Source organism: Lepisma saccharinum, chromosome 18 (genome assembly GCF_977018435.1).
Source record: "Lepisma saccharinum chromosome 18, izLepSacc3.1, whole genome shotgun sequence".
NCBI classification, from domain to species: domain Eukaryota; kingdom Metazoa; phylum Arthropoda; class Insecta; order Zygentoma; family Lepismatidae; genus Lepisma; species Lepisma saccharinum.
Window position 1 is genome coordinate 23,597,625 of NC_139246.1, and position 107,396 is coordinate 23,705,020.

Sequence of the window (107,396 nt, forward strand, 5' to 3'; positions counted from 1 at the left end):
TCACGAATCAGACGACAAGAACTTTTCCACCGTACGAACGCGACCGACGAAGCCTCCTGCCTTGCTTGCTTACCCCCCTTTTGCGCCCCTCCTAACAGTGTTGCCACATGAAGGAAAATTTCCCTTTTGTATGGAAATTCGGACTCAATTTCTAGCCAAAAGGGAAAAAGGGAATTTCGATTAAAAATATCGCAATTTCAGGAAAATTTGAAGACATGTGACTCCACACTATTACAGTTCATGTTCAATTTCAATTTCATATCAACATTTTCATTTCTTTATATTTTTTCTGTTCCTTCTTATCTCTGCTTCTTTGAATATAAGTCTGTCTATATCTATTTATATTCTGTTACGTTTATTGTACTTTGCTTTTATACATCTTCGGATAATAGCAGTGATAAGGATTAACGATTAAATGGATTCCTGACCAGGATTTAAACTTGGTACATCTGGTCAGGAAGCGATGAAGGTCACATTTATGTGAAAAATGTATTTGTTTTTTTCATACTAACATGGACCAACGGAAATACTATTACTAGTACTACTACCACCACCACCACCAATTACAGCTACTTTTCCTGCTGCTAACTACTAATATTACTATTAATTATAATAATAATTATTATTATTGCATGATTTGTTTAGGTGAAGGGAAAAACTTGTCCAAAATTGGATATTTTGCCCCTTGGAAAGGGAAATTGTGCACTCATATTGTGGCAACACTGCTACAGTATCTCATGTCTTTCCAGACATGCATACAAGAGCGCTCTTCCACACATACAACGGGTTGGCAGGCCTGCACTCAGTCAAGAATAAATTTAAAAAAATGATTTTCAAATCAATACCTCTGGTGACGGAAGTGATAAATGAAGATTGTTTAGTTCTATATTACAGCTGTATTCGCTCTCCATCGAAGCAACCTCCCGTCTCTGCCTTAACACGTCCCAAAGTTTATTCCAGACAATTAGAAGAATTGCTGTAGTAACGAAGGAGAGAAATACAACCGCAGTAGCTACTAATTTATAGTTTGGTTTTTTAGTTCGAGCATCAAATGTATCTATTCTATCTGTGGTTAAACTTACGATAACTGATCCACAAGCAACGTATCCATAGGATAAAGTACTAGTTGACATATCAGCATACGTTTGAAGATATTGATACCCGTTTTGAGATAAGGGATTTCCCTGCCAACATATCCTTTCGAGTGATGGCAGTTTCTCTAAGGCTGACTTTGAAATATTCACAATATTACAATCTTGTAATCCCAACTCCACTAGGGACTTCGAAAGAAGAAAAATCCCTCCTGCCGTAGCACGCGAGAAATTGTTTCCCCTTAGGTACAGCCTCTTCAACGATGGTGAATTTTCGAACGCTCCCGGTAGGATGTAATTCATTTCACAGAACTCCAACCTAAGCTCTTCCAGAGACTTTGACATCACTGAGATGTTGGTAGCACTGAACTTGTTGTGACTCATGTCTAGCAACCTTAGGGAGAATAAACCTGAGAAGGAATTGTTGCTGATGTCGCTCAAATTACATCCTTTCAGATAAAGTTCTTCAAGATTTGTCGAAACCAGAAATAGATCGTCGAGATAAAGGAGTGGATTTCTGCTTAAATCGATAGAAACAAGTGGTGATATTTCAAAGAATCTTAAGTCTGGGATGTGAAGATAACAGTTTACGAGACTCAATGTTTCTAAAGTCTCAGGAAACGAAACTGTGGAACAACTGTCACGAAATTTGCAATACCATAGCCGATTATGGTCCAAGTGCAGGACTCTAAGAGCAGTCAGATTCTCAAAAGCATTTGATGCGATGTATTCCAAGCTACAGTTCTTCAAGGACAGGTATTCTATGGAGTCAGAAACGAGCAAAGTTTTGCTGTCAAGTTGGTGCAATGGATTTCCATTAAGGTTCAACCTGACAAGGTTCTGCAAGATAGAAAATGTACGAGAGTTCCATTCCTTCAGATGGTTCTTAATAAACACCAGGCTTTCAATTTGCTGTAACTCGTCGAACGAATCAGCTGTGAGCTCACTTATGTGGCAACCCACCACTGTAACATGTCTCACTTTGTCTGTTGGCATGATATAACTTGCACCTCGAGAGTTGAACTGCTCACATTCATCTTCTGTGATGATGCACTTCTCGCCGTAACTACACAAAAGGTCAGATGAACACTGTGCGTCATTTATCATATCACACTCACACTGAAGAAGGATGACAAGAAGAACAAATAGTCTCCACCCTAGGCCTATCATAGTTTCCATTTCTTCATTCATATGTGAAACAGGTCACAGAAGCCCTGCAAATGTGAAAAAAAAACTTGTGAAATAGACTACCTAGTTGTGTTAAAACTCTCAGGCAGGTTTTTTACGATCATGGTTCAGATTATTTCTCATTGTGGGATGACCCACTGTCTCCCTCAGTGACTGCAGTACGCAAGAGCATCGCGTTATATTGTAAATGCAATACTTAATTTGTTACTCTGAAATAAACTACTGTCAGATTAATATTATAGGTACTCGAGATCGGACTCCAAATAAATATTAACCAGCAGACCTACATGAAAACGAGTTACATCAAAATTTAGCTTAGAGGAGAAGGTGGTAATATGGGAGAGGGTAGTAATACGGGAATCGCTGTAACTACTGACATGCCAACGCCATCTACCCGCAGCTCCGCCACAATATATCTATCAACGCCCCCTAGTCTCCCGCCAAATCCTCAACTTACTGTGAGTTCCGTGGTCGACACAAGACAACAAGGTTTCTTTTCGCCCTTGTGAAAATTTTTGTAAGGTAAGATTTGATCTTCTTTTTCGTTTCCAAGGGGATGAAGTAGCATTATTCAATCGATGGTTTCAAATAATAGAAGCCTAGTTCTTTCGAATGAGCTGCTCACGTCCTCTAAAATCGCATTGGTACGTCTGTATATTGTAGTTAGAAATGGCGACAATGCTTTACCAGTTACTGAAACCTGTGCTAAAATGAAAGTGGCGCTAAATAACAAAAATAAAAATTCAAATCATATCATCGTTGCGATCCGGATGGATTTAGAAAATTTGAACCCCTTTAATATTCTTTGTTTTTGACCCTGCCGACATTGTTATTATTAATAATAATAATATTAGCAGTATTGTTATCACAGTATTTCACTTCCACTAATTGTTGTATTGGCTGGGTAGTCTGTGGAAGTGAGAACGCTGCAGTGGCGGCGATTTGGAGATCGTAGGGGGTAGTTGCCCCACACTGTTTGCCACTTTCCCCACCCCTCTATGCTAAACCTTATCTACTAAGGGAAAAGTAAATTGTCCTTCCCCTTCCCCCAAGTTTTGGAACCCAATCGCCACCACTGGCGGGATGAGACCAAATATTGGGTTCTGACAAGCCTAAAGATGAGTGCTTCTTGTGGTGCTCGAAATTGAATTTCCTGGAGAAGGCGATCACTTCTGATGTTCCCATTGGCTACTTTATGTAGCAAAGTATGGTGTGACAGTCTGTGGATATTTAACATCTTCAGAAGAATGGGCTTTTGCAAGTGTCTTTTGGATGGAATTCTGTGACGAACAATGGCCAGGAAGGAATTTAGGACGGAATTTAGGAATTTGAGGGACATGATATAGGCCAGATCGGAGAACAGTATTCAACTTTAGGTGAAGCGAAAGATTTGTGAAACTGCTGAGAGCTGACAGGTTGTGTATTTCAGTAAAACGACAGAGTAAATGGAACATACGCATAAAACCTTTAGTGAATGCGGAGATGTGCTCAGAAAAGAAGAGTTTCTCATCAAATATTACCTTCTCTGCGGCAACTCTTTGAACGCATTTATTGCCTGAGATATTTTGTGTTTCAGGTGCTCAAGCAAAATATAAATATGTACTAATCCTAGCTTACCCGTGCAGTACGATAAACTTACTCACTGCTTCTTTTTGAGTATATATGTATATTATTTATTAATTATAATACTCTATAAAATTACCATCATTAATAAAAATAATAACCAATTATTGCATGAGTGTCACACACTTATTTTAGCATTCGGTAAAACTCACAAAAATCATACTTTTTTAAATCTTTTTTTCCTGTTTGTGGAGGAGCAGTTGTTTACTAATTATTAGAGCCCGGAAGTTCAGGCATTTATTTTCGTTAAAATAGGCAGGCAAAAAGGCATTTATAATGTCGAAAATAGGGACTGTAAATAAAAAAAAGGCAAAATAAAGCGAAGAAAGGCACATTTGGAAGTCACTTACTTTTATCTATAATCTCTGGCAAAATGTTAAAATCTACATTGGGAAGAGCATTTCAATTTTCTCCGTCTTGATTACGCATAACTACAAGCTGTTTTTTTAAGTTCTCAACATTCATTGATAGTCGTCTGTCAGAGAGAATGTTTTTCATAATAGAAAATGATCTTTCTACTTCGACAGAAGTTATTGGAGCAAACACAAAACAAGCTAATGTAGCTGGACTCATTTTGGTAACAGCAGTTTCACCTTTTAGAATATCACAAATTGTTTTCAATTGTTTCAGGTCCTCATTTGCACTCACTACACGTTTGCACTTTTCCGCAACAGCTGACCCCTTTTCTCCTGGCACTTCCATCATCTGCTGCATAGATTCCTCGAAGATTTTCATGGATGCTATAAGTCTCTCACCTCTTTTTTCTAGCTTTGTAATTGTCTCTGGCAATGCACCATAATGTGCAAAAATAAACGACAGTTAATTCTTCAGTTCTGAATAGCACAGGAGTTTTTCACTTCACGAATTGAAGCTGCTTCATTTTCTGGAAGAGCATCGATCACCTCACTGATTTTTTCAAGGTTGTTAGCATAATATATAGCTGCTGATATCCAGGTTCCCCATCTTGTCAAGACTGGTTGCGGAGGTAAACTAAGCTCAGGCGCAACTTCCTGAAGTTTTCGGGTTCGAGAGGGAGATTTCAGAAATATCTTCTTTGTGTTCGAAATCAACTTCTCCACTTCAGCAGTCAATCATGCACAAGGAAATGTTAACCGAAAGGCAATATCCAAAATTAACAAGAAATACTTTTTTCTCACACTTTTCTCCTTCAGCAATGTTGCGTGAGTTCAATATTACTTAAATAAAGCGAAAATTATTCACATAATAAACTGAAGTAAAATAAATGCCAACATATTTTTTTAAGAAATGGTCAAATTTCATTGAAAAAGGCAAAAAAAGGCATTATAATTAAAAATAGGCAGTGGGGTCCAAAATAGGCAAAATAGGCAAAATGAAAAGGCTTCTAAAACATTCGAAACAACATAAAAAACGTATATCCGGAATTTTTTTATCGATATATGCAGTAGATAAAAAGAGGCAATTTGCCAAACTTCCGGGCTCTACTAATTATAAAAATTACAAAAAATACCAGCATTACGTACGAATTGTACAATATCACTGGCATGAGTGTCTCGAATAACACGCATTCAAAAATGACGCCCCATAGACCCACCAAGTGCATTTTGCATCCTATTTATATTACGTTTTTGTTTTTATGAACAAAAATATACATGAATATTGAGAACACCATGGGGAACAATGTAACACGTATTTTCAATGTTTTATAAAAAATTTCACAGTTGGAAAAATCGATAAAATAGAGGTGGTGGACCTGGCAATCTCCCCCCCCCCCCCCGTCGGGTAAACTAGGACTAACACTGTACCCATCACTTGCACGGGTATTTTTTCTTCAACTATCATTCTAATTATAGCTATATAAGTGGGTTTAAAAGTTCTCGTTAAGAAATATGTTCATTATAACTAGGGTAGGATTTTAAGGTGCAGAATCTTTCCGAAAATAAACCTGTGTTCATACCGATGGTTTGAGATATGCATTTTAGGACATGAAATCAAGTAAAATGAACACACTTTGTTGCACCTTTTTGCATCTTTCCGTGCGATTAGCACATTTATCCCCTTTTTACCACCTCTTTGATGCTTCAGCATCTTTTTCCTTCCTTTTCTTTCAGGTTTTTTTAAAAAGAATTGGACAGGAAAATACATGATTTTCACTCTTCTTTCTTGAGCAGCTACATAAAATCCTATAGTCTCATTTTGTAGAGCAGAACGAGAGCAATAAAATGGTATAATATAATCATTGCTGCCCCAATAGTTCCCAAGATAATGTAACAAAACCTGCGAGAGAAAGCACAAACTTCAACAAAATCTATTCGGCAGAACTACAGTTCTCTATGCGGTCCGCGCGCATTATATAGGTACAGAAGGCTCATTAAAAGAGAGCATTGAATAAAGACATTTTATCAGCACCTTTCTATGCACCATTTTGAAAACATTTTCAGAACTTACTTTCGCTTTCCCGACCATAATTTCTCACCTTAAAATCCTTTCCCTAATCATAACACAGCGCAATCCTTTATTAATAAATACTACTCCATCTGTTGGAAATAACATTAGATTTATGAATAATAAAAAAGTGTTTTCAATGGATCGCATTCTCCAAAGTAAAAAATGTAATCCACGAACTGAATAAAATACATTAAATATAATATTAACATGAACACTTACCGAAATCGTTATGCGGTTTACACATACTCAACGCACATCCAGAATGCATATATCTCATGTGTGGCTTTTTCGTTGTTCCTGTTCTGACTTGGTTTGCATGTCGGAATGTCTGCATATCACATTGGCTATCACTGTCCTTGATTCAGGTGCTCTCTATAATCTATTGTAGCGTGATGTAGTTGTTTCTACGCGATACTTTGTAGGTATCCCCTATTTCTATTGATTTAACCTCAGTTGTATCATATTATGACAATTTTTTTTGTGGATTTTATGACGTTCGACTACGTTCCAGTACAATTTTCACCGCAACTCGTTTTTCCCCATTTCATCCTTTGTAGGTATGCTACGATCTTACGTGAAATAACTTAACCTATTCACTTTTTTACAATATTTTACGGGGTAAGTTAACCTACAAGGGTTGTTTATTATTTTCTTTCTGGGGTTACATCCTTACTTTCTTACGAACTTCTGCGATCTTACGTGATATACCTATTATATACTTAACATTTCACGAGGATATATATATATATATATATATATATATATATATATATATATATATATACTGACCTATACGTATGCAGAGGAGGACTCAGAGGACACCGAGACGATGCTAACGCAGAAAACCTCATGTCTCTACGATCGTCCCTTCGAAAGTTACGAGCGATCGAAAATAAAAATTGGGCAATTGGCCCACCCCTTGACCTTAGGACCACCAAATTTTGTACGCGTACTCTATGTTGCCGAAATCAAGAGAGGGGTCTGCGTTGGGGGGGGGTTGATTTTCGAGTTATTTTCGCGATATCTCTTACTCTTTTCGAGATACGTCCACTCTCGGTCGCCATCTTATGATTTTGTAATTTTTTTCGGAAGGGTCACGGAATTTTGATAGGCGACGACAGAGCCATCTATGAGCAAAACGTTGGAACTTTCGGATGGTTGAATTTTTTGGCAATTTTCTTTTTCAGCACGTCAACATTTTTTTTCGGGTGTGTTGTCTCCATCAGAAAATCTCTTATAAATAACGTACCTGCAAATTTCACCTTCCTTGTAACCGTTGTGCAATAACTTGTTTTCAATGGTGTTTTATGGTGAATTAGTGTGTTGTCTCGACCTGATCGAATATAAGCTTCCTCTGTTGTTTTGTGGCGTCCCCAAGAAAATCTCTTATAAATAACATACCTGTAAATTCCACCGTCCTTGTAACCATAGTTCAATCCTAACATTAATAGCCATACTCATCCAATTATTTTATGGCAAAAATAAGAACCTAATCAAAATAGCATATTCTTAATGAATCTTGATTAATTAACATGGATGAATGGAATGTGTAATAACTAAAGTTGGATGTTTTTTTCCCTAGTGTGATAGGAGGGGAATAAAAAGTTGATTTTGGCACCTGAAAAAAGAAATAAAGGAAATTATATATATTCACAATCACTATTGGTGCGAATGACATTTTGTTTTGATGGTGCTAAAAAATAATGTGAATAATTGCTACTTGTTTCTTTTTTTAATTTTTGTCAATTTGTGTAAAACCTTGCGATTTTTCTAAGTGGTGCAATAAATTATGTGGAGAGAATTCACCTATTTGTTGTCACCAATTCCTTATGTTGATTCTTTTAGGTGTCATTTATCACTTACAGTTATGGCACTTATAAACCTACCTGACATTTCTTCCACTCCCCTTATACCTATTTTCTAACTCGTGATAATGAAGATTTTACATTTTGAGTTCCTTTTCGCGATTGAAACTAACCTCCCTTTGGAGGGGTTCGAAGACAAGGAGATAAACTGATTACCCATCTGCATTATCACCCCCCCCCCTTACAATCCTCGGTTGGAGTACAAATAATGTGGAGATCAAAAATTTTAGATATATGAGAAATGTTAATTTGCAGTTGTCGATCTAATAACATATTAATACGTAGAATACAATGGATTGCATGATCGCCGACGGATATACAAACGGTGCTCTTTTCTTCTTTGCTACTCAACGACATGAATGTACGTACATGATTCTAATGTATTCTTGTAATGTAGAACCTTCGATACCTGGTGAAGGTGCACGTCACTATAATTGGTAATTGGTAATTGATTTGGTGTTTTAAGCCCACTTTATGCTCAGTAAGGCTAATCGGGACTGGACCTACCTACAGTTTAAAGTGGGATCCGAACCACTTGTGCCTCCACCGGGTATCGAACCCGGGATCCCTTGATTACAAGGCGACGACGCTACCACTGCGCCATCGGGGAGGCCGCACGTCACTATAAAAGTTGTATGTCCAGAATAAGTGTATCAATTTATTAATTTCAAGGATGCAAATATTTGTGCAGGGATACTAGTTTTCACTCTCAGCCTCATGATTGTTACAACCCAACGCAATTTCCTGAAGCTATAACAATTTATTTCCGTGCCACATCACGCCAAGAGTATGATTCGATAACATACTTCTATACACTTTCGTCAATTGTCACACAGATACTAAAAAAAGTCACTGAGTGGACCATACAAGTACAGTTAAAATATAATTTTTGAATTGCATGAAAATGATTCCTGGTAATAATAGAGTTTAAATTTGGTCTTTGTTTTTTTATAATGTCCTCTCTTGTGTTATGTCTAACGATTGATTAAATCAAGTACCGAACATTATCGAAAGTCAATTCTCGAAACGTTAGACTGAAATGTTAATATTATCACAAAAAATTAATTTTTCGTTTGACATCTTTCTTCTGAAATGTCCTTGCATGGCCGTTCCAGTCTTCACGTTGTTTCCAACACGGTCAAAAGCCGCGTGATTTGCAGAGAATTAGATACATTGAGATGGAAAATATTGAATTAGTTTTGTTCAGGGATAGGGTGACAGATAGAAGGCTTCCATTACTAAACCTCCGAGTTTTTAAGAAAGCAAGAGAATTAATTGGTTAATATAGAAAGGAATGGTCAATTCATATATCAATTTACCGAGTTATTAGGATTTGGCATCCTCGAATCTTCATGCCGCAAGCCCCCCCCCCCCTCTACGAATTTGTTTCCGACACAGTTCCCACTCTCGTCATAGCTCATGCTTTTAACAGACAACATCAAAAGCCGTGACAAGCGATTTTTCTAGTTTTTGAACATGCTCCTTCCATTCACAACATGGAAACTCATCTTAGCATATCGTGAAAATTCTTCTCCTTTATATATCTCAACGATGAGGATGAATAATGATGGTCAGTACCATGTGGTTTGGCGAATCTCAAAGCTCCATAAAAATAAACCTCCGGAATGACACGCTAACACTGTAAATTGAACTACGTGTAATTTAGATTTTATTGAAAAGCAAACAGAAACCATGTTGCAAGCATTGTGAAAACTAGAGCGGCTATGCAAAAACATTTATTTTAATGTAAAATTTCAATCTAACGTTTTCGTGAATTGTATTTCGGTAATACTCGGTACTTTATTTAATCAATTGTTAAACAAAAAATCACAAAATTTAAACATATTATTACCAGAAATAATTTTATTCAATTTTAAAAAAAAGTTAGGAAGACTTGCACAATATATTTTAACTGTATTTTATATGGTGGAAATCGGAATTTATCTTAAGAAGGCCTGTTTATTGATGAAATATCAATGTGTATGTGCTTGCCTATCTGAAATAAAAATAATAAATACAAATATAATATGACTCTTGGCGAGCAAGATTTTTTTTTTATCTTTGCAATCTGATAATCCATATTATTAATATCCACAAACACGATATTTACTTTTTACAATCTTACTTGTCACGTGCCAGTTCCGACGACACAATGAAACATGCAAGGAAGAACTGTTTCCCGAGAGCGACGATATATGGCAGCATGCCATATAAAGAAGAGCAGAGTTCATTGTACAAACTAGGAGCGGAGAAGAGCGATTATATATATTATAGTAAATGCAAAATACATAAAGGAAGAGTATAAAAATTATAGAAGGAGTGAATGAAATGTTGTAAATAGCCAATTAAGATAAATAAGAATATGCTCGTATATGAAAAAATTATGAAAGTTAATAAGCGAGCAAATGAATTCAGAAATGTATCTCCTTTTTGATCCTAGTGATGAAAATTTGATTTAAAACCTCTGACGAGGAGAAAATCGTCAGCATTTGTATTTGTCCGTCCCTCGGTAGCGCTGCGTTCAATTAGACGCCCCGAAGCACTTACGGTTGGGCTCCTTATTAGACGCAGTGGACCATAGGCAGCGCTTGCTGTTAGCGATCCTGGGCTATTCCCCTTTTGGTCGTTACATAGGAGGTGGCGCTACTGTCAGTTTAGTCGCCCCTACTCTTTCTATAAGTATAGCTTGTGTCGTTTGTATAATGCCAAAGAAGTGGGGGAAACGAGCGCATACATGTAATAAATGAGATTACGCTTTAAAGGCAAGGACAATAAATTAGAAGAAAGAGAAGAAGAATAAGCCTTTTCCCTAATCAAAGATAGAAAAGAAGAAGAAGCCTTTTACCAAAATTCCAAGGAAGAAAAGAAGATGAAGCCTTTTCACTAATCAACGATAGAAAAGAAGAAGAAGCCTTTCCCCAAAATTGTGAGAAGAAAAGAAGAAGAAGATTTCCTTTCAATTATACATATATTTATAAGAATATAACCGAAATTTGGAATCAGCATATATATATATTTCAATGTATATACAAGCTTCGCTATATATTTTCTCTGTATTGTGTACAGTTTTCAGAATATAGATCCGCATTTAACTATATCCTCTTGGCTATAAAACGCTTTCTTATTTGGAATTCTCGAATAAAGAACCTATCGCCTGAGATTAAGATATTTCTATAGCCGTGGTAAATAACATTTAAGTACGTACCCACAGGGTCGTAGCATGCTTTACTTGTTCGATATCATTTTTACTTCCAGCACATGTCCCCTATTCCTTCCTTCCCGTTCTGGTTTCAATTAAGAAATATGCATATTTAATTTTAATAGTTCTATGTTGCGAATGAATTTCAATGTCTGTTTAAACAAGAATTCACAAACTGAAAATAATGTAATGAAATTTTAGAACATGGAAATGAAAAATTTAAATTATAATGGAAGATGAACGTTTGATAAATACCTGGTATTTCTTTTGAATAAAATCGGTCAATGAATTTCATATTGAAATCTTATAGCCTTACAAAATCTTTGGAAAAATATGGTTGGCGCTATTGAAAATGTATCTTTGAAATACTGAACGAGAAACTCTAAAGGAATTATAAACCTTATTTATACCTTTTTACCTTAATAGAAAACCAAATAACACAAGGCATATTAACTAAAATGGAAAAGGCAAGAAAAACAAAAACAATTTCACTTCTAAATTGAAGAAATGCTTTATTTTCAATTATTTAAAAATGAATAACATTAATTTCAATTTTCCAACACAAAAAGCACAATAAACAAAACGATTTTTTTTCTCTCCACATTTTCCAACTCACAATGGCAAGCGCCATAATACTACATAACATTACTTTCCTTTCACAATATTCGACACCCACAATATTTACTCTTTACAATCTTGCTTTACTCATTCGATATCATCTTTACTTCAAACACATGTCCCCTATTCCTTCTCATTCTAATTTCAATTAAAAATATGCATATATATAATTTTCATAATTCTATATTACTAATATTTTTAAATCTTTATTTAAACAAAGATTCACAAACTTAAATAAAATAATACAGCTATAATGAGAATTAAGCATTATACCTCATCTGATATAATTTTCTATAATTAATAAAAATCATCATTATTTTAACCAATCAAAAAAAAAACACCCGGAAACCTTGAACTATCATAATTGAAACAAACCGCAATCACGAATAAACGGAAAAACTTAACTAACGTATTTTTAAGATACAAACAACACAAATTGTTGAAAAAAACATTTTAAATCACAACCTTTTCGATATCCCCCGGCACTTATTGAAACTAAATGACAATACTGTATAATAAACAAAATCCCCTCCTGCTGAAAATCGCTTGGTGATTTTAATATCCAATCACCAAGCTTGTAATAACCATTCTAACATCTTAAAAAGTTCAATATTTCACTGGAAATAAAACTATCTCATTCACTCCTAAGGGGCGACCTAAAAAAAGGTGGAACAAACCTCCTTGAAGAATAAGAGAAACGTTTTCGGCCGTTTCTTGACACATTGATACCAAGTTTTGAACACACGTATGTACTACATGAAGAATGTGCATGCGTTGATTTATTCATTTTTCCTTCTCTCTCTGAAGGCCGGTGTTGCGTCTTATTCAAGAACCTTAGTATTTGTGCCTCTTTTTTAAACTTTAATCCAATTTAAAAAGGGGCGGAAAGAGGACCATGACAAATAGCTACTGAGGTGTCTTGTACTTGTGTTTTCTTGGATTCCAATGTGGACAGGTTTGAAACGAGCGTAGTAAATGAAATCGTGAAATGAGAATCCTTTGGGTTTAATCCTTAATATGTACATTGATAGACGCATTGTTGTTATTATGTTGATATTATCCTGTAGCAAATGATGGTATGGTAGCCAAGGTGTTCTCTGTCGCTATTACAGAGTGACACATGTTTAAGTCTATTAGTAACATTAATTGTTGAATTTTATTTTCAATGTTCAGTTAGGCTAGAGAGAGAACCGTCTCACATGTTCAACGAATTCAATTGATTACAATGCGACAATGTTTTAAAGTTATATCATACGTTTCAACTTTTTCGCAGCCATCTAAACGTTTAGAGGCTAAGGATGGAATCTGGTCAAGAGAACGGTCTAGCTCTTCGTGAAGACTAATTTGGGATTCGTTCATGCGAATTTAGGGAGGGGGAATTGTTATGCACTTATTCACAAGAAATGAAAGATAGCGAGCGAAAAAGAAAATTTACGAGTGGGGGTTTATAATATGAAATGTATTATCGAAAAAGAAGGATTTCTAGGGTTGCTGCTGTGTGCGGTGAGATTTAAATTATGGAGTTTTGAGTGGCGTAAAATATATACGTATATGCAAATCCAAGGAGTGGAGCCGGCTATCTCCACCATGTAGCGTGACGTCGGGTATGGCACTTGACAAAGTCACGCCGGGACGTAGCTCAGATAAATACGATAGGTCTTAAGTTTGATTTAGCTAACCACCTCTACCCTTAAAGAAGCTGGTGAAGGATCGTTGGGAGCCTGTGATGTTGAACGCTACTCACCCCTTGCTGTAGGTCTAACCCTCGGCTTCTGGCGTCGGCGACGGTTGTACAGTAGGGTGTATCGAAAAAAACTCTTTTTCGAAATGTTAAGGTGGCTATTGCGGAAAAGTGGCCATTTGTGACCAAAAACACGTCTGATTTTTTTTCAGATTTTTTGGAGGTCGTTTAGGTGGCGCGCATCGACCTTGAAGTTTTGATAGTGATTTGGTTATGCAACACGCACAACAATTTCACAAAAATGTCATTATTTGGCTACTTCGTGTGTTTTTTTCTGCATTATGGTAGTTAATTGTTTTGTTTATGGCAAATATGTTACATTCGTGCCTTAGGGGTGGTTTCCTATGCTGTTTACGTATGCATTTGATCAAAAATTGTCAATTTGAGGCTAAAAACTCCATATTTTTCTATTGATTGTTTCCAATTGGTTTCGACTGTGTTTTATTCGAAGGTTTTCCGATATAAAAGACTAAATAAATTATTTTCGCTTTCTAATTGCTAACAGTTCCTCAATTACTGTCCAGCGCTTCGCTTATTTTCATAGCTTATTATGCTTTGAAAATAACCCAGATCTCACCACGAGGAGGTGGCTGGACTGCGAGCTCCACCCACCCAAATGATGCTGGCAAACATAATTTTACTAAGGGGCAGGCCAAGATTTTCTTCTAGTTTTCTCCTTGAACTTTATAGTCACTTTTTGTTCGAAATGTCGGCATATGTTCTCTAGATTCCAATTTCGCTTTCATGTAACCATCACGTGCGCTGGCTCCGAAAACGGAAGAAGCAGCCTCTGTGATAATTTTCACAAGTCGCTCCACTCCTTGTGTGTGGCAGGGGAAGTCTTGAATTTCCGCTATATTTTTGTTTTTATTGTAATCATCTAGTCCTTCATTTGTAATATTATTGGCCAACGTAGGCTCGTGGAGGGAGCATGAAGCCCAATCAACCATGTCATAGTATTGGTCTGCATTAAAATTGATGGTTGGTAAAACAAAAGTGCGAATTCTTTTGCCTTTCTTTCAATCCTCTTGCTTTCTTAATTCTTTGCCAACCAAAACTTCTTATTTCTGGGATTCTGTCGATTATTAAAGCCAGTAGGAGATTTTCAGGATGGGCCAGGAATGCGTTTTGTTGAATGACCCTATTAATCAGATCTCTCAAGTGGTGTGGGAGAAATCGAGACAAGTAGATCAAATTCCACATACTGCATAATGAAGGTGTACGCACCGGTGTGGTTTGGGATCAAGAATTAACCATCGATAACTGACGGAGCCCGACACCTCTGGAATTTGATCCAGTTGTCCCGATGAAGAACTAGATGATTACAATAAAAACAAAAATATAGCGGAAATTCAAGACTTCCCCTGCCACACACAAGGAGTGGAGCGACTTGTGAAAATTATCACAGAGGCTGCTTCTTCCGTTTTCGGAGCCAGCGCACGTGATGGTTACATGAAAGCGAAATTGGAATCTAGAGAACATATGCCGACATTTCGAACAAAAAGTGACTATAAAGTTCAAGGAGAAAACTAGAAGAAAATCTTGGCCCGCCCCTTAGTAAAATTATGTTTGCCAGCATCATTTGGGTGGGTGGAGCTCGCAGTCCAGCCACCTCCTCGTGGTGAGCTCTGGGTTATTTTCAAAGCATAATAAGCTATGAAAATAAGCGAAGCGCTGGACAGTAATTGAGGAACTGTTAGCAATTAGAAAGCCAAAATATTTTATTTAGTCTTTTATATCGGAAAACCTTCGAATAAAACACAGTCGAAACCAATTGGAAACCATCAATAGAAAAATATGGAGTTTTTAGCCTCAAATTGACAATTTTTGACCAAATGCATACGTAAACAGCATAGGAAACCACCCCTAAGGCACGAATGTAACATACTTGCCATAAACAAAACAATTAACTACCATAATGCAGAAAAAAACACACGAAATAGCCAAATAATGACATTTTTGTGAAATTGTTGTGCGTGTTGCATAACCAAATCACTATCAAAACTTCAAGGTCGATGCGCGCCACCTAATCGACCTCCAAAAAATCTGAAAAAAATCACACGTGTTTTTGGTCACAAATGGCCACTTTTCCGCACTAGCCACCTTAACATTTCGAAAAAAAGTTTTTTTCGATACACCCTATTGTACAGTAACAGGTGCCCGCTTGATAGATCGAAGGTGGCGATAAGAGGCGGCAGGCAAATTCGGCGACTTGATTCTATGGAGTGCAGGTTCTTCGGCTGGCTTTGGCTAATATTCCTCCATAGTCCGGACTGCTTCTTTGGCTTCTCGCTTGTTGCCGTCTCGTAACGTCGCGATGTCTCAACTGGCAGTCGTCGTCGTCGTCGTCTCGCTGATCAATTTGCTGGTAATTGTGGAGCGAAGTGAGAGATCGATTTACCGTCTCCAGGGGATTTAAAATTTGGAATTGAGTCATGACTTGGTGGACTTTGCACCTCCAGCTGTACACCTGGGGTATCCCTGGATGCAGATGGAAATTTACAGTGGAGGTGCACTCACCGCTGGCGAGGGCCGTTGCCTTGCTGACTGTGCAGAGCCGAGTGGAAAATTCTTGTTGTTCGGCTCTGCATCCGGTGGAATATGGGGTGAATGAGCGTTCAACTTGCGAGCTTTAGAGCGATGTTTTAGGAAAATTGATGTTTCTCCCTTTATGCTCCCAATTCCTTCATCACTATATTAATAAATTGTCTGAATGTGATCTGTAAAGATGGCCTTTGAATGTTTCAGTAAAGAAAAATGCGATTTCGAAGCACACGCAAGATAGAAAGAATGTTTTTGTCTGATTGTTAATAAAAGTTATTCTAACGTGTGTGTTGGAACATATTACACAGTCATCAACATTATTGCAAGCTGATGCATCAAATAAGACTTATAATGATTTATTATTGATCTAAATATATTTAAGTTGCTTGTAATCCTTAAAATAGGGAATGTGGCTCCATAATAATATTATGATACAGAAAGCTCTAGTATAACTTGTAAGGGATCTTTCCACTGTTTAAGGAAAAATAACTATTATATTTTAAGTAATGATCATTCATTGTCACGTCACAGAGGGGCAAGATCTCCTCAACACCCCCCTATCTCAGCCCATTCCTATAAATCGGGCACCCATTAACATAATTATAATATATACAGATCTACCAAGGCAAGAACGACCACTGCAAACACGCAAACTAAAGAAGATAGTCATTTTTTTTCTCTTCTCGCTTCCCCTTCGCTCGTCCCTGTGTGCAGTGTTGCCAAATTCATTACACACGAGCGGGTCGACGAATGTAATATCGTCCCGTGTTTTGCATGCAAGTATTACGAACCTGTGCTTAATTTATTTATGTGTTTCTATTATACATATATTTACTCTGGATGAAGATGAAGACAAAAAGTTGTTGACAGCGCTGCACATTTTGGCAAGCAGTTAGATTTGAAATCTGGACGAAACAGCCACAGCATTTTTCGATTAGTGGAACAGCGGTACCGCCTCTTAACTACAGCGCCTTGAATAACGTAGTGTGGAAAACGACCCAAGAAACTGGTTCCCCCGACGGATGAGAAACATAGATGGCAGTGTGATCAATGTCGGTGCTAATTTTCTTATGAAAGTAATGCAGCTTTGTTAGTTTTTGGAATATATTATGTAGATTTGTTTGTCTTGAAAGGCGGTACGTGAATTGATGGAAACAGTTATATTTGTGGAGTGATTTGCAGTCACGAAATGACATTAATTTGGAAAGGAAAGTAAAATAAAATTAATAAATAAATAGCATGAGTAACACAAGAAGAAACATCGCAAAGTGATTCCGGACGTCAGGTGTTGGATTGTGTACTAGAGTTTTATTTTTCTATGTTATTAGAATATAAATAGTATCCTGAGAGATATCTCATACCGAGGCGACAAACTACAAGTGTCGCTTGGAAGCGAGCAGTCCGTAATCAATGCAGCCTTTCGAACCGTAGGGACACAAGCTCTGACTGCACCGTTTCCTCAAGAAGATTTTACACCAAAGCGACACGCGACAAACGATACGAGGATTTCACACCAAAGCCACACGGGTCCTTCGGTCCAAGGCAACTTTCACACCGAAGCGACACATGTTGCTTGGAAACGAGCCAATCAAGAGCAACATTTCACATCGTAGCGGCATGACGGGAAGCACAGGCCAGCGTTCGGTTGGTGAAATCCTCAAGCGACAAGTGTCGCGTGCCCCTTGTCGCTTTGGTGCGCAATCTCCCTAAAGCAAGACACTCATTGCATCGCGCATGCGCGAACAACAAACCACTGCAACATGATGCAAGCTATTGAGGAAATTGCCCAGTTTGAGCGACGCATAAGCGACAAAGCGACACGTGTGACTTATCGTGTCGCCTAGATCTGTTGTTGTAATGTGCGGTTTGTCGTGTCGCCTATCTGTTGTTCGAACAATTAGCAGCGAACGCTTGCCAATAGACTGAAGGCACCATGTCGCTTGTCACTTAGTTGGGAACTCCCCCTGTAGCTCGTCGCTTCGGTCTGAGCACCCTTCCTTTAAGGAGCTTTCCGACCGGAGTAACAAGTACCACGCGAATACGCCATATGAACGTGTCGTTTGCTGTTTGGGCCCTCATGTGCAATGATTGCTATTTTACAGTCTGGAAATGTGTGTCACTAGTGTGACAGTGTGAACATCCCGTGTCGCTTGTCCCATTGGTTTGAAAGTTTCCTTACACTCATGTCGATGGCACTAAGAAAGTTTTGTGGGGTTCCCCTTGTCGTTTCGTGGAATCATCATTATCATCATCGCCGCGATTAGTTTAAAGCGGAAGAAAGGAGACAGTAAATATCAAAAATACAAATGCTTCAGTGTGTATATCTTTAAAAGAAATGATGATGATGATAATAATAATGAACCTAATTCATACACAAAAATGTAGTTGCCAAGAACATTCCACGCGTATTTTTTCTCCCGTATTATTAACGAAATTATGACGATAACAGGACGTGGTCGACTGTCTAGAATGTTCGTTAATATCTTCGCGACCACTGTATCAAATATCATAGCAATTATCACATTCATAGAGATGCTTCATGTAAAAGAATCAGACGTTGCAGCGAAAACTCCATTTACTTCCATTATAAGCAGACGAATACCAAGCACCGGGTTCAACACCAGCGCCTCTAGCGGATCATTTTCGAGTGGAACCAGCCAGAGCGCGCAGAACTGTGCCGTTTTCCACACTACGTTATTCAAGGCGCTGTATCTTAACTAATAAATTAGTAAGAAGTTGTTTTTTTAATATTGTACACTATTTATTTTTTCTTGATAACATCGCTTACACGATACAAATATTTAGGTTATCTTCTTCAGATTGTTAGATAAGAGAAGGTGTAACATCTTCCTCTGGAACACTGTAAGGCTGAAAAGTAAACGAATAATAAAAAAATATTATATACTACACAATAAAGTAGCACAGAGAAAAATGAAGTTATTAAATTAATTCTGAATGCTGCTGAGAAAATATACTGTTTGCTACTGCCATCTAGCGTCAATTCGGTTAAAGTTATATTGTACTTGTCTTACTTCAACTATTTTAATTGACACAGTTGTACCTTTTAGTAATGTCCTGTTCTACAATAATCTGTGTTGCACGTGCCGAAAATATAAAATAGCCAGTCAAATATCCCAGACTTAATTTAGCGTTATCATCTCATCTAATATCAAAAAATTCTAAAGGTTAAAATATATAAAAAGATTGATTCTGCCTGCAGTATTATGCGATATGAATTATTTTAAATTCTTAGAATAATATTTGGGCCCAAAAGGAGGGATGAAGCAACTGTAGGAATCAATTAAACTTCTTAAAATAATTAAGAAATGAAACGAAAGAAAGGGGAGGGGTTATGCAACGCGCAAGGGAAAGAAAATAATAGTTTATAGGATCCTTATTGGGATATCCTTATGGGAAAGAAACCTGTAGAAAGACAAAAGTGAAGGTTGTAGGACAATCCTGAGATTCTTGTCTAATTCGAGACTTAGTAAATAGGAAATTCTACCTAAGTTAACAATCCTTACTGTTGGATCTGATTACGTGTTGCGAGCTCATGTGTATCGAGCGCACGGTATTTGCAGCGCACACAGAAGAGAAGCCGTTCATGGAGCGCACGTGAAGGTCACATAACTGAGTCACCCTAATATATCCAAGGTACAGGTGGTGCAGGCGAGGAGGAGATTGAAATTTTAAAGTGGGTTCATTCTTGCAAAGCATTTGTAGTGAGAAAGTCGTTGTTCAGAGCGCTTTGTTTTCGTGTAGTTTTTCAAATGGAAGTAATCACCACTTACGAGAGTAAACCTAATCTTCTGCTCGACGGATATCGATACCGTGCTGGCCGTCAAACTGAGAACCAAGTCAAGTGCAAGGGTTCAGTGAAAACGTCATCGAAGAACGATGTTTTGGAATTGACACCTCATCAATGTGTGCCAAACGTGGCTGAGTCGGAAGTAGAGAAAGCCAAGTATAAGTGCAGGAAAAGAGCCAGAGAGGACCTTTCGACACCAGTCAACGCCATCTACAAGCAAGAATTTGGTAAACTGTTCAACAGGGGATACGAATTGGTCACCGAAGTTCCTAGATACGAGAAGGTGAAAGGCAATCTGTGCCAAGAACGCAGAAGAGCTCTGGGGACTACGCAAAATCCAGCCGACAGTTCCGAAATTTCATTCAATGAGGAGATGCTGCGACTTTCCGACTGGACGAGCTTTTCTATATTCGACATATCTCTGGATAATGGAAATAAATGCATCATATTTTTAAGTGACACTGGCAGAGACTCTTTCTTCTTAGACGCCACATTCAAAACGTGTTCCAAACAGTTTCAACAGATTTATACAATCCATGCTGATTGTGGAAGTTCAAAAGAAGAAACAACATTTTTTCCGGCCGTGTACGTCTTACTGGAGGATAAAAAGAAATCGACATACGTGCAACTTTTTGAAGCGTTAAAACGTCGGGGTTGGTCTCCGAAAACCGTTAAACTGGACTTTGATGTAGCGGTGATACAGGCGATCAGAGATGTGTTCCCACAGACTTTCGTGTCTGGTTGTAATTATCATTTTAACCAGTGTCTGTGGAGGCAGATACAGCAACTAGGCTTAGCAAAGTAGCAGAGGAGATTAGGAAAACATGGAGGATGTGTGCTGTTTTGGCGTTGATACTGACAGAAAAAGTTCACGAAGCCTGGCTCGGGATTATGGAGAGCGCACCACAGGATCTAAAATAAACAAAATTCCTGGACTATTTTGTGGAGCCGTGGTTGCACAACGATAATATACTAATCATTGTATGGACTGTTTCCAGCCAAAGACACCGGAAAATAATCGGGTAGAAGGATGGAACAACAAGTTCAACAGGATCGTTGGAGCACCGAATCCGAACCTTTACCTACTTCTCCAGAAAATGAAAGAAGAAGCGGAAGAGATAAGCGGCAGGATAATGGCTCAGGACTTGTGAATCCAAAGCAGGAAGAAGAGACGCAATTAATTACATTGAAACGGACAGACGCATACAAGCCATTCTGCAGAGCATTCCCTGAGATTCGCTACGAGACTCGGTGGCAAGCCGCCAAGGCTTCAGCGATTGTCTTTCCCGGTGAACGGGGTCCGCGACAGTCGCACGCTACAGTCTGTTTTTTTTCGCTCTCCCTGCCTCGCTCTCTTTCCCTTTCTGTTGACGTTGCAGACTGACGTCAGTATAATCCTCCCTCGGAAGTTGTGTTGTGTTGTGTCCGTATGTTGAAGGTTGTGGCTTAATATGGCACCACAAAAGTTTGCATTACAACAAAGGATTTATCTTGTCGAGTGTTACTTCAGAAAGAGGAATTGTGGAGAAGTGCGACGACGTTTTGCAACGAAATTTTCTGGTGTTCCCGATCTACATAGGACCACTATATTAAACCTCGTAAAAAAGTTTAGAGTAACAAACCCTTAGCGGACATTAATTTATTCATAACGACGCTCGGTTAATTGTTATTCTGTCATTTTAATTATGATTAATGGGTTTTTATGTTAATTTATGAAGAGGAGAGTATACTGGCCCGCGTTGTTCCTAGTTCAGACAAATCCCTTACGCTTTAGGTCAAATAGCCTATAGGTACATTATGAAGGAGGACAAACCTCTAATTTACTTCCACAAAACAAAATTGGAACCTCAAAAATCAATACAAACGTGTTGAAATATTGGCGGCACACGACATCCATTACGAATTATTATCCTATCAGCTCCGGTAGGGGACCACTGGGAGAACCTAACAATGATCCCTTTCTTCCCTTCGGCCGGCAGTGATCCCTCGCCTGGCAGGGGTGGCGATAGGGAAAATATTCTTCCTTGCTGGTGCAAATTCGTATTCTCTGCCCTCGACACGTTTTTGCCTTTTTTAAGAGCAATTATTATTAATAACATGCATTCTGCCCGTATACTTCGTTTTCATATAGGCTACATCGTTCAATGTCTTCGCCTTTAAAGCACACATAGGCTAACGCCATATATTGTGTTATAATAGCCTCTACCCCAGGACCGTTCGAGTTCCTCAATGATACCAAATGTGAGTCACCAGCTAAGCAAAATGGCCGCTCGTGACGTTATCACCAACTGCAAAGCTCACATTAATAGCCAAAAAACGTGTCCCCGGACCTCGATAGTGAATAAAACGCATTAACTTCAAGTTCGAACGACTTCATGAATCAGCTGTGACTCATATCCGGGTGTAACACATATAATAAAAGCATAAATGGGGGATTCAAAAGGCCGAAAACGGACTCCATAATAGTATCTATTGTGCACTAATTGAAAACCATTAAGATCAAGCTAGCACGCCATCCTGAATCATCCATGACTCATATCCTGCTGTTACGCATATATAAAGTACAACAATAGAGTTGACGGGATACATAATAGTAACTATTGTGCACTAATGGAAAACCATTAATTCCAAGCTCACACGTGCGCATGAGTAATCCATGACTCATCTTCCTCCCCCTCCCCCTACACTCTGCTCTTCATTAATTTACATAAAAAAAACCATTAATCATAATTAAAATGACAGAATAACAATAGCCGAGCGTCGTTGTGAATAAATAAATGTCCGCTAAGGGTTATTGATTCTACTTAACAGGGTCAGTTCTGAATAAAAGTGGAAAGAAAAATGGGGAAATCTAAAAATAAAGTATACAAAGACAATCCGCACACCATCCGTGAGTTAAAAGAGAGTATTGTACGAGAAATCGGGAGAAATACAGTAGACGAACTTGCACGTGTAAATGCCAATTTCCTTGGGAGATGCCTGGAATGTGTTGCAGCAGAAGGACATCATTTTCAACACCTTCTGTAGTCAAGGTTAGTACACAATATGAAAACTGTAATTTTAATAGCCGACTCTAGCGACTGTCGCGGACCGGGTCGCTTGCAGCCGAGTGTCGTAGCGAATGTCAGGGAATGCTCTGTAGAAAAATATGCTGAAACTGAAAACTTGCTTCACTGCCTGAGAGCTCTATCGTATGTGTGCAAGTTTGGTTGAAGGCCATTAACTTTATGTGACGAGGCTATTGCCGATTGAAAACATTATTGTGAAAGGTTTTGACGAAGCTGAGTGCTGAATTAAAAAGTATTAATCCTAAAAGATCTGACGAAGGCGTTGCTAATAGACAACAACCTTTAAATCACCATTGTGTATTAGATTACACATTGTCCAGTCCCGAGTCTGGAAAAAAGTGTGAGGGAAGGTTGACATTTAATCATAAAGGTAGAAAAATATGTGTGCGCTCGTTGTACGGTCGTTTAAAGGTCATTCAGGAAGTGTGCGCTCGATGTACGAAATTTCCTTTTGCGCTCGATGTACACTTCGCAACTTCTTATTTGACCGCCCTGAAAAATTTCAAAGTCCGGAATTCGTAAATTTGGCAGCATAGCGCTTCAGAGCCAACTAAGAGTAGCCAACTTTGCAACATTTCTTCTTCCTGAATGAAAACGCTCGTGAATTTTTTTTTCATTCTTTCACATTCCATAAAGTAAAGATACCCTAAAGCACTAATAAAATACATGAGTAGACAAAAAAATGTTAAGTAGAAATACGAATGATGAAAATATTTCAAGATTCCTCGCTCTGAATTTGAAAAGAGGTAAATTTATGTGCATTTTGAAACACTGAACAAGTTCTCATCCACTTGGAAAGAATTGCCGTCACATTTGAATGCAAGGAGGCAAATTCATGATGATTTTATACGAAATTTTTATGAAAGATACCTTGCACAACACCAAACGATTCTGCAAAGTGTGTCTTTTCCTTGGTTATTGGCGAAAAATGGTTCGAAACTCCGGCACAAGGTTTCTTCAACTGAGATCAACGTGCTTTACTGAGGTTTTCGTTAGAAATCTCCTGGAGTAGTTGGTTAGATGACAACACTTTTCATTTTTTACTGTTTTCGTCAAGATCGAAACATCGTAGGTTCAAATCCCACCCCTTCCTGATTATGTTTTCTTTTTTATTTACCGAATACGAAGTGTTGTAATAACGTAATATAAGATTATATGATATTACTGTAAATATTTATGCGATGCATACTCAGTGGCGGCGATTGAGTTCCAAAACTGATGGGGCAAGGTGTCAAGACTGGGGGTTTCCCTTGGGAGATAAGGTTTAGCATAGTGGGAGGGCAACTGTTCCTCTACCCCCCCCCCCCCCCGTCTAATCGTTGCCACTGTGCATGCCTCAAGTAATATTTCTACTAATGTTCTTAAACTTTCAGTGATTGGCAGGATGTAGGAAAAACGTATCCTTTCATTCAGCTGTCATAAGTTATGTTAACACATACGCGTATTTAAGAACTTATATGTCATTAATATCTGTTCTTAAACAGGATGTTGTAATCAAGGGGTCCCGGGCTCAACACCCGGTGGAGGCACGTTGCTTCGGATTCTAGTTTAAAATATAGATCCAGTACCGAATAGTCTGTCTGTGCAGCAAGTAGACTTAAAACAACAATAGAGAAACATATACAAATCAGCGGCGTATACTCTGGGTCATCTAGGTAATAGCAGATGACCCGGCTGTATTTCCTTTTTTTTTAAAAAAAAATGTATATATATACACATTTCTTCCCAATTTTCTTCCAAACCAATTTCGATGCATACATTTCCTTGCTTCCAGCGCGCGAATACTTCCAATCGTTTGCCGCCGAATGTCCGGGAACCTTTCTCCAGCCGGTGGAATGTCTACAGGGAATCTCACCCTGACGTCATTCCTCCCGCTTCCCTTGCAACCCTTGGCGAGGAGGGAGGAGAAAGGAAAGAGGGGGAGGAAACATTGCTTTTCAGGCGCGGTGATTCCGTGCCCAGGGTAAGCTCCTTCTTGTGAGAGTCCACCGGTCGCACTCTCAACCAGGGAGTCGTAACGTACCCAATTTGCGTTACACGGTACGTTCCATTTTGTAGGAGGAAGAGTATGGTTCAGCTGCTGGTACCCATGTAACGTAACGAAATGCAATATCTTATAGAGTGACGTTACAAGGAACGTAACAAAATGTATTATGGTAGATATTAACGTTATAAAGGAACGGAACGAAATGAGCACATTGGAACATAACGTAATATGCAATATGGTATATACTACCGTTACAAGGACCGTAGTAACGAAATGCAATATGGTATATACTAGCGTTACAAGGACCGTAGTAACGAAATGCAACATGGTAGTAAATAACGGTACATAGGAACGTAATGAATGCAATCCTCCGTAACGGAATGAAGTGAAAGGCAATATGGTCAATTAACGTTACATAGGAATGTAGCAAAATGTAAACCACTGTAGCGGAACGGAACAAAATGCAGTTGGGTACATACCATCTGCATAAGGAACGTAAATAAATTCAGTATGGTAGATGTTAACGTTACAAGGAAAGAACAATTCACAAATGTTAGCTAGTAACGTTATAGGCGCGTGACGAATATAATCTATTTAACATCAAGGAAGAAAAAGGAATAGCCCAAGTCTCTTACCTTTCAGTATATCGTATGGGATTAATGTGTAATAGCCGTTAAAAATATGGTTGTTTGTAAAAAAATGAATTTCAACCAGGGTTGATAAAGGGTCAGGAATTTTAAATCAATTCAATTCCGGTTCAGCAGGGAATATTAGCAAGCATAAATGGATCTGGACCGTAAAGAGCCTTTTTATGTTTAAAGTATTTCAATTCGTTCCAGGAACCTTTTCTCCTGATCAATTGAAATACGGCACAGGGACCTTCTTTCCGGATCAATTTAAAGACTGTCTAAGTTCCATATTGAAATGAAAGAATACGCAACTTGGACCGAATTAAAACTGTTCGATAAAGAAGGTTCCGGTCTTGTTGCGGAACCCAATAGAACCCATTAGAATTTATGGGTTCGTGGACGTTTAACAATCCTGATTTGAAAATTACATTTTTGGCTCGAAATTGAATACAGCTTCCAACTAGTGTAGAAATGAGTAGTCATAGACGTGCGCACGGGTTGCAAAGGGGGGGGGGGCACATGCCCCACCCCCTAATCATTGACGTCTGCCGATATTTTCGACGCAGGGACAAGCAAGGTATTTTTCCATGGGGCATATTAACCAGATAATAGTGTTGCCCCCTCAAGAAACACCACTTGAATTCGAAATTATCGCATTCCTGCATTCCCATTATAATAATTAATGTACATTACTATGACTGGGATCAAATTATACGCGTGAAATATATACTTCTAGCTGACATTCGTTTTCTAAAGGGGAGATGTGGCCATCCTCGCCCCCTTTCAGATTTCCATGCTCCTATATTATTATACTTTAATCCAGAAATTTAGGGTTGAGGAATCTTATCACCGGTTATTAAACGATATTATGCTCTTGAAGAAAATTAAGTATTTTCAAGCAGATGAAAGTTCACAAAGCAACAACGGCGGAAGAAGGTGCAGTGGCGCAACCACAGGGTGCAGGGGAGATTAGCTCTCAAACTTGTACGGAAATCAATTCTAGGGGGTTAGGGGGCAAACATTGAACTATAGAAAGAAAGGTTGCAGAATCTAAGAGTAGCAAGACAAAAGGATACTGAATATGGATTTAGTTTTCACGTCTCGTTCACTATTTCTTCCAGACGGTCAAGAGCACCTGCAAGGAGGCACAGAGGAGCAATTGCCCCCTCTTGATTTCTATCTTTATACAAATATAAATAAAGTTATATAAACTTGGACAGTTGCTGCTGCTTACGGTGTACGTTTTGCCCGTGTAAGGTAATATATAGATGTATTATTAATTTTTGAAACCCCACCGTTCATTTATAAACACACTGTATATGAGTCATTGTGAATTCGAGTCAATTAAAACATTTTGCGTTGTTGGGAGATTATCTATTAGGATAAAATTTGGACATAATGAATCTAAGTAGAGAAAATGCAACTTGTATATCAAAATTGCCATGTCCAACTGATCTCCGAAAGTAGTGTTTAGCACGTCACATTTCAAGTATATTGTAATAATCTTCAATTAGGCCAAACGTTAACGAACAAAACAACATTTATTTAACTTATAACTTCATGTTATATAAACTACATGAAATACATTTAACAAAGACAAAAGACAAAATACAATCTCTCTCCAATTCGACTTGTTCACAGTATCTCTTCTAAAATTTTTATCTTTTTCTTAACTTCCATCATATATGATTGATTGATTTGAGTCCACTTTATGCACAGTTAGGCTAATCAGGACTGGACCTACAGTTTAAAGTGAAATCCCAATCACTTGTGCCTCCACCGGGTATCTAACCCGGGACCCCTTCATTACAAGGCGATGACGCTACCACTGCGCCATCGGGGAGGCCATTTCAAGTATAGTCCATGATTGTATCTAGTAGTATATGAACGAGATGTGTCCCTCCATTCAAACAATACGTGGCTTGTCCCTATAAGTGTGTCACTTATAAATTAAGTTTCCGAAAGCAGGTATTATGCATGAACAGAACAAAATATACTCGTGAGAAATTACAAAAATTATAAGTAAGTTCGTCGCGGGAGTTATTGACGGTTTTCCCCACAACCTAACCGCTTTAGGTTCCGGGTTCGAGTCCTGGTCTGTAAATATCTTTTTTAGGTGTCTCTTCATTAATTTAATCTAATTATCATCCATCTTCATAGTTTCGATTAATTATAAAAGTCACATAAAAGCGAAGCAAAATAAGAACAAATAAAAATAATTGCAAAATGATTACAATGTCAGAAGTACATTTGAAAAATAAAATGCGGACAGGAGATTCATTTTCAAACAGGTATTTGGGTAGAATTGTGTAGACAGACAGCATGCTCCCGAAAGTTGCCAATCCACGTGTAGCATGACCTTCGATACTGGGGTTGTGCTTTTTCAGGAAAGTTTGCTCGACGCTCTTCAAGCGTCTTATCAAGAATGCCTCGGTGTTTGCAGCATTACCAACTTATTTTCCGTCGGGAAAATCTTTTTTCTCCTATTTAATCTGCGGTTGACTCTACAATACAGCATATTAATCAAGATACAACTGAATTACGGCGAAGTAGGTTAGAAACCCTGCGTGCTCAAGAGCAGCTTCGATAAGGCACCTGAATTGTTTCGAGCTGAAGCAGGAAATGGGCGATGTTTATTCCCCAAGGCCATTCTGTAAAACTAATGCCACAAGAAGTTTTCTGTGTGGATTTGTGAGCATGAAATTGTAGGTTAATGATAGTACTACAAGACGTCAAGTGGATTTATTTTTCTGTTTCGTTATTTTATATAGCTTTCCTACCTATATAGTTTGAATAACTAATTAATCATTTCATAAGCAGACAAACACGAAGAAGCCGATCCCGTGGCAAATTGGTTAGCGTAATAAACTGCGAAGTCTAATGTCGGATTAGATTGATTGATTTAGTTTATTTTACTTCGCGTTTTGTGCCTCTAGGCTAATTTGCGAAGATGGGGATGAGTGATGAAATGATGAAATTGATGAATGGACATTCACAAACAACCAAGCCCAACCGGGATTCGAACCCGGGAGATGTCGGATTAGAGCCTGGACTAGAAAATATGGATGGGTTGGGTCATTGTCTTTATACCACTTCCATCACCTATCACATCCTTTATCATCGCGATTAACCGAAAGTGGTAGACGCGAAATAAAAATAGAACCTTTGCATGGAAGTCCGAAAGAGAGGCAAGGGGGGGGGTGCACGACCCACCTGGAAAATGAAAGTCAACCAAAAATTATATATATATCTCACACAATTCCATTTCAGCTGCAATAATATATGTTAATTATTGCATGAACATAACTAGCTAACTAACTAACTCTCTAGCCTTCTTAAACCCGAAGGTTCATGGCTGCAGAACACAGGCCTTCCATCTGTCCCTATCCTGAGCAAGATCTATATACTCTTTTCCATCCCTACCGATTTCCTTTAGGTCTATCTATCTCAACGTTGTCCCTCCATCTTCGTCTTAACCTTCCTAAAGGTCTCTTACCATCAGGTTTCCCAACAAGAATCCTTTAAACTCCTCTTTCCTCTCCCATCCGTGCCACATGGCCTGCCCACCTAAGTCTTCTTGATTTAATTATTCTAATTATCTCCTCATCCCTTTTAGGTCCAAATATTTTCCTAAGGATCTTATTTTCAAATAAGATGACTATGATAACTTCAAATTAAAGCAATGCTTTTTGAGGAGACAACACTGTTATGCACCTTGTTTGCCTCCCTCCCCCCGGAAAAACTACCTTGCTTGCCCCTCTTTGGAAAAAATCCTGCAGACGTCCATGAACCTTTAGTATCGACTTCGGAGTATAAAGCATTGATTCTTCAATGTATAGAGCGGCAATATACCGCGACAGCCTCTTACAGAGTATTTGCCAGGAAATATCAACACGAGAACAGGGATAGGAATTCCTCTTATTTTAGATTTTCTCAAACTAATTTCAAGTATCTGGTGAAAATTCTTTCTATTTAGTATGCAAATAAAGGTTTTAAATTTGAATGGGCGTATTAATTTTCTGGGTTTTTCCTAGAGACGATATGAAGCACTGCGGATACGAAGGGCGAACTCAACAAAGTGCATTGTGAGGGAAATGCGTTTCAAGTTATCAGGCACAATTCGAGCTCCACAAAAACTTGGTACTGTAGATCGGAATGTTTCATGCGTGATTTTCAAAGATTTTATGGAGTTTGCACTGTGCCTGGTAACTTGAAACGCATTTCCATCACAATGTACTTTGTTGAGTTCGCCCTTCGTATCCGCAATGCCTCATATTTTCAATTACTTTGAAGCATTTTGGACCATTTTTTATTTTTATAAGCAACTGCATTAATTGATAGAATGATCTTAAACATGAAACTAATTGTTTTTTCCAATGATTGACTGTTTTCTTTGCCTTTCATTACGCTAGGTCACTCAGCCGCTATCTTTGTTGTGAGCCTAGATTAAGTGTGATTGGAGCTTATCCTATATGCTTTCTTCATACAACATGGCTGTCGGCTACATGTTTGACATCTTAACACAACTTCTTTGAAACATCGCTCATGAAATGTATTTCACCTATCGTCCTACGGGAATCAGAGGAACGTAACTACAAAAATTCTGTTTTCAGTTTCGTTAAAAAAAAATCCTCTGAAGAGTATTTGGAGAAAATCGACATTTTCCACTTCTAATTCTTATCTGTAAGGCGGAGTCACGTTTAAGAGTCATATTCCTAAGAATACATTATTTCCTCTCCTATTAATTTGATAAATTAGAGTTAAGTCGCTCTGGTTCTCACACACGCTATCAGCCCCTATTTTCCAAAATTTGGCACGTTAGGTATTACGCCAGATGTGTCATTTGGGTATGATGCATTTTTGTTATATGCCTGTGGAGATTCGAACAGTGTTCTCGGCTTGCGAGCCAGGTTATATCGGCGTCAGCGTCCAACGTTTGGAGCGCATACATTGCTCTAAGCAGGATGCTCTCTACCTTATGATGGGACACTTTTTTACCCATGAAAGTTATTGTCCGTGGCCTGCAAGCAAAGTTCTTGCAACAAACTGCCTCGAGAGAATTATGCGTAGGCTATGTGTGACTTTTCTGTTTCTCAGACCACGTGTGACTACCTACAAATTATGTGAAACAATAACATAAACAACTTCCCATGTGAGTATGAGAAAACACTTGCATTCTAGCCGGGTTCGATTCCTGTGATTCGAATTCCACTTTAAACTGTAGGCCCACTCCCAATTAGCCTATCTGTGCATACAAGTGAACTTAAAACAAGACAAACTTTCATTCTAACCTCAGTCACTTATGGGAGCTGCTTAGAAGTAGTAGTGTTGACTGCCATGACTAAAATTTCTGGATCCAAGTTCACTTCCTCTCAACGATTTTATTTGTTGTTTTAAGTCCCCTTTATGCACAATAAGGCTAATCGGGACTGGACCTACAATTTAAAGTGGGATCCGAACCACTTGTGCCTCCACCGGGTATCGAACCCGGGACCCCTCTCTCGACGATTTGACTGAGTCTGCACTCCTGCGCTACACTCCGCTGTCTATGCAATGTAGTTTTAAAAGTTGTTAACTGAGGTATCCTAGTCACTAATTCCACCGCTGCCACCGGTTAGTCAAGGTATGACTCATCATCAGCCAGGCTCGGGCGAAATGCAACTCATTAAACCGTCGCGGACGAACTGTGGCATTTTTCTAGGAATTTCGCTTTCGGACCAAACGCTACTGAACGTACAGCAGTCCCAGTGCCTGCTCCAAGTTGCACAGCTGCTTTCGGAGCCCTTGGTTTGGGAAGGGGATGGGGGTGAGGAAAGGGTCTTTATTTTTCATACTGAAGCTCGTTCATTTCGTTCTCCTATTTCTCTTGGTTGAATTTTCTGAGATACGGAATCTACCTCATTTTCCTTTTCATTTTGTTTTATTGCGTCACCCACGGTACTCTTACATGTACTTAACATTTTCAATTTCCCTGTACCTGCACCCTTTGGTTAGGTAAAAATAAATAGCTGCAGTTCGTCAAATGTTGTATTTTTGTTTTTGTTACCCATTTTTCTCGTACTTCAGTCAGGGGCAATGGAGCTACTGGTAACAGACGTAGTTAGGAAATAGCATGAATTGTTTCTTCCCCGCACTGTAGTTGACCGATAAAAGAACTATGTAAAGTCTCGTTTCTATTACCACAAATTTTACCGCGCAACATGACACGCGGCATGCGACGCTGCATGTGCCAAGCATTTGTTGAAATGGAAACTGTCTGCAACATGCCGCGGCGCAAGTGCCGGGGACAAAATTGCCCCAAACGATTAAGACGCACAACATGCGCGGCGGACAATGGAAACAGCCTGCAGCAAGTTCCTGGGGCATACGAACTAGAGTAGAAACAGACGACGCGACTACAATCTGTGGTCCAACAAGATTTAATAACAATGCAAAATCACTTGCAGTCATTCTTACAAAGTTTTCGTATCCACTTTGAAGACGTAAGTCTCTCATCAACGAGTTAATTTTTTGCTAGAAAACTTCTAATCCACCATCTAGGTTGTTTTCGCCTCTTTTTTTAGAAATTCATGATACGCGCCTGCCATAACCAACAAATCCGCCATAGCTTTATTGTTCATCTTTACCCAAGTTAAATCACCACCAAATTATTACAATACAAGAGAAGGAACACTGACTACTCTAAAGCACTGCACAACGCTACACTGCGATCCTGCACTCCAGTGTTGTTGCGGACGTATTTTGAAGAAGTAGTTTTGAATTGGAAGCAGTACGAGTACACTAAATGACGCGCAACATGCGCCGGCACATGTTGCACGTCATGAGTCTGGAACTTGTCTGAATGGAAACGTAGCTTAACAGAAACAGAAGGCTTTCACGATTTGTCTGAATATTAAAGTGATCTCTTCTTTCACACCAAAACATAAATAACTATTCTCAGATTTGAAACCGTAACAGGGGTGTAAGGGGTGACCTTCCACGTAGTACACCCAATCGTCAACTTCATTCCACGTAGTACACCCTGGACTGCTCTTTGCAGACTAACGAGGCTCTGGCGACTGACCCTATGGCCAGTATAATTCTGTGTGTTCTGTTTTTTGTCATGTGTGCTGAGTGCCCCTTTAGAGCCTCAGCTTTTAACCTAAGTCAGAATATTTTAATATTTCAGTTATTCGATATTACAGTTACGTTATTTGTTATGGTAAGGGGCTGGACCCCGTATAACGTGGCGGTTGCAAAATAGCCTAAGTGCTGACGCACCCAAAATTAAAAAAGAAAAAAATGTAACAGGGAATATAGCTTTAATAAATGCCTATAAATATTTCACTATCGTTTATATTTATGTACATGTTGTTAATTTCGAAATATTGTGAAGAAATGCAGCAAAATGCTACATATTCGATTACTAATTTGAGCCACTATACATGTTATGTTTTTATTTCATGAACAATGCGACACCACAGGTCCCGAGTTCAGATCCCAGCCTGTGTATTGTTTTCATTATTTTCTTCGTGATGTCCTTTCATCAATTTTGTCATTGCATCACCCATCCTCGTCTTCGCGATTAGCCAAAAGTGGCAGAAAACCAAAGTTAAATATAACAAATCAAATCAAACATTACTTGCAAGACAAGAATGGATAGGTTATTTTGAAGCTTCTGTTATTAAAAGCAAATTGTGTGTAGCTTTCCTAGACAGAAGTTTCAAACACAGAAAGTGATTGATTGGATAAGGGCTGTGGATTCCTACTCGAGCAGAAAATATATATGTTTCAATTTATTACTTACAACAATAGCAAACTGATTTCCCGCTAAATCAAAGAAAACTTGCATTCACAGTTACAAATTGACGTGTTGAATGACCTTAACTACAGATTTCTCTCACTCCAATTCTGATTAATCGAACAGCACACCACAACGTGGGTCATTAAATATTTCCAACTTACTCTCGAGTTCCTCAACTAAAAATAAATTGACTGCGAGACAAAAACTCCTCTCCGATAACACATTATATGCAGAGTATACGTAAGTTGAAATTCCATCATAATAATTTGAATTCTTCAAGTAGTAGCTACAAATATAATTTTTCATGCATATTTTCTTAGCAGAATATGAAGTTTCTCACTTCAGAAGGATAACATATACACAGTATTTCACAAGCGTTTTTAGTTCGAGCTAGTCGTAGGCCTAATATGAATATAAACGTGACTTCATTACTTAGTTTAAAAAAGTGCCAGGCAATCAAAATTCGAGGGTATGCCTGAAATTATTTGTAGTATCTCATGTGTCAAGGGGGCTTTATAAGTAGTAGTAGTAGAAACGTAATTATACTGCATGTTGCAACTGAAACCGTAGCCTCGAAGACCGAAGTCGTTGAGTGGTCCACTCATACACTCGGTACCAAACATTCCAAGTTCGAGTAGACACCTGGGCATGGCTGTTTTTTTTTTTTTTTTGTAAGCATCCCTTCATAGATTTAATATGATCATCATTCATCTTCATCGTCGCGATTATCTACAAGTGGCAGAAGAGCGATATAAAACAAGAATAATACAAAAGTATAACAAACAAAAGAGGATAAAAGGATGAACTGAGTTAATGATAGGAAGTTTTATGAAATTACTGTTTCTTGAAGAATCCTGTCCTTTGTTACGATTGTATTTCGCAGTCACACGTTGCTCAATGTTCACGTCGACTGTCGTCCTTACGTACTTGAAAATTACTTTCATGTCTGCCTATGCTCTTCTTTCAAACGTGGTAGGTGGGCGCTCTGTCTGTTTCTACACCAAAAAGTTTAATGAACCTCCTGTCCAAGTAATTTTCAAAATTGTAAGCGGATGAGGGCCCTTGTAAATGATAAAATATACTGTCCTTTTATTCGCTTAGTTTTGAGAATCACTTCCCATACAATTCTTGCCTTCTTGAGAGTCCAATGGCCCTGTCTAGCCACAAACCAGTTGCACAAACGCGGTTTCGTTTGTTTCGTACAACAATTCCATCTAACGTTTCGTTTCTACGTAGTTTCTACTTGCTAAAAGTGCCTTTCATATCGCCCCAGGGCGTTGTCTACTCGGCTGCTTCGTGACCGAAGGTCACGTGTACAAAGTTTGAGGATTCACATTTTCCGATTTTGCGTGGTGCTGCTGCTGCTACGAGCGAACACAAGGGAAAAAACCTTGGACGAAAAGTCCCCGCACAGCTCTTCTACTCTTCAGCTCGGCCCATAAGGAAGAACGGTCAACTCTCCCCCTCCCCTCCACGTGGTAGTAGTACAGTGCACAGGAGTTGCGGGTCTGCACAGGTTTCTTTCCTTGTGGTTCAGTTCGCCTTATCAAGGTCGTGCAGCAAATAATTATTTTTCGTCTTCCGATAGGAAAAAGCTTGCCTCTCGCTTACGTGGATGAACGCGTAGCACAGATGATTCCTTGGTTGGTCCTTTATGTTTCGTCCTTCAGCAATTTAATCTAAGCATGAATCATTCTCATCGCCAAACATACTGTATTTTTTAATTGATGTAACACATGTAAACTGAAAGAGAGAGAGAGAGAGAGAGAGAGAGAGAGAGAGAGAGAGAGAGAGAGAGAGAGAGAGAGAGAGAGAGAGAGAGAGAAAGATATACATAAACGTTTTCTTACAACAAACGTTTGTTTTTTATCGTATAAAGTGAACGCACATGTTAAAATTCATCTTGCATACATAATCAAATTAGAACAAATCCACGTAAAGTGATTTAGTATGCAGAAAATAAATATATTTGTGATAAATACATAGTTAATCAGTAAATTCCAATAACCAGAACTTCTGTCACGCTGAATCTTGTATACGGATGTTTTCAAACGTTTTGTTTTACAATTTCATTTTTTCACTGACATCCAAAACGAAAATACGTATTATAATTTAATGACTTTCAAAATGTCAAAATGCTGTAATGTTAGTATGCTGCCGATCATAATTGTGAGGCTTCTTCGAAAACGCCTTCGATAACGGTATTTGCTATTCGTAACGGATATGTGTATCACTTTTTTGAAACAGACTTTTGTGAAGGGAAAGAACTGTAACGTTACAAAAGTAACGAGCACAATTATACGAGAGACCTATGTTATTCTCTCCGGAACACGGCATCGGACACGTTATTGCACATCGGAACGTCTGTATGATACCAGCTATAAATAACGTTGTTGCTTTGAAGCAAAGAGTGTAACGTTTTTACAGTCGTGACCTCAATTAAGTTACTGGTTAATTGTAACGTTACTATCACTTTCCACACACACTAAAGTTACTAGTCAATCGTGACGAACTTGTTTCTTACCCTGTAACGTTACTGGTTGCCGGCAATGTATGTAACGTTAAAGCGTCACCTAACGACCTACTGATTTACAGATCAGTTATGGTTCGGTACCGTTATGCACACCTGTAACGTAATGTTCATATACCTGAGGTAACGTTTCTGTTCACGAAAAAAGTTATTCTGTTTCTGGTTGTAACGTAACGGAAACCGTAATTGAAAATACCGTTCCATTTCGTTACGTTACGACTCCCTGCTCTCAACCTTCAGAGCCTCTCCATTCCCTCCGCTGAATAGGGAAAACATACCCGGTAGAGTGCGAAGAACAGGAAAACTGAATAACATGGGCAAACCAATTCTACGCTAATTTTCACTTTACATTTGCTTCTGTCTTGCTGATTTCTGTTACTTGAACATAAATTTATCAAAAGGGAAAAACTTAAATATTGAAGATGAAGCAAACTGAATTAAAATTCAAAGCTTAAGAAATTAAAGCACCTATTTGCTGACTCCCCCCAATCCTTGTATTTACAAAAATAGTGATTGTTTCTCCTCTCTAATCTTCAAAAGCAGCGAGAATACTTCTTTCACGGAACTGAATATTTTTTAAAGGGAAAGATATGAAAAATAAATTATATATATTAGTTAATTTAAGTTGCTATATTCCGCCTGTTTAGATTAATAGTGATGAAGATGAACGAATTAAACATAAACGAAAAAAACACATCAGGCACGTAACCAGGTGGAGGACTCGGGGGGGCTGAAACACCCCCTCCCCGAAATCCTACAAATATCTAATTTAAAAAGTGTATAGTGATAATTAATTTTACTTCATTAGCAGGATTAAACACTTTGCATAATACGTTGTAATAATCTGAGATTCATCTTCAGGACTTCTAACCCCACTGTTTCAACTTTATGTGGCGGCTGCTAATAAGGGATGATCCCCATCCCGAAATAAAATTCTGGCTCTGACCTGCAATGATTCGAACTTTTAAAAACCTGTCATTTCGAGCTCGGAAAGGGATTTTTTTTATCATTTATAGGGAATTTCTTTCTGAGCCAGGAAAACAACAACAGAAGTTTGGCGCGTGAAACTGAATGCGTGTAGTCGTTGGCTTCGTGTTTATTATTTATTAAGGTGTTAGTGTTTGTCGTGATAGTGCTGTGTTAAAGGGTAATGGATGTGATACAAGATTTGCTGGTGAAACCTTTTGGAACAAGATCTTTTCAGGAGAAGTTGCAAATTGTTAATACAGGTAGGCCAGTGTCATCGCTTGAACTTATTTCTACACACAAAGACAAAAATCGGGAATATGTGAGGCATATTCGCAAGCAAATTATGACAAAACACCATGGTTGACAGGAAGTATAAGTGTTAATAAGCTTTGCATTTTTGTTGGCCGTGCTTACTTTTCGGGGCTGAAAAGAATGTATGGACGCGTGGCTGATACTGTAATCTTTACAACACTTGTGCCAAACATGAAAAATCCAAAAGTCACATAACTTCCTTTGTTAAGCTGCAATCTTTCGCAAAGACACGTATTGACGTGAACTGGACAAACAGCGTGCTTTGGATGTGGTACGGCACAAGTGATCGGGTCCTGGAGTAAGTTGAATTTTGCACTTAAATTAATATTGCGGGTTTTTATTTCACTAGTGCACGTCTTTCATTTTATATTTCACAGGCTGTTTTTTATAGCTTTATAATACTGTCTTGTTTTATTATTTGAAATTCTACACGTATAGTAAACTGCAATAACGAGAATTAATTGATTGTGATCGTAGCAATAAGACAAATATTCCGACACAATATTCCTAAATCCAATATGGAGCTTGACATAAATTGCACGGAAACTTTTGGAGTTTGAGGATCAAAAGGTCGGAGATTACCCACTCGTTAGAACCAGCATACACCACTGATACAAATAGAATGTTCTTTGCTTGGAAGTTACGAGTGAGTAGCGTAACCCGGTCATAAAAATCTTCTATAACGGCTGAGGGCTCGACGTGCTGACCCCACGTCACCTCATACCAGTTGAAGAACTCACACCTCTAGGTAGAATTGTGGGAAGGAGACTGGCAGTCGGGAGATAGGCCAAGGCCCTATATGCTCGTCAATACTCGTCAGAAATTCAATCAAATTCATTCAGCTGTGCGTCATAAGTTGTGTTAACACACATTATGAGTCAATAATAATAAGTTAAGAAATTGACAAGACGTTTCTGTACTGAAGGTAACTAGAGGTTGTTTTCTTGTAACGTCGTTACTGTGTCCAGCTCGGCATTGTGATTAAAATTACTCTATCTGCATGTTCACTTTCCTCTTACATAAGTTTCCTTTCGCGAAAACATCGTTCCATAGTTTCCAGTTTCTCAATATATTTTTCTATGAAGTGTTGAATATAATTCTAGCCTGCTTTCCACAAGCTACACAACTTCTTCCTCTCTCTCTCTCTCTCTCTCTCTCTCACTCAGAGGTGCAATGTAACATAATTTAAGAAGGCCATTGTTGCACAAACGATAAACGAACATGTGTTAAATTCGGTAAGATCAGCAGGTAAGGGAAGCTCGATTTTAGCTGCAAATCAGTGCCTTCGTTACAGGAAAATCCCCAACAAAGCAAGGAAATAACTAATGAATGGTTATGCTTTACGATCTTTAGGGTTAAAAATAGGTGATCTAAATCTTTAAAAGAAAACCGTTTTCCAGATAGAATAGGTGTATGCATGAATAGAAAACAAAAGTTAAGATATTGTATTAGCTGTGGAGTTCATTCTGTTGTAGCTTTGTGGCACATCCGGTAAAGGCACCCATTTCCAGTTCCACTTGTGTCTTTGATTAGGGTTCGAGCCTCACTTCATCTGGATATTTTTATTTATATTGAGGCCTGTAAGACAATAATATATGAAAGGTTCCAAATTATTTCTTACACGAGTGTATTTTTTTTTTAATTTGTTAGTCCTGAAAAGGACTGTTTGGGAAAATTGAACATTTATTTAATATCTTGTCCAGTAGCCACCTGCATCTATGACATGTCTCAGGCGTCGAGGAACGGATTGCACAAGATGTCGAATATACCTGTGCGAAGTGCACACTTCATTCCAGGCATTGTTGACGTGGTCAAATAGTTCATCACTTCTGCGAGGTGGTGGATCGGGCCAGCTTTCTTTCAAACATCGAACGACCTCGGCCCACATATTTTCAATTGGGTTGATGTCGCATCCCATGGGTGGCCAGTCAATTAGATGTATGTCGTTTCGTTCAGAAAACCAACGCTGAACGATGGCTGAATCATGGATGGAGGAGTGGTCTTGCTGGAAGTCAATATTTCCCTCGGGATACAAAGCTCGCACGCCAGGAACCATAACATGCTCCAAAATGTGCACATACTGTATCCCGTTGAGACGTCCTTCTATGCGGTGTAGGTCACCTCCGCCACCGAGAGATATCCAACCCCAGACAGGCACGCTCACGCGTCCACGCCGACGTGAGTTAGCAAAAAAATGGGGATCAAATCGTTGTCCTTGACGCCGGTAGACCAGAACCGGACCATCATTTGCAGTAGAAAATACTTTCTCGTCTGAGAAGATTACTCTATCCCAAATCCTATCAATATTTTCTTCAGCAAATGCTAGCCTATCAGTTCTGTGTGCATCCGTCAAGACCTCCTTCTTTGCTGCCCTTCGTGCCCGTAAACCAGAAGCAGCCAGCCTCCGCCGAACTGTCTGTGGGCAACCAGGAAAATCGGCCCTTGCCTTGAGTTGAGTGGCTGACTGGAATGGATTGGCTTCACACTCCGCTATCAGCCGATCGTCTTGCACTGGTGTCGAAACACGGCCCCAGCTCTCGCGTCTTTTCCGTGATGCCTCACCAGTTTCTTCGTATCGAGCCCACCACCTCCTTGCTGTCCGTGCTGGAACGCCATACTGCTCGCCAGCTAAACCAGGTGACAATCCAGCTCCCTCGATCAAACCGATCACTCTTTCTCTTGTGGATTTGTTGTAGTGCTCCATTCTTCGCGAGGTTGAAGAAAGAAATGTTGCATGCCTCTGTTTAGAGCGTAGTTCAAAGGAAATAAGGTCTTCTATTGGTATAGTTAATCACGTGATGCTGCAGTTGGTTCAAAGACGACTTCCAATTACATTCAGCCATGAAAAGTTTCGTACGAATTCATACCAGAAAAGGATGTCAAGAATAATAAAATAAATTTAACCATTATTTACAATTACATTACTTTCATTTAACAAATAAATAAAGAATAATTATGACAAATGTGCTACAACGAGTGCTCTTTACATCCATGTGTAAAAGTATTTGGTATTACTAAACACGCACACACGTTCGGAACATCTGTAGCGTAGTTGTAACGTTTCAGACAAGCATACATCTTCTTACGTTCATCTTTTCTCTTTGAGGTATTGGTTCAAACCCGGCTCAGCTTTCACATTTTTTTTTTATGTAATACTTAGTAAAGTTTTTGTCACAATTTTTTCGTCCACAAAAAAAACAATAAAAACAATAATTAAACGATCTTCTCCCCAAAACAATAATTGCAACATCATATTTATTCACATAATAAATCTATTCCACTCATAAAATTGATTCCTTCGGGTCTTAATGCAACATCACCGAAACATTCAAGTTTCAATGTTCATGTTGGAAATTGAACAATGAACAGTTTTGGGGACACATTGCTTTATATAAAACCTCATGTTATTATAGAAATATACACAAGACGTCGAATGAAAGTATGCGTAAGGAATACTCTTGAAACTCTAGAGTTGTAATCATGCGATTTGTTTTTCATAGAGTAATCTGTTATATTCAAGGTTAATTATTTCAAATTTTTTGTATTCAGTAAATATCGTACTTCTGTGTTCACTTCAACAGAAAAGAAATTGAGCGGCTAGGATTTGAACCTGTGATCTTTCATCTTAGATAAAAAAAATACACGTCTTACCAACTGTTCTACAAGGAAATAGACAAAAAGTTTCCTAACATGGTTGCGGCAACAACCACCTGCCAGTGCTCCAAACATTTCTTTGCCACAGATTGTGGATAAGTTCCTCTCTACACAAATGCCCGGTATTTTGCAGTGTATTTTAGCTCAAATTTTGCCTAAACTCATGCGAACTTTGATGAAGAGGATTTACCGGGATATCAACGAGGTTATTTCTGGATAGGCTTCCGAGGTTTCGAGAGCTCTTTTATCTTCAGGGATTGAAGGGATGACGGATAACGTGCTTGTTACTGGCAAGCGTGGTCGTAACTGCGATTCCTCATGCTGCCGAATTTTATTTTCGGAAGGAGTATGGCATCGGACGTAATATATATATATACTGTTCTTGGATGATCTCTCTGTGTATATCAGGAGGTGGCAGTAATGATGAAGGGTTTAGAATTTTCGGAAACCATTTCAATTATATTACTGAATCACGTGCCACGTGGAATGGCAGAATCAAGTAACGTATAAGCAAGTCTGAGGGTGGCTGTTTTGAATATTGCGAATTTGGTGGAAAGTTCGTTAGATATACTTTCTGTTGAAATAACAGTATTATTTTGTTGAAATTAGACAAGTATTTTGGATATAAAGCAGTGCCGAATTAATGATAATTCTCAAGTTTTGCATTTATTAGATGTCACGTAATATATAAATAGTTATTAGTAGATTTTTATCGCATCGGCCTCGGTCGCAAAAGGTATTTACTTACGTTTATTGGGGATTTATTATTAGATTTAGATGTATTGGAAGATCGAAGTGAGGGGAACAAGAACAGTCATTACTAAATAAACGACATCACATAACCAATCTTAGCGAATTGAATACATTAAACTCTCCCGTTCGTTACAAAAATTCAATACATCAATGTAGTGGATTATTTCCTATTATAATTGTGTGTGTTTGTGTGTTAGTATTTTGAAATAATTAATATTTTAGTTGTGGAGTGAAGAGCGTACACAATACTTATCTTAAATTCCATTACTTGATTGATGATTTGGTTTAATTTACTTCGCCTTTGTGACGTTTTTGGTTCATCGCGAAGATGAGAATGGGTGATGGGATGATGAAATTGATGAAGGAACACTTACAAAGAACACCCATGCCTGACCAGGATTCGAACCCAGGATTAAATACCATTACCTACAGCGTCCTGAATGCATATATATTATATGTAAATTAGTCATAATGTGTGTTAACTCAGCTTATGACGAATAGCTAAAATACAAAAAGTTTTAACCTTAAATCCTGGCAAGCAACTGAATAAGCATTAACCTTCTTAGGGAGAAAATGTGCAGAAGAGACATCCCTTGAAGTGTGCATCGGATATTTTACAGTGTTGAAATATCAATTGTCTCTGTTTAGCACACACACAAAAAAAAAAAAATAATAAAAAAAAATAGAGGGTGGGATTTGAACCCGCGACCTTTCAAGTATGTTGAAAAATATGGATACCAGCGTCTAACCAAACTGCTCTACGTTAACTTAATGACAACATTCCCTTACAAACACGTAGATGTTTATGATAAAATCGATCTTCCTGTGTTCCAGCATGTTTTCTCCACAAGTCGTGAAATAAATGATTTCTTTTAGATCTGTTCGATATTGTGCAGGGCATTGTAAATAAAATGTCGCATAAACTCCTCAGAAATTTGCCTCTTTCTACTCAAACTTGATGGCGATTTACTCCAGGTGGAGAAAACCCCTGTTCAGTGTTTCAAACCTATGTGATATCAAGTCGAGTACGCAGAATTGTTACAATTTCGCACGATTCTCATTCTTATTCTTATTTCAATTTACTATTTCAGTTTCAGTGTGTATTATATTAGCGATTGATAGTTTATAAGTTCATGGAATGTGCGAAATTGGAATCCTTTCACCGCAGCGTTTTTCGTCTAGTTGAATGACGAACTCAAAGTTGGCTACTCTCAGCTGGCGCTGAAGCGCAATGTTGCTAAGTTTACGATTTTCGGACTTAGAATTCTTTCGGGGCGGTCAAATAAGAAGTTGAGAAGTGTACGTGCGCTAGTCGCAGGTCAGCGTTCGGCCTAATCCGTCATGCAAAAAGAGGACGCTCATAGATTATTTATAAAAATATGGTATTGTTTAATGTACAGAAACTTGTGTTTGTATCTATTTTAATAATTTTTGGGAGATTTTCATATCTGCAATTTTGCAGCCGTGAACACATAATCACGCAGTATCGTTGTTATAAATAGACGCAAATAATCGATATAAAGTAAGAAATATGTAAATACAAGGTTTCTGTTGTTTTCAAGACGTGGCGAGACCGAGAATTTCATACCTGTCAATTCTGTCAGTAAAATGAAACATGAAACTTTGCGCAGATGCACATCTGACAGTAAGCAACATAAAAAAGTTCTCTAAATTCCACTACAATTTCTAAAAATGGTGGCTGTATAGTTCAGGAAAAAATTAAAGAAAGTCGAACCTCATCTTCCTCACAATCCTAACGAGACGTGAAGAGATGTGTAGTCACCACATATCCACGTGGATGCCCTTGCAAGTATTGGCAACAGCCAGTGTTGCTATCCCGAGATTAGTATAAGTTTCGCGACAGTTTAGGTAGAGGCCATGTTTCCATGAATATTGGATTATGTTTTCATTAAGTATATGGCTGCAATCATTTAACTTCTAGAAAACATATAATTGATGGTAGAATGATCCTTACAGCTCGAATTTGTATGTAATTACATATTCTATTCATTTCGAGAAACATACCTTGAACACGAATATGTCAACGAATTATGTAACTGACATCATTTTGCATAAGTTTTATGTTACATATTTTTACATATTTGTCAGGATATTACATATTTGCTAATTTTCTTTACATAAAACAATATATTTGGGTATTTTTTTCCTATTTTGATCCTTTTTCCTATATTTTCAATGTCTAAAACATGAAGAAAATTTACAGACTGAAGACATAAAAGATACTGGAACTGTTATTTGTTGAAAGATGCAGGAGTTTCCCCCCCCCCTTTCTGATTACATATTTTCGTTTCGCTTTTAGGTTTAGGCAAAGCACGTAGAAACTTGACATCGGTGGACAAGAAAACTACTTTCCTGTACAGCCAGCTCAGAAAGAACTCCTGTAACTAATCTGATAATGCCGTGCTACGCAAAGCAGTCCTGGCTAGTAAGAAAACGTGTCCGAGGCCTCATTTCCATCCATACTGCCCACCTGCTTATGGCTTGAACACAATTCAAACAAGACCTTGAATGAACTCGATCCACACAACCCACAGGATGAAAAAGGGAGGGGGTGTTTAGATTTGCCGATATTCACTGAGAAGCGTGGATTTCCCTTCGACAGCCGAAGGCATTACGTAGTTGATTTTCGATCTTGCCACCGAAGTTCCCGGGTTCGATTCACGGCCTGCACATGGATGTTTTTTGTGAAGTTCCCTTCGTCAATTTCATTTAATTATTATCCATCCTGATCGTCGCGTTAGCCAGAAGTGGTAGAAAAGTGACTCTATATAACCAAAAACACAAATACTTTAGTGATGCGGTTGCAGATATATTCACACATATAAATATCAGTTTGCGTGTGCCCAACCGTAAATGTGTTCTAATTTTATTCATGTGTGCCGGCAACAATATATCAAGTAACACTATTTTTTTTTTACCTGAAAACAACTTCATTCGATCTACTAATTGCGACTTATCTACAGTTAATTACAGGATCATTTTACTGTAATGTCAGCATACTAGGAAAAGAAGTGCGACTTTACAAATGCAACACTGGAATGAATCTACGTGTATCTGTGGGAGTTAGGATTTATATATGATAGTGACAAATGTGTCTCTCTGGTGTTTTTGTGTGCGTGTGCGTTCGCTCACACACGTAATCTCTTAGATGAATTGTGTCTGTTCAAAAACAGCACTTGACATGTTGATCTTGTTACAAAAAAATATGTATATTACAACTTATTTAGGGGAATTAGAGCCAAATAAAGACATCTGAAAATAAATGGGCAACGTAATGCGTTGCGAAGCCAGAGGTCCCAGGTTCGAACCCTGGTCCGTCATGAATGTTTTTGTGCATCGTCATTCCATCAATTCATCCTTTTCATAGTAGAGATTAACATGAGATATAGAAAAGCGACGATAAAATAACAAAAACATTTGCTGCCTTAGTTGTCTCTTCACGATCTCGTCGTCGAAGGTTCCGGGTTCGAGTCTCAGCTTGGACATAGGCGTGTCCATTGGGAGTGTCCTTTCACAAATCTCACCCAACAATCGTTCATTTTTATTCTTGCGACTGGGCAAGAGTGGCAGAGAGAAGCGACGTTAAATAAGAAAAATGTCAGTTTCTGGAGAGATAGAAGGCATCTCAAAGCCTGGTCAAGGGTAAATAGTAGTAGTGTGTGTCATTGTAAATTTTAAATATACTTCTAGGTAACCAATCAAAACAAAATGTTGGAAATTTTAACACACTCCATGGCTCTACAGCCCTGGAAGGGCTTTGGTCTATCTTCTGACTGCCAGTCTCCTTCCCACAATCCTACCTAGAAGTGCGGAGATTTTCAACCGGTAATGGTGTGACGTGGAGTCGACACGTCGAACCCTCAGCCGTTAGAGGAGATTTTTATGTTACACTATTCACTCGTAGCTCCCCATTTCTTCACGATGGTGGGTTGCCACCGGTCCTATACACCGGCCGAGAACCCAGAGACTGAACCTAGGTGGACTCGAACCTATGCCGTCACGCAGCGCCTTAGATAGCACGGTCACGGAGGATTGTTGGAAATTTTAGGCTCTTTTTTTTTCAGAAATATAAGAAGGCATTGACTGGTTGATCTTGATTTAGTTTATTTTACGCTAAATAACGAAATCTAATCAAAATTAGTTTTTTTATGTCGAGTTGCATTATATTCCATTATTAGCGTTACTTCGTTTATAAGTTATGAAATTTTGAAATGTTCTTAATTGCAATCTTAACAACATATTAATTTTAATAATTACAGCATCTAAATTCGTTTGTTTGGATGTTGTTTAAGTCTACTTCTTATGCTGACAGACTAATCGGTGCTGCAACTACAGATTAAAGTGGGAACCGAATCACTATGTGCCTCCACATATCGAAACCGAACTCCTTGTTTACGAGGGACGATATTACAACTGCAACATCGGAGAGGCCAGCATGTTAGTTGCTTGATCAACTTTTTACGAATTTTTCATCATGAAACGAATGTAATTGGTATAAATCATTAGTGCTTTCTTTTTCTCTTTTTAAAAATATATTAACAGCCATTAGAAGACCTGAGTTATGTTTAAGAATTAGCGGGAGGGGTTCATGTCGACACTTTTTTGGTGCTACGTATGAAAAAGGGTCGGCGGGGATTAAGACTGATTGATTGATTGCCTTTCTTTGTTTTTGTCGCTTTTCTGCCACTATTGGCTAACCACGAAGATGAAGATGAGTGACGATATGGTGAAATTGATGAAGGGACACTCTTAAAGAGCACCCATTCCCAGGTGGTCGGGAATCGAACCCGTGTCCTTGGCGACGTAGTGAGCTCTGCTAACCACTCCTCCACGTATGTCAGCAGTCTGGGTTAAGAGTTTGACATGTGAGTCTGAAATTTCGATGAAGGCGTGCATGTCTCTCTGCTCCCCTACCTAACCGCCTCCCCTCGCGCGCACACAACACACCACGCTGACGTATTCACACACCTGATAATTTCATAACATAGCTATCACGGCGCGGGCATTGGTATCGCTCACGCTCTCAAGTAAAGCAAGCGTATTGCGTATTGATTGCAACTTATTACAGGACGTCATCCAATGCAAGGAAAAAGAGAAGAAAAGCTAATTTGCTCTCGATATCCAGGAGTCTTCGCCTCAAGGACTTGCACCTTACAGTAGTTCGATAAGAACCTGTGTCTGTTGCTCCAGTCAGTGTTGGCTGTCTTGAGACCTTAACCTTGGTTTTTCGTTTAGCCGAGACTCGGTTCGGGAGGGGGAGGGTAACGTATTACTTGATGAGGCGAGTGTACGTAGCGAGTTACACAAAATGTTAAATTTCACAAAATGTTCAAAAGTAGCTATGTATTTTCATTCCATTGTTCTTTCTGTAGATCCTTTTTTCTTTACAATTTGTTTCGAAAGTTACATATTTACATGTTCTACAATAATTTGCGATGTGAAAAGTAATTAATAGTTGGCAAAATTGATTTCCTAAATATGTGCACGTTGTTGTACTTTCTTGAGTTTATAAATTTGATACAAATTTTAATTTGAACAACTTATATCCTTAAATTATGTTGATAATGTTCAAAAACATATTTTGTACTTTTATATTACATAAAAATCCGGGGTTTTGGTGATGAGATACCCATACTCTGCATAAAAAAGGTTTAAAGAAGGTATTCTTAAGATAAAAAAAATTATAAAAGAAGTATTTTAAGTATATTCGTGATTGCATTTAAACATAAACGCTACAGTAATTGAAAAAATATGGTATACACTATTGAGTTAGGATAACCAGAGGGTATACCCGTATACACTTGACTACCGTGGCATCGTGTTGGTCACGCATCTCTTCACGGTGAGGAAGATGTCCGATTTCCTGTAACTTGGTCCTGATCAATATTCCTGTTTTTCTACATGTTTCGACACTTAATCTAGGAATAGCTTTAAGAATCATAGACTTTAGCCCAGTTGTAGATATTTCAGGTGTTTGACATCAGGAAGCGCAGTCTTTTGTCTCGTTACCATGCCTGAACGTTACTTCTTCTTCATTCCTTCTCTAAGCACTAAAAAAATATGGTACACAACAGGCTTGGGTAACTAATCTTTTTTGTAGAAGAACGCTCTCGTAAGCACGCGCGGACCTCAGAGGAAGCAATGTTATTCGCGATTAAAATTATGCCATCTGGTGGGATTTTCCGGAACTACTCTACATAGGATACTATGTTGTGTTGAAGTCGTTCAAAGAATGGGAAATGTTTGAAAGAGTAACATTTACTGTTCAGTTTTTTGCTCTAAATCGTTTTGTGGGTCAGTACAAGTTCAAAGTTTACATTTGTTTCCACCCCGTGGAACAGATGCAAGTCGATTAAGTGCGAAGATGAAAATAGTTTGAGAATTAATTAATGTCTGTAATCATAAATGTAACCATACAAGAAACTCGTTATGCTAATGTTGCTGTATCATTCAGTAAAGTAGTGGGGTTTGTGGTATTATAAACTCAAGAAAGGAAGAGCTCCCCTCAAGCAGATTTGCTTACACTTAAAACAAGCTCAACATGCCCATATGAGCATTTTGCTCAAGTGTAGAACCCTGCCTAATCCAAGATTTTTGTAAAAAAGCCCTCATGGATTCCATGAGAAAGGAAGAGCCCCCTCAGATTGATGTGCCTATACTTACAAAAGGCACTTCTGTGAGATTGTTGTCCATAAATTTGTCAAAAATATGCCCCTCTTGATATTTTTTTGGCCACACTTAAAACTAAGCCAAGATACACCCATATACACACCCACACCCACCCACACATATTTACTTCCGGTCTATTTCCGGTTATACAGTATAAATTAGAATAAACAAAATTCAACAAGACAGGACAAGAATAGACAAAATTTAACAATTCAGGACCAGCCTAAACAAAATTCAACAAGACAGGACAAGAATAAACAAAATTCAACACGACAGGACAAGAATAAACAAAATTCAACAAGACAGGACACAATATTACAGGTTAGGACCAGTCCAAACAAAATTCAACAAGATAGAACAAGAATAGACAAGATTCAACAAGACAGGACACAATATTACAGGTTAGGACCAGCCTAAACAAAATTCAACAAGACAGAACAAGAATAGACAAGATTCAACAAGACAGGACAAGAATAGACAAAATTCAACAAGACAGGACACAATATTACAGGTTAGGACCAGTCCAAACAAAATTCAACAAGATAGAACAAGAATAGACAAGATTCAACAAGACAGGACACAATATTACAGGTTAGGACCAGCCTAAACAAAATTCAACAAGACAGAACAAGAATAGACAAGATTCAACAAGACAGGACAAGAATAGACAAAATTCAACAAGACAGGACAAGAATAAACAAAATTCAACAAGACAGGACACAATATTACAGGTTAGGACCAGTCTAAACAAGATTCAACAAGACAGGACACAATATTACAGGTTAGGACCAGTCCAAACAAAATTCAACAAGACAGGACAAGAATAGACAAAATTCAACAAGACAGGACACAATATTACAGGTTAGAACCAGTCCAAACAAAATTCAACAAGACAGGACACAATATTACAGGTTAGAACCAGTCCAAACAAAATTCAACAAGACAGGACAAGAATAGACAAGATTCAACAAGACAGGACAAGAATAAACAAAATTCAACAAGACAGGACAAGAATAGACAAAATTTAACAATTCAGAACCAGTCCAAACAAAATTCAACAAGACAGGACAAGAATAAACAAGATTGGACAATTAATAAACAGAAATTTTGAAAGCAAGGTTTTGATTGGTCCGACAAAACTATATAAGCCAGGGCACAGTGCAGATTCTTCACCATTGCTGGATCGGCAGTGGAACCCACAAGTGGGGGGCAGAACCTGAACAGGCTCCACCAAAGTATAGGAGAATTGAAGCATATAATTTGGCGGAATAACCCAAGTAAGGTCATAGAGAAACTGATATTTTTTATTAAGCATAGAATTTTGATCATAGAAACAATATACACTGATGCAGTAAAAGCCAATTTTTGGCAGGGGGGTCAAAGTGGTTCCTAAATACAAAATTTCAAGAACTAATTGACATAGAGCTATGCAGTTTTTTTGTCTGCACTGAACCCAACTGATTAAGCATAGAGATTAGATTTAAAACCCAGGAAATTTTATATAAATACCAAAGCCAAAAATATTAACACACACACACATACATACATACATACATACACATACAAAGCACAGTGCTGAACCCAACTGATATTTTTTATTCAGTATAAAGTTTTGAATTGAAACCCAGGAAATTGTATATAATAAACAACAACAAAAATGCCGAATCAAAAATATTGCAATCAGTGCAATAAAAATATATTTAGCTCTAATTGGGCCAGACACCAAAAGATTTGTGACCCAGACAAATACAGAACTCCCACAAAAATTTGCCCCAAATGCCATAGAAAATATAACATGCAATACTTCACATATACACATAAAAATACTTGTTCTGCACAGTCATCAACATTGCCCCCACAACCATCCACATCTGGTCTGAAAAGGAAGCATGAAGCACCTGTTAATGCTGGACCTGCAAAGCAGCTATGCTATGCACCCATACATAGCAGTTTTAATAGCCAATTAAGAGATTATCGGTTTGTATCAGAGCCAAGATGTGGTATTCAGAATTTTTTGAACAATATAAATCCTGATCTGCATGCAATTCTTAATGCACAAAATGGCTCTTATAAGCTGTCCCTCAAATTGTTTACACAATATAAGAAACCAAACGGCACAAAATTTACACAGCCCCACAGAACAGAAACTGTACCTGTATATTCAAATACAAATTCAGACACAATAATAAGCAGGTTGATAGAACAATTAAACATTAAACACTCTGAATTTGCTGGAAAAGAGTCTGGATGGAGCCTATGCGGCTCTCCACACAGGTTATATGTTAATTTTTCTGAATTCAGCCCATTGCAAGGATCTACATATCTGCCATTACCTGATAATATTAAAAACAGAAGAGCCGTGGTTAATATAGAAAATACCGACCAGAAATGCTTTTTGTGGTGTATATTAGCTGCTTTGTTTCCAGTTTCAAGGAATCCTCAGAGAATAAATCATTACAAACAACATGAACATGATTTTGACGATGCAATGGAGGGTTTAGAATATCCAATGTCTGTACAGAATATTGATAAATTTGAAAAAAGGGCCAGGCATATCAATGGCAAACAATTATCTATTAATGTATTTATTTGCTCCACTGGCAATTGCCCGATAGAACCTCTCAGAATCAGTACAATTGATGATGAATCTGCTATTCCAATTGATTTGCTCTTAATTGAAGAGGATAGCACAAATCATTACACTCTGATACATAATCTTGAAGCTTTAGTGAGAACACAACTAGACAAATCCAATACAATATTCAAGTTGTGTAGAAGATGTTTAAGGGTAATTGATGGTAGAAAAATGGTAAATAGAGTTCCGGAAAAAAATGCAGAAATTGCAAAAAACAAGTTAATTGAGCATCTGAAATATTGTGGCAATCATAAACCTGTTCATATGGTGATGCCAATGCCAAGTGAGAATTGCAAATTCAAAAAGTTTGAAGCCTTGTTGGAACACCCAGCATATATTGTCTGTGATTTTGAATCAATCCTCAAATCTCTTGCATCCTGCAATCCAGATCCTGAAGAATCTTCAATTACACCATACCAGCTACATGAACCTTCCAGCTTTTGTTATGTGGTTGTACAGGATGGTGTTGTTAGTAAAGAATATTCATACATGGGGCCAGATGCCATCAAAATATTTGCACATAGAATAGAAAATGAGTGCCGTGACATAGCATCTAACATCTTATTAAAATCAAAACCCATGTTGCCTTTAACAGAGAAACAGATTGAAGATTTCAACAAAGCAGAAAAATGCCCGGTATGTGATTCTGAATTTTCAGATACAAATATCAAGGTGAAACACCATTCTCATACAGATGGTAAATTCAAAATGGCCCTGTGTAATAGCTGTAATATTAAGATCAAGAGACCAAAATTTGTCCCCATATTTTGCCATGGAGCATCCAATTATGATTTTCATCATTTGATCAGGTACGAGGGGTTTGAGAAGCAGAATTTAAATATTTTAGCTGAAAATGATGAAAAATATATATCTATTAGCAAAACAATTAAAGTTAATGGTGTTCCTATTCACATAAGATTTCTTGATTCTTACAGATTTTTATCTGCTAGCCTGGATACACTGGCCACTCAATTATCTGATGATCAATTCAAAATCACACGTGCATTGTTTCCAAATCAGGACCTGAAATTAATTAGGCGGAAGGGGGTATATCCATATGATTATGTCACAGATTTTTCTAAATTTGATGAATGTTCTTTGCCTCCACAACATGAGTTTTACAGCAAAATCAGAGGTTCTGGAATCACTGATGAGGATTATCACCATGCCCAATTGGTGTGGAACAATTTAAAATGCCAGACATTTGGTGAATATCACATGGCATATTTGAAACTTGATGTGACCATCTTAGCAGATATAATACAGACATTCAGAAAATCTTGCATGCAAAATTATGGACTGGACCCAGTGTATTTTTTCAGTGCCCCGGGCCTAGCATGGTCTGCAATGTTTTTAAACACCAAAAAGCAATTGGATCTGATCCAAGATCAAGACATGTATCTGTTTATGGAGGAAGGTATAAGAGGAGGTATGGTGCAATGTTCTCAGAGATATGCCAGAGCAAATAACAAATATATGCGTGATTATAATCCAGCACGGCCATCAAATTATATATTGTATGTGGATGCAAACAGCCTCTATGGTCACGCTATGATGCAAAAACTGCCATATGCAGGGCTTGAATGGGTTGAAGATTGCAATATTGAAGATCTTCAGGACTTTGATGATAGTGAATATGGCCTATTCTTAGAGGTTGATCTGACAATTCCTGATGATTTACACAACAAATTTTCTGATCTGACCCCAATTCCTGAGGTTCAGTGCTCACCTGGCTCTAAACAGAGGAAATTGATGATGACACTGGAGGCAAAACAGGGCTATGTTATATATTACAAGAACCTCCAGTTCCTGATGAAACATGGTGTCCAAGTGACCAAAATTGGAAAAGTTTTGAGGTTCAGGCACTCAAAATGGTTGAAATCATACATTGATACAAACACGGAGCTTCGAACATCTGCAAAGAGCCAATTTGATAAAGCCTTGTTTAAATTGATGGTTAATTCTGTGTATGGCAAAACAATTGAAAATGTCAGAAAACATACCGATGTTAAAATAATTACTGACCCCAGCCTGAGCAAAAAATTGGTTGCAAAGCCTAATTTCAATTACAGAAGAATTTATGATGAAAATATGGCACTTTTCAACATGAAAAAAACAAAAATTAAGTTTGATAAACCTATTTATGTAGGGGCTGCAATATTGGAATTGGCCAAATCACATATGTTAACATTGTATTATGATGTGTTGAAACCTTTTTATGGTGATAATATAAAATTGATGTACATGGACACGGATAGTTTTGTTCTTGATATTCAAACAGAAGATGTTTATCAAGATATTGCACAGCCTGAATTGATTAAATATTTTGATACCAGTGAACATACAAGGATTCAACCCCACAACAAAAAAGTGCCCGGCAAGTTAAAAGATGAGACACTTGGTGATGTTATTGTGGAATTTGCTGGGTTAAGTGCCAAGATGTACAGTTTTAAAACATGCAATGCTGTTGTCAAAAAAGCTAAGGGCATTGGCAAAGTGACTGTTGACAAAGAGCTCCAATCTGAAGATTATAAAAATTGCCTCAAATCATGTAGCATCACCAGAACATCAGAATCCAGAATCCAGAGTGTGGATCACTTATTGACTTCAAATGTTGTAAGAAAAGTGGCTCTGGACCCACATGATGATAAGAGATGCATTTTATCATGTGGCATACATACTTTACCATGGGGTCATTGTGATTTGAAAAATGGCAATCAATGCCCAATTACAGAGCATGATTTGAAATAAATAAACATGCCTATGAACTTATTTGGGTTCAAAAAACAGGCTATTATGGAGCTGCCAACACCACAACCCTCTTCTGATATGCAGTCTAAACTGAGTGGCTTGTTAATTATTCATCTGAATAGCATATTTACAGATGTTGATGATGAAACAGGCAAAATATTGTACATATTTAACAATAATTTAAATCATTACCAATTACCTGTAGGTGGGCAATTACAATTTATTACAACTCCTGAGGGTGATGTTAAAATTTCAGTAGGGAGAAATATTTACAGAATTAAGCACTCAAACATGGTTTCTGGCACTGTTTATACTGTTTCTGCTGGTGACTGCTTATATATTGAGGTCCCTGGATCCTATGATAAGCTTATACCCTTTTTTATAGAATTAAGAATCAGATACTCTATAATAAATAACTACTAAACAAAATGCCTAATGATATTTTTGGCCATACAAGACATGAAGATCACAGTGATGAGATTCTGATGCTTGATGTCAGAGTCAAGAAATTAAGAAGTGATTTACAAGCTTTACAAACTACACTCAATGCCAGTCTTCAATTAGAAATTACAAATTTGCAATCACAATGCATGGACCCTCTTCTTAAAATTGATTCTGAACTCAAATTGCTGCTTCAGAAATATACTGACCTGGCTACATTGGATAATTTTCAAAGTTTAGAAGAAGCTGTTGCAGCTCTTCAAGCCAAATTTAAGACCCAGGCTAACAACTCTGAGCAATTGAAACAGCAATTAGAAGAGCAAATAAATAATGTCCAGGCACAGCTCCAAACAATTGTCAAAAGCATAAAATCACAAGAAGATTTTGATCTAGTGATTTCCACTCTAAAAGAACAGATTCAGTCACTCCAAATACCTAATCTGGACCCTCTGAACAATGCCATAGCCGAGGTTAAAGAAAAAATTGAGACACTTGAAAATTTTATGAACAACTTGCCATCTTCTGATGCTTTGAATGCAATAACTCGGAGTGTTGCAAATATTAAGCTGCAACTTGAAACATATGAAGATTTTGGAAAAATTCAAAGTTCCATAACCCATCTTGAAGGTACAATAGCAGCAGTGCAAAGTGATTTGGCAAATGTACTAGAATCCAGATTGCCCGGTATTGTAGATACCCTTGTCAGTGTCCAGCAACAAATCACAAAGCTTGAAAACCTCAACACTGAATCTGAACTATCTCATTTTCATCACTTGATAGATGATATCCAAACAAAACTTGAAATTTTACAACAATCCACACCATCTCAGGCAGATATAGCCCTGCTCCAAGATGCTATGCAAAATGTGGCTCATGCTTCTGAATTAAATGATGTGAAATTGGCACTTGAATCTTTGCAAAATACAGTATCAAATCTGCCTACATCACAGGAACTTAAAAATATTAAGAGGGCAGTGAATCGCATATTGAAATCAGAAGATATCAAGAATATCCAAGCGGAGATCAAACATCTCACTCAGACAGTGGCCACTCTTCCAACCAATCAACATATTAATGAACTGCATGCCCTGTTTGAGGATATCAGAAGACAGGTCCATGATCTTACTGCTCAAAATTCAAAATTGGCAATTGTTGAAAATTTGCAACAAATTGTAGCTAATATCAAGCAGCAGCTAGGGACCATGGAATCCAATCAAGCAAATGCTCTGTCTGTTTTTGCCACCCAGCTACAAGAAATTGTGCAACAATACAAGAAACTTGTTGTGGACATAAAAATAAAGCCAGGCCATGATGATGTTGTTAGAACCATCAATGAGCATCTTGAATCTGTAACAAGCAGATTGCTTACAGCAGAAAAAGAAATAACAGGCATAATTGAAAATCCTAAACATACAGTAATTCTTGAATTGTACAGCATCCCCAACAAAGAATATGATTCTCCATTTACACCAGGTGGGAAAATATATATGCTGTCCCCTGCACAATTTTATTTTACCAGTTTTTTGTTGGGGGCACATTGAGGCCAATCAAGATCAAATATTGGCTTCAACCACAGGCACACCACTACCCCACCTTATCAATAACAAATGCTGATAACAAAGTGAAAATCACAAGTGTGGAATTGGAGGATTTTACAGATCCCAATACATTAGAAACAGCATATGTTGAAGATGATGGCTCTTTGGAATTTAAAATACAAATAGGGGACAAATTATATTTAGAAAATCCTGCAGTCTCAGCTGCTGAACACCCCATAGTTGCAATATTCTTGTTTACATATTATGTCTACAAAAATTATTGTTGATGAATTACACAGACAAGCCCGACATTATTTTAAGAGACTCCCAGTAGTCACAAAAAGCATAGATGATTTATGGCAAAGCGACTTGATTGAAATGTCAAGTGGACAGTTGAAAAACTTAGACAAAATCAACAAGGGCCACAAGTATCTACTCACTGTTATAGACACATTTTCAAAATTTGCCTGGGCTATGCCACTCAAATCCAAGACTGGGGCATGTGTTACAGAAGCCCTCAGGACAATCATCAATCAGAGTGGAAGATCCCCGCGCTATTTGCAAACAGATAATGGCAAAGAATTTTATAATTCAGTGTTTCAACAATTTATTAAAAGCCAGGCAATAAAACATTATTCGAGTTACAGTGACCTCAAGGCCTCAATTGTAGAGAGATTCAACAGAACCTTAAAAAATCTTATGTATAAACAATTTACACTGCAGGGTAATTATAAATGGATTAATATTCTTCCAGAACTTCTACATAAATATAACAACTCGGTCCATTCCACAATCAACATGAAACCCTCTGAAGTAACTTCATCTGATGAGCAAAAATTGATCAGCACTGTTTATTATCCTAGATACCAGCCAACAACAAGAAAGGCCAAATACAAGATTGGGGATCAAGTAAGAATCAGCAAATATAAGCACTTATTCAAGAGAGGCTTTACAAGAAACTGGAGCACTGAATTATTTACAGTGGTTCAAGTTAAACCCGGGACCCTTAACACATATATAATAAAGGATCACCGAGGAGAAATTCTCAAAGGCCGGTTCTATGAACAAGAGCTCAGCAAAACTAAACAGCCTGACACATATCTCATAGAAAAAATCATCCGCAGAAAAGGCAACAAGTTACTTGTCAAATGGCTAGGACTCCCAGAACACAGCTGGATCGATGCAAACAAAATAATAATATGAGCTCCTGGGATGTTATAAAGAGGCTGCCAGAACCTGAACAACAGAATAAGAGAAATGGCAAATTGCTACCTGATAATATTAGGTGTCTTATTGTTGGGCCCTCTGCTTGTGGTAAAACTACACTAATGGTTGATAATTTTTTATTGGCACCCAACTGGTTAGACTGGAAAAACAGGCACTTGTATATCTTCTCTAAGAGCTTGGAACAATTAAAATATCAGCAGCTGATGAAGCTATATAATGGATTGGATATTGCCACTTTTGAACCAGATGTTAAGCCACTTCATGAATGTCTCGATAATTCTGTTGTTGTGTTTGATGACATTATATTGGATAATCAAAACAAGGTTAGAAATTTCTTTACACAGGGCCGGCACAAAAACATAGATTGTTTCTACCTGGCACAGACTTTTTCAAAAATACCCAAGCAGCTGATCCGAGACAATAGCAATTTTATATGTGTATTTCATCAAGACCATACCAACCTCAAACACATACATGATGAATATGTAGGTGGGGACTTGAGCTACAATGATTTTTCCAAGATTTGCAGCAAGTGCTGGAACCAGGACAGTTATGGGTTTGTCACAATTGATATGACAAGAACACCCAAAAGTGGCAAATACAGCATTAAAATTAACAATTTTCTAGACATTGAAACATAAATAAATAAACATGAAAAGGCCAATTATTGATGATCTTAAGTTAAGAGATTATCTTGTAAAAAGATTTAAGGGATGGAAATCAGAGAACCGAGGAATTTATGAAAAACACAAACAAACAGAACAGCCTGTAATTGATGCTATTAATAATTTAGGTAAGAATATCAAAACTGTTACAGAGCAAAATCAAAATTTGCTCACAGAGCTTGTACCTGTAGCTGCAAGGAACATATTAGATTATCCATTCACCCCACTTTCCAGTATTCATACACCTAGTCCTATTGCTCCTAGAAGAATTGAAGCTAGTCAAGATCCTATTGAATTGGGTCTTCTTGCTCAAAAATATTTAACCACACCTAAAGACAATAAAGATGAGGTTTTTGGCTTATATGCTGACACAGAGCTTGATGGCAGCATCATACATAGAATTGACAATTTCAGAGTAACATTTATGGGAGATGATATAATTGTACATAGGTATATTCAGAATCTCGACTTGGAGAAAAAGGTGCTTTTGTTAAGTACTCCGGAACACCTGGATTGTGGGAACTCATGACTAGGAAAAGGCCTGGCAGCTATACAGATCAAGATTATGAGGATTACAAAGAAATATTAATAAAATCAGATGCTCTATACCAGAACAATGATCCCACACAAAAAAGAGTCAAGTCGAGCAGTGGGGCAAAATACAACAATTTAATCAAGCCCATATGGTCACAAATCAAGACTGGCAGTGGAATCAAACAATACAACACCCTGCCCAAAGAATTTGTGTGGGTTGATGATGTCAGGAAACTTGTAGATAGGCTATTGGTGATAGCTGGGGAGGAAAATGCTGGGAACCACAATTTTTACAATGAAAAGGTTGGAATTATGGACATGATAAGCACAAAATTGTCTAATTTTATAGTGAATGACACTAAAGGGATTTGATATCTCATAAAAATTATTAATACTCTACCCCCCAAATTTTGGAATATTTCTGAGGGTCGGGGCCTTGTTAATGACATTATAAACAAGCTGCCATTTGAACTGCACATTCCAGGCTATCAGTATTGTGGTCCAGGCACAAAACTAGATCATAGATTAAACAGAGGTGATCCTGGTGTTAATCCTTTAGATGCTGCTTGTAGAGACCATGATATTGCATACAACACACATTCTGATCTTGACAAGAGACATGTTGCAGACAAGAAATTAGAAGAGGCTGCATTTGGCAGATTTGTAAGCAAAGATGCATCTTTGAGTGAAAAAATTGCAGCATTGGGAACCACCATAGCTATGAGCACCAAACAAAAATTGGGGTGGGGGTTGTGAATATGTATATAATAAACCTACAATGAAGGCCAAGGGTGTTATGTATCAAATACCTTATGCAGGTCTCAAATCTCTTAAAACTATTGACAGTCTCTTAACCAAAAAGCAGCGCAAGAAAAAAAATTCTTGTATTGCCAAGGGTCATGGTATGAAATTGTTACTTAGTACCCCCCAATTAAAAAAATTACAGCAATCAAGAAAAAAATCACATGTGGGGGGATTTATATTTACCATCCCTGCCATCTTAGCTGCTCTCGGGGCTGTTGGGAGCTTGGCCGGGGGATCAGCCGCCATAGCAAAAACAGTAATAGATGCCAAGAAAAATAAGGCAGAATTAGATGAGCAGAGGCGCCATAACCTGGCCATTGAGAAACAAGGCAAAGGTGTTAAGAGAGCCATGAATAAGTTTAAAAAAAACAAGAGCCGCTTACAAACCAAGATATTGAAGCTTTAATCAAGCCACTGGGCATCAAAAATTTTAGAGGTGTGTACATGTCTGATTCTTTGCCAGAACAACCACTCAACAAAGAGTGTGGCATTGTTAATTTGGATAAGTACAAAAATCAGGGCACTCACTGGATCTGTTATCTTAAATATTTAAAAGATGAGGCATTTGTGTTTGATTCATTTGGAGGTGTTCCACCTGAAAATTTAATAAAATATCTAAATTCAGCTAATCTTTATTACATTAATGACCGTGTTCAAAACTTCAAAGATGTTAATTGCGGACATTTGTGTTTATCTGTTCTTAGATATATGTCTCAAATAAATAAACCATCAATTGAAGATTTTCAAAAAGCCTTGTGGTATCTGAAACATCATGGGGGTATTCCATCTCACCAGCCAAAATTCAATATTGAAACTCAAATTACATGATGATATTGTATATCCCAAAACAATAGCTCTCAGAGCATTTTATGGCATGTACCTGATCCCCAATATTACACACCACAACAATACAATTGCAGTTGGGGATGAAAAAATTGTCATCACTCCAGGGCAATATAATCTGTCCACTCTAAATGCTCAATTACCCAGAGGTATAGTGTTAAGTCAAAATTCTGTCACTCACAGAGTAGAAATTGTATCTGCCACAGAAACAGTGGATCTGGGTACTATAGGAGAGCTGTTAGGCTTTGAGAACAACACAAAACTTGAACCAGGCATCAAACACACTGCTATGAATATTCCTAAATTCTTGGCCATAGAGACTCTGAATATTCACTGTAATGTGGCTGAGGGTATGATCACCAAATCAAATGGCATAGGCACTCACAAACAAACAGGCATTATTGCAACATTCAAACCTAATTCTGAATTTATGGAGCCTATTATCTACAATCCATCCCCAACATTATATTTTCCTGTGTGCCACAACAGAATAGATTATATTGAATTGATGGTCACTAATGAAAAAGAAGAATTAGTTGATTTTGCTGGAGCCACAACAACTGCAATCATAGAGATTAACATTTAAATAAAAATACATACAAGAAGAAAATGGAAAATATTGAGAGTTATGAGCTACAATCATTCCCCCCAAACAGGAGGACATTTGCAAATTTAAATCAACCCAACACAGAAATTGAGGTTGATCTTGATGTAGGGGATGGATTTATACACCCTCACAGAGCAGATCTATACATCAAATTTGATGTTGTAAAGCTCGATGGTACCGATTATCCGGCAAATTCAAATATAAGATTGGTAGATAATTTTGTGCCACATCTATTCTCTGAAATTGAGATCAGAAAACATGGCGTTGTTATAAACAGAGTGGATTATCCCGGCATTACCTCCACAGCTTTGGCCACATTAAAATTATCCAAAACAGAGGCTTCATACTACAAAATCGGGGGATTTGAGGCTGGTGATAAGATATTATCTAAGAACCACACTGTGCTGTTCCCGATGCGCCTATTGCCAGGATTCTTCTCAGATTACAAAGAAATTATGTGGAAGGGTGGTTTAAGAATTACATTTAGAAGAGCTGCAAATGATAACAATGCTTTGATGAGGTACAGTGCAATAAATTCTACAGGGGAAGCTCTGCCTAATACCCTGCCAGATGCAGGCAAATGCATTATTCAGACTATGGAGTTAAGAATCCCTGTTGTTGAGTATGAGGCCAGCTATGCTCTTAAATACAAAGCTGATATAATAAAAAATCCACAAATTCCTCTGCAATTTTATACTTATCAATGCGTACAGAAGCCCGCATCTGGTACATATTATGAGTTTGATGCTACAAATTCATTCTCCAGCATACAATATGACATGCCTGATTTTGTAGTGGTACTGTTTCAGACTGGAAGACACAACAATCAGGAAAAAAATTCAAGTAAATTTGATAACTGCAACATCAAGAACATATATCTTAAAAATGGCAGAAATGAGGTATTTCCTAGAGAAAATTATAATTTAGACATGTCCAAGGATGATTTCCTCAAATTATGTGAGGCATTTACATCCTTTAAAAGGGTCACTACTGGCAATACTGAGATGTATTACACACCAGATGAATTCAAAGCACAGAGACCCATGTTTGTAATTAACACTTCAAAAAGGAAACAAGTTGTGGTGAATGACAGAACAAATATTAAAATTATCTGTGAATTCCATGAGGCATTACCTGATGACACTATATGTAGTGTTATTCTCATAGGGGAAAAATCATATGTTTATGATGTAAGAAATGAGAGAGTCACGGAGCAATTCTACAGGGTCTCTGCATATAATATTTTAATATTAGATAAGCAAGTTGAGGCTGGGGTCCAATTAAACTTAAACTGGAAGTAAATATGTGTGTGTGTGGGTGGGTGTGGGTGGCTCATATGAGTATTTTTGGCCTATTTTTATGTGTGGCCAAAAAAAATATCAAGAGGGGCATATTTTTGACAAATTTATGGACAACAATCTCACAGAAGTGCCTTTTGTAAGTATAGGCACATCAATCCGAGGGGGCTCTTCCTTTCTCATGGAATCCATGAGGGCTTTTTTACAAAAATCTTGGATTAGGCAGGGTTCCACACTTGAGCAAAAAGCTCATATGCTCATGTTGAGCTTGTTTTAAGTGTAAGCAAATCTGCTTGAGGGGGGCTCTTCCTTTCTTGAGTTTATAATATTGTATTTTATACTACTCAGTAAGCCCTTCTTTAGTGAAGATAGCCTCGAGGAAATTGTGAATTCTATTGCTATTATGTTATTATTAAACCAGCATGCCTCTTTGGGGGAATGAGTGCAACGGTATGTTTACATTTTTCTCCTGCCCAAGCTTTGCAAATACAGATGAATTGCTTTATTTTCAAATCATTTCCGAGAACCCCAGTTACAACATGCGGTGCAGATGAAACACCACTGCTTTGAAGAACCAATGCATATACATTAGTTTCGTCTGCGTTTTCCGTGTTATTATTGCCTATCATAATTAAATGCTTCGTTCTCAGCACAGCTTCACCTTCGTTATAGTTCCTGAGATTCACATCGCATTCGCAATATTTAAATATATCGCGTAATTTAAACGTTTCTTCCATACCAGCCATAACACGCTGCTATTACGTACTACTACTGAATGTACACAAAGATTTATCCTACATAGAGCGGCCATATTGGAAGCGACACTAGCGCTCAGGTGGTAATCGCGAATAGTAGCATTGTAAGAGAGTGAGGAAGATAGAACGCAGCTCTCAGTGCATCCAAATTGCCCATGACTGACATACGTAGGTCGTTCGGAAAGCAAAGAACGTTTGCGCATACAAACCGCGCAGCTGTTTTGTTGTAGCCCATCGCTGTGTTCAGTTGGTGCCGCCGACCTGTTCACGTGCCAAGCGTAACGAGCTGTTACAATGAAGGCGGCGATTGCAAATCCCGCTGACTGATAAGTGGTGGTGTGATTCATTAGACAAAGTGACATGCTTCCGAGAATTGGAATCTATGGGGAAGGGTGTTACGAATGCGGCAAGTATCCAGAAATGGTGCATACTGTTTAAGAATAGGCAAACAGATGTTTATGACGCGGAGGGATCAGTGCGATCCCCTGTCATCACAGATGTACTGAAACAAAAGGTGGGTGGTATCATTCAAGAGAATCGACGCAGCTTTGGACTTCTTACATTTCTTCCGAAGATTAAGGATTAAGGATTAAGGATTAAGGAGCTCCTTGATGATACACGCTTTGCAAGTGATGAGGACCTACAGGATGCTGTCATGGACAGGTTGGATCGCCAGGCGGAAACATGGTACGAGGAGGGGATAGTTAAATTGATATCTCAATGGTCAAGGCAATTATGTGGAGAAGTAGGCGAATGTATGTGGCAAAACATACATTTTCTGTTTCTGTAGTATTACCAATAAATACATTTGTATGGTGAAACGTTCCTTACTTTCCGAATGACCCTCGTACATGTTTATTCTTGTGTACTCACAGTGGTATTATCTTCTGTTTGATCTTCACCCCCGTTGTCATCCTTGTCCGTTTTATCACCAGCTTCATCTCCTGCAAAAAAGAAAAACATGTAGTTTAATGTAATTTGGTATTAAGTGTTACAACAACTAACTAAAGCAAACCAAGGATTCAAGCAGTGTCGCATAGAGGCCTGAATGCCAGAATTCTACACCTTGTACAGTGGGATGCATAAGTATTGCTAAGAAAATTGTCCATGACTAATTTCATTAATCTTTCCTCTTGCATTCCGACTATTTGTAAGGAATAGATTTTTACGTATACTGGTGTAGATGTTGTAAGCTGCTTGTTTGGCATTTTTTTTAATTCTTGAAACTCTAATTGGGTAAAGCAAAGAGAATAGGCTAAACATAGTGATGGACAATTTGCTTGATAATACAATGTGCAAAATCATTGAAGGCTGGTCCAAGGAGGATGATCTTAATTTACATGCAAAGACGCAAATAAATAAATTCACACAAATTATGTATATATATATATATATATATATATATATATATATAGCCTATATACTATATATAATGTTATTACATATGGAACTAAATTACTAAATTTTAAATATAGCTAAATATTAATTAATATATATAAATGATTTTTGTTTGGAAACCTGATGGTAAGAGACCAGTAGGAAGACTAAGACGAATATGGAGGGATAATGTTGAGATGGACCTAAAGGAAATTGGTAGGGATGGAAAAGAGTATATAGATCTTGCTCATTATAGGGACAGATGGAAGGCCTGTGTTGCTGCAGCCATGAACCTTTGGGTTTAAGAAGGCTAAAGAGTGAGTGAGTGTGTGTATATAAATGAATGGATTCATTTGTACTTTGGTTACATACAGTATATTACTAACTGTTAAAAATTCCAATAAATTGCAAAATGTGTAGTTGAAATGGTTTTATTATATATTAAGTTTATCTATTAACATGCTTACATTTGTCTTCCATTCTTGTTTTACTTTCAATATGCATATAATGTGATTGGTGTAGATCTGTTAATGGTCTTTTCAAAGAAAGACAGAGAGAAAGCATGCAAAAACACAGTCAGACAGACATTATCCTTCGTTATTTGTGTTTCATCCTTAGAACAGTATATTTGGAGTCAAAACCAAGTGCTTATCTTTGTTATTATGACAAAAATTTCCACCGAAAATCTTTGGTGGGGGGTTTAGGTGGGGAAATCACCCCTGTTCCCCCAGAATTTCGCAACCTGTGCTAATACTTATGCTTCCCACTCTACACTCCCCTCATATCATTTGACAGGCGCAAGATTCTGCCGTTCGAAGAATCTCGTTTCAAGTAGCTAAACACTACATTATTTTGTGTAAAATGTCTCCTGAAAACCTATTTTACAATGTAGTTACCTCAGTAATTTTATACTTTTCAAAACATGTTCATGTCCTTAACAACTGCATGTAATATTTTTTTTTTCTAAATTTATTTGTTCATGGATTTGTACCATCTGCACCTCACTTTGGTATGCCATCACTCACAAGATATTTGCAAGAATGGTGACATCTCGTATTTCTAATTCCTAGTACTAGGCAAGTGCTAAACTTGTCTGTAAGTTAATTTACTATTATACTAATCACAGACCAAACTGGCGCCTGGCCTACATAGCTCCATCTGTCCACCAATCGCGTGCCTCGATGAGGGTCAACACCCTCGGTTGCAAGGTAAAAGATGTAGGGGTATCATCGCTTTCCCGTTACAATGTTGCCAAGCGTTTTTGTCAGTTGTTTTTATTGGTTTGTTTGTATAGTGTCTTGGTCTTTTATGTACTAATTTTCCGTGCTTTGTGTACTATTGTACAACTTTTATCCAGTAACGACGCTGATCAATTCTCTCTCTTCCCGTTTTACAGTACGTTTGGCAACAACGCTCATTTGTTTCGTCCCGCCAGAAACTTACGGTGCCTTGTGACCCGAAAATGCCCGATGTCACTCGAAGATAGTTCAACTGATCGCTGATTCGTTGTTTCCCAGCCGTCAGATGGAAGTGCGAGCGCTTATAATCTACTACAAGCGCTATCCTGTCGATTAAAGTCCTCGGGTAGGAAGTGTTGCTTCAGCTTTGTAAATTATTTAATTATGTTATATTAATTCCCTACAGCTTACCTTTGGAGGACTCTTCGGATTCCTTGCTTTCATTGCTTTCTTCACTTTCTTTACTTTCTTTGCTTTCTTCACTTTCTTTGCTTTCTTCACTTTCTTTGCTTTCTTTGCTTTCTTTGCCCTCCTTGTTCATTTTCTGAAATAGACACACAAGCTTAATTTCGATACAAACAACACATTCATATATTCAGTAAAGCAACTTGCACTATATTTATTCTTAATGTACAGTCACCAACAATAAAAATGGGACACGTGAATCTTGAAATACTCACTTCCCTGCATTGCGTGTGTTGCCTAACTACGGCGATGAGCTGACTTCAATAGAAGCTTCTGCTCTCGCCAGAAAGATAGTCAACACACACAACACATTGCAAGGAAGTGAGTTTTTCAAGATCCATTTTTATTGGTGACTGTACATATATTGCCCACTTCCCGTCCTGAAAGACGCACTATTTCAATCTCTCCATGTTTAACTCCCCCGCCCCTATTTATATTTATCGTCCCTACCAAATGTTTACTTCCAAAACCAATTGTCCACAGTGCTTGTACAGTCAGGGACAGTTCGGGGTTGTAATGATACCATTAAAAGTAAGTGAGGGTGTTACAAGGCAGAAGTGTCCGTAACTGTACGAACAATCAATCCATCTACACCTTTGTCTGGACCTGTTATTGTGTTAGAGAATGAAACTTATCAGATCGGCTGCGCAGTACAAGGGGTTAGTTACCTTTACCGAAGAGACCCATATGTCAACCCTGGACATTTCGCATACTAACGAGGCTCTGGTGTCTGGACCCAGAGCCAGTATAAACCGTGTTGTGTTATCCCTATATGTTTGTGAATGTGTCTTCTTCATCCTCATCTTCGCGATTATCCTGAAGTGGCAGAAAAGCGGCGTAAAATAAGCTAAGTCTATCAATTAGATCGTCAGCATATAGGAAAATTTGTATTCTTGTGTCAGTGATCGTCCACGGCTTCCGAGTCCCTCTGAAAAATATCTTCCCTTAGAACAGGGTAAACAGCAACAGAGGGGGGACCCCCCCCACTCCTCCTTTTTCACTGCCAGTTTTGATCCCTGTTCCAGCATAGTACCAAAAAAGTTATTTTGCATTTAGCCATTTGCATTATTGCGGACACACCACCATCGTGGCGGAGTGGTTACACAGCGCGCTATGACGTCAGGGGTCATGGGTTCGAATCCTGGTCTTGGCATGGTTGTTCTTTGTGCGTATCCCTTCGATCATTTCAACGTATCATCCCTCATCCTCATCTTAGCAATTAGAAAAATGCGATGCGATGTAAAATGAGCCACATCAACAAATCCACTATCGTTGGCAACAACTGTTGGTGACTGTCAAAAGCTTTTTCGCAATCAACAAGACAGGAGTGTAATTTCCATAATTTCTATAGAGTTATTCTGCATCACTCTTTACAGCAAAAAATATTTTATCTATCGTCTATTTCTCTTAAATCCTGAAACATTATGATCTAAATGCGAATTCCAGATTTTTACTGGATTCAGTTGTTGCTTGAATTTTATCTATCTCAATATCGTAAAGATATCACGAATTAAGTAGAACTCATTACGTACCTTGCCGCTGGTCAAGCAAATCATAGACACTAACAGAAGCACTACAAATAACTTCATCTTGTAAGTCTGCAAGTCTTTCCTCTTCGACAATTCTGCTTCTCGGTATAGCAAACTTGAAGCGACCTGTTCACGGCGATGCACGGTTCTCAGTGATACAAATTACAACATTCTTAACAAGAAATGGGAGAGTGTTACATTAAGAGTACTTTGAATCAGTTGCCATCAATACACGTGCGCTTTTTGACTTTTTTTGTTCCCCATTATCCTGTTTGGAATAGTTGATGACAATAGACAGGAAATGGAGATGTTCCATTGTAGTGATATAACCATGCTTCCACGTCACACAAATAAGCCGTCGAATTTTTATACTTTTTCATAGAGAATACAGAATTGACGTTATCTTCCTTAAAAAACATTTTGGGCAATGACAAATTCGTCCTATTTTTTTATGAATAACTATCTGATTACCCGGAGTTGCCCGGGTATTTATTTATCACAATCTTATATTAGTCAGGAAAATAATGAATTTATTAATTTAGCTCAAAACTTGATTATAAACATCATTTTTAGTTTCACTTCCAGGAGCAAGAATAAATAAATTGAACGGCATTGGGAGTGTCACTATTCATCTTAGCGATCCCGAAAGCTATGGATTCCACACTAATATCGGTCGTTTTACATGTCACCCGCTTCCCACCCCCACCCCTAGGTGTGCCAGGGGTGTCTTGCCCCCACAGTATTACTTTCCAGATTGTAAGTCATCCGTGTACCAAGTTTGGTTGAAATTGCTCCAGGCGTTCGAGAGTTTTTCCGGAACAAACATACATACATATATACACACATACATCTATGTTTATATGTATTAGATACTGCTGGTAGTTCAACGGCATAGGAGGAGCTACCGCGTGCGCTTGATGTGCCCAGGAACACTCTAATGGCCCAATATGTTTGCTTAGGTTTTCCTCTTTAAAGTCAGTTTCTGTAGAAATTAAAAATTACATGAACACTAGTCACGAGATTGTCAATACAATAAGATTGATTGATGATTTCATTTATTTTACTTCGCTTTCTGCCACTTTAGAATAATCGCGAAGATGAGAATGGGTGATGGAACGCCCATGCCTACGCCGGAATTCGAACCCGGGAGTCAAGGATGTGGTAGCCTATGTAATTTTCTCTGTAACCAAATGATATTCGTCGAAAAATAATTCACTTGGAGTCGGAGAGCAATGGAGGCGTTTTTTAATGTTTTCCGACAGAGCAGTTTTAGTAAGGGTAGGTAATAAACACTGGCGTATTCTGCATGTTACCTCGTTTACCGCCTGTAGACCATTTTTTAAAATTCCGGGTTCGATCCCCGACGGGGGAAACCCGGAATGTATTCCACCTGTTCAAGCGGCTCCGGTGTCCACCCAGCGTCGTATTAAGTGGCTACCTGGAGGAAACTCTAGGGGGTAAAGGCTTGCCAGGGGCGTGGTGCTGATCACATCATCCCCACCTTCGGCCTTGATCAAGGAAGTGTGGGGCCCTAACTCCACACCCCTATACGCTTTCATGGCGTTGTGCACAGCACAGGGGAGCAGTTTACTTATTTTTACATTTATCTTTAATATCTGGAAATCTGTCATTATACAGGGTGTCCATATACGAACTCCGGGGTTTTAAACAATGATAGCGCGCAAACGGTATTAAGTAACTCAGGTTAGTTAATTACTTTGAAATCAGTAGCTCGTCAAGTTTTATTCACGCCGTTTGGAGTTTATTCTAACAAAGGATGGTAACGCTGCGCAGCGTTGACCTTGAAGTGGCCGAGCCGAGCCGAACACAGTCAGTGCAGTTCAGTGCAACGGCGACGCCACAACAGAAGGCGCAGTGTGTGATATGGCTTGTAGAAACTGGATCTGTTATTACTGTACAGCGGAAGTTTCGACGAGATTATGGAGGTGTTTAGCCTTCGGACAAGACCATTCGTCCATGGCTTAACGCGTTTAAAGAAAGCGAAAGTGTGGATTGGAAGGAAAGGGCCTATTCTATGGCCTCCAAGACGTCCGGACCTTACTCCCTTAGACTTTTTCCTATGGGGACATGTGAAGAACATGGTTTATGCGGAGAGAATTCAAGATGGCAATCATCTAAGGCAAAGAATTATCGCATCTGTGGCAACCATCACCCCAGACATGTTTGCCAGGACGTGGCAAGAAGTTGATTATCGTTTGGATGTGTGCCGTGCTACAAACGGGGCACGCATTGGAATTTACTAAATTGTAAACAAAACTTGATAACATTACCTTCAAAAATATGTATTTACTTTTTCCTGAGTTTCAGTTTTTAATAAAATATTTAGCTTCGAAACCAAGGAGTTCTTTTATCGATACCCTGTATATTATGCACACGATTAAAACAACCTTTTAAACCCGAAATAAGTAAATTATAAATAATTTAAAGACTGGCTTATGTACCCACACTGATATCTCACCCTTCTGACGATCGTTTCCTCTCCGATTGCACAAGTAGTAGGCCGAGGGAGCCGAAGCGAGTGGCTATTTACGGACACGCAGCCTGCGACCTCAGTTCCACCGCTGAGAACAGCGTTGGCGGGAGAAAACTGCTTGTTCCTGCCTGTTTCTGTGCCGCACTTGGCAGAGGCGGTGTTGTTACATGAAGAGAAATTTCCCTTAGTGAACGGAACGGAAATTCAGATCCAATTTTCGATTAAAAGGGACATTTTAATAAAAATATCAATTTTGTCGGAAAATGTGAAGCCGTCGCTCTCCTGTTTCTGTTGTACTTTCGCCTGCAATGGTGTTTTATTTCTATTAGAGGAAATGGTCTAAATATGGGCTCCCCTTTTTATGTTGTCATTTTCGGAAGAAAATAATTAATATATCAAGCACCTGCCTTTAAAATGCATATCTATGAAATATATACTTAAATGTAATAGCATGCTAAAGTATAGAAGGTCTCCATTGTTTTTTTTAAAAAAAAGAGCAATTTCCAAAAAATGATAAAATAATTTATTTCAAAACTGTGCTCTAAATATGGGCTACTAGTGGCAATATCACAAAAAGCAATTAAAATTTTAAAAAACAGTAATTTATGGCTAAATCATTATAAAATTCATATTTATGAATAATCTGTTGTTTTGAAAATCACGCGGAATGGGAAAAATCGAAATTAAGAAAAACATCCAAATATTTGGTGAAAATGTGATCTCAACATTAGATCTCATATCATAGCCCATATTTAGACCATCACGCTATTTTTCTTCATCAATTTATTTTCGCTCTCTGTGGTACATATTTCACAAAAAATCATGGCATTATAAAAGCCCACATTTGTTTTATGTACCGCTAATATCATAACCTATAGAAAGCAGATGAGAATACCTGCAAAAAGTTTTCGGAGGTCGAAATTCTATAACAGTGTCCAAGGCCGAAACTAACCACCACTTTCTCTTGCGAATTGGCGCCGCAACCTTTGTCCTTGACAGATAACCAGTTCCAATAGCCTCTGCCAGGCTGCAGCACCCGGGAGAGCTGATAACTCCAAAACCCATATTTAAACCTTCGCCCATATTTAGACCTTCTCCTCTATATTTAATAAATCTAGGTAAGGAGTGTATAATAAATATTTACAAGGATTGATGCTGTAATAATTCAGGTCAAATTTTCAGGATACGACACTCACACTCTTGGTTAATCTTGTTTTTGAATCTCTTCGTTGTATTTTCTTTATTACATTCCTTCATTTGGTTTCCCCCTTATAATTTTTTTCTGCATTGCACAGTGATGCCAAAAAAAAGTAGGCAAAATTGAAATTTTCACTTTTCGGAAAGAATAAAACATGAACACTTCTCTAAACAACTACATGGGCCACGAAAATGTCAGAGAAATTTATATCTAAATCGATTATTTGTTCTTGTTTCCGGGCCTCAAAGTAGCGGTTCGTGAAAGTGGATTTTTCGAACTATATTTTGTACTTATCTTTAAGACTTGATGTAGCAATATTTTTCTCGCTGGACAATAACATTGTGCTAGGTAGACTCACAGCTTCTCAGTAATTATATGCATCAATTTGCCAAGAAATTGCTTCAGAGTATTCAAGAATTACATCAGAATATTAAAATAGATATTATGTAATCACAAAATATACGAGGGAGAGTCCGAAAATAAGTCCCCCCTGGCGACTGTGGACAGAGATGGGAAGGAAAAGCAAGAAAACGTAAATGAGAAAAGGAATAGCATACTTACTTTATTTTTCCACATAGGAACCCCGGACATTGATACATTTGTCATACCGCTTGATAAGCTTAAAAAAACTCTCTTGGAAAAAATGAGTGTCCTGTATACGGAAGAAGTGTCACGAAATGTGTCACCTCAGCATTGCTTCCAAAGCGCCTTCCTCCGAGAGCCTTCTTCAAAGCCGGAAACAGATGGAAGTCACACGGCGCGAGATCGGGACTGTACGGCGGATGGGTAAGGCCCCAACCAGGGGTGGCAAGATGGTGTTGCGTAGCCCTCGCCGAGTGCGGTTTCGCATTGTCATCCAACAACAGCACGCCAGATGTGAGAAGGCCAGGCCGCCTACGCCGAATAGCCTGCTTCAATTTGGACAGGATGTGACAGTAACGTGCAGCGTTGATGGTTCCTTGTTCCAAAAGGTCCAGCAACAAAACACCATGGGCGTCCCAAAAAACTGTGAGAAGCACCTTACCTGCCGAGGGAGTTGTCTTGAACTTCTTCCGGACAGGAGATGACGGATGTTTCCACTCCATTGATGTGGCCTTCATTTGTTTCGACATCACTTCCACTAGGCAGTTATAAATTTCTGCTCCCGATACTCCATGTGCCCATTCATACCGGACAACCGCTCTCATTTCTTCCTTTAACCACAAATTCAACACGCACCTTCTCTCCATATCTGCCGGGCCACGACTGAGAGGCACCTCCCCTCGTTTGCACGCACTACGCTCACGCCATCTGTTGGATTGCGGTCGTGCTTCACCCACTTGTGTATGGGTGCCTGTTGTGTTCCAACACGGCCTGCTTTCCACCATTGCTGTACGATTTCCCTGGCAAAACTGAGGGGAAACTTATTTTCGGACTTTCCTCGTAGTTTTTCGTGCAAAGTTGGTGCAAAATAAAAAAGAATGTTTGAATTTTGCATAATTTCCAGGATAATAAGACTCCGCCAAAAGTGTCACACAGGATTTTTGCGGACCTCGTGATAGACCAATGTGCCGGAAAAGTATCGGCTGGTATCGATCGGCAGATGAATTCAAACCGATATGTTCCGATACCGATACCCCTGCTATCGGCCAATTCCGATACATCGGCATCGGTATCTGCTCAGCCCTACAAATTTTAATTATTGCAATTTTCAAGTATCGGTATCGGTGAGAGCATCGGCATCGGTATCGGTTCAAAGTGGTATCGGGTTATCCCTAGTAATAATAATAATTATTATTATTATTGTTATTATCGTTACTATCATTATTTTTATTATATTTAATCTATTTCTGGGAATGTATTTCAGTCTTCCAAGTATTGCTCTGGATAGTAGGATATTAATAGCACACCATGAGGAAGTAAATGCATTTTATTTATTAGTTATTATGTCAATTAATAGTTAAAGGTATGCCATTTGATAAAGTGTAAGTCATTGTCCAATTGGGTGGATTAATGTTTGAATATAACCCCTCTCAAATGATGCCCCTCTGCACAATACATTCATCCAGGCGACGTTGGAAGCTTTCCAAAACTCGTCGTAACATTCCCTGGGATATTGCCGACGGCAGTTCTTATGCGGTCCTTCAACTCAGGAATGGTGGCACAACGTGTTCGGAAAACTTCTTGCTTCAGGTACCTCCAAAGGATAAAGTCGGCACATGACAGATCGGGTGACCGTGGCGGCCAGGAGATGTCACCGAAACGGGAAGTTACTCTTCCTGGGAATGTCTGTCGCAAAAAAGCCATGCAAATTCTGGCTGTATGCAAGGTTGCACCGTCTTGTTGAAACCATAATTGTTCCATATCCACATTCAACATCCCTAGTTGAAGAAGAACGAAGTCTTGCAGCATAATTAGGTAGCGTTCACTCGTGACAGTTAAAGCCTGACCGATGTCATTCTCGAAAAAATAAGGGCCATTAATCCCAAACGAAGCAATTCCACACCACACTGTGACACGAGAACTATGCAATGGCTTGATGTGCAGTTCATGCGGGTTTACATCACTCCAATAACGCAAATTCTGTTTATTCACTGAACCACATAACTCCAAATGAGCTTCATCTGACATCATGATGGTGTCCAACATTTCGGTATTTTGGCGAAGGAGATCACGCATCGTTAAGCAGAATGTTTCTCGTGAAACCCAATCGCGAGGCTTAATTTCCTGCACAATCTGCAGCTTATATGGGTGAAAATGGAGATCTTCATGCAATATTCTCCTGAATGAGCGATCTGACATTTGCAAATTTTGCGAATGTCGGCGAGCAGATTCTTTTGGGTTACGCAATATTGCAGCACGAACATTTTCCACGGCTTCTGGTGTCCGCACAGTTCTTTCACTTCTTCCTGGTTTACGATTACACGCAGCGGCCGTTAATCGAAATGCACTAACCCACCTCAGAATGGTCCGTCTATCTGGAACTTTCCCATGACGTTCCACGTTGAAATGTTGCCTAAATAGACGCTGGGTAGCAATTACAGATTCATTATTCTTGAAATAACTTTCAACAACAAAGGCACGATGCTGTACACTCCACCGATCCATCTCACTCTAAGAATCGAAATGGCACCTCGTTAGTACACGAATGATGCACGAGATGGCACGCATTCATACATTACGCCATTGTACTACGCAAGCCAAAATAAGCTATGAACGCTGCCGCACCCTGTAGGTCTAAATTATACTTTTGTATAAAAATCTAATAATGAATCTCATGCCAATTCTGTAGACCCAAACTGTCGATTTTTCCTTAAAAATGTTAATCTTACACATTTGTATTGATTTAGGGGTTAAAAAGCGAGCTCCTGATTTTTTTTCTTCTTCATCATTCTTTAAGGGTCTTCTGTAAGAGCTGTCTGTATGGCTCGAACACACTCGCTCGTTACAATTCCAGCTCCCTGCGAAATAAAATCCTTCGTACGCCACTGCTTCTGAATGATTTCTATCATATTTTAACTTTGCACACATCCAAATCAAAAGCTGTAGCTACACCTACCAATCAGATTTGGTACCAGACAAAATCTTAATAGACTAAATTTGTTTCAAACGTATGTAGATATTGTGCAATCTTTACTCTTACTAGAAAAATGAGTGAACTATTTTTTTTTTCACACTTTAACAATGAAACTTGTACCACAGTCTAATTAGTATTGTAGTTCTATTTTTGTTATTCAGCTTTGCCTTTCTACCACTTTTGGTTTAATCGCGACCATTAAGGATGGGTGATGATTAGATTAAATTAATGAACTGACTCTGACAAAGAACACTCATGGCCAGATCGAGATTCGAATTTCAATGGCGAGGTCGAAAATCGACCAGTTAAAACTCTCGGCCACAGTCTAATAATAGAAATAACACAATCCTAACGTGTTGAAGTTAGTCATTTTTATCAAAGTCGCTTTTACCGTGTGATGAGGTGTAATCATAGAGGCCATAACCATATTTTCAATTAAAGCTTTTATATATAATTTTGACTGTATTGGAATTGGAAACATTTCAAACGTTTTGTGCATACTATTACTTTGAATACTTATGGTTGTTTTAGTATTATTATTGTATCGTAGAAGGTTTCAACAGAGATCATATCATGACATTTCCAACAGGAGCGATTTCAGTAACGTATTTACAATGATAGATATATTATGTATGTATATATAGAATATATAAGGTACCTGAACCCAATATGGCCTACCTAAGGTTTGCGATTGTTTCAATTGATGTGCAGAGTCAGGAAGATAAAACTAGTGGCAAGATTCAAAAGTTCAAAAGAGCATTTCTGGGAGTTTACTGAAAGTTTGAGCCAATTCCAAATAATAACATGGCTGCAGGGAAGACTTTATTAAAAAGTTACATATGTACCCAATATGGCCTAGTCATATATTATGTTCTTTCACATCCAAACATGCAACAAAAATCGAAAAGAAAGTGTTGTTTTATAGGTTGATAGGTATATTGCTACACTTACATTTTATTTACATAATGACATGAGATTTGAACAAAGGAATAACCTTGTTTACAAAGCAATAAACAAGGGAGTGACATGCCACAATTTGTTACCAGAAGACCATGGATTACACATCACAGTCTGGGCAAATGAAAGATCCTTTATCATCCTTAGTTAGTACCACACACAGTACGTGGACACAAGAGTAACAAATGTCACATTTGCGCATGTCTTTTACGATATATTCCTATGTAGGCCATATTCAGTACAGCTTCCATAGTGTTCTTTTCTCCTTTGTTATAAATAGTACTTTATATTAAAAACTAAACTAAGTACATTGTTGTAAAGTACAAATTATGAGCTATCATACATATCACTTGGAAGAGGCAGTAAGTAATAACTTCCATATGCAATATTAGATGACGTAGAACATAATCTCGAGGTCCAGCTATTTCGCTTCTTTGTCCTCAAGTTACTGCACCTTAGGTATCGTATCAATCCATAGGATTATACTTTATTTTTATTTTTGACTTTCTCCAAGCTTCATTTCACCTAAGTTCATTCACTTGTTTAAACCAGCTGTCCACTCCTATCAGGTATTTGAATTATGCACAGTCGAGTGTTAAGCAGACTTCCATTTCCTGATTTATTGAGGCTGCAAGGTTGACAAGAGGTAAACATGGAGTAAGAAGCTGAGAATAATAGGATGGTAAAAACTCACGCATCGGCGTATAGGAAGTCTCTAGAGAAAGGGGTTTAGAGGAGCGGACAGACTGGCAGGGGAAACACTTTTCGTTATGGTACGATACGCGTATCATTCAACTGAATGATGGGATCGAACCAACCACTCCCAATAGCTTAAAGGAAAATGTAGCTAATCACCATTCATCCTCGTAATGATGAGACCACTTGTCCTCATGACAAGTTGGATACTTGGCTGCGAAAGGTACAACTGAAATACAATACCTAACTATACAACTAGAAATGGCAAATAGTCCTTCCTTTGATTTTGTTAGCCTTCGAACCGGAATCATGGTTATGGTTAGGATAGTTACCTGTCTACACTTAGAAGAATGATAATGAAATTGGTAACGTAGAGTAAAATGAAACTAGGCTCTCTCTAGGCTTCGTGGGTAGTTCTCCTAACTCAGGCTGACTCCTCTCTTTTTCTCCTTCCCAGAGTGTTCTTCCCTCTCTCTGCTCCAAACGAAAAGTGGGTCCCCTGCCAGTCTGTCCGCTCCTCTAAACCCCTGTCTCTGGAGACTTCCTATACGCCGATGAGTCAGTTTTTATATTCCTATTATTCTCAGCTGCTTACTCCTTGTTTACCTCATGTAAACCTTGCAGCCTCAATAAATCAGGAAGTGGAAGTCTGCTTAACTCTCGACTGTGCATAATTCAAATACCTGAGAGTTTGGACACCTGCTGTAAACAGGTGAATGAACGTAAGGTGAAATAAAGCTTGGAGAAAGTTAAAAATTAAAAAATAAAGAATAATCCTATGGATTGATACGGTATGACCAACAGGTTCAATCGCATCATTCGGACAGTCTAAAGTTACATACTAGCGTTATCTGTTGAATTCCATGTAACTACTTGAGAACATAAAATAGGCCATATTAGGTACTAGGGTCATCACGCCTTACAAAAACCAATTTAAATTGTTAGAAATATAAATACAGCGGGAATACCATGCTCTATGTGGAAGATCCAAATTGTTACTAAATTTTTAAAATATTGGTGAAAATTATCAGTTCTCTCGATGCTTTTGTTAAGGTGGGCGCATCGAGTTCCATTGTCGCTATTATCTGGAGCTCTAGGCCTGAGCATAGTTCGTCACTTGCTCCACATTGACTGGTTAAAGGTACTGTCTCGCCATTCATCTGAAGCAAGTTTCTCTTGTGATTGGTTCATGCAAAATTTAAAATGGAAGATAAATTCTCAATGATATGGCGTGTGCTATTTAATCCACTAAAAGCTATGTGGCATTTTGTTTATTTCGGATAACAACAAATAATAATGGTTTGCAAAACAGTGTGGTTGATGTTTGTAGACTTAGTACTACATATAAAAGTTGTTTCTGATACATTAGTGCAGGCTAGAGCAACTCGCTTGCACGTGTGGAGCCCAGTGTGTGTCCCTTGTGATGCCAGCTTCAGGCCTGCATACTGCACCTCAAGGCCAATAAGGAGCAGAGCAAGATTGGGGAGCTGCTTGCGTTGAGAGGTAAAAATAATACTGAAGGGAAAGGCGCCCTCTTTTCATGGAATCACCTCCTATTTCTTCTGCAATGACAACACTGCCACACCGCTCTGTTGCTAACGAATCAGATGAAACAATCGACGAAAACTCCTACCCCGCTCACATTCCCCTTTCTGCCCTTCTTACAAGGCTCCACGCGTGCATACGAGAGCGCTCCTCCACTTATACGGCCACGTCTGCATCGAGTCAAGAATAAATTACAAATATAATTTTCATATCAATCCCTCAGATGAAGGAGGTGATGAATGAAGATTGTTTAACTCTATATTACGGCTGTATATACTTTCCATCGAAGCTAGCTTCCGTCGCTGTCTCAACACATCCGAAACTTTAGTGTAGATAATCAGAAGAATACCTGTAGTAAAGAAGGAGAAAATTACAATCACACCAGTTACTACTTTATAGTTTGGTTTCATAATTCGACCAACAGATGTCTCTGTTCTCTCTGTTGTTAAATCTAAGATGGTTGGCCCATCACTGTATTCATAGAGCAAAGTGCTGGTAGACAAGTAACCAGAAGTTTCAAGATCCTGATGTCCTGTTTGAGAATAATTTGTTACAGGGTTTCCGTCTAAATAAATTCTCTCTAGTGAAGGTAGTTTCTCTAAGGCTAACTTTGAAATATACACAATATTACAATTTCGCAATCCTAACTCCACTAGGGACTTGGATGCGAGAAAAATCCCTCCTGCCATAGCACGCGAGAAGTTGTTTCCCCTTAGGTACAGCCTCTTCAACGATGGTGAATTTTCGAACGCTCCCGGTAGGATGTAATCCATTTCACAGAACTCCAACCTAACCTCTTCCAGAGAGTATGACATCACTGAGATGTTGGTAGCACTGAACTTGTTGTGACTCATGTCTAGCAACCTTAGGGAGGGTAAACTTGAGAAGGAATAGTTGCTGATGTAGCTCAAATTACATCCTTTCAGATAAAGTTCTTCAAGATTTGTCGAAATCAGAAATCGATCATCGAGATAAAAGAGTGGATTTCTGCTTAAGTCGAGAGTTACGAGTGGTGATATTTCAAGTAGTTTCATGTCTGTGATGTCAAGATGACAGTCTACGAGACTCAATGTTTCTAAAGTCTTTGGAAACGAAACTGTGGAACAACTGTCACGAAATTTGCAATACCCTAGCGGATTATGGTCCAAGTGCAGAATTCTAAGGGTACTCAGATATTCAAAGGCATACGATGCCATGTATTCCAAGCCACAGTTCTTCAAGGACAGGTATTCTATGGAGTCAGAAACGAGCAAAGTTTTGCTGTCAAGTTCGTGCAAAGGATTTCCATTAAGGTTCAACCTGACAAGGTTCGGCAAGATAGAAAATGTACGAGAATCCCATACCCTCAGATGATTCTTAATAAACACCAGGCTTTCAATTTGCTGAAACTCGTAGAACGAGTTAGCTGTCAGTTCACTTGTGTGGCAACCCACCACTGTAACATGTCTCACGTTGTCTGTAGGCATGTCATAACTTGCAGCTCGAGAGTTAAACTGCTCGCATTCATCTTCTGTGGTAATGTATTTCTTGTCGTAACCACACAAAGGGTCAGATAAACACTGAGCACCATTTATCACTTCGCATTTACACTGAACAAGAATGGTAAGATGCACAATCAGTCTCCACGCTAGATCTGTCGTAGATATCATTTCTCTCGTACATATGTGCAACAGGTCAGAGCCGCCCTGAAAATATAACAGAAAGTTATATTTAACTTTGTCTTAAAGGTTCAACCAGTTCTTAATCAAGAACTTTAAAAAAAAAAACAAATACAACATTTGAAACATGTATCGAAAAATCTTATTTTCTAAGAATAATGGTTAATAAGGAATCTATTCGTCAGTAAATGAAGGATGATATTTCTATTCATATCATTAACACAGCCAACTTGTTACGGCTCTGTAACAAATATGACAGTGTTAAGTTTTGTGATGTTGGTATATTATGCAATTGTTTGGGCGTTTTCATGTGTTTCACAAATCAGGCTCAATTGTAAGGAAGTAATGATCCTGAATTTAATTGACTTATTGCTGCAATTTATAAATTAAAATTTAGGCTTTGTTAAATAAGCTGAAAGAAAGAAATATATAATGTTTCAACTTTTAAATTTTGTAACGTTCATTGAACATATTTATGTACAAATAATTTCAACTAATGTAACTTTTTCTTGTATGTACGCATTGCTTGCATTATAGAATTATTTTCCTGTAGTTTGGGAAGCTTCGTTCATTGCAGAAGAACACTGGAATAAATTAAATAATGAATATGGTAACATAGATCCAGTATGGAGTTTTCTCTTTCACAAATGGAGTAAGCCACCATCTTTAAAATTTAATGTAACAGAAAACATCAAGAGACTTTGTGAAAACAATGATGAATTTGAATTACCTGATGATATTTTGGATTCATAATTTTAAAAAATCTGAAATAAAAATAAAACAGACTATTTTTTCACAGTTAAGTTGCTATATTACAACAATGTAACATTGACAACATCCATTATATAACAGATTCTTTTTGTTTAAAAAATTACTAACCATTGTTATAACTGTATCTTTAGTCAAAATGAAAATAAATGTCTGATGAAAGGAGCGTGTGTTCTCCTGAAACGTCACAAAGAAAAACTGTTTTCTTATGCTTGTAATAACCGTAAACTACAGGAAAATAATTCTATAATGCAAGCAATGCGTACATACAAGAAAAACTATTATTCATCTATTACGGGGAGAGAGGTACGTACATTCCAGCAATATCAAATCAAGATTCAAACAACACTTCAGAGAATCAGATTTTTGAGAAGATGCAAGTTAAACAATATAGTGCCAAATTTTTTGAAGTGGAAAGTTCGAACTCGTAATACCTACACCAGTGAATTTAAAGGAAAGCTACAAATGTTAATGATAGGACGACTAATCAGGGACTCATACTCAGAATTGGACAGCCTTTCTCGAAAGACATATGATCTCCACATAACATTGTCAAATTCCTTGCATCCACTCATATGGGATAAAGTAAACAGAGCTACACAACAAGTTGTAGAACACTACATCAAACTTTCAGAAAGGAGACTTGATAGGAAATTCTACCAGCTAATTCAAGAAGAACAAGTTATATACAACAACAATAAAAGAAGGGAAGTAGTTAATGTCACTGATAAAATAGAAACTAAGAACATTGACAACAGATTATTTATAAATCTTACGGATATTGAGGTACCTGAAGAGTATATAGAAATTTTTCAATTCGGAATGAAATTTTCAGTTGGTAGTGCTTATATACACAAGGAAGATTTTGTGATTTCAATAGAGAAAGCACTGAATTTCTTAGATGATGAGGAGGAAAAGAGAAAATTACGAAGTCTCACACATGATGCTCTTGATGAACGGTTAAGTTTTGAATACAACAGAAGAAATAACAGAGGTCCAAAATACACGGAACGGGAGAAAGAGCATATAAGGTTGGGGAAAAAAGTTCATGGTTTCAAGATCTGGTTGAAAGAAAACGACATTTTCTTAATAAAATCGGACAAGGAAAATAAACCTGTCCTTATCCGAATTAAGGACTATAAAGAAAAAATGGAAGAATGTTTCAAAGTAAACAATTTCACAGAAACCTCTCGAAACCCTATAACTAAAATAATAAATGAGGTAAAGAAAGTAATTGAAAGCAGTATCACGATACCAAGAGAAATGAAGAAAAAACTCATTGTCAAAAATTCAACCCTGCCGATTGCCTTTGGACTACCAAAAACTCACAAACCGGGAACTCCCATACGACCCATCATTGCAACTTTCACACATCCTGCATACAAACTATCCAAATATTTAGTTGAAAGACTTGCTATAATTAAACAACAAACACCATTCAGTGTTAAAAATGCATATGAAGTGAAACAGAAACTAAAAAATATTGTTTGGAATAATGAGTATCGTATTGCAAGTTTTGATGTTGAAAATTTATATCCTAGTGTCCCAATAGAAGGTGCCACAGATGCATTACACAGATGGCTTATTGAGATGAAGGTTAACCCAGTAGAATCATGGGAAATGGTTCGATGGTTTACTGTATGTGCAAATTACAATTACTTTTTATTTGATGGCAAAATCTATCAGCAAAGTAATGGTCTATCAATGGGAAACCCAGTATCCGGAATCATCTCCAGCATTTTCCTTCATTACATAGAATCTCCAATTGTTAATGTGATAGGTGCGGATATCAAACTCTACATCAGGTATGTAGATGATGTGCTAATTATTGCTAAAAATGAGAACACCATCATGGACGTATTTAAATTGTTAAATGAATCACATCCTCGGATAAAATTCACTTGCGAACCCATGAATAACAATGTAATTTCTTTCCTTGATCTGCAAATTAAGACAACTGACTCAACAATTCAAACATCAGTCCATAGGAAAAAATTAGCGGGGGAAAAATACATCCATGCCAAATCAGAACATTCGCGTATAACAATGGATAACATATTTTTAAATTTTTTCCTGAGAGCACAAAGACTATGTTCTAATAATGAGGATATCAAAAATGAAGAAGAAAGGCTCTTTAATATAGCAAAAGAAAATGGCTTTCACACTAACAGAATAAACCAAATCAAAAAACAAGTTGCAAGAAAACTAACGGAAAAGAGAAATACAGACAAAGATGAAAAATCTGTTGAAAAGAAATTTGTGTGCATCCCATTCCACAAGGGATTCTCACATAAAATTGCAAAAATTTTTAGAAGTTTTAATTTCAAAATTGTTTTTAAATCACCAAGAAGTTTGGAATGTACATTTAATGAATTCAAAATGAGAAACTCTCTACCAGATGTGGAAACCACAGGAATATATAATATAAGTTGTTCATGTTCAAAAGATTATGTGGGACAAACAGCAAGGAAAATGGCAATAAGATGGCACGAACACGATTTGGACATTATAAATCTAAACCCAAGAACAGGTTTGTCAACTCATATCATCGAAGAGAAGCATTTGATTAAAAAGAGAAGGGTTTTAAAAAGATTAACGGGAAACACAGAGTTGAATGTCTGGGAAGCTTCGTTCATTGCAGAAGAACACTGGAATAAATTAAATAATGAATATGGTAACATAGATCCAGTATGGAGTTTTCTCTTTCACAAATGGAGTAAGCCACCATCTTTAAAATTTAATGTAACAGAAAACATCAAGAGACTTTGTGAAAACAATGATGAATTTGAATTACCTGATGATATTTTGGATTCATAATTTTAAAAAATCTGAAATAAAAATAAAACAGACTATTTTTTCACAGTTAAGTTGCTATATTACAACAATGTAACATTGACAACATCCATTATATAACAGATTCTTTTTGTTTAAAAAATTACTAACCATTGTTATAACTGTATCTTTAGTCAAAATGAAAATAAATGTCTGATGAAAGGAGCGTGTGTTCTCCTGAAACGTCACAAAGAAAAACTGTTTTCTTATGCTTGTAATAACCGTAAACTACAGGAAAATAATGTAACTTTATTATGATACGATAATTTTTTAATCAAAAGGAGGGGGGGTTGAAGAGTATACCTCAGGTATTAATACCCAGAGATTTCGATAGCATATTAGTATATTTGTTTGACAAAACGCTTCCTGGGTGGGGAAGGCAACTATCTTGGGTGTGCCAGGTGTAATTAGGCTTATCCGAAATTCACTTATATCTCCATTCAGTTAAGCATAACGGTGACTACAATAGCTCGTCCGCAAATGAGCTATTTGCCTCTAGATGGCAAATTATTTTCCTCTCGGCATCTGATACACCTGCTCCTTACGTGCCAGTTGCCTTTCTCTATCTCCGTGGTGAATGTGGCAACCAAGTGTTCAAATTTCCCTCAAAACAAAAAAAAAAACGGTCAGCTCTGGCTGGCGGAGAACAAAGCACGTGCTGCCTCTAGCGGCCCTCGTGAAAGGTATCACGTGATTGCTGCCAAGCTATTCCAGCAGACGACAGACCAACGAGTGGCAGGAGCGGTACATGGACAAAACGTCTGAGGTACATATCCTATACGTTGAAAAACTTCACCACTGCATTTCTAGTGAAATTCTAGCCTGATTTGATATATCGCACCGTTCCCATTTAAAATTTTCAAGTTGAAATCAATATGGCGGAGACACACAACTATAGTTCCCATTGGATGTAACCTGTTTCTGTCATGGCCAATTGTACCCAGCTTTACATTTAAATTTTGTAGGGGGTGTTAAGGGGATTTTGACTCACCCCGTATTTTAATTTTTTAAGTGGGCTTAATCTTCTCCTAAGAAAATTGTTCAAACAACAGTGTTGTCAGATGTTTACCTAAGAAATCTGCACCATCTGTGGGTCATAAGATGATATTTTCAAGATGGAGGATATGAAATAGTGAGAACTCAATATTCCTCCTCCCCCCTTCTCTCTCCAACAATGGACAGTATCCTCCCAAAGTAAGAACTATATATCCAGGGCTGTAGCAAAGAGTATGCGGGAGGAAGGGGGACTGAAGCCTAGAGCGCTTTGCAAAGAAGGCTTTTTTTTAATGCAACAAATTCAGAATATGGAACGGAGAAATTTATGCTTGACAGAGGTAAGGGGAGAAGGAAAACATACAATGTGTTACTCGACAATTATTTCCATTGAAGATTTTCATGTATGAAGTGTCCCCTAGATACTTCCTTTGGGAGGTCACCACGTGAAAGTAGATGTCACCTTTAGTCTCGGTACACGACGTTCTCTGTTCGATCAAGTAACGAAAATTTTTTAAATTTTACTTACAACAATATGTAATGCATAGTTTATACTGGTGTTATTTTTTCAAGCAGAGTTGAATAACTTTAAGTTACATTTTTTTTTACTGAGAACATACTGCATATTGTACTCTTTTTCATATTATTATTATTGTTATTATTTCCTGTATTGTTTGCATTCTGGTAACACACTGATTTGTTTCTAAAAGTAGTAGTAGTAGCAATGGTACGTTTTCTAATATGTTCTTGATACACTAAGGCAGTGCCAAACTGTGCGCCACTGCGCCCTGGGGCGCCGTAGTTGGCTTACAGGGGCGCCGCGGAATGTTTCAATATTTTCATTGACACTTATTTGGTAGCCTACAAATGGTTTTAGGTATTATGGCTTCAAATACGTGCTTATTTATTACTTTTTAAATATAATTATGTGTTTATTTTTAAACTTAACGGAAGTAACCTATGCACACTAAACGTTGCAAGTGTTAAATAGGCCTTCAATCTGACTTTGGCGCCGCGAAAGAATTTTGAAACACTAAGGGCGCAGGGAAATGGAAAAGTTTCGGAAACTCCTGCACTAAGGCATAACTGAAATATTTCTTAAATACGTTAAACTTTTTTCAAATTAGGAATGCCAACTACGAATGTTTAAGAATAACCTATATTATTTATAATTGTTTTTTCTTTGATTCCTCATTTCAAAATTTGTAGGATGTGAATATCACAAACCATGGCATAAGAAGAAAATATTAAAGGACGCACATAAAATGTCGGTGCTTTGTAATGTGGGGGGGGGGGGCGCCAAACCACAATCCTCCCCAAAATATATAGCTATGGGGCTGTTTATTTCACACATTAAATGTAATGCATTAGCTCTAATATTGACGTGAATACTTACCGCGATCCTTCTGCGGTTTACACATACTCAACACACATCCAGAACAACACAAGATGCACCACGTGTTCTGCCTGATTCCGTTTTCCTGCTCCGACTCGTATGCATGACGTCATAATGTCCACGATAATCGCGATGTCCTTGATACAGGTGGCATTTCCATCCCACTATAATAGAAATTTAAAAAAAAAATTGAAGGGAATCTGTAAAGCTGATACATGAGTGCGTCACAGAATGTTTCAGTAAGGAAAAAAAAGCACACGTAAGTTTCAGATACAACGAGTGCTTTGTCTCATTGTTAATAAAAGTTATTACAACGTGTGTGTCGAACATAGTACACAGTCGTCTAGATTCTTACAAGAACATACATCACAAAGACTTATAATATTTTATTATTTATCTAATTATTCTTAAGGGCAGGAGGAACAGTTTGTGACCAGCCAAACGCGAGGACCCTAAACTGCTCCTCACCCTCCGACCTTTCCTCGCGGTGAACTGGGAAAAGAGTGGTCTGTCGTAGGAAGAGGGGAAAACTTAGCCTTACGCTTGCGGAAGTATTATTTCACTTGTTCTCTTGTTAATACCAAATTTCCGATGGTGTAGAAAAACACATCAGCGGCAATAGGACACGTTGAAGATTTTGTTTGTATAAGGAAAGTCGAAACTTCCATTTTATTAGCCGTAACTTGAAGTTAAAATTGCTTTTTAATTTAAAATACATGTGAGTCTGTAAATAATTATTCATTATGTTTTTGCTATATGCAGATGATATAAAAATCATTAACAACACAAAATGGAAATAACCTGAACAGAATGGGACTTTGTTGAAAGTCTAATGGAATAAGTGCAAAGCCTTGAGACATACTGAGAAACTCCAATGCATTGTATCAATTGACTACATTAAAATCAAAGAAAATTGTACGTAGCCTACATACTAACTCTAAGGACTTGGAAATTTTCATTGATTCTTCCCTATTTTTTTACCCATATTTCGGAAATTTGCAAAAGAGTTAACAAAATGTTGGGCACTATAGTTTTTTTCTCTTCGAATATATTTTGAAATGAGAATATTTGTATATTTTATCCAGGGTGCGAAATCATTGGAGACTGTTGGTGGGGGGGGGTGAAATTTTAATTTTTACATACACACGCACAAATATATGCATATGAATTATTATATATATTTTTAATATGGTATTACATATAAAAGAGTCCGCCTGTGTTCAGTCTCTGGGTTTTCGGCCTATGTAAGGACCGGTGGTAATCCACCATCGTAAGGAAATTTGGGAGCTATGAGTGAGTAGCGTAACCCTGTCTGGAAAAATCTTCTATAACGGCTGAGGGTTCGACGTGCTGACCACACGTCACCCCATTACGGGGTCTCCACATCTCTGTGAGTTGCATTGAACGTACGTGGTATATGACGGGTGGTACCACTCCCAGCCAACAGAATGATGTCAATCCGTTCTTCCTTCGTTAGTGGCATCTCTTTTTCATCGGTTCACCTGCCTCAAAAGGAAAAATAAACATTAGTCACCGTTTTCACCACAGGTATGCAGACTTATAACTCACCCTGTATTTAACTTTTTGACTTGCAATTAGTGCTGTATTAATTCTTAAGCTAAGCTTACCACTTAGGAGAAAGAGAACATTATTGCGATTATATTACTACCGCCACTAACATATTTGCAGAATCAGTTTGGTTCTTGCTTCGTAGAAATCATAATTTTCAACGTTGAGCATTGCACTGTCGTAATCTATTTTTTTAAAAAAAGAAATGCCCTGTAATATTAATAAAAAGTACCATTACAACACCATCTGTACGCAGCAGTTTGAAAATGAACGAGACGTTTTTACATTATTTACTTAAATAATGTTAATCTTAATAATATTTTAATATTCTTTAAACAGGAAGCGCTGGTGATGTGGTCGGTATGGTGTCTGATTGCCACGCGGGAGACTTGGGTTTGATTCCCCAGGTATCTAAGGTCGGAATCTTTCCGGCCTTGTCCCCGCATAAAGCGGCTCTGGAGCTCACCCAGCCTCAAATCAATAGGGGGTGTATTCAGTACTTTTTTTAAGAAAAAACGTTGCCATCCCAGGTCACATTATTACCCACGTCCAAAAGCGGTATGTCGGTCAATCTCCTCGGCATATTTAACCTGAGTTCCGAAGGAGAGTATCTCGTTTGAGGAGTGATTGAACCGTTCAAGAGATATAAGGCTTCAGCAACGTGCTGTGGCCACTTTGCATGACTTGAACTACACAGCACTCTCATCAGGCGATTCAATTCCGAATGATAGCGCTCAACAAGGTTAGAACACGGATGATATACTGGAGTGTATATGAGTTGTACCCCCCATGCTTTCATTGCTTCTTGAAAAATGTTTGACTTAAATTGAGGCCCATTATCAGAGACTATTTGTTTTGGAACCCCCAAATGTACGAAGTAAATTTGCGTTAATTTATTCACAACGGTTTTTGCATTGCTATTAGTAACGGGGTAAGCCACCAAGTACCGCGATGCCGCATCCAAGACCGTGAAAAGAAACCTTTCTCGTTTTGGTCCTAAAGTGAATGGGCCTTGCAGGTCAATAAACAACAGTTGCCCTGGCTTATCCATTACATGTGATCTAGCAATATATTTAGCCGGATGCTTGTTAGGTTTAGTACGCTGGCACAACTCGCAATTTTTGATGTAGGACTTGATATCAGACTTCATACCCTTCTTTCTTATCGCTGAATTAACTCTCCCATATTTCTCAGCATCAGTCGATGACTCTGCACTAGAAACACGATAGCCCGCAAATGGTTTCCGCATTATACCTGACTTGACATTCCCTGCATCCGAATTGTCTGTGGAAGTGGCCTTATCCAAACGACCCACCCCAGTGATTTCAGTTACCGAGGGATCGACACTTTTACCCTTAACCTGTTTTTCTACACTATTCTGCATTCCAAATACCTTACGAGGACTCCCCTGCTCCCAACTGGCCATAACCTTGCTAACCCTATCCATGGAATTCTCGAGAGACTTTAGCGTTACCATAACTTCTGGCGGCAGAGTATTCATAACCAAAGTTTCAGACCCTAGGTGCTGAGAAGAAACATGCACAACCGGTTGAGAGGATGATAGAGACTCCCTCTTTACCACTGCCACTTCACTATCACTGATCGCTTTTCCTAATTGATAATCCTTAGGAACTCGATTGGAGTCCTGACTTCTACCTGCAATCTTACCCAACACCTTTTCTACAATTTGCCCTTCCAACGATCTAATGTGACTATCATTATCAGTTTTTATTTGTTCCAACGATTTCTGCACACCCTGTACTTCCGAATCTAACCTACGTGCCAATTCATCATACTTCCTATCTAACCCTTCAGCTCTATTCATGCATTCTAATCTGTATTGAGATACTGTCAAAGTGAGATCTTGAAGACCCTCACTTGTTTTGACCACATCTTGTTGCAAGTCTAAGATACATTTGCTGGTATCACTGAGGTCTGACTGAAGTTTTCCCACCAACCTACTAGTGTGTGCAGTAAGTTCAGACTTCAGCAATTGGTTGCTGTCATTTAATTCTGACTTCAGTAATTGGTTGCTGTCATTTAATTCTGACTTCAGCAACTCAATACTTGTTTTTGACGCTTGGAACCGTTGGTCATTCCTTTCATCACTCTGTTTGATGAACGCGAACAACGATTCCAACGTCACAGGTTCGTTTTCCGTTCCCATTTTTTTTTTTTTTTTGCCCAAAAATTAAAATAAAAATTTGCTTAATGCCTATAAAACTTTTAACACTGACGTCTCGTAATCTTAATGTGACGTGCCTGCGGCTCGAAAACTCAAAATTGAATCGTTCATGTGACGTACTCAACGTGTGTCAGTACACACTATGGGAGTTTCGGGCCTTGATGAACGGGTATGCTAAATGAAACTAATACACTAGGATTAATCCCATTTAGATGAACACTGAAATTATTTTAATTCAGCTCACAATTTCAATGTAACCCATTACTCCGGTAGCGCTGGTCGCCGTGTTCGTTAACGTACAGAATTACGTAACAATAGGCATACTAAGCAAGAAAGTAAAATTTGCAATATTGTAAACATTAACGGATGAACTGAAACTGGGTCTTAAGAAAAGTTACCCAAGAGAGTAACAGTGAACATAACCCTTTCCTTGACCTAATTACTAACTCAACTGTCAAAATTTCTGGGCATTATTCATACTTAAGTGACCAGCACAAAATGAACTCCATCCTGAAAAGCAACATTTACATTAATTGACATATGTATATTCATAAAATGCAAAGGGAGCCTTTGTTTTATAAATGTCAACACAATGAAATGAGATATTAATATAGTTTATTATTACTCCCTGTGACAAAATAACAAACGAAAATGTGATACAATGAATCAGCTGTTTTAGGCTGTCATCTCAAGACCTGATAATCCGGCACAATTAATTCGACAAAATCTATCAGTAACTTTTATCGATATTATTAAAGAAATTCAAAAACAGAACTTTGTTTATTTCTCGCTGAACTCTACATTAATTATTTAGTCTGTAGTAGTTCGTGTATTCAATATTGAAACACTACTACAAAAGTTCAATTTTCGTGCTTACAACAGGCATAATTTTTTCTACATGCAGCACAATGTATTACCCTTGTTCAACTCACAAAACTCTAACAGCATAGTAATAATAAGAATTGTGTGCATTAAGCAGAATATTCAACGATATTTACTTTTAACAATTTACAGTTTGCAATTGCTGATCAGTTGAATTTTTATGCCAATATGGCTACCCCACGCGCTGCTTTCCCGCTCAAACTAACGGTGCGATGCATACTGATTAATGGCCATACACGATGCACACGAATGCTAGCATATTTTGCGAAGTGGAAAACTTTAATGCAGATATTCCTACAGACGTCTGGGTGCACTTAATAAATGAAGTTTGGTACTTACAATCAATGCCCGAACCACGATCCGTAGATCACTTGCACAACAAAGTCATCAAATATCGGCTGTATCCTTACTTGGTGAACCGATATTCTTTGCGTTGCATGTTTACTGAACCTTTATGAATCATTTGCGACATGTGGATTGCATGGCAAATTCCCAGATGTTCGGATATTCCTTGATATTCTTTTCCGATCAAACCTTACGAGCTCTCCATCTTCCTTTTTCGGTCGAACGAACCCACTGAATCCCTCTTTTACCCGTTCGTCAACAAACGAGTCCGCTCTTCGATTCGCCGTAATAAGTTCAATGTTTCGAACTCCGCTGCTTCAAATTCACTCGTTAAGTTCGAGTTTTCACTTAAATCCATTTATTAGAATATCACATTACTCACATAATTAACACCACCATTTTTCTGTCCAGAATCGGCCCGGAAACTGTAATCCCGTATGGTATGGGAACCGATTACATGAATCATTCCTTTAACCGTTCCTTACACTGTTGCCTTTTCATGTACAAGTGTTTAACTACAAAGTTCACCAGTAGAATGATAAGCGTAGTGTGGCAGTTTTGATGAAATTTACCAAAAGTAAACGTGAATTATTGAAGTACACTAAAATAAATACATACAAATATGTTCATTATAACATTTCTTGTTATAATTGGCGCCCAACAAGAGGCTGAACCCAAACAATATACAACTACCTGTACAACTTACACACAACATATCAACTCACACTATCACATATAAGTATAGAACACAGAACATTTACATTTGTACAAACAACTTATTTCTATAATGACCATTCGTTTAATATTATTTACATTCACCCTATCTTAAAGTGTGGTTATTACAATAGTTCCTACAGAAGGATAGAAGTTGAATTCGTACTGGTCACCCCATAAATGTGCCCTTGAACTGGTATTGACTTAAGATTGAACTCGCCCGACCCTGTGGCCGAGTGGTTAGCACATCGCGCTGCGACGCCAAGGGTCCCGGGTTCGAATCCCGGTCGGGTATGGTTGTTTGTGAATGTCCATTTTCATCCATTTCATCATTTCATCACTCATCCCCATCTTCGCAAATTAGCCAAGAGGCACAAAACGCGAAGTAAAATAAACTAAATCAATCAATCAATCAATCAAGATTGAACTCCACGGTTTGCGTGCCGTCTCGCCGCAAGGTTATGTCCACTTGACCAATCAGTCCGCCGCTGACACTAGCCTACTTAGACCACACAACCGCAGAAGCCATCTTGTCAACTTTTCATCGACACCTGACATCACCTGTTCAACTACTTTGTACGAGACTAAAGATCAAGCTCGACGCAAATTCCTGTTGCTGTCATCCTGGCACAAAATAAAATCAATATTCGAGCCTGATTCTACTGAAAAGTACTTCTAACATACCACCTTATATGCGTTGAAGCGTAACTGTCTCAAACTTGCCATAAATTCCCTAAAACACCAATCCCACCATGGACTAAAGCCAATAATTGCTTTGAGCAAACAATCAACATGCATATTCTTCATTTAAGAATCGCCAAGCGAGATAGAAACAATAGGAAGTATTCTTTTGTTCTGGCCCGCCGCGAAATAGTACCAACTTGACAAATCTGCCCGCCGCAGGCACTACTCACTTGACTCACAAAGGAAATTAAACTACCTATGTTCATTTTTCTCATTGACGTTCTGAACCCTGACCACAGAATTTTCCTGACTCACAGGAATCCATTAATTTCTGAAGCAACTCCTCTATTCCAACCAGATTCAAGTCCTGCACCTTTATCACCCAATACCTCAATTTATCCATTGAACACTTCCATAATTTGCAGTGTTCAATAGATTGATTGTTCACTCTTTCCCCAGTGACACAATCAATCAACGAAAGTGTTGAATCACCGTTATTTTTAACACAAATGTAGGGCCCCAGAAAGAGCTCGCAATATTTCTTGATTACCCTATCTTTCATGCCACCAGGATTTTGATTTTTACGAAGATCAAATTCCCCTCCTCAACGTTAGGATTAGCTGCCTTTTTGGCATTAAGTTTTTTCAACCTTTCCTGTCTTTTGCCGAAACTGGTTAAATTTGACATAACCAATTTGCCATCCCAGGTCACATTATTACCCACGTCCAAAAGCGGTATGTCGGTCAATCTCCTCGGCATATTTAACCTGAGTTCCGAAGGAGAGTATCTCGTTTGAGGAGTGATTGAACCGTTCAAGAGATATAAGGCTTCAGCAACGTGCTGTGGCCACTTTGCATGACTTGAACTACACAGCACTCTCATCAGGCGATTCAATTCCGAATGATAGCGCTCAACAAGGTTAGAACACGGATGATATACTGGAGTGTATATGAGTTGTACCCCCCATGCTTTCATTGCTTCTTGAAAAATGTTTGACTTAAATTGAGGCCCATTATCAGAGACTATTTGTTTTGGAACCCCCAAATGTACGAAGTAAATTTGCGTTAATTTATTCACAACGGTTTTTGCATTGCTATTAGTAACGGGGTAAGCCACCAAGTACCGCGATGCCGCATCCAAGACCGTGAAAAGAAACCTTTCTCGTTTTGGTCCTAAAGTGAATGGGCCTTGCAGGTCAATAAACAACAGTTGCCCTGGCTTATCCATTACATGTGATCTAGCAATATATTTAGCCGGATGCTTGTTAGGTTTAGTACGCTGGCACAACTCGCAATTTTTGATGTAGGACTTGATATCAGACTTCATACCCTTCTTTCTTATCGCTGAATTAACTCTCCCATATTTCTCAGCATCAGTCGATGACTCTGCACTAGAAACACGATAGCCCGCAAATGGTTTCCGCATTATACCTGACTTGACATTCCCTGCATCCGAATTGTCTGTGGAAGTGGCCTTATCCAAACGACCCACCCCAGTGATTTCAGTTACCGAGGGATCGACACTTTTACCCTTAACCTGTTTTTCTACACTATTCTGCATTCCAAATACCTTACGAGGACTCCCCTGCTCCCAACTGGCCATAACCTTGCTAACCCTATCCATGGAATTCTCGAGAGACTTTAGCGTTACCATAACTTCTGGCGGCAGAGTATTCATAACCAAAGTTTCAGACCCTAGGTGCTGAGAAGAAACATGCACAACCGGTTGAGAGGATGATAGAGACTCCCTCTTTACCACTGCCACTTCACTATCACTGATCGCTTTTCCTAATTGATAATCCTTAGGAACTCGATTGGAGTCCTGACTTCTACCTGCAATCTTACCCAACACCTTTTCTACAATTTGCCCTTCCAACGATCTAATGTGACTATCATTATCAGTTTTTATTTGTTCCAACGATTTCTGCACACCCTGTACTTCCGAATCTAACCTACGTGCCAATTCATCATACTTCCTATCTAACCCTTCAGCTCTATTCATGCATTCTAATCTGTATTGAGATACTGTCAAAGTGAGATCTTGAAGACCCTCACTTGTTTTGACCACATCTTGTTGCAAGTCTAAGATACATTTGCTGGTATCACTGAGGTCTGACTGAAGTTTTCCCACCAACCTACTAGTGTGTGCAGTAAGTTCAGACTTCAGCAATTGGTTGCTGTCATTTAATTCTGACTTCAGTAATTGGTTGCTGTCATTTAATTCTGACTTCAGCAACTCAATACTTGTTTTTGACGCTTGGAACCGTTGGTCATTCCTTTCATCACTCTGTTTGATGAACGCGAACAACGATTCCAACGTCACAGGTTCGTTTTCCGTTCCCATTTTTTTTTTTTTTTTTGCCCAAAAATTAAAATAAAAATTTGCTTAATGCCTATAAAACTTTTAACACTGACGTCTCGTAATCTTAATGTGACGTGCCTGCGGCTCGAAAACTCAAAATTGAATCGTTCATGTGACGTACTCAACGTGTGTCAGTACACACTATGGGAGTTTCGGGCCTTGATGAACGGGTATGCTAAATGAAACTAATACACTAGGATTAATCCCATTTAGATGAACACTGAAATTATTTTAATTCAGCTCACAATTTCAATGTAACCCATTACTCCGGTAGCGCTGGTCGCCGTGTTCGTTAACGTACAGAATTACGTAACAATAGGCATACTAAGCAAGAAAGTAAAATTTGCAATATTGTAAACATTAACGGATGAACTGAAACTGGGTCTTAAGAAAAGTTACCCAAGAGAGTAACAGTGAACATAACCCTTTCCTTGACCTAATTACTAACTCAACTGTCAAAATTTCTGGGCATTATTCATACTTAAGTGACCAGCACAAAATGAACTCCATCCTGAAAAGCAACATTTACATTAATTGACATATGTATATTCATAAAATGCAAAGGGAGCCTTTGTTTTATAAATGTCAACACAATGAAATGAGATATTAATATAGTTTATTATTACTCCCTGTGACAAAATAACAAACGAAAATGTGATACAATGAATCAGCTGTTTTAGGCTGTCATCTCAAGACCTGATAATCCGGCACAATTAATTCGACAAAATCTATCAGTAACTTTTATCGATATTATTAAAGAAATTCAAAAACAGAACTTTGTTTATTTCTCGCTGAACTCTACATTAATTATTTAGTCTGTAGTAGTTCGTGTATTCAATATTGAAACACTACTACAAAAGTTCAATTTTCGTGCTTACAACAGGCATAATTTTTTCTACATGCAGCACAATGTATTACCCTTGTTCAACTCACAAAACTCTAACAGCATAGTAATAATAAGAATTGTGTGCATTAAGCAGAATATTCAACGATATTTACTTTTAACAATTTACAGTTTGCAATTGCTGATCAGTTGAATTTTTATGCCAATATGGCTACCCCACGCGCTGCTTTCCCGCTCAAACTAACGGTGCGATGCATACTGATTAATGGCCATACACGATGCACACGAATGCTAGCATATTTTGCGAAGTGGAAAACTTTAATGCAGATATTCCTACAGACGTCTGGGTGCACTTAATAAATGAAGTTTGGTACTTACAATCAATGCCCGAACCACGATCCGTAGATCACTTGCACAACAAAGTCATCAAATATCGGCTGTATCCTTACTTGGTGAACCGATATTCTTTGCGTTGCATGTTTACTGAACCTTTATGAATCATTTGCGACATGTGGATTGCATGGCAAATTCCCAGATGTTCGGATATTCCTTGATATTCTTTTCCGATCAAACCTTACGAGCTCTCCATCTTCCTTTTTCGGTCGAACGAACCCACTGAATCCCTCTTTTACCCGTTCGTCAACAAACGAGTCCGCTCTTCGATTCGCCGTAATAAGTTCAATGTTTCGAACTCCGCTGCTTCAAATTCATTCGTTAAGTTCGAGTTTTCACTTAAATCCATTTATTAGAATATCACATTACTCACATAATTAACACCACCATTTTTCTGTCCAGAATCGGCCCGGAAACTGTAATCCCGTATGGTATGGGAACCGATTACATGAATCATTCCTTTAACCGTTCCTTACACTGTTGCCTTTTCATGTACAAGTTTTTAACTACAAAGTTCACCAGTAGAATGATAAGCGTAGTGTGGCAGTTTTGATGAAATTTACCAAAAGTAAACGTGAATTATTGAAGTACACTAAAATAAATACATACAAATATGTTCATTATAACATTTCTTGTTATAACACATAGTGGTTCGGATCCCACTTTAAACCGTAGGTCCAGTCTCGATTAGCCTTACTGTGCATAAAGTGTACGTAAAACACCAAATCAAATCAAACTATCGTTGCGTCCGTTTTCATTATTAAGTTCAAGGCTATGTTACATGCTCTATAGAGCAGAGGAAGGATATCAGTTGTATGTACCTACGTAATTCCGGTTGCTCAAGAAGAGCGGAATAGATAGTGTGCAAATTAACATGGTGGATGCCTGACCCCCACGCACACACAAAATTTATCCCTGGCAAAAATTTATTTTCATCCTTGGCAGGAATGTTATTAATCCCCTTAGAGAAAATGGAATTGAAGGCATATACGATACATTTTTTTTATTATTATGTAACAAACACAATTGAAACTTTTTTTTGGAACCTATCATAGATTTCCCTGCCGAAAAGTATGCAGCCTTGTGGATTAACCCCTTAAGTGTGGAATTTGTTGAGCAAGTCGCTACTAGAAAATGCAGGTTTTTGGCTGAAAAATGTAGGGTTTTTTCGTCAAATTCAGTATACGTCCTCCGCATTGTGCTGCTGTAGTGCGGAAGGCTTATGCTTTAATATTGTTTCAACTATATTTGATTTACTGTGGCGTATATAGTCACACAGACGTTTGGTGAGATAGTTCTAGCTGTAGTAGAAACAAAAAATAGTAGCAAGAGAGGAAAAAGACGAAAAAGAAGAAGACGAAACTAATTTTTCTCTTCTTCTTCTTCTTTCTTTTCGTCTTCTTCTTTTTCGTCTTTTTCATCTCTTGATACTATTTTTTGTTTCTACTACAGCTAGAACTATCTCACCAAACGTCTGTGTGACTATATACGCCACAGTAAGTCGAATATAGTTGAAACAAACATAAAGTGTACAGTGGCGAAGCCTCATGAGAAGCCCGGAGGCCGGGCCTACCCTAATATATTTGGCTATTACGGATTATTTTATTACTTATAATTTCATTAAACGACGAAAACTAAAATTCTAGGCCTTACGATAATTTCTACAAATTTCCATCCCTGCCAGAGGCTCTATCGTCGCATGTCGAGCCACTTCTCCGAGGGCCTCAGCTGGTTCCATAACATTCTATGTGATTCATGCGGGAAAGCATAATTTCAGGGGCGAGTTCGCCCGAAACGGACACAGTGAGTCCGGCCTCACGCAGTGATGCCAAACCTAGCATAATTGTGCTAAACGTAGTACAATTTGAACTTCGTTGGCACCTAGCACCCTGTGTTTCGGAAAATGGTAAAATATAGCATCATCTACAAACATGCGCCCCTGGGATACAGATACATTGAATTCAGAGGAATATATTTTTAAAAAAATTAATTTGAAAAATTGCAGATCTTATTTGTTTCAAACAAAAGGTAGCATGCCAATCCAGCTACATCTGGTCCACCGTCATCTTTTCATATTTTCTTTATCTTTCCTTACTTAGCTCACGAGGAACATTTTATTGAAGGAAATCGCTAGAAAGTTGGGGTCACAGATAAAACAAGCCCCTGCCTTTTGTAGTTGCCGAATTTTCTCAAACTTTTTCAAGCGTTATATTGAACCAATTATATTGGTTAAACCATTGTAATTAATTTAATGGGGGGAATTACCAATATTGTTTGACTAATCAACAACGCATGTTCACATCACAACTCCCCAAATAGATGCATAAAATCGCCTCCCTGATGGCGCAGTGGTAGCGTCATCGCCTTGAAATCAATGGGTCCCGGGTTCGATACCCGGCGGAGGCACATAGTGGTTCGGATCCCACTTTAAACTGTAGGTCCAGTCCCGATTAGCCTTTCTGTGCATAAAGTGGACTTAAAACAACAATTCAACATACGTATAAAATGAACTTAAGACCTAAGTCATACGAGCACAATTTAGTTGAATTTAGCAACATTTAATGTGTTTAATCAGCACACTTTCATGATTGTGAGGTTGGCAACACTGGACACACGGTACAAACTGGGATTCACATCTGTTTCTTGTCCAACGCGGGGTGTCCAACGAGGGGAAAGGGAAAGTGAGGGTAGAAAGGCGAAGACAACTTGCTCCGAGCGCAAAAAAAAAATGTTTCTATCACAGTGTTCTGCGTTTTCGTTAGTTTCTCGATTTACTCCTGTTGCGCTGTTGTGTTTGGTTTTGTTTTTTTCTTTTCGTTCATTTATTTTTTTATTGTTCCTTGATTGGTTTCTTTTTGACTTCGCTTTTTGTTCCACTTTTGGCTAATTTGCGAAGATGGGCAAGAGTGTTGATATGATGAAATTGATGAATGGACACTCAGAAATATACATGCCCACGCCGAGATTCGAATCCAGGACCCCTGGCATCGTAGCGCGATGTGCTAACCACTCTGCCACGGGGGTAGGCTTTCATTGTTGTGTGCGTGAAGTGAGAAAGGGGAACAATGAATTGTATTACTCTGGAATGCTACAAAAACAAGCATAAGAGCCTATTACTGGGCATAGGAGGAAAGAAGGGGCATCGGAACATTGAGGATTGCCACCATGACAGCTAAAGTATCAATTTACAATAAAATTAATAAATACGATTTACGAGTTGGCACACATCAAGCGTTACTATTCAGGTACGTTGATAGATGCAAGAATATGTTGTTACATTTTCAAAAATAACTTTCAAGGTTATATTTTTTATATTTTAAGAAAGTCGCACCTATAACAACACGAACTCACACGCCTGTTCCTACCCTTCCAGCTACACCACGCTTCGCCACTGAAAGCGAATATATACGTCTTCTGCACTTAAGGGTTAAAGGAGGACACAGTTCTGCAACAGAACAACCTCGTCGAACATGTAAAGTGTTCACAAGAAACATATGGCTGTGTTAGATGGACGCTATGTTTGAACTTGGACCATTCTTCCAATGTCATCCAATTGAAAAATCACACTTTGTATTCCAACCTTTTGTAAATGGGTATCTTTCCCTTCTCTGTGAATGCGCCAACCAAGTGTTCAAATCCCCTTCGGTTAGGAAGTTCGGAAACAGGATGAAATCCGAGAGGGCCAAGTCTGTGGAATAGGGAGGATGAGGAATCAATTCGTTGAAACGGACGTGAAGGAAACGGAGTGCTCTGGCTGGCAAAGAACAAACCACGTGCTGTCTCCAGCGCCCGCCTTAGTTGGAGGAAGCTCTTACGTGATGACAGTCAATGTCTACTAGCAGACAACAAACCACCCAGTGGCTGTACCAGGAAAACCTTCCGATGTATAGATCTATCAGCGACAATCACTATAGGAAAATATATCTAGAAATTGTCGGCTTGTGTTTGCGTCACACAAAATGTAACCTTGCAAATATAACTATTGTAATTACATGTGTATGACGTACATTTGGCAGGAAGTGTGAATGTTGTTATGTAATCCAAGGAAGGATGTTACTATGTGACCTTCTGGAACACTCTTTCTTTCTGAGAGTAAGAATATTATGCCCGATAACATCCTATACATGTCTGTTATTCTGTGGATATCACTTGACGAACAAATTCACTTTTTTGCTTTGCGCTTTCATGTAACGCACGTACTCCATATATGTACACTGCTTAAAGGCTATCATTTAGAATATCTCACTTTGATTCCCGTCATATGTCGGCCATCTTTGGCAGGAACTGCCTGTTTCGAAGAAGTTCTCGCAACGTCCATCCTCATTTTGGGTTAATTGGCAGAAGAATGGTGCTAGCCACACCCTGTTATTTTGTGTGTAGTGATCTCGCTATCTATTCATTGACTTTAACGTTGCAAGCATACTGAAAGTGGAAACAAATTAATTAAAAGGGTCAATATCCCTCCCACACACATATAATATACGCATATGTATATATACAGGTGTGTGTGTGTGTGTGTGTGTGTGTGTGTGTATATATATATTTATATATATACACACACACACACACACACACACACACACACACACACACACACACACACGCGAGGGGTATCAAAAATTTTGCCTGTTGAGGTATAATTTGATTAATAATGGAAATATTGAAACAATAAACATACATATATTCTGTAGTTTGCAAGTAGTGTCCTCTACTCAGAGTTACCCTTACACATTCATAGTTCCCATCACGTTCGATGCATTTGAGCGAACGTTTTATCCAGCTCTCAAAAACCAGTTTGTAAAAATTCCACAGAACACTCCCTGTCCCACCGTTCAGAGATGTTTTAACCTCATGTAGGGCTTTGAATCTCATGACTTTATGGTATCCCAAATTCTCAATCATTGTATGTGCTGACCCATAGAACATGTGCACTGCATCAGAAATTTCCTGGATGGTGATGCGTCTATCCTCTCGACTGAGCTCATCATCCCTGTGGCAATTGTCGTCGGTCAACGAATCTGATGGCCAGCCACTCCTTGTCATGTCCACACTTTCGGTTTCTCCCACTTTGAACTTAACTACTTAAGTCTGAGCTAAGTCTGTGCTTCGTGGCATGAGATTCGAGGACCTGCAGGAGGTTAAAACAGCTCTAAACGGTGGGGCAGGGAGTGTTCTGTGGAATTTTTCCAAACTGGTTTTGAGGGCTGGATAAAACGCTCGCTTAAATGCATCAAACGTGATGGGAACTATGTATGTGTAAGGGTAAATATATCCCTGTATTTTAAACCATTTTTGCCACTTGCCTCATAATGCCCTGAATATACATTATATTAACCTAGGTGCAGCTTACCTTTGGAATTTTGAGTTCTTTCATTTCTATTTTGTCATCTGTTCAGTGTGTCACAGACAACTAGTATCAGAAGGACGAAGTGGATAAGACTAAATTGTAGATGCCAACTTGGTAACTAGATTTGCAAATATTTGACATGTAAGCCGAGACAAAATTCGATATGACTATTTCCACTTGAATTCGATTTTCATTCTACCATTTTTCGTATCGTTTGTTTACTTCTTGTTAGGTTACACAATGTGTTTTCTCGTTTATTTTTTTTTTTTTCATTTTCTTCTAACGCCAATTCCATAACAGCGAAATCTGTCGTTGAAAGACTCTTAAACATTGTAGTTGGAATAATCGACGGGGGCTTTGTAACAGAAAAATCTATGTATACTGCCAATGATGTAATACCAGACTGACGATGATCGCACCTTGACCGGAACGAAGCTTTACCTCTAGTGTGGATATCCCAGGACCGTGAACAAACCGTGACCTGAGGGTTGCTTGAGAGTAGATGGGAATCAAGCCTAAGGTATTTGCAGATAAGGGTCGTTGTTTCGTTATATTAGCTATATTCGTTGTGTATATATATATTTATATACATTTTAATGGCGCCCACGGACCACGGAAACGTATAGAGGACATCAAAACAAACAACTTTTCTCAGTAACATTTTTCTAGTTTGTGCATCGTTTCAGCGCTACAGTCGTTCGAAAAAGCCAGTTTTGCCGCCTGAATGCTGGCAACCACACACAACATTTGATTGCATTTGTGACGTCATATCCCGTCGTGTAACGATGCGTTCCAGGGTTGCCAGGAACACACATATTCTGTGAAAAATGACATAGCTACAATCAGTCACATTATGTACCGTAAAATTAAACGAGAAAACACATTGTGTAACCTAACAAGAAGTAAACAAACGATACGAAAAATGGTAGAATGCAAATCGAATTCAAGTAAAAGTGGCCATATTGAATTTTGTCTCAGCTTACATGTTAGATATTTGCAAATGTAGTAACCAAGTTGGCATCTACAATTTAGTCTTATCCACTTCGTCCTTCTGATACTAGTTGTCTGTGACACACTGAACAGATGACAAAATAGAAATGAAAGAACTCAAAATTCCAAAGGTAAGCTGCACATAGGTTAATATAATGTATATTCAGGACATTATGAGGTAAGTGGCAAAAATGGTTTAAAATACAGGGATATAAGTAGTAGTAATACAAGCTCTCCGACGACTGTGTTTATCTATGCACTGGATACACATGTAATAGTTTGCAACTGTGAACAGGACAGTATATTCGCTACTGATTCATCATTAGATTGTTACTGTGGTTGTACGTGTTTTAGCCGAAATGTAACAACGTGAACCTAGGATACTTCCCTTACCAGCGCAAAAGTACCACATGGTATCTGGACACAAACCTGTAGATATCAACGACATTTGCAAATATTTGACATGTAGCTTGGCTTAAACAGCCACATGTAAGCTGTAAGTCCAATAAAATTTATTGTTGTTGATATTTGATATGTAGGCTGAGACAAAATCCCATATTGACACTTCATTTTGAATACGTTTTTTTACCATTCTCATATTGTTGGTTTACTTCTCCCTTCCCCGGAGATGACTGCTGATCTTCTGGCTGGTAGGCTGTGGTGTTCGGTCTTCTGGACGCGTTTCTAGCTTCGTTTTACAGGTAATAATATGTTTGTTTGTTTGTCATTTTCCACAAAATTTACTTGTTACTTGCAACCCTGCCGTGTGCTGTTTCGCCGCAGGAAATGACGTCACAGATACGATCAAATGTTGTGTTGGGTTGCCCGCATCCAGGCGGCAAAAAGGTATTTTTTGAACGGCTGTAGAATTGACGCACCAACGAGAAACATGTTACTGAGAAAAGTTGTTTGTCTTGATATCCTCTATACGAATATGGGTTCCGTGGGCGCCATTAAAATGACACCCTGTATCCTGTATATATATATATATATATATAAAGAGAGACTCCATGGCACAACAGCCTTTTGAGGGCCAGAGCTTACCAAGTGACTTTTCACTGAGTGAATCATGGTTAGCGCATCGTGTCCCATCGCCGCTGTTTTCTGGTTTTTGAGACTGGATTCCTGCCGCATTCCTTTCAAGTAGCTCCCCAATTCTTCTTGCCATGCTGAGTCAACACTGAAATATTCAGGATCTCGGTGATAATCGGACAAGTGACTGATTACACCAAAAACTTGACAAAGGCGAAAGGACAAACAAAATCCATGCTTCAACCGGAGTTCTGGGTCGACCTCCGTGGCAGAATGGTTAGCAAGCAAATGGTTAACAAAAGGGAGATTAAATTAAAAATTACAAATACAGTAAAACCTCGTTAATCCGGACTAATGGGGGGATAAGTTGACCGGTTTAACGAAAGTCCGGATTAACTGAAATAACCTAAAAGAACAGTAAAAAGTGCATTAAAACTCCGTCTATAGCAACAAAATACGTGTATTATGGTGTATTTAAAGGGCATAGGCCTAATACACTATACAGTACATTTCATCAGTGGTTGAGTGCCTTTTATTTGGGAAGTTCTCTTGTTGACTTCTAGCCACATTTAAAACCTTGCATTCTGCTTTTTCTTGCCTGTCCGGATTAAGCAAAGTCCGGCTTATCGGTGTCCGGATTAACGAGGTTTTACTGTACAAGATTAGTCCATTCAAGCATAAACTGGATCTAAAACCATTTTTTTTTGTACTATTTAGTAATTATGAAACTAAGTTTGATTGATTTGCTTTAGTTTACTTCGCTTCTTGTGCCACTTTTGGCTCATTTGCGAAGATGGGGATGAGTGATGATATGACCAAATTGATAAATGAACACTCACAAACACCCATGTCCAGGCCGGGATTCGAACCCGGGACCCCTTGAGTCGTAGCTTGATGTGCTAGCCACTCCACTCATATGAAACTAAGGAAACCACGATGACGTAATAATACACAATACAAAGACTATACAATTCGATGTGGCAATATCCATGAGCAGAAGAGGAAGCTTGATGACCCCTGATAGAGCATGGCCTCAGAAAAGGGACGCTAAATAACAAAAATTAAATCAAATCAAATCTGGGATCTTTGGCTTCGTAGCGTGTAACGGCGACAACTCCCCCACGGGGGGCGGTTGGGCGATGAACCATTCCGCAACCCGGTTGGTATTATAGAGACAAAAATGTTACACGTCAACGACTGCCTTGCTTATAGAAGCTTGACCTCCACTGAGACGCGGCGAAACACGGAAATATCTGGCAACAGAACTTCTGTTGTCTGCTTCTATTGAAATCAAATTAATCGGTAGGTTTAAGAAGGGAATGATGACCAAAAACTTGCCTTTTGTACTCGACATCATCGGAAAGCGTCGCTCTACACGTGAGTGTGAAGAAAGATATAAGAAGCAGTCCCTAGAGGAAGATAAAGAACCGTGAAATCAACGTAAGGTGTAAAGAAGAAATAAATCCCGTGATAATCCTCACGGATGCAGCTTACAACACCACATTGCCAGTCAACGAAAAGAAGTGAATGATGTTAGGAAAATCATTCCCTATACATTCCAGACGACAATAAACCTTTTTACGACGTCTTGGTAACTTGGCCTACAACTTCTCACCACGATGAAGATCAGTCGGTGGATGAATGACTGTTTGTTGTTTGACTTGCCAACAAATTTGCAAAATGTGGACATTATTTTGTATTATTCATTCCATTGTGCTCTTTCGTGTTGTAAACTACACGATAATATTTTTTTTCCATTGTACACTTTATTTCCGCTTTTTCCCCAGCAAAAACTTAATACGTTTTAAGAAGGAAATAAATCCACCACCTTTTTTACATTTTATACAATTTCTGGTTACATGTACATTGCTTTTCACGTACTCCTCTATACCTACACAGGGTTCTCATGTTCCAGTACGAATTTTGTTGTTCTTGGACGCACACTCTATTACTTATACAGTTTTTTTTATTTCCCACAAATTTACTTTTTCGACTTATTCCCTTCTTAAACCTGCCAATTCAAATGGTGTAACGCCAACTGCAGGGAAAATCGCGGAATTTCCATGCCAGAAGTCTTCAGGTTATCGCTCACTGAAACGGGTTTGTTGCGTTCTGTTGGCCCTTTTCTCCGTGTCCCAATCGGCGTCAATCTTTTCTTGTCCTTCCCGATGTCACAGTGATAACGCTGTCGCCTCACTACAAATTTGGGTCCCAGGTTCGATCCCAGTGGAGTCTCTGAGAGACCAATTCACTGTAGTTTCAGTGCTGATTAGCCAATCTGAGCATAAAAGTGCACTTAGAGCAAACGTACTTTTTCTGACGCTATTCTGGGATGTGATATTGATGAAGTGGCCGGCGAGGGCGCCAGACTTTTTGGTTGGATGAGCGGGCTATTCGAGGACTGTCAAAAGTTTGGGTCGGGCACTTCTCAAAAATAAATTTATTCTGATATCAACATTGTCCTTAAGTGATCCTAACAGGTCCGTCATTATTTATGCATGTTCGTTTTATTTTTATCACGAAATGTGCCTGTTATTGTTTTTTGACAAGCTAGGCCTGCAGATGAGCCCCTCTGATTCAAGTGGGCCATGCCGATGTCGTCCTATTTGCGAACAGTCAATTGCAAACAACTCTTACCTGGACACGAATAACACTACATTGCCTACAAGGGTCAATACAATTAAATATTTGACTTCCCAAACAAATTTGCAGGTGCACAAATGATATACAAGGGTAAATACAATTAAATATTTGACTTCCAAAACAAATTTGCAGGTGCACAGAATGACCTACAAGGGTAAATACAATTAAATATTTGACTTCCCAAACAAATTTGCAGGTGTACAGAATGACCTACAAGGGTAAATACAATTAAATATTTAACTTCCAAAACAAATTTGCAGGTGTACAGAATGACCTACAAGGGTAAATACAATTAAATATTTGACTTCCAAAACAAATTTGCAGATGCACAGAATGACCTACAAGGGTAAATACAATTAAATATTTGACTTCCCAAAACTTCCCAAACAAATTTGCAGGTTTACAGAATGACCTACAAGGGTAAATACAATTAAATATTTGACTTCCCAAACAAATTTGCAGGTGCACATAAGGATAGAAGAAAGTAAGACACTAAATATGATTATACTGTATGTAATATTTAAGATGAATTATCGTTAATGTATACCGTTTTGGACTATGTTTATGCGTAATGCTATGTATTTGCTTGGTACGTACGTGTGTGGGCATGTGTGTATGTGTAAGAGCGAGAATATGTGTGCGATATAAAGTGCACTACCCTTTTGTTTATGTGCTGGAAACTGTGAGGATCTGGCTGTGCGTTCGTTCATAATTTATTATTTTGTGAATTTCTCTTAACTTGTTTTTGTTTTCTATTTTCTATCTTAGCATTAGCAAAGAGATGTAAGAAAATATAAGTAAATGGTTATGTGGAAGAAAAGGCATTATAGCCTTAACTTCGCCTTGTATACATAAAGCCGAAATAAATAAAATAAATAAATAAAGGTTTGTGTCATAATTGCGAACATATTTCTCGACCTTGGGACTTACAACATCCTCTCACACTTCCTGAGTCTTTTCAACGAAATTTTTGGAGACTCAGTTCCAGTGTCTTATGATTGATTGATTGATTGAGTTGTGTCTTAAGTCCACTTTTTTGCACAGTAAGGCTAATCGGGACTGGACCTACAGTTTAAAGTGGGATCCGAACCACTATGTGCCTTTACCGGAAACCAGTGCCTTATGAGTCACTGGTAGTTCAATAGTTGACGTTAAAATTTAAGCATGTTAGAATATATAGAAAATCTGGCTTGATTAAAGTTGTCGTCGAACTACGTACTTAATAACTAAAGTGTGACCTGTTTGCTATACGACTACATACTTGGCAATTCTAAACTTCAAGACCTTAGTCTCATAATAATTCAATTATGAACTATACTTAGTCAAATATCAAAACATATGTAACTCTTTTTAAAAATTAGGAATTGCCAAATACGGAAATAAAATTAGCCATATATCGGATAATTTTCTTTTCGGATTTAGAATATCCGGGTTTCTTATATTCTGATGTCCTCATATTCAGATTATCCGAAATGTCCGAATATCCGATGTGTGCATTCGGCGTCATGTTCGTATTTCACTGCACAGATTTTCTACGAATCATTCATCAAATCTGTACTATCCAGATTATCCGTTGCATTCGAAAGGGATATTGGATAATTTGAAATCCGGAGATATGTTATCCGGATTTTGTGGCTATCTCTATTAAAAGAAATAGGAATGTCACCACTATCGTCATAGTTGTTAGTGCTCCTCGCTATTTTGTCGCCCAAAAAAACTTACTTCTTCTTTCTCTTTAGGTTGACCTCCAGCCTAAGAATGATGTCATTAGACTTTTCTGCTTCAACCTTTAACCTTGTTATGAGGGTCTTCCACTCGCTTACGTGGCCTAACTAGCTGACTGGTGATTTTCTAGTTCCATCTTTAAAAGAGCTCCACTTGCAAGATTAACATACGAATGATATAGAGATTACATCGACAGATGGAAAGGGATTTGAGAAATAGAAGACTGTGATTGGGTAGTCAAGTTGACTGTGGTTGTTTCTAGTGAAACTAGATGTCTCCCTAGATCATTGTCCTTTTTTGGTTTCAGAAAACAGATGTTTCAGTTTCATGTGTTTGCAATTAAGACATGGAATTATCTTTTATTTTATGTGTTCGAAATTAGGACATGGAATTATCTTTTACT

At 38.2% G+C, this 107,396-nt stretch overlaps 4 protein-coding genes across 4 annotated transcripts in view; all 4 read right to left on the reverse strand.

Annotated features, from left to right (window-relative positions):
- The window catches only part of LOC146002163 (uncharacterized), a 7,115-nt gene extending 486 nt beyond the window's left edge, over nt 1-6,629 (reverse strand). The window contains exons 1-2 of the mRNA XM_083139880.1: nt 6,549-6,629; nt 1,083-2,305 (exon numbers count right to left, since the gene is read on the reverse strand). Coding sequence (XP_082996006.1) covers nt 1,083-2,282 — 1,200 coding nt within the window. The 5' untranslated portion in view covers nt 2,283-2,305; nt 6,549-6,629. The remainder of the gene's footprint in view (nt 1-1,082; nt 2,306-6,548) is intronic.
- A 12,426-nt stretch (nt 6,630-19,055) lies between these two features.
- LOC146001915 (uncharacterized) lies at nt 19,056-67,378 on the reverse strand. The gene is made up of 4 exons (XM_083139631.1): nt 67,190-67,378; nt 65,604-65,736; nt 63,451-63,521; nt 19,056-19,164 (listed from the first exon to the last, which is right to left on the reverse strand). Exons 1-4 carry the CDS (start codon nt 67,244-67,246, stop codon nt 19,120-19,122), a joined length of 306 nt encoding a protein of 101 aa, XP_082995757.1. The 5' UTR covers nt 67,247-67,378; the 3' UTR covers nt 19,056-19,119.
- Nucleotides 67,379-72,918: 5,540 nt separating this feature from the next.
- Nucleotides 72,919-73,536, reverse strand: LOC146002164 (uncharacterized). Its single transcript, XM_083139881.1, has one exon. The coding sequence runs from the start codon at nt 73,534-73,536 to the stop codon at nt 72,919-72,921; it is 618 nt and encodes a 205-aa protein (XP_082996007.1).
- A 3,809-nt stretch (nt 73,537-77,345) lies between these two features.
- On the reverse strand, nt 77,346-89,015 carry LOC146002165 (uncharacterized). The gene is made up of 2 exons (XM_083139882.1): nt 87,723-89,015; nt 77,346-79,317 (listed from the first exon to the last, which is right to left on the reverse strand). The coding sequence occupies exons 1-2, from the start codon at nt 89,013-89,015 to the stop codon at nt 77,839-77,841; spliced, it is 2,772 nt and encodes a 923-aa protein (XP_082996008.1). The 3' UTR covers nt 77,346-77,838.
- Nucleotides 89,016-107,396: the final 18,381 nt, after the last annotated feature.

What these genes read in the sequence shown, in the direction of transcription:
- LOC146002164 (XM_083139881.1), bottom strand. Translation starts at nt 73,536, where the DNA reads ATGCGTGATCTCCTTCGCCAAAATACCGAAATGTTGGACACCATCATG.
- LOC146002165 (XM_083139882.1), bottom strand. Translation starts at nt 89,015, where the DNA reads ATGGGAACGGAAAACGAACCTGTGACGTTGGAATCGTTGTTCGCGTTC. An exon ending in AATTAACGCAAATTTACTTC is followed by an intron (nt 79,318 to 87,722) that starts GTACATTTGGGG and finishes TTATATTTTCAG; the next exon opens with GGCGGCTCTGACCTGTTGCA.
- LOC146001915 (XM_083139631.1), bottom strand. Translation starts at nt 67,246, where the DNA reads ATGAAGTTATTTGTAGTGCTTCTGTTAGTGTCTATGATTTGCTTGACC. An exon ending in TTTGCTTGACCAGCGGCAAG is followed by an intron (nt 65,737 to 67,189) that starts GTACGTAATGAG and finishes TGTCTATTTCAG; the next exon opens with AAAATGAACAAGGAGGGCAA. An exon ending in AAACAGAAGATAATACCACT is followed by an intron (nt 19,165 to 63,450) that starts GTGAGTACACAA and finishes TTTACTTTTCAG; the next exon opens with CCTTACAGTGTTCCAGAGGA.